General features: G+C 38.6%; 1 protein-coding gene across 3 annotated transcripts; it reads left to right on the top strand.

The window, feature by feature from the left end:
* The first annotated feature begins 30005 nt into the window (after nucleotides 1–30005).
* Nucleotides 30006–139931, top strand: LOC111147347 (3-hydroxyisobutyrate dehydrogenase). Of its 3 annotated transcripts, XM_022503348.1 has the most exons (9): nucleotides 30006–30226; nucleotides 31005–31035; nucleotides 44397–44547; nucleotides 52961–53070; nucleotides 55744–55865; nucleotides 124626–124759; nucleotides 127454–127530; nucleotides 134519–134675; nucleotides 138984–139931. In XM_022503348.1, exons 1-9 carry the CDS (start codon nucleotides 30136–30138, stop codon nucleotides 139140–139142), a joined length of 1032 nt encoding a protein of 343 aa, XP_022359056.1. In that variant the 5' UTR covers nucleotides 30006–30135; the 3' UTR covers nucleotides 139143–139931. The 3 variants fall into 3 exon arrangements, with proteins under 3 accessions (XP_022359056.1, XP_022359057.1, XP_022359059.1); XM_022503349.1 differs by lacking the exon at nucleotides 31005–31035 and having other exon boundaries at nucleotides 44387–44547; XM_022503351.1 differs by lacking the exon at nucleotides 30006–30226 and having other exon boundaries at nucleotides 31012–31035; nucleotides 44387–44547.
* The last annotated feature ends 4248 nt before the right edge of the window (nucleotides 139932–144179 follow it).

Genomic DNA, 144179 nt, shown 5'->3' with positions numbered 1-144179 from the left:
GTTGGCAGCTAATTAATGGGTAAGAGGGTCTGTTGGTGGAGAAAACCATGCTGCTAAGGATTTACAATGTCTTTATATGTTTCAGAGTTTTTCAGTTATTAGAAACAGAGAGGAAAATTCGAGTTAGTAGAAAAACCAGTTTGGCTCTAGGTCAGTAAACCCATCTGGCAATTTAATAGAATCAAACTTCCGTAATTAATTTTGCATCGTATTGTGCTAAATGATCCTTAGGGTATCTAAGCCCCAGAGATAGACGAGGGAAGGTAAAAGTAGTGCTTTCGGAATTTTCTTTTCCATCGGGTTGAAAAAGTCATGGGCTCTACCAGAGTCTGGAAAAATTGCTATTTTCTTCTTTGATATTTCATGTGTGGGAAGGACCACCACTAGGAGAATTGTAATTAGAAAGTTTTGGTCTTGTGGGGGTTCAAATATAGGCTTCGCAGGCTTAAATATCAGGAAAGTAGAGTTTGAGCACCAGTCACTTTCCACCTAGCATAAACAAACAGGATGAAAGATGGTGCGATGGAAAGCTTGAGTATGTCCTCTGGCCAAATTCTATATTTAACGGGGTGAAACCCACATTTGATTAGACTCAAGAGTAAAAAAAATTAAGTCAACATAAGAAAAATGTTAGCTTAGTTAAGTATGAATTTTTACCAAGATGTTGTATTCTTTTACATCCTTCTTTTAAATGGGACATTTTTCATAGTTAATTATAGCTGTAAGTTATATGGTTACATGTTCCTAATGAAGACTTTAAATTGCTGAGGTAGTTTCTGTTCTTTAGACCAGGGATCTTCAAAATTCTTTGCATATGTAGACCTGAAAGAATTTTGAAAAATATAGGATCCCTTTTCATATTTTACATTGATATCTAAAAATCTTGCATCGTAAGTTTCAATGATTGTAAAGAGTGTCCTTCCTGCTGTATTGTAATATGAATATACACTTCCACTTTTTATCAAGTCCTTGGAGCTGTAGGTTTAGCTCACTTGGTTTATGGACTAAGTCATATATATATATATATATATATATATATATATATGAACACTTTTAAAAATTATTTTATCTATTTTATCTATTTATTCATTAGAGAGAGAGACACAGAGATAGTGAGAGTGAGCACAAGCAGGGAGAAGTGGGAGAAGCAGACTCCTGGCTGAGCAGGGAGCCCGAGGTGGGCTTGATCCCAGGACCCTGAGATCATGACCCAAAATGAAGGCAGATGCTCAACCAACTGAGCCACCCATGCGCTCCTAGAATACACTTTTGAAGCCAATCTTCATTGTCAAACTGATCAGCTAAATCAGACTTACTATCGTTTTAAAATTTAAATGATTAGGATAATATCATTTTGGATCTTAATTCCACGTGACAGAGACAGAGGAGAGACTGAGAAGGCATGGAGACTTGCCAAGAATTTGTTACCTGGATAAAATAAGACTTTAGTGCTTTTACCTGAGGCTTTCCTTGCCCTATTTTGGGGTGGGGAAGAGGAAGATACCCCTTCAGAAGCAGTATCTTTCATTATCCACTTAAGACATTCCTCCCAGATTTTTACAGCCTGGAGATAGGACTCCAGTTAGGAGAGAAGTGTGTAAGTTCTAGGAGGTGGGAAAAGGGTGAACACGGAAAGGTCTGGGAGTCCTCGGGAGGAGGGCTGTTGAGGAAAGAGATGTGTGGAAGTTGAGAATCTGGAAGTCGATTGCATTAAAACAATGCAAACACTGTGTGTTTTTAAAAGGACAGTCTTCGTGAAACGCCAGGAGTATGAGTACCCAGTTTGCAGTCTGCTGCGCTAAACCCTTTTCGGAAGAGAAGCGTGTATGCTACAAAGATACAAGCTATGAGACAGCCTTCCAGTGATGAGACGCTCAAATAGCATCGGGTGTTTCAGAAACTCAGTCAGACGAAGGGGAACTTCTTTAATGCTTCCCATTATCAGAACAGTTCCCATTCCATGACCTATGTCTCATATTTTGATACAGAATTTCTAGAAATGAAGAAGGCTGTAAAACACAACATTATATCTGGAATGATGGGAGTAAGGGAACAGCAATGAGATTATTTAACTGCTATTATTTTTTTTGCCTTGGTTTAAGTGGCATAAGGCACCTTCTGATTTGATGTTTTCACTGAAGATGCTAGGTTATTCTGTCACATTAAGTGAAAACTCCCCCCACCAAGTGCTTTACATGCTCTATTTCATTTAATCCTCACAACAAACATATGAACTCTATGTTGTCATGCTAATCCTACTCAGGAGCTTGTTAGTGAGTTCAGAGAGCTTAAGTGATTGTTGGCCCACGGTTCCACAATTAGTACATGGTAGAGGCAGGTTTTATTATAAATGGCTCACAGTCCTTAATTCTTTTTTTTTTTTTAATTTTATTCATTCATTTGAGAGACAGAGAGAGAGAGCACAAGCAGGTGGAGCAGCAGGCAGAGAGAGAAGGAGAAGCAGGCTCCCTGCTGAGCTGGGAGCCCGATGCCGGGTTCCATCCCAGGACCTGAGCCAAAGGCAGATGCTTAACCATCTGAGCCAACCCAGGCAACCCGGGCCTTAAGTCTTTAATGTTACTCTATACCACAGTTATTGATTTCTTTCTTTAAAAAAAAAATATTTAATTTAAATCCAGTTAGGGCACCTATATGGTTCAGTCAGTTGAGAATCTGCCTTCAGCTGAGGTCATGATCCCAAGCGCCCTAGGATTGAGTCCTACATTGGGGTCCCTGCTTAACAGGAAGTCTGCCGATCCCTCTGCCTCTTCCCACTGCTCATGCATGCTCTCTCTTTTTCTCTCTCACAAAAATAAATAAAATCTTTAAAAATAATAGTAATAATTTAAATTCAATTAATTAACATAGAGGCATTAAGCGAAAAATTAATACCACTTGTCAGAGGGGTTGAAAGCATGCAAAAATTTTCCCCACTTTGAGAATACCAATTGTACAAAAATCTAACCTCCATAAAAGGAAAGCAACCATGTCAAATGAATACTTCAAAAAAGATATCCTTTGGGGTATGTGGGTGGCTCAGTGAGTTAAAGCCTCTGCCTTCAGCTCAGGTCATGATCCTCAGGTCCTGGGATCAAGCCCCACATCCAGCTCTCTGCTCACAGGGAGCCTGCTTCTCTGCCCACCTCTCTGCCTACTTCTGATCTCTCTCTCTGTCAAATAAATAAATTTTTAAAAAAAACTAAACTCTTTAAAAAACAAAACAAAACTTTATGTTAAAATGTTAAAAACTTTATGTTAAACTTTATGTTACCTTATGTTAAATATGTGTTCATTTTATAATTCTTTCCCACAAAGCATTACTTTCCATGTTATTCTCCAGGAATGGTAAAAACATCCAAAAAGAGAGAGCTAGCCCTGAGGAAGGGCAGGAAGGGTCAGCTCTCTACTGGAAGTAGATGTTTGTTGCTTTTGGTTTTTCAGCACTCTTTCATTTTCAGATACGATTGCCCCACTTCCCCTGGAATATTCTACTTGATGTAGGAAAGATTTTAGAGTTCGAAGCCAACAGCCAAGAAAAAGTTCTTGAGACCTCTTTGGTGCGAAAAGGTGGTTTTATTAAAGCACGGGGACAGGACCTGCAGGCAGAAAGAGCTGCACCAGGGTCATGAGGAGAGGCTGATTATATACTTTCAAGTTGGGAAGGGGTTAGGGATAGTGTAAGTCTCTAAGGAATTTAGAAGCAGGACCTTAAGGGGGTTGGCTATTACTGGGAAAATACCATTTATTTATTAAGTCTAATAAAATCTGAGTCATGAGACCCTTCAGATGTGTATCAGTGAGTGGGTCCTGTGTTTAGGGAGTAGAGACAAAGGAAGTTTCCAAAGGAATTTTTATATGTTAAAGTAGACTTGCAGGATCCTGGAGGGTTGGACTAAGATTGAGTTTTGCCCTTGGCAAAGTATTAACATCGAGGCAGCTGAGTCCCTAGAGGAAGGTCACTCTGCCTGTTTCAAGGACGTGACAATGTGTTGTAGGTATTAAGGAAATTTAATATTTTTTTCTTCCTTTGTTTCCTGCATCATACTTCCCTCACTCCACATGATTCTGGGCTGCCACTTATGCTCCCCCCATCATAGAAGTTGGCGTGTGGTATAGGTCTAGTCTGTTATACTGTTCCATCCTCCTGACTATACACTAGCCGATGGTAGGTATATGCCCAAGGTGGGCCAATTAGAGTCCTTCTCTGGGATGTTCATATGAAATTGGGACCTCTTCGATGAAGTTGCCCAAATACAAAAGTGCTGAGTTTTGTTGAATTTCTTATGGAAGATGATAAAGAATAGAGTTTTTCCACTGGGATCTAATATAGACAAAAATCTAGCAGGCCACATGGGTACAGTGTACAGGGAAAGATAGAAACACACAAGTAAGGACACACGAATTATTAAAAGGGCTTGAGCTTTCCCAGGCCCTGGACCGGTGTTCAAATATTTACTTTCACCACTGGTAAATCTGAGACAGGGAGGCTCCCAGTAACATATAAATCACAAGGTCTAAAAACCAGTGGCCAACAAGTGAGCTTGCTGGGACAGATGAAACAGGAAAGTCCTGTTATATCACTTTTATGCAAGCAGCATGCCAATGGGCTTGTTTGCATCGATGGAATTTCTTGTGCTGAAAGGAACTGTGTATGCAAGGAGAGAGGGGTGCTAGGTTTTTAGAAGAGATGTAGGCTGGTTCACCATCAACTTTTCCAAGGCTTGGAGCAACCTGGGGGATGGGATTGGTGTGTGAAGGGGTACTGAGGCAGCCGTGATACCTGTGTTTCAATAGTGCCACCATGTGGCTGTGACACCAGCAACAGCCTTGCCCTAGCCCAAGAGACCACCTTGATGGACCCGCTGATTTTCTAGTTTTCTCTTCTGGAGGTCACTAAGTAGGGCTAACCACCCAGATCCTGGGGTCTAGATTTCTTACGGTAGGAGATGGGGAATGGTTACAGAGCAGGTATTACAGAGAAGAAAGGTATTTTCATGATCTCAGAGAAGTATTATTTGGATAACAAAAGTAGATGGGTCCTCATTTTGATACTGAGGTCAGAGAACTGGAGGTTAAAGGTAGTGGGGTACTAGAGTTGGCTCGTACCTATCTACAAGAGCTGATTGTTAAACTTTCAGTAATTTTGCAAGTTAGTTATTCAGCAAAGCTGTCATGAAAAATTGACTACATAGGTCAGATTTAACGACAATAGATGTATTAGGAAAAGAGCAGATTGGGAGGTAACTCCATTTGTCAAATCATAGTCCAATTGCAGCCATATGTTGGCTACAGATACAAAAATTTAGTAAAAATCAGTACAAGCATTCTCTAAGAATCCATTAGCTATGTGGAAGTTACAGGTTTTCTTTATCATTTTCTCATTACTTGTAAATTGTATGGCACACATCCTTCATTTATACACATTTATAATAAACATATACTTATACATACTTTTTTCCTAAAGAGTTGGCTGTTAAATATTTACTAGCACACTATTGCTTATACATTTTATATTTATAATGGATTGCTTAAAATAACAAAATATAAATAATTTAAGTAATTTCATTCGACTCACCCACTTAGTTCAAGAATAATGTGACTTCATCTCAAGTCATACTCTATCAATGCTACAAAAAGTTCAGGCTGTTCAATGCTTAATAAGAATACCCATTTAGTTATTTCCTTAAATGTTTTGATAGTAAGTAGGCAAGTAAATTCCTATGATGTCTGTGGTAATACTTTAAAACCATCCTGAAATGCTAAGTGCCTAATAGTTCTATAGTTCTCGAAAAAGACATTTTGTTTCCACCCACATAGTTCAAGTTTACATGACTACATAAGTGGTTAGAGCTTACCATGAGCTACTTTTTCATGGAAAAAGCACACAGCTGAGGGGCGCCTGGGTGGCACAGTCTGTTAAGTATCTGACTTTTTGTTTCAGCTCAGGTCGAGGTCTCAGGGTCATGAGATCAAGCCCCACATTAGGCTCTGTGCACAGCACGGAATCTGCTTGAGACTCTCTCTCCCTCTGCCTCTCCCACTTGTATTTTCCCTCTGTCTAAAATAAATAAATAAATCTTAAAAAAAAAAAAAAGAAAGAAGAAAGAAAAAAAGTAGGCAGGTGAGTTCTTATCCATGACGACAACCAACACAATTATTTTGAGACTAAAAAAATCAAAAGAATTATGGAAAGTCTTTGCAAGTCAAACTGCACTGCTTGGTCAGGATGGAGTTAATATCATAGTAAAGGAACAAAAATCAAAAAAAGGAAATAAAATCAGAAGACTGAAGAGAATAGGATGAGAATCACCAACAAATGGAAAATTTTTTGTTTTTGTTTTTGTTTTCTTAATTTATGGAAGTCAGAAAAGAGATGAAACTATATGATGGCTTTAACAGAGGGAAGGAAGCCACAACCCAGATACAATCAGGGGCGGTAGGAATAAATCTGTTCAAGTAGAACCTCAGAGATATTCTGGAGTTGGAAACTTGGAATCAAACTGTCAAGAAAGCAATAGAATAAGATAAAGATATTCAAAGACTCAGAGCTCCCTTTCATGGGAAGTTATTTGTTGTACTTGAGAAAAAAACAAGGAGGGAAATCAGAAAGAAAATGACCTAGAATACAGAAAACATGGAACTAACCCAGTCTTCAATCAACAGAAATCCCAAATGATTGCTAATGCTGCAGTCTAGAAATAAGCCTTTCTTTTCTTTCTTTCTTGTTTTTTTTTTTTTTAAGATTTTATTATTTATTTGAAAGAGAGAGAGAGAGCACATGGGGGGGGGTCAGAGAGATAAGCAGACGCCCCGTTAAGCAAGGAGCCTGATGTGGGGCTCGATCCTGAGATCATGAGCTGAGCTGAAGGCAGACACTTAACTGACTGAGCCACTCAGGCACCCTAGAAATAAGCCTTTCCAAATTCAAGCAAGTATTCAAAGGAAACTGAAAATAAAAAAATTAATATAAATTAATTCCATGCTACATATAGAATAAATAAGTTGTTGGAAGATATTTGGATATGGTGAAGAAGGCATGTTCCATTTCTCAAAGGAAAAAAAGGAAAGAAAAGAAAGGCAATTAGAAACTCCAGGAAAACAAAACTCAAATAAAGCTGCAGTCCAAATATTACCCAATCTAAAATGCAGTATAATTTTGAGCAATTGGAATAGCATAAGGAATAACAGTCTAGAGGGAGGAGTCAAGATGGCGGAGAAGTAGCAGGCTGAGACTACTTCAGGTAGCAGGAGATCAGCTAGATAGCTTATCTAAAGGTTGCAAACACCCACAAATCCAACGGGAGATCGAAGAGAAGAAGAACAGCAATTCCAGAAACAGAAAATCAACCACTTTCTGAAAGGTAGGACTGGTGGAGAAGTGAATCCAAAGTGGCGGGAAGATAGACCGTGGGGGGAGGGGCCGGCTCCCAGTGGAGCCGGGAGCAACGTTCCGTTGCGGCGGAGCAACGGAGCACAAAATCAGGACTTTTAAAAGTCTGTTCCGCTGAGAGACATCGCTCCAGAGGCTAAACCAGGGTGAAGCCCACGTGGGGTCAGCGTGGCCTCAGGTCCCACAGGGTCAAAGAAGGATCGGGGGTGTGAGTGTCGCAGAGCTTGCAGGTATTAGAACGGGGAAGCCGGCTACAGAGACAGAGCCGAGGAGTGAGCTCTCAGCTCGGGGTTACCTTGAACCGGTCGCAGGCTCGGTGAGCTCGGAGCGCGGCCAGAGCCCAGGGAGACGGGAGTAATTGGGCACAATTCTCTGAGCGCGCACTGAGGAGTGGGGCCCCGAGCTCTCCGCTCCTCCGGGCCGGAGACTGGGAGACCTCCATCTTCATTCCCATCCTCTGGAACTCTATGGAAAGCATTCAGGGAACAAAAGGTCCTGAAAGCGAACCTGAGCGGATTACTCAGCCTGGCCCTGGTAAGGGCGCTGCAATTCCGCCTGGGGCAAAGACACTTGAGAATCACTACAACAGGCCCCTCCCCCAGAAGATCAACAAGAAATCCAGCCGGGACTAAGTTCACCTACCAAGGAGTGCAGTTTCAATACAAAGGAGAGCGGTGGAATTCCAGAGGAGGAGAAAGCAAAGCACGGAACTCATGGCTTTCTCCCCATGATTCTTTAGTCTTGCAGTTAATTTAATTTTTTTCTTTTTTTTTTTTCAATTTTTTTCTTCTTCGGCTAAATTTTTTTTAACTTTTACCCTTTTCTTTTTAACATGTTTTAACTATTTTATCTAATATATATATTTTTTCTTTTTTATATTTTTTCTTTATTCGTTTTCTTTTTTTAATTGTTTTTTTTTTCTGAACCTATTTTTATCCCCTTTCTCCCCCCCCACAATTTAGGATCTCTTCTGATTTGGTTAAAGCGTATTTTCCTCGGGTCTTTGCCACCCTTTTAGTATTTTACTTGCTCCTTCATATACTCTTATCTGGACAAAATGACAAGGCGGAAAAATTCACCACAAAAAAAAAGAACAAGAGGCAGCACCGAAGGCTGGGGACCTAATCAATACAGACATTGGTAATATGTCCGATCTTGAGTTCAGAATGACGATTCTCAAGGTTCTAGCCGGGCTCAAAAAAGGCATGGAAGATTTTAGAGAAACCCTCTCGGGAGATATAAAAGCCCTTTCTGGAGAAATAAAAGAACTAAAATCTAACCAAGTTGAAATAAAAAAAGCTATTAATGAGGTGCAGTCAAAAATGGAGGCTCTCACCGCTAGGATAAATGAGGCAGAAGAAAGAATTAGCGATATAGAAGACCAAATGACAGAGAATAAAGAAGCTGAGCAAAAGAGGGACAAACAGCTACTGGACCACGAGGGGAGAATTCGAGAGATAAGTGACACCATAAGACGAAACAACATTAGAATAATTGGGATTCCAGAAGAAGAAGAAAGAGAGAGGGGAGCAGAAGGTATATTGGAGAGAATTATTGGAGAGAATTTCCCTAATATGGCAAAGGGAACAAGCATCAAAATCCAGGAGGTGCAGAGAACACCCCTCAAAATCAACAAGAATAGGTCCACACCCCGTCACCTAATAGTAAAATTTATAAGTCTTAGGGACAAAGAGAAAATCCTGAAAGCAGCCCGGGAAAAGAAGTCTGTAACATACAATGGCAAAAATATTAGATTGGCAGCAGACTTATCCACAGAGACCTGGCAGGCCAGAAAGAGCTGGCATGATATATTCAGAGCACTAACCGAGAAAAACATGCAGCCAAGAATACTATGTCCAGCTAGGATATCACTGAAAATAGAAGGAGAGATTAAAAGCTTCCAGGACAAACAAAAACTGAAAGAATTTGCAAACACCAAACCAGCTCTACAGGAAATATTGAAAGGGGTCCTCTGAGCAAAGAGAGAGTCTAAAAGTAGTAGATCAGAAAGGAACAGAGACAATATACAGTAACAGTCACCTTACAGGCAATACAATGGCACTAAATTCATATCAATAGTTACCCTGAATGTGAATGGGCTAAATGCCCCAATCAAAAGACACAGGGTATCAGAATGGATAAAAAAACAAAACCCGTCTATATGTTGCCTACAAGAAACTCATTTTAAACCCGAAGACACCTCCAGATTTAAAGTGAGGGGGTGGAAAACAATTTACCATGCTAATGGACATCAGAAGAAAGCAGGAGTGGCAATCCTTATATCAGTTCAATTAGATTTTAAACCAAAGACTATAATAAGAGATGAGGAAGGACACTATATCATACTCAAAGGATCTGTCCAACAAGAAGATCTAACAATTTTAAATATCTATGCCCCTAACGTGGGAGCAGCCAATTATATAAAGCAATTAATAACAAAATCAAAGAAATATATCAACAATAATACAATAATAGTAGGGGACTTTAACACTCCCCTCACTGAAATGGACAGATCATCCAAGCAAAAGATCATCAAGGAAATAAAAGGCCTTAAATGACACACTGGACCAGATGGACATCACAGATATATTCAGAACATTTCATCCCAAAGCAACAGAATACACATTCTTCTCTAGTGCACATGGAACATTCTCCAGAATAGATCACATCCTTGGTCCTAAATCAGGTCTCAAGCAGTATCAAAAGATTGGGATCATTCCCTGCATATTTTCAGATCACAATGCTCTGAAGCTAGAACTCAATCACAAGAGGAAATTTGAAAAGAACCCAAATACATGGAGACTAAACAGCATCCTTCTAAAGAATGAATGGGTCAACCAGGAAATTAAAGAAGAATTGAAAAAATTCATGGAAACAAATGATAATGAAAACACAACGGTTCAAAATCTGTGGGACACAACAAAGGCAGTCCTGAGAGGAAAATATATAGTGGTACAAGCCTTTCTCAAGAAACAAGAAAGGTCTCAAGTACACAACCTAACCCTACACCTAAAGGAGCTGGAGAAAGAACAAGAAAGAAACCCTAAACCCAGCAGGAGAAGAGAAATCATAAAGATCAGAGCAGAAATCAATGAAATAGAAACCAAAAAAACAATAGAACAAATCAACGAAACTAGGAGCTGGTTCTTTGAAAGAATTAATAAGATCGATAAACCCCTGGCCAGACTTATCAAAAAGAAAAGAGAAAGGACCCAAATAAATAAAATCATGAATGAAAGAGGAGAGATCACAACTAACACCAAAGAAATACAGACAATTATAAGAACATACTATGAGCAACTCTACGCCAACAAATTTGACAATCTGGAAGAAATGGATGCATTCCTAGAGACATATAAACTACCACAACTGAACCAGGAAGAAATAGAAACCTGAACAGACCGATAACCAGTAAGGAGATTGAAACAGTCATCAAAAATCTCCAAACAAACAAAAGCCCAGGGCCAGACGGCTTCCCGGGGGAATTCTACCAAACATTTAAAGAAGAACTAATTCCTATTCTCCTGAAACTGTTCCAAAAAATAGAAACAGAAGGAAAACTTCCAAACTCATTTTATGAGGCCAGCATCACCTTGATCCCAAAACCAGACAAGGATCCCATCAAAAAAGAGAACTACAGACCAATATCCTTGATGAATACAGATGTGAAAATTCTCACCAAAATACTAGCCAATAGGGGACGCCTGGGTGGCTCAGTTGGTTAAGCAGCTGCCTTCGGCTCAGGTCATGATCCCAGCGTCCTGGGATCAAGTCCCGCATCGGGCTCCTTGCTCGGCAGGGAGCCTGCTTCTCCCTCTGCCTCTGCCTGCCATTCTGTCTGCCTGTGCTCGCTCTCTCTCCCTCTCTCTCTGACAAATAAATGAATAAAATCTAAAAAAAAAAAATGATTTATAAAAATACTAGCCAATAGGATTCAACAGTACATTAAAAGGATTATTCACCACGATCAAGTGGGATTTATTCCAGGGCTGCAAGATTGGTTCAACATCCACAAATCAATCAATGTGATACAATACATTAATAAAAGAAAGAACAAGAACCATATGATACTCTCAATAGATGCTGAAAAAGCATTTGACAAAGTACAGCATCCCTTCCTGATCAAAACTCTTCAAAGTGTAGGGATAGAGGGCACATACCTCAATATTATCAAAGCCATTTATGAAAAACCCACCGCAGATATCATTCTCAATGGAGAAAAACTGAAAGCTTTCCCGCTAAGGTCAGGAACACGGCAAGGATGTCCATTATCACCACTGCTATTCAACATAGTACTAGAAGTCCTAGCCTCAGCAATCAGACAACAAAAGGAAATTAAAGGCATCCAAATCAGCAAAGAAGAAGTCAAACTATCACTCTTCGCAGATGATATGATACTATATGTGGAAAACCCAAAAGACTCCACTCCAAAACTGCTAGAACTTGTATAGGAATTCAGTAAAGTGTCAGGATATAAAGTCAATGCACAGAAATCAGTTGCATTTCTCTACACCAACAACAAGACAGAAGAAAGAGAAATTAAGGAGTCAATCCCATTTACAATTGCACCCAAAACTATAAGATACCTAGGAATAAACCTAACCAAAGAGGCTAAGAATCTATACTCAGAAAACTATAAAGTACTCATGAAAGAAATTGAGGAAGACACAAAGAAATGGAAAAATTCTCCATACTCCTGGATTGGAAGAATAAATATTGTGAAAATGTCTATGCTACCTAAAGCAATTGACACATTTAATGTAATTCCTATCAAAATACCATCCATTTTTTTTCAAAGAAATGGAACAAATAATCCTAAAATTTATATGGAACCAGAAAAGACCTCGAATAGCCAAAGGAATATTGAAAAAGAAAGCCAAAGTTGGTGGCATCACAATTTCGGACTTCAAGCTCTATTACAAAGCTGTCATCATCAAGACAGCATGGTACTGGCACAAAAACAGACACATAGATCAATGGAACAGAATAGAGAGCCCAGAAATAGACCCTCAACTCTATGGTCAACTAATCTTCAACAAAGCAGGGAAGAATGTCCAATGGAAAAAAGACAGCCTCTTCAATAAATGGTGTTGGGAAAATTGGACAGCCACATGCAGAAAAATGAAATTGGGCCATTTCCTTACACCACACACGAAAATAGACTCAAAATGGATAAAGGACCTCGATGTGAGAAAGGAATCCATCAAAATCCTTGAGGAGAACACAGGCAGCAACCTCTTCGACCTCAGCCGCAGCAACATCTTCCTAGGAACATCGCCAAAGGCAACAGAAGCAAGGGCAAAAATGAACTATTGGGATTTCATCAAGATCAAAAGCTTTTGCACAGCAAAGGAAACAGTTAACAAAACCAAAGACAACTGACAGAATGGGTGAAGATATTTGCAAACGACATATCAGATAAAGGGCTAGTGTCCAAAATCTTATAAAGAACTTAGCAAACTCAACATCCAAAGAACAAATAATCCAATCAAGAAATGGGCAGAAGACATGAAGAGACATTTCTGCAGAGAAGACATCCAGATGGCCAACAGACACATGAAAAAGTGCTCCATATCACTCGGCATCAGGGAAATACAAATCAAAACCACAATGAGATATCACCTCACACTAGTCAGAATGGCTAAAATTAATAAGTCAGGAAATGACAGACGCTGGCGAGGATGTGGAGAAAGGGGAACCCTCCTACACTCTTGGTGGGAATGTAAGCTGATGCAACCACTCTGGAAAACAGCATGGAGGTTCCTCAAAATGTTGAAAATAGAGCTACCCTATGACCCAGCAATTGCACTACTGGGTATTTACCCTAAAGATACAAACATAGTGATCCAAAGGGGCACGTGCACCTGAATGTTTATGGCAGCAATGTCTACAATAGCCAAACTCTGGAAAGAACCTAGATGTCCATCAACAGATGAATGGATAAAGAAGATGTGGTATATATACACAATGGAATACTATGCAGCCATCAAAAGAAATGAAATCTTGCCATTTGCGATGACATGGATGGAACTAGAGGGTATCATGCTTAGCAAAATAAGTCAACCAGAGAAAGACAACTATCATATGATCTCCCTGATATGAGGGAGAGGAGATGCAACATGGGAGGTTAAGGGGGTAGGAGAAGAATAAATGAAACAAGATGGGATTGGGAGGGGGACAAAACATAAATGACTCGTAATCTCACAAAACAATCTGAGGGTTGCTGGGGGGAGGGGGATTGGGAGAGGGGGGTGGGGTTATGGACATTGGGGAGGGTATGTGCTAAGGTGAGTGCTGTGAAGTGTGTGAACCTGGCGATTCACAGACCTGTACCCCTGGGGATAAAAATATATGTTTATAAAAAATGAAAATTAAAAAAAAAAAAAGAAAAACAGTCTATTTGACTTGTGCTGTGTTGGGCATGTGACTCACTCTCCCACATAGGGAGCTGAGTCCTAGAGGCAGCTACCAACAGCCAGGCAACTAGCTGACATTGGTTACAAGACTTTCTCTACCTCCATGATGCTCCTCACTATTAATGGGGGCTACCTCTGCAATGCCTGAGCCTACTACTATTTATACCTGCACAGTTCCCAGCACCAGGCTGCAAAAGAACAGAAGACCTCAGTATCCTGTAGTACCAGGAGGGGATTTTCCTTGAGCAGAGAAGCTTGAGGCATGCTGTGGAATAATCTCACCTGCAATCATTTCCAAAACTAGAAAACTGGGGCCTTACTGGTTTTTAAATCCTGGTGAGAAAAAGTGCCCATGTTTTCTCTGGTGCTGACAGTCTGGGGAGGCTGTCAAATCAAAACAGGAATGAGAAGAGAGGTACACCTATAGTTATTAAATATTTTTCCATGTCCCAAAAAAAGTGAATGCATCTTTTTTTTTTTTTTTTTAAGATTTATTTATTTGAGAGAGAGAGAGAGAGAGCACGTGTACACGGGTGAGGGGAGGGGCAGAGGGAGAGGGAGAAAGAGAATCTCCAGCAGACTCCCTGCTGAGTGCGGAGTGGATGGGGGACTGGATCCCATCACCCTGAGATCAGACTGGAGGCAAAATCAAGACCTGGACATTCAATCAACTAAGCCACCCAGGTGCCCCTATTTTATTTTATTTCATTTCATTTTTATTTTATCTTTTATTTTAGTAACTATTTTTTTTAAAGATTTTATTTATTTATTTGACAGAGATCACAGGCAGGCAGAGAGAGAGGAAGAAGCAGGCTCCCCACCAAGCAGAGAGCCCGACTCGGGGCTCGATCCCAAGACCCTGAGATCATGACCTGAGCCGAAGGCAGAGGCCTAACCCTCTGAGCCACCCAGGTGCCCCTAGTAACTACTTTCAAAAGTCCTCATAAAGAGGTTCTATCAACTTCAGCAATAACTATTAAAATATAAAACGTATGTACTTTCTAACCCATTTATTGCATTTCTAGGAATTTATCCTCAGATTTACACTACACTCATATCTTTATCTAAATACATAAATTTAAGGATGTTAATTTCATCATTATTTATAGTGGCAAAAATTAGAATTGGTTAAATGAATTGTGGTACCTCCTTACAATAGAATATCAGGCAGCCTTTAAAGGGAATGAGATAGGGCACCTGAATGGATCAACCAGTTAAGTGTCCAACTCTTGATTTGGCTAAGGTCATGATCTCAGGGTCTTGGGATCCAGCCCTGGGTCAGGCTCCATGCTTAGTGGGGAGTCTGCTCTCTCCCTTTTCCTTTCCCTCTGCCCTTCTCCCCAGCATGCTCTCTCTTTCTCCTTCTCTCTCTCAAAATAAATAAAATCCTTAAAAAAAATGAAAAGAATGAGATAGGGTGTGGGGGTGTGGTAATTGGGTGACAGGCATTAAGGAGGGCACGTGATGTGATGAGCACTGGGTATTACATGCAATTGATGAATTACTGAACTCTACATCTGAAACTAATGATGTTCTAAATGTTGGCTAATTGAATTAAAAAAAAAAGAATGAGATAAATCTATATGTATGATTTGACGTGATCTCCAAGATACACAAAGTACAGAAAGCAAGACTTTAGAGCAGTGCCTATACTGTTTTTCTATTTGAATAGAAAGAAGGACATACAAATATATGTGTGTGAAATTACTCTGTATTGACTCTAAAGAGTAAATAATATTTGAAATGAGATGGACATTTACTTTGTCCTTTTACATTGACTGAATCTTACCATATGCTCATCAAATATTTTTGTAAAACTTTAAAATATATTTTTTAAAGATTTTATTTATTTACTTGACAGAGAGAGATCACAAGCAGGCAGAGAGGCAGGCAGAGGTGGTGTCGGGGGGCAGGCTCCCTGCTGAGCAGAGAGCCAGATGCAGGGCTTGATTCCAGGACCCTGGGATCATGACCTGAGCCGAAGACAGAGGCCTTAACCCACTGAGCCACCTGGGCACCCCGAGCACATGTCTCTTGATCTTGGAGTCATGAGTTTGAGTTCCACACTGAGTGTAGAGATTATTTAAGAAGAGAGACAGAGGGGCACCTGGGTGGCTCAGTCATTAAGCATCTGCCTTCCACTCAGGTCGTGATCCCAGGATCCCGGGACTGGGCTCCCTGCTTGGCAGGAAGCCTATTTCTCTCTCTCCCACTCCCCCTGCCTGTATTTGCTCTCTCACGGTCTCTCTCTGTCAAATAAATAAACAAAATCTTAAAAAAAGAAACAGAAGGGGTGCCTGGGTGGCTCAGTTAGTTAAGGCTCTGCCTTCAGCTCAGGTCATGATCCCAGGGTCCTGGGATCAAGCCCTGCATCGGGCTCTCTGCTCAGTGGGGAGCCTGGCTCCCCTACCCCACTTGTGATCTCTCTCTGTCAAATAAATAAATTTAAAAATCTTAAAAAAGAAACAGAAAAAAGAAAATATTTTAAAAGTGAAATAAAATTAAAACTAACTCACCTTTTCCATTAGGATACCAGACTTCCCCTTGTTTTATTGGCTCATGTATCTGGGAATTCATGGGTCCACGTAATGGAAGTCCAGAGCGAGGCTGGTTTCAGGTTCAGTCTAATCCAGCCTTCCAGGACTGTTATTCCTCTGTGGGTTGGATTCATCCTCCTACTGGCTTTTCTCATGCTACCTTCACATCTGTGATTCTCTTGTAGGAACAAGGACAACTCTTTCTCAGAAGATTCTGCATGTTTCTTCTCATTTCTTATGGGCCCATCCTGGTTTATATGTTGTTCCTGAACCAGTCCCTGAGACCAGAGGAATGCTATCTGCAGATCAGCTTAGGTCTGGGTTCCAGCACCAGTCACTGTAATGAGGGAGATGGCATTACCCTTCATTCCCAATAGCCTTTCTCTGGAGCAGGGTGTGACCATTTCCCCCAACACGCATGTGAAGAGTCATACCGGTTAACCTGAATTAGGATATGGTCAGAAAGCAGAGATGGATATGGGTATCAACCAACAAAATGACCACTATTCCCACCCTAATCTTCTTCAGTGCTGTTATGAAAGTCTTTTCACTGTTGCCTGCACAAAACCACCCCAGTTCATCAAATTATTATCAAAGAAAACCAAATAATTTCTCCTCTGCAACAACAAACAGAATAAAGCCTGACAATAATGATCATAATATGTCTGCTGAAGAGATATGACTTATAGGAAGCACTCTCATTTGATATAGACTCAGTCATTTGTTATATCATCCTGTCACTTAGGATGTAACCATTGGGGGAATAGTACTAGATACTTCAAGAGTATCAGGCTCGGAGAGACCTTAGAATGATGATCGTTATGGTTAATGTACAGTAATTTACAAACTCCAAAGCGGAATTAATCCATCAGGTTTAACTTTCTCTCACTAGTGATTTGCTACAAAGAAACAGTATAAAATGATAGAAAGACGCCCACAAAAAGCCTGACAAGTAAGCAACAGAATATTTTCTTGTTAATAACAGGATCAAATTAAAATTGCTATGGACATTCTGCCTGTTCTAAATCTAGTCCAACTTTGAGTAAATATTGGTACTCTCAAGGAAAGGGACAGCAATTCTAAACCTTTTGGCTTATCTGTTTTTCATAGTATGCCCAGCAAGAGATGATATTCCTGAAGGACTGTATAATGCAAATAAAGCTGAAAGTTTTGTGTGTGCCACCTACACACCTACAATTATTATTTTTTAAAAGATTTTGTTTATTTATTTGACAGAGAGAGAGAGAGAACACAAAAAGGGGGAATGGCCTGAATCTTCCTGCTGAACAGGGAGCCCAATGAGGGCCTCAATCCCAGGACCCTGGGATCATGACCTGAGCCGAAGGCAGAGGCTTTAACCCACTGAGCCACCCAGGCACCCCGAGGGCAACTGTCCTTTTAAGAGGATGGCCTGAATCTGAAGTATTCTAGCACATGGTTCATAGATTCTTGGCCATGAGTTTAGGAGTGAGGGGAAAAAGACTTGGACCTGGATTTAAAATACCCTACAAATATGGGCTTACAAGTATGGGGCCCTGTAAAGACTCTGTAGGAAAAGAAGCCATTTGGTGATTTGTACTATTCTATTGCATTTTGTAGGTACATGGTTGCAGGTATTATCTAGCAGGTGCATGGTTGAGTGTGAGCTCAACCAAGTGTGAGCAAGAACAGATGACACATAAATTATCTTTATCAGTAGCCCCATCAAGCCTGAGATAGACCCAGAGGAAAAGAAATATGGTTTATGATTGAATTGCATGACACTATCCCCTAGCAGGCTTAGGGGACAGGAAAAGGAATAAGAGCTCCTTGGGAATCACTGACTTATCTTTTGGCCAAGAGTATCCTTTATTTGTCTGACTAATGAAAGAAGTTATGTTGCATATAGGACTATTAGGTTCCCTAATGAGTCAAATTAGTTCTCTTGAAAGGGTCCCAGTAGCCCTCTCAGTTTGCACCCTGGCATAGCAGAAAGGCCTGGATCCCAGCTCTGTCTACTGGGACATACAACTAGCTAGAGTTGCATGGGAGGACTTCCTTTCTCCCATGTGACACTACTGTCAGGGTTTCTCCAGAGCTCTGCCAAGCATAGACAGATGTAGGAATAGTTGCCTGTATGTTGTGGGAATACTGTCCACAGAAGTCAGCCTCTTTCACGCTCTGAAAGGAGGCTTAGATATGTGTCAGATAACAGAGAGACATTTGACTCTGCCTGGTACCAAAGAAGTTGAGATAGTGGGAAAGGTGAGGTCCAGAAACTGACGTGGCACCGGCTTTCTCCCATCAAAACTCACCTCAGTGCTCAGTCTCAGGCATTCTTCCCTGATGGGTCCTTGCCATGTTGTGGGAGTAATCTGGAGAGCGTTTGCCAGGCCTAACTCTATAGTTTTAAGCCGTTGATTCAGCTGTGTACCAGGAGTCGTTCCCAATGCACACAGCAGCATTTAGGATCAATCAGTTCTGATCAGAGCCCTCAGTGGCCTTTAATTCTGTCAGATTCCTGCCTTGCTTTCCCATTTTTGGTTTTCTTTCTCATTTTCTGTCTGGCTGCAGACCTCTGGGCTTGGCAATATGTCTGGGAGCCCCAGATTCAGACTCTTGGCTCTCCCTCAAGGACTTTGACTTAGACCTGTTCTACCAGATCTCCTCTACTTGTACTTTCTCAGCTATTCAAAGAAGAGTTACAAACTTTGAAGGGCAAGGTTAGCCCTTGGCTATTGTCTGGGAACTTGGATTTGGGAAGGGTTCCCACCGCCCTAACTAGTAAGAATGGCTCACCGTACGTAAACTGCTTGGTACGAATGATACAGTTCATACCAAACACCTGCTTTCCTTCTGGACTCTGGAATTTTGTGCTAGGCAGAGGGTGCCCATGTGACCAGCCCCCAGTAAAAACTTTGGGCACTGAGGGGTGCCTGGGTGGCTCAATCCGTTAAGCGTCTACCTTCGGCTCAGGTCATGATCCCAGGCTGCTGGAACTGAATCCCACATTGGGTCCTTTGCTCAACAGGGAGTCTGCTTCTCCTTCTGCCTGCCACTGCCCCTGCTTGTGCTCTCTGACAAATAAATAAATAACGTCCTAAACACACACACACACACACACACACACACACACACACACACGAGTAGCAAGCTTTAAAATGAAATAAATAAAAAACGGGCGCATCGTTAAGCATCTGCCTTCAGCTCAGGTCAAGAACCCAGGATCCTGGGATGGAGCCCGGCATTGGGCTCCATGCTCTGCCAGGAAGCCTGCTTCTCTCTCTCCCACTCCCCCTGCTTGTGTTCCCTTCTCTCTGTGTCTCTTTCTGTCAAATAAAGAAAATCTTAAATAAATAAATAAATACATACATACATAACAGCTTTGGGTACTGAGTCTCTAATGAGACTCCTTGGTAGACAACATTTTACACATCAGAACTCACTACCGGGGAATTAAGTGTGTCCCATATGACTCCACTGAGAGAAGATTCTTTGAAGCTTACACATAGCTTCCTCTGGATTTTGACCCTGTATCTTTTGCCTCAGCTGCTTTGGCTTTGTATTTTTTTTTTTTTCCGTAATGAATCATAGCCATGAGTATGACTATATGCTGAGTCCTGAGTCCTTCTAATAGACCCCTAAAACTGGGGGTGGTCTTGGGGACCCTTGACATGTTAGGTAATATATAGAACACACTAAAGGAAGACTTGAATGTGAATGATTTTTGGTTTGGTTTTCTTTCTTAAAGAGTTAGGAGTTGGAAACCCTGGCTAGGCCTGACATTACAGAATGTGTTGGGAGACCTAAAGCATGAAAGCTGAGACTAACCGTATGTGGAAAATTGGCCGATGATGTGGACTTCTCAAAAGACACCTGTTAGGAAAGGTTACATGGAGTACACTCATGAGAGGTCAGTGTGGGGAAGGCGAAGGAAGGTTTGGAGGATTCAGTATGGGGAAAGACGAAGCAGGACCCTCCCTAAACAGAATTCAAGGCTATATCCCCCTATAAGGCAATAGAGAGACAAGGTCTTATCTCAGTCACACTGATGGAGTAGGTTAAAACCTTAAAGTTTGTTGAAAAAAATAAAAAGGAAACTAGTGTTAGTACAAGGGAAAAACTTCTTAAGAAATATCATTCTTCTTAAAGCTGCAGTCATGAATTATTTTAGGGACAAAGTGTTCACAAAGAGAAGAGTAAAAAAGGATGGAGGGAGTTATTGAGAAGGATTTTCACTTTTCCACCCTAGGAAATGCAAATTGTTTGTGTATTTCTATGGATAAGGTAGATTAGATTTAGCACTGAATATTTTTTAAGTACCAAGTATTGGAGATTACACTATACAATGCCCCACTAGGCATTGTCAGATTTCTGCCTCATGGAAAAGCGGGGTTTAATTTGTCCACGAGAATGTAACATGATTTTTTTGAGACACAAAATGAACTTGGACTTTGGAATCAGATCACCTGGTTTTGAGTTCCAGGTATTATGAGCTATGTGATCTTAGACAAATTAACAGCCTTTTTGTGCTCTGATCATCTCATCTTAAAATGCAAATAATAATTGTCATTATTATTTGTGCTCATAATAATTACAATTATAATTATTATTTGTGCTCTCTGACAAATAATTATAAATACTTCCTAGGGAAAGGACTGACTGAATTAATCCAGGTAAAGAACTGATAGAGCACTTACAGTATCTGACATATGGTGCACGCTCAAGAAGTTGCAGATGTTATTATTACTGTTATAAGACATGATTACTGTGCTCTTAGAAAGTGAATTCATGGGATGTTCTAAATACCTCAGGGTTATCATGTTATGTCCTAATAACTTGAGAAAGACATAAAACAAAACACCTAGAAGTTGGGACACCTGGGTGGCTCAGTCGGTTAAGCTGCTGGCTTCAGCTCAGGTCATGATCCTGGGGTCCTGGGGTCCAGTCCTGCATTGGGGGGTCCTTGCTCAGTGGCAAGCCTGCTTTCTGCTCCTGCTTGCCGCTCTGCCTGCTTGTGCTCTGTCTCTCTCTCTCTCTGACAAATAAATAAATAGTTAAATTCTTTTAAAAAAAGTCTAGAAGTTTAGTTATAAAATGAACCAAAAGGGGTTCACCTGAAGGATAGCTTGAAGGCTCAGAAAACTTCAGTGTAACCGATCTGAAGTGATAATCTTCTCTTAAAAATGTGTCAATCAAAAAGTGGTTGTTCATCTTCTGGAGGATAAAACAGGCCTTTAGGTTTTATGACTCTTTAAAAAAATTGGAGAGCCTGATGAAGTGCTTCCAACGTTTCAATTTACCAAAGACAGACCAAGAAATATCTGTCAAAAACCACCACCATCATGTCATAAGAGAAAAGATGTTTTACCACCAAAAAAATAATAAATAGTATATTCTCAGAACAAAGGCAGTTGTTCCCAGAAAGTCTACAATCTAGGGAGATATTTTTTTTTTCCCCCAAAACAGGTGAAAATCTTATTAAAGACAAGCAACACTCTCTTGGACCAGCCCTTGGGATAAAAAAAAAAAGAAGAGTCCCAGAGGCAAACATTGGTAATGTCTGTTGTTCAGGGAAAAGGAAGGGTTAGGATTGGGGTTGGGGTCAGGAAAAGGAAGCCGTATCTTCTGCCTTTGACCTATTTTTGCTCTCGGCTACACCACCATTTCAGATGTGAAGAAAGAGATAGGAGATTTTAGCTTTTGATTTTGGTCCTGTCCCTGTGGTTATAAAAGTAAAAAGCTCATCACTATACATTTAACTCATCTGTTTCCCCTTGCTTTGATTTTACGATCAAGAAGCAGCCTTCTAAGTTCCATGCAGGTCTCCCTATAGGGAGAGAATGACTTTACCACATGAACTTTAAAAGTCTCTGGCAAGTCACTGAAACAGCTTCTGATGAATTAGCTTTCCATGTAGCTTTATTATAGGGGATGGAGTACGCTAACTGTGCCTGTTAGGGTATTGCCGTTTTACTTTTCCTAGTAAATTAATCAATTAGCTTTCTGGTGTTAACTTTGGTCTCTTGTAATTTTTAGCCAACTTGTCCCAGTCTATGAGGGCCTGTAAAGATCCCAAGATACAGGGACTTGACTAGTCTAGGTAAAAGATTCAGGGCTGACCTTGTTATCCAGGTCCATATTAGCAGAGGCCCAGGTTCCATCAGAGACCCAAGTTCTTTCCATCACTCTCTGAGTATTGCCTGAACCTGTAAATGATCCCCATTAAGTGTGTCCTAACCTTCACAAATTTACATTCTTAAGCACACTGTGGGTGTGTGGTTAGTTTTAAAAAATTACCTCCAAGTTAAATCACATGCCTACAAGAGTGAGTGACATGTACATGTTTAGTAAAAACATTATTATTTAAAGACGAATGAAATTACCACCTGGACCTATCACAAAGCTTAAAAAACAGAATTTTGCTAATAGCTCTGCAGATTGCCATGTGCCTCTCCCCAGTCACCCCACCTCGTCTTCTTCTCAATCAGAGGTAACCTCTATCTTATAATTGGTGTTAATCATTCTCTTACTTTAATATCATTTTACTACATGTGTATGTATTCATACAAAGAAATACTTTGTTCTGCCTCTTTTGAGCTCTTTATAAAAGTACTTTTTCTTTTGTGACTCACTCAACATTGTTTTTGAGGGTCATGCATGTTAATGAGAGCCGTGATATTGCGTTCATTCTCACTGCTAACATGACATTACATTTTATGCATACACCACAATGTATTTCCTTGTTCTGTTGAATATTTGCATTTTTTCCAGTTTTTTGCCACTGGAACAACAGTATTAAGATCTTTCCTGGGGGCACCTGGGTGGCTCAGTGGGTTAAAGCCTCTGCCTTCAGCTCAGGTTATTGGCCCAGGGTCCTGGAATCGAGAGCCCCATTTTGGGCTCTCTGCTCAGCAGGGAGCCTGCTTCCCCCTCCCCCTCTGCCTGCCTTTCTGCCTACTTGTGATCTCTCTGTCAAATAAATAAATAAAATCTTAAAAAAAAAAAAAAGATCTTTCCTGCACAGGGCTCCTGATGAACATATAGATGCATTTTACAAAGCTGAATATTTAAGAGTGGAATTACTGAGTTTGTGCAACTTCACTGGGTAATGCCAAAGAATTTCCCCATGTCGTTGACCTAATTTACACTCCTTCTAGCTATGTAAGAAAGCTCCTGTTTCTCTATCTCTTCATCGTGATTTTAATATGCATCTCATGATTATTAATAAGATGTCTGTTTATATCTTTTACTTTTTTATTCTATTAGCTGTTTATATGTTTTATGTAGATTTGTAGGATTTTAAAAATGTATTGTGGTGGGGCACCTGGCTTGGCTCAGTTGATACAGTGTGCGAGTCTTGATTTAAGGTTTGTGAGTTTGAGCCCCACATTGGGTGTGGAGATTACTTAAAAATAAAAATAAATATATATAGTGGATACCGATCCTTTGATGGTTTTTTGTGTTGCAAACATCTTTTCCCAGTGGCTTGTTTTTTTCACTTTCTATTTGTTATATTTTGATGAACAGATGTTCTTAATTATAATACTATTGAATGTGTTAATACTTTTCTTTATTACTTGCGTTTTTGTGACTTGTTAAAAAAATTCTTCCTTATCCCAAAGATACTCTTCCACATTTTCTTTTAATAGATTTAAAATTTTGTCTTCTATGCATAAGTCTTTTGTTCATCTGGAATTGATTTTTATGGATGGTGAGGTAGAAAAGGCGAAGAAAAGCAGAGATAAGAAAAAACATCTTTACTCCTACATTTTGTTTTCCTATGCATGTACATATATATATATATATATATATATATATACACTATATATACACACACACTTAATAGAATACAAATTGTATGTGTATATATATATCATATATATATACTTAATACAATACAAATTGCAAAATGTTGCAAGAACAGTTTTGTATCTTGATTTTTAAAAAAATTTTATTTATTTATTTGACAGAGGGAGAGAGAGAGAGCACTAGGAGGGGGAGCAGCAGGTAGAGTGAGAAACAGGCTCCCCACTGAGCAAGGAGCCCAATGAGGGACTCTCTCCCAGGACTCTGGGATGGTGACCTGAGCCAAAGGCAGATGCTTAACTGACTGAGCCACCCAGGTGCCTGTATCTTGATTCTTTTCACTTAACATTGTATTATGAGAATTCTCCTATACTCCTAAAACTTCTTAGGAAACAATATTTTAAATATTTTCATAAATGTATGCATGTTCCCAACTTGATCTGTATTTTTTTTTTTTAAGATTTTTTATTTATTTATCTGACAGAGATCACAAGTAGGCAGAGAGGCAGGCAGAGAGAGAGGAGGAAGCAGGCTCCCCACCAAGCAGAGAGCCCGATGCGGGGCTCAATCCCAGGACCCTGGGATCATGACCTGAGCTGAAGGCAGAGGCTTTAACCCACTGAGCCACCCAGGTGCCCCTGATCTGTATTTTTTTTAGATTAATTTTATTTATTTATTTGAGAGAGAGAGAGAGAGAACACATGAGCAGGGGGAGGGGATAGGGAGGGGACCTCAAGTGGACTCTATGCTGAGTGCAGAGCGGGACATGGGGCTCCGTCACACAACCCTGAGATCAAGACCTGAGCCAAAATCAAGAGTCAGATGCTTAACTGACTGAGCCACCCAGGCACCCTGATCTGTATTTTTAAAAATTATTATACCTCACTATGTGTTTTGAAGATTGTTCTAAGCTTGTGTTGTTGTGGGAAAGAAAATCCACAGCTTTGTTAGCTGAGGCTCTCTACATGCTTTCCTTCTGACTACAGGTCTTACATAGAAACTAAATAGGGAAGCATTTTTTTTTTTTTAATTAAAGAGAAAGAAACCCTGGGATTGTTCAGTAATAACCCCAAAACTATCACCTATTAGCATCCCTTTCTTCAATTCAGTCTCTTTACTGTTTCTCCTTAGGATTTAAACATACTCCAATGTCTTTCCTCTTTAAAATGAAAACAAGTAAATAAAGGCCTCCCTTGGCATTTACATCTCTCTATAAATTCTTCCCTTCATAGACCAGGTGTTATGAAAAACAGACAGTAATTGCTGTCTGAATTTCTCCATTTTGCCGCTGGTCATTCTCTCCTTGAACTACGGTGATCTGGCCCCACCGATTCACTACATCTGCTCCCCCTTACTAAAGCCAACACTAACTCTGAGTTCCAAGAGCCAATGAAGACTTATCTTTATGCACTTATCACTTACATGGTAACAACTGGCAGGGTGACCTATTCCCTCCTTGAACTTTTCTCTTGCTGTGACTTCTTGGATATTGCTCCTTATGTCTTTCCTCCGTTGGACCCTCCCTCTCAGTCTTCATAAGCTCTAATTCTTCCACCGACTTCTTATGGTGTTCTCTGGAGTTTTATCATCACCCATGTTCCTTTATTTTTAATTTTTTAAAAACACTAAAAATTTTTTTTTTCTTAAGTAAACTCTACCCCCAACATGGGGCTTCAACTCATGACCCCAAGATCAAGCATTGCATGCTCTACTGATTGAGCCAGCCAGGCACCCCAAAAATATTCCTTTAAAACGTTCATAATGATCCCACCTACACCCATGACTTCCTTTACCATCTCTTAGCCCGTGACTTCCAAATATGAATCTCTAACGTGGATTCTCCATCTGGCCAACTGCCCTTGGACACATTCACTTCAAACTCTATGTAATCCAGTTCCCCATATTGGGAAATGGCATTTTCAACTATTCTGTCACCCAAGCCAACAAGCTGAGGCTCTGCCTGGATTACTTCTCTTTCAAGTTTCCTTCAACTTCAGAAGTAACTGGTATCACTGGATTTGCCTCCCAGATACCTTTCATACCTGTCTCTTTTTCTCTATGCCCATTGTCATTGCCAGCATGGGGAGTTCCTGAGCATCTTTTATGCTAGCTAGCTTTCCCTCCTATGGCTGTGGCCCTCTAGATTCACTGTGTAGCAGAATCATTTGAAGAAATTAAAAACAAATTCAAATGCTCTGTGACTTACTCCAGAAGCCACTTGTGCATGAGGATGGAGCTTTGGTGTTTTGAAAACGGTTTAACGTGCCTTTGGGATTGCAAACCACTGCTTAATACTCTTTACAGATAAATTCGGCCAAATGTAGAAATGATCTGACCCAGGAAATATCAGAGTGATCGCAGGCTATGGAAATTATGGCATGGGCCTCTGGTAATCATCTCTTTAAGCAAAAACAAAGCCAAAAATCTCTATTATTTTTGTTATAGTTGATTTATGGGATATTGACATCTTTTTTCTTTTCATTCAGTTTAAGATATTCCTGGTTCTTGGTATGGTGAACAACTTTCAACTGCAACCTGGATGTTTGGTTATTATTCTACTCTGGATCTTCTTTAAACCACCTATTTTAGCTGGCTTTTCCTAGCCCTGGAAAAGGAATAGAGGGGGCATTGTCTATGTTAATGGGACATTAAGTGTAGAATTCAAGTTTCTCCATTCTGCCCACGTTAACATTGATGGCATGGGGGTGTGGTTCCTCATTACTGGTGGGCTTGGGTAGGAGTTCAACTTCTCATTAGGCTTCCATTGGTACTTCCTTAGCTGAGAGGGGTAGGAGAGCCTCATTACTACTCCCCATGAGGCCTCCAATGGCACCATAATGGGGATGGTTGGCCTCCTTACACCAGAGAGTGATGAAAGTCCTTACTCTCCAGTAGGTCCCTCCTCTGACTCTCTCAGCAGGGAGAAGGGTTGTCTCATTACTGTCAAGTAGGGGTGGAAGTCCAGTCCAGGCTCCCAACATGGTCTCTGCAAGGAGAGGGATCAGGGATATGTGTAGAGGGTTATTTGTTATAACTCAGCAGTGGTATATAAGTCTTGGCCCTCTACTTGGCTTTCTCTGACATGACACCAGTGGGATTGAGGAATGGGGGATTGGGATGTTAGGATGTTGAAGTGTTTCATTATGGCCTATAGAGTGTGCAAGTCTAGGCTCCTCACTTGGCCTTTTCAGGCATGGGTGGGGTCATAGGTTTTTATTGTGTGGTGCTTGTCTATAGCAGAGTAATTATTTTGTAAAAGTGACATTTTGGTGTAAAAGTGAAATTTTGGTAGGCTGCTCCTTCCTCATCCTTTGGCTAAAAAGAATAGCCTTTCACTGGGGCAGTTTTGTCTGTGCCTCTTGGCATTTCAAGGTTTCTAGCTTTTGACTTCTCTAGCACTCAGTATGGGAGCTTAAGGTTAAACAAAAAGCCAAGTACTTCCCTCCGTCTTTGGGTCCAGAAGTCCCTAGCTAGTATGCCATTTTTTCTCCACGTTTCAGAGTTTCTTAAATTTGTTTTATATATAATGTCCAAAGTTTTTAGTTGTACTTATTGGGAGAGATAGAGAAAAATATACTTATTCCATCTACCTGGAAGCAGAAGCAAAGAGGCTGTAATGTCTTGAAACACAATTTCAAACAAAACTACATGTCAGAGATCCAGGAAAAAGCTACAATGCCCTTCAAGATATCAGGGAGGCAATCAAATAAAGCCAACATGGGTAGTAACAGCCTTTGCAAATATAATAATATCTATAAGCACCTTCAAATAGTAATTACTTAAAAAATGATAATGCTTATTATAAACTTCTGTAAAAATCTCAGAGCCTTAATATATGAATCAGTAAACGGCTTCTGAGAGGAGATATTAAACTACATGATGCAGGGATATGGAGAAATTGTGACTTATCCCCTGGTCTCAGTTGAGCAAAAGAGTCAGATTTTCAATGCACTCATTCCTTTTTCAAAGCCATGACATTAGTTTGGAGGATAAAAAAAGCACAAATTAAAAAGTTCTCATGCCCAGCTTTAGTTCTGCCTGCTCTTCTTTCTGAGCCCCTTTCTCTTTTTCCTCTTCCAGTCCAGGAAGACACTGCACATAGGAAGCAACCTTTTGCAAAGAAACACTCATTTTCAAGAAAAGGTCTCTATAAACCACCTGGAGAAGCAAAAAGCAGTAGCGCACCATAAAAATGACAAAAACGATCTGATTGGATATAAAATCTCAAGAGGACTGGGATATAAAGTTTAGGAGCTGGGAGATCAATTGATATGTTGTCCTGTGTTGTAAATAGCTCTGCTATGTAGGCTGACATAGTTGAAAAGCAGAGCACATTTCAGCAGTTAATTATAGAAATCCATAGGACTACATTTATTGGTTGCAGGAAGTCTATTCCAGCTAAAATCCAAATAAACTGGAGAGAGAAGATCAGGTAGGACATTCTCCAGAAACCAATTAAATAGGTTTGGACAGGAACCCAAATCTAGGAGACTGTCCCAATGCTGAAATAATTTTTCCCCTTTCCCTCCTTCCTTCCTCCCTTCATTTCTCCCTCCCTCCCTCCCTTCCTTCCTTCTTTTTGGTTGGTGTGGTATAGAGGACTGCAGTGGAGAGTGAGCCAAAGAAAGGAGTTGTTTTTGTACCAGTTAGAAATGTGAACCTTGCACTCTGTACTAGTTCCTGGAAACATTGCTAGCCTACCCAGAACCATGAAAGAACCTGCTTGGAAATTACCCAGTTTCTTTCCTTTTCCTTTAGGTACTTCCAACTCCATGACTGACTGGGCAGAAGTGAAAAATAAGGTCAAAGTCAAATCTGTTGATTTTACTACTCAGATTAAAAGGTTGGGTGAGCACAATCTAGGCAAATGAATAAGTAGAATGAATCTGGGGGGGGGGATGGACACCTTGGGATTTCTATTGCCCTAGACTCTCCTCACTGTTTTTCTTCCTATACTACCTTTCTGCAAAGGTTACAAGTCTTGCTTTGGAGTGTGCGGGGCTCACAACCCTTTTGTGGGGTCAGTGGAGATGGGAAGCCCTGCAGTTGTTGCCAAAGGGTTCAGAGACTCAAATATGTACACTAAGCACAGAAAGAAGAATGAATAACTCTCTCTCTCTGTCTCTGACACACATACATATAGACTATTTTTTTTGTATTTTCATTTATCCTTAGTTTTTGCTTACAAAATGCAGAATTTTCAAAACATTAAAGAAATATATATTGGTTACAGTTCCTAGTAATTCTACCTATCAAATAGAATAATGTTACCAACTTGTTTTCCTATGTTTCTCAAATTTATGGAGAAATTGTGTTAAAGTGAAATGCGTATCAAAGTTATCACATTAATGGTAGATTTCTGTTGTTTTTCAATGAACAGACGCTAAAAATACAAGTACTAACTAACATTAGGAGATCCACGTATTATTGAACTTAAAAATGGGTCCCTATACTTAGCCTAGGAATTTCTGCTTTTGCATAAAAATTACAGCAGCTGCGGCGAATCAGTTTTGCTCTTGTCTGCACGGAGGCAGCACGAGCAGTTACACCCTCCTAGGAGGCGGTTCCGGAGGGTCAGGCGCTCGTTGGTGCCAACAGTGAGTGGCAGCCACCGCCTCCCGCACACCCGCTGCGTTTTGATAAACAAGGAGACCGCCGCCGGCAGTCGCTAGACGAAGGAGGAGCTTGGGGGCGGGGCCAGGGCGCTTGATGTGGGTGGGGTTCGAAAAGGCTTCCTATTGGTTAGCGAAGTGCGGAGACCTTAGAATCCTGATTGGTCTGGTTCCCTATCCGTAAGGGGACTGACGACCCCTGTCTCGCCCGGCCGCCCCTCTCCGCGTCGCGCTCCTCCCCTTGTCGGTGGGCTCCCGCCCCGAGCTGCAGAGCGCGTGCGCGCGCGGCCTCACGCCGCAGTCGATCCCGCCCTCTTAGCGGCGCACATTTGCAGTCAGTGGGTGAGCCGGGAGCCGCGGAGGTCACCGCGAGGAGGCGGGGCGGGGGCAGCATGGCAGCCTCCTTACGGCTCCGCGGAGCCGTCTCCGGCCTCCGGTATTGGAGCCGCCGGCAGCGCCCGGCAGCGTACAGCCTTGCAGCGGGTAAGGACCTCGCGCCTTCTCCCCCCGTCCCTCCTCCGGCTGCCCGCTTCTCGCGCCCTGACGACCGAAGAGGTGTTTTCACGGGAGGCGCTGCGCTTGGGTCGGGGCTTAAAACCCCCAGTTTTGGCTGGTCCCAAGGCCTGGCCTCTTCTGCGGCAGCCTCTCGCACAGCTAGTCTTCTCCCTCACCCCCAGTAATCCCCCTAATCCCCCTCCACCCCCCGCCCCCCGGATCCAGATGAATGGCTTTCACCGCCTTTTTGGGGACTTAGGAAGGGGTGGGAAGAGCTTGGGTTAAGGGAGGAATATTTGGCTCTGGGGCGTGTTTCTTTGGAGTTAGGGCTGCGAAGACAATTGGAGGGCCCAACCCCAGGGTCGACCTAGCCCCTATCCCTGTGACTCTCAACGCCCCCAGGTATGCACCCTGGTGGGCGTGCCATCGGGCAGTGGGGTTTGATTTTTGTTTAACCACCTTAATCGCGTAGGATGGTTTTACACAAGTGGTCGTCTATACAAACCAGGTGACAAGTCATTCCAGCAAAGTTTTAAGTCACCCCCTTGACTAGCACGAGTTGCCTCCTCTGCCCCGCTTTTTTGGTAACTGTGCTACCTGAAGATGGCACTTCTGTCAGATTATTAACCAAGACACTTTCGGCGTCCTTAAAATTGTGGCCTGCACATACTCCGTTTCTCCCCGCGCACCATTATAACTTATGGAAGCCAACCATCGACTTAGGAAGAGGCACAGAGATCTAATCTTTGTCGTTTTTCCAATGAAGAACCTGAGGCCCCTTGGACGAATGAATTAAGGTATCCCATCAGGATCCAGAAAGTAGTTCTTGATTTTTTTTTTCTCATTCCTGCAGCTTCTACTACACCAGCATTCCTCTTTAATTGAAAAAAATTGGTTGATTTATGGAGACATTGCCATTGTCTTTTTGTAAAAGTTTGAGAGTGTAACAATGCACTATTGAGCAGTTTCATACTCAGGATTTTTAAGAAAGCCTTGGTACTAATATTTTTCTGATCACGTAGAAAAATACCAGGCTGGGAATTTAGTGCTTGATAGCTTCCCTTCTCAGGCTCAGTAATACCTAAGCAGAACTGTGAATTTCCTGTCTGGCTTAGGCTCTATGTGATGCAAGAGAACAGCTGCTACACAATCACAGTAAGAAGATACAAACTCACAGAATCTGCTAAACTTGAGTGTAACCAGTATTTGAGCTACATGTATGTATTGAGCTACAAAAAAAATGCCTCCCACTTGGGAGATACTTAAATCTTTTAGTCACTTTTCCAGTACTAAATGTAACACCAGTTTTCACATGAATGAGCTATTGTTTCAGTGTTGATTAGCCAGGGAAGATATATGTACTACTTAGTGGTTTTATAAGGTGTTTTAATGATATTTTAATGAACCTTGGATGTACCCGTTAGAGTTATGAAAGTTCTTTGAATTCATGCTGGAAGAGCCTGAGGCCCAAGACTGTCATAGTTGCCTCTCAACTGGAAGAGCCTACCTCACAGTGCTGGTTAGACTACTTTGGCGTATAATCTTGTTCTTTGGGTTCTTTGACCCTTTGACCCAACGATGTATGGAGGTAGACTTATGAATTTTAAATATTTCATTTTGTGATGATTGCTTAAAACATTTCAACAATTGTTTTTACTTGGAACTGTTTAAATGTTTCTGTGAATTTTAGTTCACTAAATTTACTTTTTTTTCCCCAAAGATTTTTATTTATTTATTTGATAGAGAGAGACATAGCGAGAGAGGGAACATAAGCAGGGGGAATGGGAATGGGAGAAGCAGGTTTCCTGCAGAGCAGGGAGCCCTACGTGGGGCTCTCATGACCTGAGCTGAAGGCAGGAGCTTAACTGAGCCACCCAGGCACCCCACTAAATTTACTTTTGCATTACCTTTTTTTGACATTGGAGTCTTAAAAAATAAATTAAAAATTTACACGCAAATCTAGAGTCTAGGGACAGAAAGAACCACGTTCAAATAGTAATGTTATGTAGTGTTCTGATTTCTGTGGGATATTTGTCTCTATCGTATGTTTAGTGTGTTTATATCAGATGGATGCTACTATTATAAAAATCCATACAACTTATTTACTTAAAAAAAGAGAGACCTAAAGGTTGCTAGTTAATAGCATACCTTAATTTTAAAATATTAAAAACATCAAAAAGGAAAAATAAAAGAAATATTAAACTCCACATATATTACTATTTCATCACCATTTATTTAAAAGTTTTTGTATTTTATCTTAAAAAGTAATTAGTTGTAGTTTAGACTTCTTTAAACTGACAGGAAAAAATCTATAATTATAGGCCCTTTGTATTCATTGTGACTCATCAACATGTACATGGAAAAAATTTGTATCACAGTCTTAAAATGATCCCCTGACCAAAGGTGGAATGGGAAAATTAACTGGAATCATATACAGAAGTGGGAATAACCTTTTTTTGTTGTTGTTGTTATGGCCCTTTTTGTGTATACGAAATCTACTTTCAAAGCAATGCATAGTGTAAATAAAATACACACCAATTTTTTCCTTAACATTAGCCTCTAGGGTTGTACATGAAGCTCTGAAAAGCTGCAAATGGTCCTTGGACCAAAAGTTGACCTTAGACTTGTGAGATTACATACTTGTTACATTATTTCTAAAATAACTCAAACAGTAAAGGCCTTTGTAGAGTAAGTCACCACCCTTAGTTTGGTTAACTCTTAGTATTAAAGCAAATAGAATACTTATGACATAATATTATGTGATAAAATAGGATAAAAGTTGTGTATACAGTATAATCTCAATATAATGAGAAAATGCACTTAAAAGACTGGCAGGGCTATGCAAAATGCAAATAGTGATTATTTTTGTGTAGGGAGATTAACTTTTTCCCCATGATATACTTTTTCATATTTTCCAGTTTTCTACAGTTTTTTGCATTTTGATATTTAGAGTAGGCTGGTTTTGATAGCATGTTACGAAGATGTGGATAACTTTGCCCCTGTATTAGAGAAAAAGGACATAACCGATAAATTTTACATCTATAGATTTAGAGACTAATTTTGCCAAATTTTCTAGCTAGTTTGTTTACCAGTCAACCAGTGTCATTTTTGTATTGTGTTGACTGATTTCTTGCCAGCTTGATTTTAGCTATCATCTGATTCTATTTCTACACATTAATGTGAGTGATGTACTTAAAGGAAAATGTGTTAAGTCTGAAAGTGTAAGAAATTAGGGTAAGAATTCTTTTATGCTTATTTGAATTTCTGCCTCTTTAGGAGCATATTCTTCATTGTCCAAGCACTCCTGATGCTTCACCTTAAATAAGAGCTCTATTTCCTTAGAGAGCATCCTCTAAAATATGCTGTATCCCTTTTTCTAACACTCTGGCTCTTCTTACCTGCTGGACAAAATGGGCATTTGGCATAGGACTTGTACCCCCATACTGCTTCTTGACTACTGATAGTAAAAGTAGCAAATACTTAATGACCTATCATGTGCCAGGCACTGCTCGGCGCTTTACGTGTATTATCTCAAGGAGTCCTTAAATGTCTTTAAATAACCTGAAGTAGTGACTCTTGTTGATACAACTTAATGTCTCGGGAAGTTAGGTAACTTGTTAGTTCAGGGGCATATGTCTAAGAAGTGACCTTGCCTGGATTGGAACCTAGGTCTTATATATGGCTGTCCTTCGGAGTTGTTCTTAAACATTATCACCATCAGTAAAAACTCTTCTCTTTTGACATTAAATCATCTAATTATACTACCCTTTCTCTATCTTTGCCACAAGCAAAAATGAAATGAAGAGAACAACTGAGCCCATCATTAAAAAACTTTATCTTCATTGATTTTCATATTGACCTATCCAAAGCTGAGCCTCAACTATAACAACTAACATCAGTGCTCTCCTATGCCTCTTTCAAGATCTCACTGCTAGGAATTGCTATACTACCCATATTTCAAAAGTTGAACTAGCCTTCTGGTTAATATTACACCACACCCTGCCCCCGTGTTGTTAACCAGTGTGCTGTATATCATTGTCATCTCACTTGGTCCTTTTACCCTTCCCTCCTTTCCCCCTCCAAATACATAGACACTTTTCTGCCCCTTCATTGCATTAAGTCGCTCTCTAGGTTTATCTGCATCCATCTCAGACCTCAGACTTAATTATAATCAGAAATTTCAGTGATGCCTTTGATAGCCTTCTAGTATTATCTTTTCTCCAACTCCTGCTCTTTTTCTGGATGACTTGCATTGCCTGTGGTCTGCGCTCCTCCTGGCTGTTCATTTAAGTAGTGTTACCATTGATAGTCAAGGAAACTTGCTAATTAGATACAATCCTTTTGTTAATCTCTGTAACATTCCTTGTTACATATCCGGATTACCCACAGCATTGCCAAGTCATTGACTTTGGGCTGCCAGTGTGTGGAAGCTGTCAGTTGTAGAGAGGCAGAATTACCGTGATCGGGTTAGGTTATTTGGAGCTTGCCTCTGGCTCTGGGAAGAAGGGATGTTGGAAAGTCAACCTGCAACGTTTAATGGCTGTGGATCCACTTTGCTGGATCTGTTTAATCACCGTCTTTACTCTGATTGCTTCAAAACTGACTTTATCCCATATGTCCATTTGATGAAAGTTCTCTCTAGAAAGTCATATAACATTAGTAAACACTATGTGCCAGTGCTTGTATTTTATCTTATTATAAAAGTAGTTACAAAAATTATATGCACATAGTAAAAACTCAAAAGGTTATAAAAAATAGTCTTTTCTCTAACTCTGGCCTCTCTAGATGTAACAACTGTTTCTTATGTATTCTTACAGAAATTCAATAAAAGTTAATGCATATATATTCTTTTCTCCTTATATATCATATGTGATTATATCTAATGCTCTTCAGCTTGCTTTTTTTCACTTAATAACCTGTCCTGGAGATTTTTTTCACTATACTTCTAGATAACACATTCTTTTGAACATCTGCGTAATATTTCATTGTATTGCTTTTCTGTGGATTATCAAGTGCCCTGTTAATGTGTATTTAGTTTACAATTTTTCTGCTGTTACAAACAGTACTATAATAAAATATATTTTTGTGTTGTTTAGAGTTTATGTGTAGTAGGAGTCAGAAAACTATGGCCTATAGCTGGTCCCCTGTTTTTGTAAATAAAATAGTATTGGACCACAAGCTTGGTCATTTGTTTATAGCTTGTCTGTGGCTGCTTTAAAACTACAGTGGAGGGGCGCCTGGGTGGCTCAGTGGGTTGAGCCGCTGCCTTCGGCTCAGGTCATGATCCCAGGTCCTGGGTTCGAGCCCCACATCCGGCTTTCTGCTCAGCGGGGAGCCTGCTTCCTCCTCTCTCTCTGCCTGCCTCTCTGCCTACTTGTGATCTCTGTCAAATAAATAAATAAAATCTTTAAAAAAAAAAAAAACAAAAAAACAAAAAAAAAAAACTACAGTGGATGAGGTGAATAGCTGTGATGGGGCCTCATGGCCCGAAAAGCTGAAAATGTTTTCTACCTGACCCCTTAAAAAAAGTGTGAGACCTCCCAGTGTATCATAAATTCCTAGACATGGAATTAATGGGTCAAAGAGTAGGTACATTTTAATTTTAAATTTCATAATAAAATAAAAATGTAGATAATTTTTTTCAAATTACTATCCAAAAGGCTGACCTAATATGTAATTCTGCAGTGTGTGGGAATGCATATTTTCATTAGTCCTTCCTTGCCTGTGGTTTTATCAGAGAGACAAATTTCTTCATCTGATAACTGAAAAATGATATTACATTGCTTTGTTTTATATTACTCCAATTATGACAGAATTGAATATAATTTTAAAGTTTTTTTGTCATTTAAATATTTTCTGTACATTATTTTTGTGATTTTTGTCTAATTAAAAAATGAGTCATTCATATTTTTCTTCTAGATTTTAAAGAGCTATTTGCATGTAAACCAAAAAAGTGCTGTTTCTCTTGTGTGTTGCAAGTGTTTTTCCTGGTTATTTGTATTTTGTCATGTTTGTGGTATTTTTTCCATATAGATATGTTGAGTTTTTTTCCCCTTTATTATGAAAAATTTCAAGCAAAAGTATTGAAAGAATAATACAATGATATTTGTGTAATCTTTGAGTAGTGTCAACAGTTGTTAACATTTTGACCTATTTGCTTTATTTCTTTCCAACTGTATTCATATCCCACTTGTATCATTTGAAAGTACAACGCAGACATCGTAACACTTCAGCCCTAAATAATGCAGAGTGAATCTCCCAAGAATGAGGATGGTCTCCAAAATAACCAAATTATCATTACCTAAGACAATTAGCAATTCCCTAACATCATTTAATATCTAGTTCATACTTAAAGTTCCATAGTTTTCTTAAGAATATCTTTTATAGGGGCACCTGGGTGGCTCAGTGGGTTAAAGCCTCTGCCTTCGGTTCAGGTCATGATCCTGGGGTCCTGGGATTGAGCCCTGCATCAGGCTTGCTGCTCGGCAGGGAGCCTGCTTCCCCTCTCTGTCCCAGCCTGCCTCTCTGACTACTTGTGATCTCTGTCTGTCAAATAGACAAATAAAATCTTTAAAAAAAAAAAAAAAAAAATCTTTTATAGTTCATTCTTTTTTTCTTTCTTTTTTCCAAATCAGGATCCCTCCAAACTTCATGCATTGCATTTGATTGATAAATCACTTTAATATCTTATTTGAGAGCTGTCTTCTCTTGTTCTTTTTTTCTTCTTAAAAATCTTATTTATTTGAGAGAGAGAGAGTGAGTGAGAGAGAGAGAGAGAGAGAGAGAGAGAAAGAGAACACAAGCCGGGTTGGAGGGGAGAGGCAGAGGGAAAAGTAGGCTCCGATCATGACCTGAGCCAAAGGCAGAAGCTTAACTGACTGCGCCACCCAGGGCTCCTCTTGTTTGTTCTATAAGCATGTTGACTTTTTTTTATTTTTTTTTTAAGATTTTTTATTTATTCATTTGAAAGAGAGAGCACACAATTGGGGGGTGGGGTAGAGGGACTGAGGGAGAAGCAGTCTCCACACTGAGCAGGGAGCCCCATGCGGGACCTGATCCAAGGCCCCAGGACTACAACTCGAGTTGAAGGCAGATGCCTAACTGACGAGCCACCCGGGTACCCCAACATGTTGACTTTTTAAAGACAGATTTATTGTAATATAGTTGACTTATAATAAACTGCACATATTTATTTATTTGAGAGAGAGAGCACAAGCAGGGGGAGCAGCAGAGGGAGAGAGGGGGAGGGAGCAGCAAACTCCCCGATGAGCAGGGAGCCTGCTGCAGGGCTTGATCCCAGGACCCTGAGATCATGACCTGAGCAGAAGGCAGATGCTTAACCAACTGAGCCACCCAGGCACCCCTAAAGTGTACATATTTAAAGCATACAGTTTGGGGTGCCCTAGTGGCTCATTTGGTTAAACATCTGCCTTTGGCTCAGGTCGCGATCCCAGGGTCCTGGGATTGAGCCCCACGTGGGGCTCCCTGCTCAAAAGGGAGTCTGCTTCTCCCTCTCCCTCTGCCCCTCCGCTCTGTTCCTGCACTCTCTCCTTCTCTCAAATAAATAAATCAAATCTTTTTTTTTTTTTCAGTAAAGCATACAATTTAATGAGTTTTGACACATGTATGTACCTGTGAAACCATCACCAAAATCAAGATTGTGAACATATCTGACATGCCTCCAAATTTCCTCCTATCCCTTCACATATACAAATATTTATAATTATGGGGCGCCTGGGTGGCTCAGTGGGCTACAGCCTCTGCCTTCGGCTCAGGTCATGGTCCCAGGGTCCTGGGATCGAGCCTTGCATCAGGCTCTCTGCTCAGCAGGGAGCCTGCTTCCCTCTCTGTCTGCCTCTCTGCCTACCTGTGATCTCTGTCTGTCAAATAAATAAAATCTTTAAAAAAAAAAACAAATATTTATAATTATGTCTTTTTACACTGGATATAGATTCCTTCCTTGATAGTAGTTGTTTCAGTACTTTAAAGGTGATGCTGTACTGTGTTCTCTCTTGCCTTGTTTCTGACAAGAAATCTGCCTTATCTTTGCTCCTTTGTGTATAAAGTCTTTTTCTCTGGCTGCTTTTGAGCATTTTGATTATGATGTGTCTTGGTATAGTTGTGTTTATGTTTCCCATGTTGGGGTTCCTTGGGCTTCTTGGATGTGTATGGTGGAGGGTTTATAGTTTTTGTCAAATTTGGACATTTTTGGCTGTTATTTCTTCATGTCTTTTTTCCATCTCTACTTTTATCTCATTTGATGACTCCAGTTACGTGTGTATTTGGCTAGTTGAAGCTGTCCCACAGCTCAGTGCTGTTCTTTTTATTTATTAAGTTCTCTCTCTGCATGTTGTTTTGGATAGTTTATATTGTTACGTCTTTAAGAGCACTAATCCTTTCTTCTGCAGTATCTGTTCGGCTTTTAACCCAGTGTGATTTTCATTTTACACATGGTCGTTTTCGTCTTATGAAATTCAGTTTTGGGTCTTTTTAAAAAAAAAATTAATTAATTAATTAATTTGACAGACAGATAGAAAGAGTACAAGTAGGCAGAGTGGCAGGCAGAGGGAGGAGAAGCTGGCTCTCTGCTGAGCAGGGAGCCCGAGCTGGGGCTTGATTCCAGGATGCTGGGATCATGACCCGAGCTGAAGCCAGTCGCTTAACTGACTGAGCCACCCAGGCACCCCAATTTTGGGTCTTTTTTTTTTTTTTTTTTTGTATCTTTCATATCTCTATCTTTGGAACAATCAGACTACAGTTATTATCACTTTTAATATCCTTGCCCCCTAATTTTAACATCTGTGTTGGTTTAGAGTTTGTTTCTTCTTTTTGACTTCTAAATGTTGATATTCCCTTGGGCTTTGTTCTTCAGTGTCTTTTACTCTCATTTGGCACTTTCATCAACTACCACGATTTCAGTTCTTGCCTTAAAGCAGATTGTTACCAAATATGTGTCTTTTTTTCTCATCCTATCTCTGAGATGATCTTAATTGGTTATATTTCTAAGTCTGTGGGACATCTTTCAGCTCATTGTTCAGTTACTTTAAGGTGGTGATAGCTTTCTTTCTTTTTTTCTTTTTTTTTTTTTTTAAGATTTAGTTTTTTATTTGACAGAGAGCACAAGTAGGCAGAGAGGCAGGCAGAGAGAGAGGGGAAAGCAGGCTCCCCGCTGAGCAGAGAGCCCGATGTGGGGCTCGATCCCAGGACCCTGGGATCATGACCCGAGCCGAAGGCAGAGGCTTTAACCCACTGAGCCACCCAGGCGCCCCGATAGCTTTCTTTCTTGATTTCTCCACTTAGGTTATTGCTAGCTCTGTTTTCTTGCTGCCATCTTTGATCTTTCCTTTATTCTAGCCCATAATCCAATCTATTGCTATGTACTTTTACTTCTGGCTTTAAAATGTTATGAACTGAATGTTTGCTGCCCCCCCCCATATGTTGAAATCCTAACCCCCACTGTGATGGTATTAGGAGGTGAGGCCTTTGGGAAGTAATTTTGGTTATGAGGGTGGAGCCCTCATGAATGGGATTAGTATCCTTATAAAAAGAGACAGGAGAGCTTGTCCTCTCAATCTCTGCTCTTAGCCATGTTAAGATATAAGGAGATGGCCATATACAAGCCCAGAAGTGGGTTCTTACCAGACACTGGATCTGTTGCCACCTTGATCATGGATTTCCCAGCTTCCAGAAGTGTGAGATATAAATGTTTGTTGTTTAAGCCACTCAGACTGTGGCATATTTGTTGAAGCAGCTCAAATGAACAAAGAGAGACCTGCACTAATAATACTGTTACTTTTATATTAGCCTTTATATAGTTTCAGTGGTTTATTTTTATTATTAGTCTTGCCTGAGGAGACAGTTCTAGAAAAATGTTGCTAAGGCTGATGATGTCAAAGAGATGGCTGCCTGTGGCAATACCTCTCACTTAGAAAACATGGTCAAATTGTTTAGCATGCAAATTTCCCTTCCCTTCTTTACTCTTCCCCTTCCACTTTTGTTTCCTTCCTTCCTTCCTTCCTTCTTTCCTTCCTTCCTTCCTTCCAAGATCTGTCCATCCATGTTAGAGATTAGATTCTCATCCATATTAGAGAGAGAGAGAGTGCACAGTGGGGAGGGGCAGAGGGAGAGGGAGAGAGAAAATTCCAAGCAGACTCCCTGCTGAGCGTGGAGCCCATCTCAGGCTCAATCCCACTACCCTGAGATCATGACCTGAGCTGAAATCAAGGGTTGGGTGCTTAACTGACTGAACCACCCAGGCACCCTGCATTGTTACTTTCAATCTTAATTTGTGTTGTTTGTTTCTTTGTGCATCCTCTAGGAATAGTGAAGGCAGTGTCATATAGTGGTTAAAAGGGAAGAACCTAGAGTTACATTGGTTGAATTTGAAACTTAGCATTGCAGTTTAGTATCGTCTTGGGCATTTCATTTAAATTCACTAAGTGTCAGGGCTCTCAGCTGAAAGGAGGCTTAATGATAGGATATGATGACAATGCTATTTATAAAGTGTTTAGTAAGATCTGGCATGTAGTAAAATTGCCAAGAATAATTTTTACTGTTATTTTTTTCTTGGCTTTTCTATTTCCTTGCATATAGTCCTGTCCTTTTTTATATGGAGTTCCCTTCCTTCCTACTCTCCTTTCCATTTGAAATCCTGGAATACTCAGGTCACATGCTACCTTCTTTAAGTACTTAAACCAGATGAATTCTCCTTTATGTCAGCATTGTTTTTGATACTTTATTTTTTTATTATTACTATTATTTTTATTTTAAGATTATTTATTTGCCAGAGAGAGTAGAAGCATGGAGAGCAGCAGGCAGAACAGGCAGAGCAGGTAGAGGGAAAGCAGGCTGCTGAGCAAGGAGCCCAATGTGGGACTTGATCCCAGGACCCTGGGATCATGACCAGAGCCAAAGGCAGACACCTAACCCACTGAGCCACCCAGGCATCCCTGTTTTTCATACTTTATCTTCAACTTTCCTTTGTTGGTATTTGTGTACATAGTTTATTTCCTTTTGGATTTTAAGCATGTTGACAGCAAGGACTATATGTCATTGTGTCTTCTGTGGCATCTGGCAAGATACTTAATAGTTGCTTCCTGTTCTTGAATGTGTGAATGAACATGGTTCTACCTTGCCATAGTTATTGACCTAGAGTGAATTGTCTGTTAAATTAATTGTTTTTAAATCACAGTCATCCTAGTTTCCAATATTTTTAGTTAAATGATACCTTTCCGAGTTTCATACCATACTCTGTTACAATAGTTATTAGCATCATCATTAGTTATTAGTGCTAGAGTTCTCTTACAAAGTATGCTTCTCATTCTGTTTAATATTGTAACATTTAAATTAGATGTCGTTTCTCTGTCACTGAACCCCTTGTGGGCCAGAAAGTCAGCCACAGGAATCCTATAATACCCATGGTATTAAACTTAGCACTGGTAGGGTGATGTTGCACAAGAATGACACCCATGTTTAATGGAAATGTTAGAGTCAAGTGTCAAGTTAAAAGGAATTAAATATGCTTCTAACCCAAGAAGACCTCTATTTCTTTTTTTAAGATTTTACTTTATGTAATCTGTACACCATTATGGGGCTCAAACTCCCAACCCTGAGATCAAGAGTTGCATGCTTCACCACTGAGCCAGCCAGGCACCCAGAAGTCTTCTATTTCTTTTCTTTTCTTTCTTTTTTAAAATTTAAGTTCAGTTAATTAACATATAACGTAGTATTTGTTTCAAAGGTACAGATCTGTGATTCATCAGTGTTATATAATACCCAGAGCTGATTACAACACATACCCTCCCCAATGTCCATCACCCAGTTACACCATCCCTCTCCCCTCCAGCAACCCTCAGTTTGTTTTGTTTGATTAAGAGTCTCTTAGGGTTTGTCTCTCTCAAGACCTCTATTTCTTAAGCTTTAGGGCTTCAAATAATTTGGTTTTAGGAAATCTAATTGCATTTAAATTAAATTCAGGGACGAGCAGGGATCCATCAGTTGAGAGGATCTGAAACTCAAAGGGGTGACTGACTGTAATTAGTTGGTGTACTACACAGTTGTATAACTAGAGTCCTTGAAAGACAAAGGAAAAGTAAAGCTTTCAGTGGCCGGGGGAAAGGGCAAGTAGAGCTCTTCTCTCAGTAGACTGGGAACTTTTCGAGGGCAAGGACTGTATGTATCTTGCTTATGTCTATCTCTGGCTCTGTCATAGTATTTCATGCAGTAAATACTTGTTGAGTGGAGTTCTAATCTAGAAATGAAGAAATGATGTGTAAGGTTATTTTCATGGCAATGCAAAGTCCCTTTGCTCTTTCTTGCAAAAATCATTACTTTGGATTGTGTGCCCCAGTATGATTTCAAAAGGCCTCTGTGAAAATGAAGAAAATCAAACAAAACCTGCATACAGCTTTTTTTTTTTTTTAAAGATTTTATTTATTTATTTGACAGAGAGAGATCACAAGCAGGCAGAGAGGCAGGCAGAGAGAGAGGAGGAAGCAGGCTCCCTGCTGAGCAGAGAGCCCGATGCGGGGCTCGATCCCAGGACCCTGAGATCATGACCTGAGCTGAAGGCAGCGGCTTAACCCACTGAGCCACCCAGGCGCCCCCTGCATACAGCTTTTTAAGAACAATTCCTTTTCTGTAAATGGAAATGCCTCTTCTCTGAAAGTGAATGGAGTTGTTATTAGCCCAAGGCACTGAAACTATTACCCTTGCCATTTAAAGCCCATGGAAGCATTTCCATCTTCTTCCCTAGAACCCATGTTATAAACTGGTGACTTAGTTTAACATTTTACTGAGATTCTTTTATACCATTGGAGGGGATGATTTCTATAAATATGGGGGTGGGAAGGTAAAAAACTTTTTTCTATTCTTGGACCTTGTCCAAGATACATGTTTTATTGAATATTTTGTTTGTCATACGCATTATTAAAGGTGATAATATAGATAGTGTTGGGTCCCCAATAATGGGTCCATGGTCAAAGGAGCGAGACTGTTACAAAGCAAAGGTCAAGCAAAGCTTTATTTGGCACCAAGCATCAGGAATCAAACCGACCATTTTGGATCAATCAGACTGTTGGGGCCACCCCTTACAGAGAAGATGACCCCTCCCTGCCTCAGAGACTAACTTTTATAGAGCAAAGGCCACGTGGTTGGACCTGGCCACGCACAGGTGACCAATGAGATTGTAACACACACAGAAAGCTGCACAGTCATGTTAGGTCACACATAAGTGGCCAATCAAATTACAGTTCACCCCATAGTAGCTATTTGAACTAGCCTTTCACCTTAGTCAGAATTGGCGCCCAAAAGGCGCCCAAAAGGCAGGGCCCACACTCCTTGGTAGCTAGGGAGACAGTATGCGCACTCTACTGATTGGATGTCTCCACCTGACCCGACTCTTCTTGCATTGGGGCTATTACCTCCACCTGACCTGACCCACCCTTCGTTACCTGGGACTGGTTTCCCGGACTTGCTTTTAAGTAAGTTCCCCTGGCGGGGTGGGGGGGAGGCAGGGTCAATTTAAGTTTTACTGCATAAACAACAAAATGGCTGTTCAACCGAGGTGGGGCCGGTATGGATAAATAGGCCCTTACAATAGAATCTAAAGTACATCACATAATAGTAAAACACATATTTTAGAAATGAGAACATTTTTAAATTTATTGTTAAAAATGGCAAAAGGGATGTTATAGAGGTAGAAAGCAGGAGAGATTGCTTAAAATTGTATAGTTGTTTCCTATAGAACTAAATAATTAGATGTTTGTACGTGGTTGATGTCTTTAAATGTGATTAGATCATTAGTTTAAAACTAGCATTTTAAAGGTTTTTTTAAAAATAGAAAACATTTCAGGGCTCCTGGGTAGTTCAGTTTGTTAAGCATCTGCTTTCAGGTCAGGTCATGATCCCAGGGTGTGGAGTCCTGCCTCTAGCTCCAAGCTCAGCCTCTCCCTCTGCCTGCTGCTCTCCCTGCGTGTGCTCTCTCTTGGTATCTCTGTCACTATTTGTCTCTATCAAATAAATAAAATCTAAAAAAAATTAAAATAAAGATAGAAAACATCTCAGTAACAATTGACTTAACTAATACTGAATGAATGTTTACAATAAGAAATGTCACTGCCCTTACTGAAAGTAATTTATTGAAATCAGTATGTTCTAGGTCAATGGCTTCTAAGACTCCAGTTGGATTCATTGGACTGGGCAACATGGGGAATCCAATGGCAAAAAACCTCATGAAACATGGCTATCCACTCATTATTTATGATGTGTTCCCTGATGCATGCAAAGAGTTTCAAGATGCAGGTGAACAGGTAAAGCCTTTTCTTTAGATTTGTTATAGATTTTGATGTTTAAAAATAAATACGACAAATGAGGAGTATACACAATGGAATTATAAACCTACTTCATTGTTAATTATATACATGTTATAGATTTATTTTTGTATTGTTGTTATTGTTAACTTTCATCCAGCATCCGTCTGTGCAGCAGAGATTGAGGCGGTCTGTTCTTTGGCAGGTGACTGCGAGCATTTCTCAGGTTGGGTCAAAGGGCTTGTTTTGGCTCTGTATCAGTTTTCTGAGATTGTAACTTTACTGATTGTGCTATGAAAGCAGGTAGTTTGGTAGAAATAGCTTCCCATGTTATTGAGAGGCATAATTTGTCTTAGGACAAGAATAGGTTTAGGGATAGGAAACGCAGTTTGAATCCCAGCTTAAATACTTACCTGCTTTCTTACTGGGGGCAAGTTATTTCAGCTGTCTTCCTTATCTGTAATATGGGAATGATGACAACCTGTGTCATTAGATTATGAGGCTTAAATGGGAATATATGTAAATGTATTTCGTAAATATTGTGTGGCAACACTTTGTGAATATATGTTATTGGCCATTAAACCAGGAGACAACCTAGCAACACTGTGTGCCGTATGAAGTACAGTGCTGAGTGAATGAAGGATCTCAAGTGTTCTGTTTTTAGGCTGTCATTCTTGTTTGAAGAATTTCTGGACTAGAGTATATCCTACTCATTTTTAATTATAGGCTTAGCACTTGTTTCAGAAACTCAGAATGCTTTGTTTCAAGACCTTGTCACGTAAAAATTTTATGATTCAGATACAGTATTTTCTATAGTACTTTAATTTCTTCAAATGTAAAATTCAAATAGCTATATAGGAAAGATGTTAGCATCTACTGCTCAGTTCCTGTTTGAATTTGTTAACCTTTACCAGTAACTCACATAACAGGAGATCATATATTAGTAACTGAATTTAGAGTTTCGTTTTTTTTGAGATATGAAGGAAGTTCTGTGCAGGTTGTGGAGTGGTAAGGCTGAATGTAATCCCAGAATTGGGGGAGTACTAAAAATTTTCTGAGAAATATAGAAAAAAAATGAGACAAAAATTAAAATTAAACAGCCCACTTCGGGATGATAGACTTAAAGCAAATACTAAGAAACGTAATGCCTGTGTAAAGAGCAGTTTAGATTTCTAGAAATTTCTGCCGTAGGGTAGAATTCTACTTTAGGGTAGAATTTTTGAATATCTGCTGTATGTCCAACAGTCCACCTAGTGCTGCGGAGAATAAAACAGGTTGAGTTGGATCTGACAGCGTGTTAGGTGTGTCTCGGGTGGCAAGACTCAATACTAGTACAAGGAAGTTTCTATTAAAATTGCGTTTTGATGACAATAAAGTACTGAAGCAGTTTTTGAGGAGAAAAAAATAATAATTGTTAAGAATCACTTCATTTCTGATAGGGAACTATAACTGTTAAAGAGTCATTTCATTTCTCAGAGGAACTACAAAAATATTAAGTATAATCTTTGCTCACCTCCAAACAGAAATGATGTAGTTTGAAATGAATGTGGTAGAGACAGGATCTCCCAGATTCCTAAATAAAAGTGAGAAGATTCTAGGACACTGGTTCAGTTATTGGATATTCCTTTTCCTTGAGATATATAAGCGGGTATGAGGAAAGAAAGAAGATGGATTGTGGGTAGCTGCTCCTCTCAGATTAGTGAAGAGTAAAGACTTGTTTTAGCTTCTTGTCTACAGTTCCCATCCCTGCCCCCAACACATGGTGGGAAAAGTTCTGAGGCAACAACCTGGAAGAGAGAATCCTCCTTTCCCACATCTTCTCTTCCTCACATCTCTGGTTCCCCTGTGACCTTGACTCTGTGAGAGCCTCTGAGTATTGATTATGACAGCAGTGGAGGGTAGGAGAATATGAAACTTAGATGAATGAAAGGAGAAGGATAAAGGATAAGAAAGCTTTGGGCCTGAGGGGGAATATCATGCCATAATAAAATGAAAATATTTATTAAATAATTTATGCTGGCAGCCTAAAAAACGTTTTGAATAGTGGTGATGTCATTGGAACAAGTGTGATTTCCTAAGATCAGTACTTCAAAAAGTAACAATGTGGATGAATAAGTTCTGATATATTAAAATGTCAGCACTATTATTTCATAGCTATATTTAGTTTAAAAAATTTTTGGATAAAAGAACAAATGAGTTTCGTTCTACTACGAAAAGACAAAGACCAGATGTGGAATGGGATAGAAAAATGTAGGTGAAAACCTTGAAACTTACTGCCATTGTGCACAGTAGTGCAATGAAGCGTTCAAGGTGTCAGCAATTCAAGAGTCTGTTTGTGTTGATACTTCCATTTTAAGAACAAGTGTCCCCCCCGCAACTACCCCTGCCTTCTCCCAACATTGCTCTGTGAGGTAAAGCTGATAAAATGGCAGCCAAAGAATATGAGGTCCCCCCGCTGCCAACGATTGCATAGACTGGATAGTTGATTTCTAATGTTGACTGTGCTTTCAGCGAGAAATTTGCAGGGAGAGAAGGTACCAAAATAGGTTCTAAAGAGCTTTGGACATTTCTTTGAAGAAGTGCTTTTTTTTTTTTTGTAAGCAAAAAGTGGGGATTTTTTGTTTCTTTTCACCGTTTAACTGAAGAGTTGGGGAGTGGTCTGGCCCATGGCACAGCCAAATTTTGGGCATAGACGTTATCAGGTTCCTTTCTGTCTGCCTCTTGTCTCTGCTTTGCTCCAAGGCTCCTCCCTCCTTCCAAGAGGCTACGTGATAGCTCCCTGCAGTTCCAGGTGAAGAAATGCTTTAGATAATCCAACCCTGGAGGTTTTCTTTAAGCCCAGTCTAGTAGTAGAACATATTACATGGGTTATGAAGGAAATAAAAACTTTGACATGAAACTTTAAATGAAAGAATGATTTGACATGTTAAAAATGTTTGACATGATTGGTGGTATTTAATCAATTTATTATGCCTTTAGATGTTAACCTTTTCTAGGGGTGCCTGGCTGACTCAGTCAGTAGAGCATGTGATTCTTAATGGGGTTGTGAATTCAAGCCCCATGTTGAGCATAGAGTTTACTTTAAAAAATAGTGTGAATTTGGGGCACCTGGGTGCTTCAGTTGTTTGAGCATCCAACTCTTGATCTCAGCCCCAGGTCTTGATCTCAGGGTTATGAGGTTAAGCCCTGTGTTAGGCTCTATGGAGGGCATGGAGCCTACTTAAAAACAAAACAAAACAAGGGATGCCTGCCTGGCTCAGTTGGTTGAGCGGCTGCCTTCGGCTCAGGTCATGATCCCAGCGTCCTGGGATCGAGTCCCGCATCGGGCTCCTTGCTCCGCAGGGAGCCTGCTTCTCCCTCTGCCACCCTGTCTGCCTGTGCTCACTCTCTCTTTCTCTCTCTCTGACAAATAAATAAATAAAATCTTTAAAAAACAAAACAAAAAACAACAACAACAAAAAACTTAACCTATTTTGATAGGGTATTTATACTTGGTTAAATATGATTTTGGTCCTTTCCGCAAAAAATGTGGGCATTCCTCTTTCAGTGTCCCTTTATTATATCCTTATTTCTGTTGGAAACTCAGGTTTAACCTACAAAGATGCATCATTTCAACTTTTATAATCTTTCCTAAGACTGTAACCTGCATTACAAAGGTAATTATCAAAGCTTTGTTTATTAGAAATCATGAATTGATAAATTGTGAATGCAGTGGTATAAAAAACCCTGGAACCAGACTGCCTGGGCTTAAATCTCAGCTCTACCATTTGCTGGCTGTGTAACTTTGGACAAATTATTTAACTCCTCTTACTTAAATTTCCTCATTTTATTTTATTTTTTTAAAGATTTTATTTATTATTTGACAGAGATCACAAGTAGGCAGAGAGGCAGGCAGAGAGAGAGGGGGAAGCAGGCTCCCCGCTGAGCAGAGAGCCCGACTCGGGACTCAATCCCAGGACCCTGAGATCATGACCTGAGCCGAAAGCAGAGGCTTTAACCCACTGAGCCACCCAGGTGCCCAAATTTCCTCATTTTATGAGATGGTGATTTTAATAGTACCTTTTTAGTCATGGAGAACCTGGCATGTAGAGAGTGCTATTACTGCTATTATTAGTCTTACTGCTGTTGTTACGGTGGTGGTTGTTGTATCTCTGCCATCTGTCTCCCAAATCTTCATTCCCCAACACCACTCATAGAAACATACTAGTCTTGGCTGAGTCTCTGAGTCCAGAGTGCTTTGGAAGAGAACTATAGACATATATATTTCTTTTTAGATTTTATTTGTTTATTTGAGAGAGTGAGCAGAGATAGCAAGAGAAAATAGGAACTGGGAGGAGAGGGAGCAGTAGACTCCCCACTGAGCAGGGAACCTGATGTGGGACACGATCCCATCACCCTGGAATCATGAACTGAGCCGATGCTTAACCAACTGAGCCATCTAGGTGCCCTATAGACATATTTTTAAACGAAAGAATGATGGTAAAAATTAAAACCATACTAGGAGATAAAGTGATTTGATAGCATCCCTGTTTAAGAATACATTCTGCACTGTCCCTTCCATCCCACTTTCATTTTACAGAAGATACCAGTTTTTCTTTAAGTGTTAGTGTCAAGGGCATATGACTTGTGCTTCATTTTCATTGTCTAGGAATTTCCTTGGAGATGCTGCTGATCTGTGCCATAGTCTTGGGACTTTTACACCACTCCTGTGTGAGTTTCCTGGTTGAACTAGGCTTAATTAGATTGTCTTTTCTTTTGTTTTCTCTTTGAAAACTTGGAAGCTATCTTGTTCCTGGGTTGTAAGGCTGAGCATGTTTGGTTAAGTAATTCTCTTGGGATCTAAGCTGGCATCCACTCAGGTCTTGTTAAATGAGGACTTTAAAAGCCTCTTACTGAGTGTGCTCCGTCATTGTTGACCAAATGTTTTAAGATGTAGGCACAAACTGTTTTTGTCAGTTTTTCTACTGTAGTATAATTTTGAAGTAACAGTGTGCATTTCTACTTAGAAAGATTAAAAAACACAGAATGGCAGGTTTAACCAAGGTCATGTTCATCTTATTTCTTAGCAAGTTTCTCTTACCCACTTGGCTTACTTGGAAGCAATGCTGAGCTTAATTTATGTGACTGTTTTATTTGGAAGAGACAATGAGATTTTTCTTTGTGGAAAGTAACTAGTTAACAGTTGTCTTCTTCTGATGGATATGTAAAAAGGAGGTGCAGTTCCCTCAGATTACTCTGGGCCTTGATGCTCGAAGCCTCCCTCCTTCCCCTGACCCAGCAAAGCAGATTTTGCCTTTAATTTGTCCAGTCTTCTACTCCTTATATTGCATACCTGCCATTGATGGGTACTAGCATACAGATGAATCTAAATCCGGAGAAATTGGCTACAAAAATTCTCAAAGACTGAAGAGATAATGGTACACAAAGGAACCAATTTCCTATAGTTAAAATTGAGATAATGGAAAAATAGAGTCATCTTAATTCATAATAATTTAGGATTGAAGCAGATGGAATTAGCGAGAAATCTTTCTGGATGGTCATGACAGAGCAGAGCAGAGCAGTGACCAAGTCAGTCAGGTCAGTGACTGTCTGCAGACAGAAGGTACAGAAGAATCTTATTAATACTGTACCTTTGTACTGATCATATCTCATGAGCTCTTTTTCACAGAGGCTCTACCTTCCTAGAACTTAAGTGGAAAATTTCTTTACCTAAGTTTCCTTTCTACTTTGGAGATTGAAGCCCTTAAGGATAACCCAAGTCACTGTTCTTACTTTATAGATTTAGGAACTGAAGCCAGAGAGGTTAAGTGATTTTTACAAAATCACACATGGGCTTGGTGGCTGAGCTGCAACTGAACCTGGGTCTTTGGCTTCCCAAATTAGTGTTCCTTTCACTGATCCATGCTGTCTTTGCTTATCCATTCAATTAGTAAATGTAATTGAAGGGACTCTAATTAGTTTGGCTCCTAAGGCTTTTGTGATTAGTGTCAGACTGGCAACAAGGTTTGTTTTTTTTCCCCCCAGCTTTTGAGTCGTGGCCAAATTTTGTCAGTCAGTTATTTCAGAGTCTTGAAGTCAAGATGATTTGAATAGCTGGACACACATGTCTGTGTGTCTGTCTAATAAACTTGCCTTCTGTAGTGCAAATTAGAGACTTACTATAATGTACCAAATGTATACAGTCATTAGATATGGAGCAGTTGTGGCCAATACAGTGGTGACATTCCCGCTATCGCTATCATTGTGTGTTTTTTCCGGACCTGTGAGCTTTGACACTATATAATATATAATTGAGGGATTAGCAGTACTCTGGCAATCCAGGCATCCCAAGAAGCAGATGCTAGGGATGCAGGGGGCTGATTGGGCACCCCATGCACTTGGCAGTTACATGAATTGGCACGGCCAGTTCATGGGTATGAGAAGCTTGGAGGTGTGAAGTATACTTAGATCTGTGAACTAATTGTTGGTGCCCCTAAGGGCACCTCTCAAGGAGTTATTTAGGTGGAATTGAATTTCCTTCAATGGAAGAGTCTCACTGAATTCCTAAGAGGAAGTCTGAAATTGACTCTTAGACCTCAGGGCTTACCACAGTCTCTGAAAGATCGAGAGAGAGATGGAGCTGGGATAGAAGGAAGGGCCACTGAAAGGTGTGCCATCATTTTGCATTGTCTGTATTACTTCATTGAAGGGGGGATGAAGAGATGAGGCTCTCTGTGTAACCCATATTCTTGATACAGTCCTGGAATAGAGAAATACTGTTCCTATAACTTTTCCTATTCTTATACTCATCTTACTCAGCTCTGTTTTTCTTGAGTCAACCTGAGCTGTTTGCCAGGAAACAGTTGCTTCTTTCTGAATCTCAGCATTTATTTGGGTGTCAGAAAGGTTTTTACTTAGCTGAAGTATGTCATTGTAATTCCACAGAAAAAAACGATTTTTTTTTTTTTTCAGAATTTTTAGGGCAAATCCCAGTGATGTATCAAAATGTACTGTTGATGTGCTACATTGTAGCCTCTAAAAATACCGTATTGCCTTTAGAATGAAATATTGAAAGAGAGGGTATCTCTTTTTTTTGTTTTAGGGTCTGAGATACTTTATGTTAGCATTTAATGTTAATTTACAAAGTGTTAGGATACTTGATTGCCTGACATTTTAAAGTATGACTTATGAAATTAGTTTATGTTAAAACTGTGTTTGTCTCAAATTTGATTTCTAAGCTAATAGTCTGTTAGGGAAAATTGAATTGTGATTACCTCTGGCTCATAATACTTAGATTACACACTGTTTGCCCTTCCATTCTTCCCCTTTCATCAACTGTACGTCAAAGACAAAAAGAAAACGTTAGGTATCATTCTGCCACACAAGAAGCAGAGGCATTCCCGTTTCTAGGTTGCTTATATGGTAGTTCACATTTCCTAGCAGAAAATATGTCCATTTCTGATACATGTGTACCTCATTTTACAGAGAAATCTTCAGTTATCTTCCTGACAGTTGGGGTGATGGATTCTTTTTTTTAAAGGAGCGTTTGAATCAAGAAGTGAGCTCCCAGCCTCTTCTGACGTCTTTGGTCGCCAACATGCTGGCCAGGCATATCAAGGGGCATGTGTGAGAGAGAGCAGGGTTTTGGGGAATGCCAGTGAGGGTGCGTACATCTCTGCATGCATGCATACATACACAGGATGGACAGTAACTTTTCCTTGTCAGTGTGTTTGTGGTCATCATAAGGCGGAAATGAGGGTGGAAATGAGCATACCTTGATGCCTATTTGTGTGTCTTTCTTGTATCTCCAGTTTCCACAAGAGTCCTGGTAGCTCACATGCTCAGCCTTTATGGTGGTACTTACAGCTCATTCAGGAGGTGCTCATATCCTTGTCCTTGACCTTTTCCTTTCCTTACAGGCTTAATTTTTTGCTTTTTTTCCTCTTGAAAATGGAGACTGGGGAATGGTGGTAATTGGGGCTTGAGAATTTACTAGGGGATTTTGCTCTGTATGGAATCATTGGTGAATCCTGGAGTTCAGCTTCCATCTCTGTTGCACTAGATTGTTTTTCTTAGTCAAAGCTTCTACCAAAAAGTATGCGGTTTAAGAATCCCAAGTTGGAGGAATCCATGAGAAGTACATCTGTTCCCAGGACTGTTGGATTTTGCCCTTTTCCCCTCAACTCAATTCACGCTTTTTAAAATAAACAGTAGATTCGATTCCATAGAAACTGCATCTATATGTGTATAAGGAATGGACTCTCTATTTTAGGCAGTAAATGTTTTTGTTTGTCATTTGGAAACAAGAATGAGTTTTATTCAGTCACTGTTGTCAGCATGCGTAAAAAGTGGATCCTGCTTGTGCTATAAAAACTGCTTCCATTTTAATTTAAGTAATGTGCCTTTGTAATTTTTTTTTTTTTTTTTTTTAAAGGTAGTGTCTTCCCCAGCAGATGTAGCTGAAAAAGCTGACAGAATTATTACAATGTTGCCCACCAGTATCAATGCAATAGAAGCTTATTCTGGAGCAAATGGAATTCTGAAGTATGTATTTCTGAACCGTGGAAGTTTTCTTGTTATGATAGTCCATGAATTTCATGTTTGTTAATACTTTTAGGAAATTACAGTTATGTTTGTTAAACCTTTCCGTACAGTTTTCCTACTTCTTAAATGAATGGTATAGTTTCTCTCTCATTGTAAAGGGTTTATTTTTTCACTAAAAGCAAGCATGTGACTTTTGGGAATAATTTCTTTTTTGTTTCTGTTTCTTTACTTAACTCTTGCATTAAACTTACACTTTCATGACTAACATGTTTAAGAGACTTTTAAAACTTGCATTTTAAACTGTACAAATGTTACAAGCATAATTTTCTTATGGTTTATAGAAATGCAGGAAAAGGTTTCTATGAAAAATAAAACCAAACATTGGAAAGAACACCATTATTTAGCATTTTATTATATTATAAAAAGTTATTGTATGTCCTCTGGGTTAGTACATCTGTAGTAAGAACTTTGAGAAGTTGGAATTAAAGGTTAGCAGTAGCTCTTTAAATAAAATGTAATTTAGGTCAGAGTTTTCTAGCCAGTACTTAGCTTCCCTGGCTTTGAGAACCTTTTTGGTTAATTTCTGTCTATTGCCAAAGCCTTGTGGTTGTGTTAGAATGACAGTGGTTGAATTTCCGATTTAATTTTCTGGTTTTACTCGTTCCTGTTTCTAACTTGTTGAATTTCAGCAAAGAACTAGAACAAACTGGTAGGCCCTGTGGACATATGTAGGGCTAAAAGAAAGGGTTTAATTTCATGAAGATGTAATACATGAAATATGAGGTTTTGGGGAATTGAATTGCTTTAGAAAACTAACAGACTTGGAAGCAAAAGACACTTGGATATTAGGCAGAAAACCGATAAGATAAATGTTTAGGTTTCAGGGAAGTTTGAAAGGCCCTCATTTTGGGTGGAGCCCTCAGGCCCATGGTGTGTGTGGTCCTGAGGTAACCTAGCTGTCTCATTATGGAGTCTGTCCCAATATGGCCCTGTGTTGCCTGTCAAGTCTAAGTTACTAAAAATTTGTATGGAGACAAAATCCTGTGTTTATTAATATTCTCTACTAAGGAATATGGTAGCCAACTAGCAGAGCAGTTTTGTCCAGGAGTGCTTTCAAAGAATGTGGCTTCAAGTTGAACTGTAATTTGCTTTTCATGGTGGTTCTTTATTTTCTTCTGGGTCAGAATCATTTCCCCATTTGTAGTACATATGTAATTTTTGAGCCAGTTTCCCATTTGCTTAAAGATTTAAGAGCTTAAGAATATTACTGTCACACAACACTGGGAAATGCAATACTTAATTTTCAGGTTACACAAAGTGAAACTTCCACATACTGAGGTGATCTATATAGAGCATGCTATTTCTTTTCTGTGGAATATACCCAATCATTGCATTTGGACCAGATCAATTCATATGTTTATTAAAATTATTGTTTAAAGCATTTTATATACTATTTTTTCTATAGAAAGATTTTTCTTTGTTTTTTAGCAGTGATTTTCTGTTTCCTCCTTCAATATTTATATTTATTCATTTCTAATTTTCCAGTCATAATTATGATTAAGTGTTACCTGGGTTAGTTAATCTGTAGTAAGGACTTTGGGAAGTTTGAATTAAAGGTAAGCCATAGCCCTTTAAATAAATGATAACTTAAGTCCATTTCCTAGCCAGTGAAGATAGGCATAGATTATAAGGGAACCATGTGATTATATAAAATCTGCACTTACAGTATAAATGAAAATATCTTATTATAAGAATGCCATCTACTGGGGCGCCTGGGTGGCTCAGTGGGTTAAAGCCTCTGCCTTCAGCTTAGGTCATGATCTCAGGGTCCTGGGATCAAGCCCCACATCGGGCTCTCTGCTCGGCGTGGAGCCTGCTTCCCCCTCTCTCTGCCTGGCTCTCTGCCTACTTGTGATCTCTCTCTCTGTCAAATAAATAAATAAAATATTTTAAAAAAAGGAATGCCTTCTACTATTGATGTAAAATATGATAGAAGAAAAGACCATTTCCCCACTTTGCCAAAGTATGTATATACATTTATTGTAAAGAACAGAAAAACTTTATCTGTGAGATTTGCAGGCCCATTCCTTTATTTTCCTTTCTGCTTCTTTGATGTTTTATTTTATCTTTAAAAAACTATAGTTATTAAAGAGTATGCCACCCTGAAGCAAATGGCTAAATTTCAATGGTTTATGTTTATTCTACCTAGTGGAAATGACATGGATGTGTGAAATTTGCAATATGGCTTGTTAAAGACAAATAAAGTACTTTTTAAAGAGCCTCAGCTACTTTACAAACAAAAATTTAAATCCTACAATAGACCTTTTAAAGTTATTAGGTGTTTTAAATTGTCTACCTATATTATTATGGTATTGTGTTATTCATCTGAAACCAGAATTTATACCATGGAGTTTATTAGATTATTTAGGTTTGTTTGAAAGAGTTTGGGTTTACTTTGAACTTTAATTGATCTGAAAATGGATGTGAGATTTTGAACCAGTTCTAATAATGGTTTTAATACTAAAGCAAAGACCTCCTTGATATCTGGCAGCTTTTAGCAGATTCTAATTCTGTAGGTAGTTGCATGAAATGTTTATTCAGAATGGCACATTATATTTTTAAAACTATAAAATTATAGTTTTAAAAGACTATTATTTTTATTTATTTACTTAGAAAAGTGAAGAAAGGCTCACTATTGATAGACTCCAGTACTATCGACCCTGCAGTTTCAAAAGAATTGGCCAAAGAAGTTGAGAAAATGGGAGCAGTTTTCATGGATGCTCCTGTTTCTGGTGGTAAGTGGCAGCTAAAATCTATGCATACCTATTTTTGTTTGTCTGAAATAGCAATTACAGTTTTGTGGTACCCAAGATATAACCAGTTATTTTTAGACCTGTTACAGGAGTCTCAATTTCCTCATTGAAAACAAAAATAAAACAAAACTCACTTTTGTTATTTAGTATTCTCAAAATACATTAACTTGCTCTAAGTCCAGGCAAAAGGATGTCACAACTTGGAAGAATTGTGAATTTTTGGTCCAGATTGCTGTGGGTAGAGCTAGACTATTTGTAGAAAATTTAACTTTTTCAGGACAGATTCAAGAAATAATTAATTAGCTTGAATCATCTTTTTTTTTTTTTTTTAAGATTTATTTATTTATTTGAGAGAGAGAGAGAGAGCGAGCACAAACGGGGAACAGCAGAGGAGGAGGGAGAAGCAGGCGCCCTGCTAAGCAGGGTGCCTGATGCTGGGCTCCATCCTAGGACCCTGGGATCATGACCTGAGCTGAAGGCAGATGCTCAACCGGCTGAGCCACCCAGGTGTCCCTACTTGAATCATCTTTTAACTGTTAAGGAAGTTGAGGAAGCAGTTAAAAAGAAAAAATCATTTCACAGGGGGGACTTTAGGCCCAGATGATTTTTTTTTTTTTTAAATATTTCATTTATTTATTTGACAGAGAGAGAGATCACAAGTAGGTGGGGAGGCAGGCAGAGAGAGAGGAGGAAGCAGGCTCCCCGCTGAGCAGAGAGCCCGATGCGGAACTCGATCCCAGGACCCCGGGATCATGACCCGAGCCGAAGGCAGAGGCTTAACCCACTGAGCCACCCAGGCGCCCCAGGCCCAGATGATTTTTAACAAGTGAAATGTTACCGGAGTTTCAAGAAGCAGATCATTTCAATTTTATATGAACTTTTCCAGACAATAGAAAAAAAGAGACTTCCCAACTCATTCTATGAGACCTGTGTAACTCTGATAGTTCAACCAGAAAGAGAGAGAAATGAGAAAAATTTTAGGTCTATATCAGTCATGAATACAGAAATGAAAAGTTTTAAAAAGTGCATTAGCAAACTAAATCCAACCATGTATAAAAGAGATCGAACCTATAATCAGGTTTATCTCATATGTACTCAGATGGCTTAATAATAGAAAATCTATAAATCTACTTTGCTGAATTAACATACTTAAAAATCATGATCATCTCAATCAGAGGACAAGGATTTTCACTAATAAAATTTTAAAAGCATATTATTATATCAAATCTTGATGGTAGGTATCTGGGTATTTTGGAATGGTAGTAGCATGGGTATTATGATTTTCCATAATTTGCAAGTTTTCCAAAATTATTGTGTAATCAAATATGGTACACTCATGCACACACACAAACATATACACATACATATGTAATTTGTAGCTGAAGACTAGTTTCTAGCTGGAGACTTTCTAGAAAGGCGGGACTGAAGAAACCAGTCATTTGCTCAAGACCAAGACTAGATTTGTTTCACATTCTACTGCATTAGGAAATACTATTTTCTATAAAGTTCTAATTTATTCTAAGAGGAAAATAAAGATTGCTAAATGGAAGTTTGTCCTTTAAATTAAAAAAATCATCATCTCAGTATAGTGCTAAAAATAGCCAACAGCTAGTATGGTACATTGTTACAGTAATGACCTTGAATGGCTCACATGTCCAAACCTACTGTGTGTCCATGTGCTGCATCGACTTTGAGTTGAGCCATCTGACTTGCTTTGGCCAGTAGTATGTTAGCGAATGTTACACAAGGATAGACTTGAAAAGCACTTTGTTCATTGAGTCTTGCCCTGTCTTGCCTGTGGGGACTCTTGTGCTATTGAGTAGAGAAGCCTGGATTAGCCACCTGGGACATGCTGTAACCATTAAGCATGAGAGTGAGGCCATCTTGACCAGCTAGAGTCAAGTTCCCAGATAACTGCAGCTGCATTTAGTGACCTCAGGCCTGACCAGCAAATGCACTGCCCAGCTAAGATAGTTTTACTTACCCATAGAATTGTGAGCAAATAAACTCACTAAGTTTGAGGTTGTAATGGAGCAATAGATAACTGATGGAGCCAATATAGTTGATATTGCCATAATTACACACAAGTGTTTGTTACTTAATGTATCAATTAGTGTGCTACCTGTGCTTGTTTAGTCTAAGCGTTATAAACCCTTTCTGAGGGAGAATGACAGTACTGTAGTTAGCATTAAAGGCCAACTTGAATGCCAAAGCTAAGTTGCCAAAATGAAGTTTATTATTAAGCCAGCAGAGAAAAGAGTTTTGTTTGCTGTAAACAGGTCCCAGACTTATATCTCTGTATTCCTGATTACAAAGGAGAATGTTTGCCTAAATGTTACCTAAGTAGCTGCCCTGGTGAGCTGATACGAGATACCCATGTTTAGTAAGATCTGGAAATGTAAGTTGGTAAAAATTCAGTAAGTCTCATTGTGGTGTTCTCATGGACTGCTGGGGGTTAAATATTAAGTATGTCTAGCTTTTAGGTATCTTTTGTGCTTTTAGAATTGAGTTTTATTATTAGAAGGGACTTTAACAATAATTTAATTTTACTTTGTTATTTTATAGATGGGAAATTGAGGTCTGAAGAGGTTAAGGGTTCTCCAGTTTGATAACCAATCTAGAATAGAATCTTACTCTCCCAACTCTTATTTTATAGATGGGAAATTGAGGTCTGAAGAGGTTAAGGGTTCTCCAGTTTGATAACCAATCTAGAATAGAATCTTACTCTCCCAACTCTCCCAACTCCCAGTGGGAGGATTGTCCCCCACTCCACCAGACCTTCTTCCCTTTAGTCCCACCCTGTGGTAGCCTTTCTGTTTTTGAAGGTGGCGGCCTGCTGTTAATCCCATTTCTAACAATGTTAGGTAGTGGCTGGTCCTCTGTCTTCTGTCTTAGCTAACTGGCACTGCCATGTAGTGAAACCTTTGGCGGGGAAGTGAAGGGAGAATTGCCTTCTTTTCTAACTTTTAGAGGTTAGCTTCTGACCTGGGAGGGGCCTAACATTTCTGTTCCAGAGTCATTTGAGAAGAATGGTTAAGAGGACATTATTCTTAGATCAGGAGACATCTGGAGAGATGAGATTAGTCTTATTGTGTTGACCCCATCCTGGAATGTTTATTAACTGGCTATCAGGAGTCTTGTTCTGCAGTTGTCTTGGGATAGGACGGATAGAGGATAGAGGTTTTTGGGTCTTTCCTGTTTTGGATCCACTGGCTGGTGCTATTTAATCAAATAAATGTCCAGAAAAAGAGAAAGTATAGTAGTATTTTGACATATTCCTAACATATTCAAATTTGACTAGGATAGGATGTATTTTGAGGTATAAGGACTTAGAGTTGAACAGGATTATACCTGAAGGCAGTGAAGCTTTTTTTCATGGCTCTCTTCTGTGTCCCCATAGTATAGTATCTATGCCACTGCAAGGACAACTGTGTTATGCTTATGTTTGTGCCTGTTTCTTCCACTACTAGACTCCAAAGAAGGCAGATACGATGTCTTTCTCAACTTTCTATCTCCAGTGTATATTTCCTGGTGAGCATGTAATAAAGTATGGTTGATTTAATCAAGGATCTTTCGTTTTTAAAGTGCAGGGTAATTGTTAAATATTTTGAGCTGTCCTGCAGTTTTTTCTCACTCCCAAGCTGTTTTCCAGTTTATTTATTTCCAGATTATTAACCTCTGAATTTCAAGTAACTGCCTCTACGTTCTACCATTAGTAAGATGAGTAGTTACTGTGTTCAGAATGTTATATTGTAATATTAGATGCCATTGGGAAGTGTGATTATGATCAAAAAGTGGGGGTAGGATAAAGTAGAATAATACTTGGAACAACTTAAAGTAAAAGTTCTTACATTAGTTTAGAATTTAGTAAAACATACTAACAAAATGGTTTGTAAACAAAGTGCAAAATAACATAGCACAGCAGTCTTTCCAGTACTTAGCAACCAGAAAGAGTTTAACAGTTTGATCACAATGGATGGAACTAGAGGGTATTACGTTAAGCGAAGTAAGTCAGTCAGAGAAAGACAATTACCAAATGATCTTACTCATATGTGGAATTTAAGAAGCAAAACAGGATCATAGGGAAGAGAGGAAAAAATAAAATAAGACAGAATCAGAGAGGGAGACAAACCATAAGAGACTTTTAATCATAGGAAATAAACTGAGGGTTGCTGGAGGGAAGGCTGTTGGGGGTATGGGATAACTGGGTAATGGACACTAAGGAGGGCACATGATGCATTGAGCGCTGGGTTTTATATAAGACTGACAAATCACTGACTTCTACCTCTGAGACTAATAATACATAATGTTAATTAATTGAATTTAAATTAAAAAAAAAACAGTTTGACCATAGCAACATGCTGGGCATTGTAAAAAAATGCTGTCTTTGTCATTTCTGGGGTGGCTAGTAAAGCTTACTTGGACTTTTACCTTCTACTCACCTGTATGGATATTTAGAGAGAAAGTAACACCTGATTTGACTTACTGTTGATTCTGGGGTAACAGAAGAATTTTTAGTTCGGGGAAATGGAAAATTTATTTTAAAGATTACCTAAAGGCCCTATAAATGATTCCCAGTTACGTTCAAGGGGAACCAGTGGAATTTGGTATTAGATTTGGCAGTTCTTTAGTAAATATTCTTTAAACAAGGAAGAAAGGACATTGGTTAGCTCATACAATTCTCTTACCACCTTTAGTTTCAGTTTTGTTATACTTCTGGTTAATAAACTAAAGTTCACATGATATTAGGGAGAGCCTAGAACTTTTAGGGAAAGAAGATGACTAAAAATGAAGGTCTTTATTTTTTCTTCAATGAAATGTACTTAATATTATTTTATTTATATAATTCTTACAAGATTATATATTGTTGGGGTGCCGGGGTGGCTCAGTGGGTTAAAGCCTCTGCCTTTGGCTCAGGTCACGATCCCAGGGTCCTGGGATCAAGCCCTGCATCGGGCTCTCTGCTCAGTGGAGAGCCTGTTTCTCTCTCTCTGCCTGCCTCTCTGCCTACTTGTGATCTCTGTCTGTCAAATAAATAAATAAAATCTTTAAGAAAAAAAAAAAAGATTATATACTGTTTTCTGATTATACACTCTTATCTAATCTTTTTTATTATGCCTTGATTCCAAGGGACACAATTCATTCTTCATTTCATGCAACGAACACTTATTGAGTACTTTTATGTGGTGGGTATGGTCTAGGCACTAGACATAGTGCTTTGAAGATATTCAAAGTTTTTTGCCTCATGGATTATGATTTAGTAGGAATAGAGAGAATAAACAAGCAAAAATAATTTCAATGATAAGTGCTATGAAGAAAAAAATGGCAAAGTAAACAGTAACTTCAGGGGAAGGTCCTTTTACATAAAATGGACAGGCTGCCTTCTCTGGGGAAGTGATCATTAAGCAGAATCTGAGTGCACAGCTCCGGGGAAGAGTATTTCAGTAGCTGACTGCTCTGTATGGGCTCTGAGGTATCAACAAGGTTGGTATGTTTGTGGAACGTCTATCTTTGTATCACCAGGACTTAGCAAGAAATTGCACTCAGTGTTTATTAAATTGACTCACCTATACTTTGATTTCCCATATGTCTGACCCCATGCCTTTGTTTATCTGTTTGTGATTATCAAAGTAAAGCTACTGAGCTTTATATAAATTAGCCCATGACCCTGGCCTCAAATATGATGCCCCAGTCTGTTTACCTGTCTTGTGTAAATCACATCTTTCTGAAAGTTGTAATCCTTCTTTAATGTCACACATTGTTTAGTCACACCGTTTTGGATATGTGCTTTTTTTTTTTTTTAGTGTGGGGAGGGGGTCTGCTGCCACAGGATTAGTTCCAGTGTGATCCTTTCTCTTATATAATGAATGCTGGACATAAAGCAAATTAAAAACTATAATTTGTGACTAATGACTAAATACTGTTTGGTTTGCTCCAAGGGTGTAATTAGAGCACTTCACCGTGCTTGGATAATTGAGGAAAAAATTCACCGATTGCTTCATATGGCTACAGAGTTACACAGAGATGTTGAGTTGAAGTGACTCTGAAGTGGCACTTGCAGTTAGCCCAAGGCTGTTGGCCAGCCTCATTGATCTGCTAAACCGTATTGCTCCAGTTAGGGATTAATGTCAAAATTAAATAATTGAACTGGTGTGTATGTGTTTGTGTAACAGTTCCCGATCAGGAAAACCAACTTTATGCTCTACTTGGCTGGCTTAAGGTTTAGTAATTTTTTCGAGGTATTCTTAGAATATGGAGTAGTACGCACAAAATCTATTAAGGAGTTTCTGTTAGAGTGTTAGACTCACTTGCTAAATGCCTCAATGAAAGTCTCACATAGACTCCACTATTGTTTTCAAAATCAGGTTTGTAGTCTTGGCCTTAACTGCTCACTGAACTGGATATCTGCTGTTTTTCCACTAGATCTGTATCTAATTTATGGTAAAGGAACCACAAAAACAAAAATTACTTCTATTTCAGTACATAACACCATTATAGTTAAGGGTCTGTTGGCTTTTCCGCTAAAACGTTTTCTTAGAGAAGTTTATAACTTGGCAATTTTACTTGACTTTGGGCGGAAACATTGCTATTTCTGTCCAAAAGTAAATTCTTTTACCAAATTTCATACAACTGAATTTGCCTTATTTGATAATATGTGAAGAGAGAAGGGCTATTATTACACACAATAGGTCTTTTTTCATGTTCTCATAAGCTATTTGATTACACAGTAGTATTGAGTGTGGTGTTTATTCTTACATTTTAATCTTACCTCAGTAAGATTTTGTTTTTTAATGTTTTGAAATAAATTGGTTTAACAGGGTTAAGAAAATTCATTTTCATGGGTTCTTCCCTTTAAAGAATTATATTACTATGATGATTTTTAGTTCTTTTTACGTTATTAGCTTATTAGAAAATTTAAAAGCACTTCGTGGAAGGGGCACCTGGCTTTCTCAGTCCATAGAACATGGGACTTTTGATCTTGGGGTAGTGAGTTTGAGCCCCATGGTGGGCATAAAGATTACTTGAAAAAAAAAAAAAGAGTTAAAAAAAAAAGACATTTTGTGGCACTCACTTTTGTTTGAGAGATTTGAATTATTTGGTCTTGAAAAGTATTAGCTAAAGTAAACCCTTCCTTGGTCTATTCTGGCAGTATTTAGAGCTTTAGTAATTCAGATAATTAATATTTTCTTTAACTTTGTTTCATGGACAAATCCATTTCCTTAAAAATGACATAAGATTCATCAGTACCAACACACCAGAAAGGGGCTAATTAGGTTAGCCATTTACATTTACCCATAATTTTACTTACCACCTTGTATCCAGTAAGTATCCTTTTTGCCTAGGATTTTCTCCAGTTTGCACAAGTAGTTCAGAAATGTTTGGTAAATAAATTCCAGGGATTTCTTTGAAATTAGTCCCTAAGAAGAGGTGTCCCCCCCCCCCCAAACCTCTTTTTACATTCTTTGGCATGCGTAATTCTCCCCTACAACAGTTGTCATGGACAGGAGTCTCTATATAAGGTGTTAATGAGTTCTTAACAGTTTAGGGAAGACTGCTTACTCACTGCCCAGTGTAACATAGCTGAGACAGCTTTAATAATTTGTCTCCTAAGAAAACAGAAGAATGGGTTAGGGAAGGCAAGGTGATCACTTCATTCAGTGTTATTGTTGTTCTCATTTATTGTTAGTGATAATTATTATTGCTAATGACAACCTAGTTTATTTCTAAGAATTCACTTTCTGGCAGTTTGCAGTTCCCCCATCTCTCAATCTGCAGGCCAGGTTTTAATTGCATTGCAATTTCCAGTCAAGTAACCATTACCAGGGTTGCTCTTGCCAGGCTCTGTCCTGTGGTGGAGGAATACTGTGTTCTCTTCACCTGGTTATGTTGGAAAGTGCATGGATAAGGCAGGGGTCCTGTCTGAAGTAATCCTAGGGTATTTTTAATGTCCTTTAATTGCCATTCAGGATGTAAGTCAGACCAGACACAATTGGGTCTGGTCACAGCTCAGAACTGCCTACTGGTGTTTATATAAAGGTAAAGTATATTTAGCAAATAAATCCTCTGAAGCTATTATATATAATTTATTTTTTATTAACATCTGTTGATTCCTAAGCAGTGTGAAATTAGTTCCAGTATGCTTGCGTGTTAGGTCTTTATTTTGTTTCACTTGTGATCCCTGGATAGCACTGGAGGTAAAGTGGGAGAAAGAAATGGAATTAAGAATTTCACAAGGGCCTTGTCATGGCCATCAAACCATTATCAGACTTATTTGTGGTTTTTTTAGATGTCTGATTTCCTTAAAGTTTGGTAATGTTAGCAGATGAAAAGTAGATTAAGTAGGGTTTAAATCCTCTCTCTATATTTGCTGTATGATTCTATTTTGTTTTGCATTGCTCTGTGTATTTTAGTTGTGAAAATTTTGAATTCAAAGGCGCATTTCATAATAAAGACCCTTCCATCAGGGCCAGTGAAGGTATGGCAGCAGACTTACCTCCCCTCTTCTTCCTTGCAGTGATTTTAACTTGACCTGAAGGTAGAGGATTTTTGTTGGTGGTGTTTTTTGTGCTTAGCTCAGATTACCACTATCAATATGAGAGAATGTGAACTTTTTTAGAAGGGTATTAAGAATTTTAAGATTTGTCCCTGACATCTTTTTTATTGAGTTGTTGGCTGTTAGTTATGGTCATCCGAACATTTATCTGTTGTGATCTCTTGAGACAGCATTGTTCATAGGGAAGTTTTTTGTTATTTTTTTTTTAATGAAACATAATATGAGGCCGGGCATACAAATAATTTTATCATTAATTACATTCCATTTCCCCTAATTCTTATGTGTTAGGGTAATATTTGTTCTCAAGTGGCCAACATTTTTAATGTACTGTGTACATATATTAAAAGAGTAGAAAAATAGTCTTGGCAAACTCTGAAATGGGTAATTGGCTTTTCCAGCCAAGATAGGTTTTATAAAACTTCCTGAAAATTAAGAAGTGAGAGGCAAAGAACTTTTCTTCTCATAAATGCCATATTTTATTAACTCTTTACCTACAAAGCTATTTTTAGTATGAATATTATCTTGTGGCATTTTTTTTTCATTAGACAAGCAGTGGAGGAAGAAGAATAGTTGATTTATTGAAGTTGTCAAATATCTGCAAACATTCCAATAGTTAAAAGAATTTTTTCAACATAAAATTCTAAGTAGAGATGAGATTTTTTTTCTAAAAGTAAATGAAATTTTGAGAAAGGAGTAAGAGCAACAGCATAATGATGACTTTGAGATCTATAATCTTTAATAGCAAACTTTTAAATATAGCATTAAGAAATATTTGATGGTTTCTGTTGATCTTTAATTGGGGTGTATTTTTATATTCTTATTAGTACTAATATAAGATCAACAGCTTTTCCTGATAAGACATTTACATCTTAAATCTTGCACACTGCTCTTAAGAGATAGATGGAACAACACTGAATATTTAAAAATTAAAAGGAATAGTCTATATTTGATTCAGAAAAGTTACTTTATATAATATTCAAGGGCTAGTGGACAAGGGGGAAGAGAGAGGAAGGGATAGAGAGGCAGAGCAGGAGCATGTGGGGGAATGAGAGAGAGATCCCATTGTCCTTTTCCATTTTAGCTGGTAGTTTGGAGTAAAACTGTAAAGTTAAACTTTTTGGAATTGTTACTACCCCGAGTGGGAATATAAACTATATTGAACAGAATTTATTTAGCCTGTTAAAAAGTCAACCTAAAACTATAGTTAATTAGTTTACATTATTACATCACTTCTAGTTAGAGACTCAGACTGGTACAGAGTAAGAGGAGCTCTATCAGGTGAGCTGACTGCTACCCATATGGGGCTTTAAGATAATGATGAGTTTAAATTTCCTCTTAGGGCTAAGTGAGAATAAAACTGGAGGCAATAAATACTCTTGGCCAAAGCCATTAAATGAAAAAGCTGGGAATTCTCCAGCTCTTGACTTAAATTGTTTGTTTATCAGCTGGCGCCTAGTCTGGAGTCAAGAGCTGGAGATTTCTATCTGTGACAGAACTTTGAAACTCTTGCAGGACACTTTCATTTCAACTTAAGGTAACTTGAGTTTATAGCTTTGGCTTTAAAGATTACTAATGATTTACTCATTTCCTTACCATTTAACCAGAGTGGACTTTTTCCCAGGAAGGGATCTGTGTTTATTTAGGGCCTTTGTCTGCGGAGGGATTAAAAGGCAGGCCACCAGCATTGTGAACTTGATGGTAATAAAAGGTCACCAAAACACGCCATAAAAACATTCTTACCATGGAATTAATTATACAGTGTAATTTTACAAAGCAGCTCGGTTACTCCATCCCTGCCTCCCCGCTATTCTTAAACATTTCATCTTTTAAAAATTAAGGCTGTGGTATAATTTGGTTTTTGAAAAAATACTTTGCTTCTTTTATGATATTTAAACATTGAAGAAATTGTCACATGCAGTTAATTGCTTAAAAATTTTAAAGTTCTTAAATAAAAATTATCATTTATTGTTAAACAATGGGATGAATAACTTGTTTGGGCGAGGGTAGAGTCCTCAAAGGGATGGTTGGAGCTTCAAACAGCTCAGTTTCTAAAAAAACCAAAGCGTACTTAAAAGTTTTTTTGTGCCACCAGGTGGCATTGCATCCAAACCTGCTTGTGATAAAGGAAGGTTTTTTAAATTCTTTTTTGTTCAGGAGAGGTTATAATACTTTTTTCTAGATTTTGCTTTTGAGGTTGGCTAAAATATATCTAGTATCAACGTTGATTAAATGTCTCCAAAGACCTGGAAAGATTTCTGAACTCTGCAAATGTCTGCATCTAGATAGTTAATATTGAAATGAAAGTAAAATGTTGAAAATTTGCAAAGGATTGTTTTTTTTTTTTTTTAAGTAAAATGAACTTTTAATAGTTGGTTATTTTTGTTTTGCTTTTCTAAACACTCAGAGAGGATCCTGCCTATAAAAACGCTCACAAATGTTGCAGAAACTCCCCAGTACTGCAAATCACCCCTTCCCCCAACACACTCACACCCGGCCCAGCCCTTATAAAAAAAAGTGTCAGCAGGTTTCACTGTATGGGAATTTTTAAAAAGAGAGAAAGACCTCTGAAAGGTGCTAGTTGGTCCTTTTCACAAGCCTGACTATGAGATTCATTAGGCAGTTCATGCTCATGTCTTAAAAGTTGCTTTTGGGAAAGTAAATTCTTGTAGTTTCCTCTACTGATTTTGAGGGAGTCTTTATTGTCTTTTGAGTCAGCTCATTTTAAGAGAGTGATAATGTAAAAGCAAGGAAGAAAAACCCTCATAAATTTTATGAAAGTATGATTTTTAAATTAAAATACATATTCTATTTTATGACCTACATATATTAATAAACTGTACAGAAACAAATTACTTAATACAGACTATCCAGGTGCTATGATATGTTGTCAGAATAAATAATTCAGTTCAGTTCAGTGTACACTGTATTGATTTTTATCCTTTTAAAAAGTGTATTCACCATGCAGAGATTTTTAATGCTTAGCTTTGATCATTTATCAAAAAGCTTTATGAAATTTTACTCATTTTATATTCTTGCCTCTTCTGTGAGGCTTCTTAGAAGTGTGCACAACCTGTTTAAGAAATGTATATGTTTTCAAAGTAAATGTTTTGACCTCCCACCTTGATGTTCTTGCTTTTAAACATACATGCACACACACACACTTTCACACACAGCAACACCCATCACCCCCCACTTCTCTATATTTTGAAAAACTTGATTGGAATGTGTGTTGTACTGAAGCTAAATATATGCAGACTTCAGTATTACAAAGAAAGAATTTTGTTTTAAAAATTATAAAAATTTGAAAGTAGTACTTCTGGAAATAGTCTAGATAAAGGTACTCAAGACATTTGATCCTGAATATTTTACTTTTAAACTTGATACAACAGTCTGTTTCTTAGCTTTGTTGTATGCTGATATTTCTACGTATTTAACATCAAAAAGCTGTAGTGGTTTCTCTTTATAGATTGTGCCTGTGTTCTGGAATTGCCTCCTGCTGTCCAGGAATTGCTTCTTGGCTTGTTTTGTTAGAATTTCTCACCAGGGTTTTTGTGAGCTATGTAGCCACCATTAAAAAAAAAAAAAAAAAAAAAAAAAATCGATACAGTAGACTGGATTAGCAAAAATTATACTTCCTATTCATGATGATAATTGAGTAAACCTCTTGGCTCAGCATACCAGTTTTATGTAATAAAGCCCATGCAAATCTCATGTAATAATACTCATATATAAAATTGCCTACAATGACTGTTTTTCTAGTCATTTCTGTAATATTAATTAACTATTTTTTGTAGAAATTCCAGACACCTACTTTTTCATTAAAAAATAATAGAAAAAAGTCTTTACTTGTTTTAGGGTGTGTGTAATTTGGTAATGGAGCATTTAGATTTTGGCTTCTTTCATTTCAGTTGGAAATAGTATTGGTGTAAGTGAGTGTTGCCATGGGAACTTCCACATAGATATAAAAGGCAAGACTGTCTAAGTGGAGGAGGAGGAGGGGTGATGTACTAAAATACCACTGGCCTAAATGATCTATTTTATGTGTGTGTTGGGGGTGTAGGGGAAGCTAGTTTGAGAAGGGAAGAGAAAGTAGTGCAGAGAGTAAATGTTAAAAGTTAAAACCATGTACTCAAACTTTTGGAATCTTATGGGTAGAAGTGTTTTTAAATTTGAAATGTGATTCTTAATTATTTGTGTCATTTGCCTATGCTGGGAGTCTTTGTGTACTTTATTTTTAAACTGTGTCGATGGAACATGTTTTTACTTACTTGATGTTAGATAAAATAGTTAATACAGTGAAATGTGATTGGAAGGTTAGGATTTTGGTCTCTGAGATGGCTTTAATTATGATTTTATTAAAAATAGTTATACTTAATTCTCAGATATCTGGAAAATTTTTAAAAACTGTATTTTGGGGGAGACATTTGGCTTTCAAAACAAAACTGGCTTTATAGTATTTATAATATTAGATTTCAAAAGCTAAATAATTTTAATATGTTATAAATATTACTCAAGGAAACAATGACTTACTGAATTTGCCTGTGTAATATTGTATGGTTTTCTAAAAAAAATAAAAACAGCAAAAGCAAGCATCAAATCCCTTTGTATCCTCTAGGAGTATATGTGTTGCTGTTAATAAAGATGATTAGAGAATAGCCAATTTAACTGCATATAAAATAACATTTTTGTGTTTTGTATATTTAGATTACAAACAGTGAAATTGTGTCCAACATGAGTTAGCATGGTAGAAAAGCAACATCATCATTGCACTTTTAATGGTATGGATTCTGGTTGTCAGATACCCATGTAAAAAAAGAAAAGACATCAACCTGGCAAAAACTGTTTAAACTTACCTTTTTAGTCAGTCCAGAGAAAAAGTAAAGCTGCCAAGGTAATAAAACAAACGGAAGTTTTTAAAATAAAAGGAGTAATTTAAATTAAAAAGAGGGAGGCGGGAGCCCGGGAAGAAAAAGGGTAAAAAAGACAGCACAGAGCTCCCCAGGCCAGGCAGCATCTGATGTAAATTAACCGCAATGGAAGTGTATTGTTTCCAACTCAGCTCAAACAATGCCGGGCATCTCTTCATGAGGGGTGGATGTTTGCATCGAAAAGGGGGTATTGAGAAGGTGGGCTGGGTTGCAGCGAGTTTAGCCATCAGGGGATTCTGCGGCATAGACCACAGCAGGATTGAGAGTAAAGAATGAAAAAGTATGTTTGCATATAAAATTAACCAAGTTAAACCTTTAGGAGGTGTGAAATAATTCATAACCATGAGAGAATGCTTAGTTATCAGTGATCTTCAGAGGGTTTTTGTTTTGTTTTTGTTTTTTTAAAAGAGACTGAGGCCTTGTACTGTGAAATGTTCAGCAACCAAGATATCCGCGTTGAGGTGTACTTTGGCATAGGATATCTGTTTAGTTTTAGACTTGAATTCTTAAAAAAAAAAAACAAAAAACTAAGAAAAATGTATTTCTTAGAAAAACAGATAAAAGTGATTAAAAGTCAAGCTTATCAAAAAGGATACTTTAAGAGAATGAAAGTAAGGGCAACAATATCTATGATTTTTCTTTTTCAGTTTTTGTCTACTGTACCTTGCCCCATCCCTACCCACACGCCTCCTTGGGAAAAAAATCTGACAATCTTAATAGAGTGGAAAGCATAAAATTGCACATGGCCTTATCAATAAATAGATTATAAATAGCTTTGCTTTAATCACCTTAAATAAGTTTCATAATACAGAATTTTCTAGAAGAAAGTAACTAATATTTATTATTAAATATTTTTGGTGTGTCAGGCTACCATGCTGTAGTGTAGTTTGTGTATTTTAGACCATTTAATCCTTATAGCAACCTCATGAAATGCATATTCTCCTCATTTTTTAGTGAGGAAGGTGAGGCTTATTGAGGAAGGGATCATATGACAGCATGTAATTATTATAAGAATTAACCCAATGTAGCAAAAAAGAAGGCATTTTAGGTACAAGATCTTAAAATATTGCAAAGGACTAATACCTTCAAGTCTGGTATTTATTTAGATTGTTAGAATAATGAAAAGGCTTTGATTTATTTAAAAACAAAATCAGTAGAAATACTTTTTCATGCTCTGTTGATACCACCATTTAGTGACACACTCCACCCCAAATCAAAATACGGAAAAAATTATTAGTCGACCAAAAAGGTCCACATATGTAATTTAAAGCAATTTTGTTTTTGGTTTTACATTCTTGAATCTAGTCAACTATAGGAATAAAAGAGACAAAATCTGGAACTGGAAGTAAAAAACTATAAGTTATAAACCTAAAATAACTTCCTTGGGAGGTCTTTAGAAGTTGGGTACTAAAAAGAGCCAAAATGTATCTTATTTAGGGTATGTTTTCTCTTTTAACGTGTATTTTAAATTTTTCTTTTTCCAAAATAAGTTATTTAGTCACGACTTTTTAAATGCCAAAAAAATGGCCTTTACCAAAGATTATTGAGTTTCAGTGGGCACGTATACTTTTTGATAAGTTTATAGTAGTAACATTAAGACTTAAGACTAACAGTGTATACAGCTTATTGGTCAATAATAGTAATAATAATAATAATAGTAATAAAGAGTACTCTTCAGTCTTATTTGACGTTGCAACTATAATTTGCTATTTTACTGAATTATAATGTATTGGGAATTGATTTTTATTTTGTCAGTGTTTTTAACCCCTCTCAGTATACACGGTTCTTCAGTTATATTACTAAAAAAAAAAAATCTCTCGACACCTTTTAACAAAAGACCTTTAAGAGTAGTATGGGGTGTGTGTGTATGTGTATGGGGTGTGTGTGTGTGTTTTAATAGTTTTATCCTAATGATAATTCTCTGAAAGATGCTTTCCATACCTAATTCAGATTATGTTTAAAACAAACCAAGTGAACAAACCCATACTCATTATAGTCTAACTATAAAACATAGGTTTCATTGAAGGTTGTAAGAAAATCCGATGTTTACGACATTTTGCTTTGCCAGTTTTTCTCTGAATTTTATAAAAATCAAGTATGCTGAAGTTTGAAATGCTAATGCATATTTGGAAAACGAACAGAACCCTGAGAATTTCAGGTGTTTAAATAGTCTGACATGTCTGGTTTTATCCTTTTAGATTTCTAACTCCAAATGTGATTAGCAGTAGTTTGGAAAGAAGAATGAAGAGGAAGCCCTTTCCCTTATGTTGGTGTGTTCAACAGGGGAAAACAAACCAACATTCTAGTTACACTAGCTTAGAGCACTAAAGAAGAGCCTGGTACCAGTTCCCAGGTTTTTTTGGTCATCATATATGGAGCTTCTTTCGTTTCAGTTTGTTGTCCCAGCCTGTTATATCCACATTGTTTCTAGAAATGCTTTTTGGATAGATTACTGTGAAAGGAAAGGGTAGAGCAGAGAATATTGGCAAGAAGTTTCTGGTGAGGGGCGCCTGGGTGGCTCAGTCGTTAAGCATCTGCCTTCGGCTGGGGTCATGATGCCAGGGTCCTGGGATCGAACCCCGCAACGGGCTACCTGCTCCATGGGAAGCCTCCTTCTCCCTCCGCCACTTCCCCTGCTTGTGTTCCCTCTTTCACTGTGTCTCTCTCTGTCAAATAATAAATAAAATCTTAAAAAAAAAAAATTTTTTTTAGGTGAAGAAAAGAAGATATTCTGACCCTGGCCCTTTTACTAGGGTAAAGTTCCAAGGGAATAAAGATTATTGCTGGTCAGAAAACCGTCCAACTGGATAGTGATGAAAACTCTTGTTTAGCCAAATTTATTTTTGTGTGTTTTTGCTCTTTTCCTGTTTTTGGTTGTTATTGGAAGGGACTTTTGGTGGGTTGTCTGATTATGACAGGGTGAAGGTCAAGTTTAGTTTTGCTTGACTTCAGTGATGTTATCTTTCTAACCGCAGTGGCCTATGATAATGAGATTGTTCATCAGAAAAGAAAAAGACAATTCTCGATCTTTATCTTTATATCAGATTTAAATGGTGATGTGTTTTTTTAAGATTGAGGTTGTGATTTTAAAAGGGTAGGCTGTGATATTTTAGGAAGTGTGCTAATGTGAACATACAGCAATGTTTTTATGAAGGGAAGGTGATATGGGAAAACTCTAGTTTGGAAATAAGGGTGAAGAAAAATAAGGACTTCAGAAGAAAAATACCCATTTTGGTTTTGTTATTTAAGGGAGAGATCTGGGGAATTCATAAGTATTATCAATTATATATGGATATAAATTTAAAAATAATAGGGGAAAATAGCACTTCAGAATAATGATTTTGATGTCCATGCCAAAAACCTCTTAAGTGTATTTACAATACGGTTAAACATCAGAATAACCTTGAAATAAATTCCAAAATGAGGAGTTGCTGATTTTTAATTTGTAGAATGTCATGTGGATATGAGGGTCATGACTGGGGCATGAGTTTTGGGAAAAGGTACTGCGGAAATGAGCTGTTTGTGGTTTCACGCTCTAACCATTGACCATTTCCCACTTATTTTCCATTGAGAATCATAGATGTGCATCTGTGTGAATGTGAATCTTCACCTGGCACTCCTCCCCTACCTTGCCAAGACAAAATTTTAGCATCAAGAAATAAGAGATTATTTTCTCTGTTCTTTCCTCCACATCCCATAGTACACATGATCTTAAAGGCTGAGAAGCAATCCTCCACATCCCATAGTAACTTAAACTGAATTTTTTTCTCATTAGCAACAAAAATGTGGGTTGATAGACCCTCCATTTACTTACGTCTGAATTTTTTAAAAATCTTTTTTAAAAATTTATTTATTTGTTAGAGAGAGAGCGCGAGTGAGCACAGGCAGATAGAGTGGTTGGCAGAGGCAGAGGGAGAAGCAGGCTCCCTGCTGAGCAAGGAGCCGGATGTGGGACTCCATCCTAGGACGCTGGGATCATGACCTGAGCCGAAGGCAGCCGCTTAACCAACTGAGCCACACAAGTGCCCCTACTTATGTCTGAATTTTAAATGTTCTTGAATTTTTTAATATGAAACCACAATGTTCACAATTACAAAGAAAGGACCAACAAACATCTACTTATAATTTTTCATGCAAACGTTTTTTAAAGGGAGAAAAAAACCTTTCCTAACTGCCCCCCCATCTTTGGGGTCATCGATGCTTAATTTTATTTGCATTATTTTACTTTCTCCTGCTGAATTTTAATCATAATTTTAAAAACTAAAAAGTAAATGTAAAGGATTCAAAATAAAGGTTAGGACGAAAAATTTATCTAATTGCCCCTGTTTTTTTTCCCCGCATTTCCCACTGAAATTCCTTAAAGTAAGTTCCTTCCTTTCTACCGTCTCTAAATTGAACCCAAGAAAGGCATTTAGTAAATATTTTTACTCCAGACCTTAAACCATAGTTTTGATGGATTCTTGAGCATATCTATTTTTATGTGAACCCATGTCTTTGATAATGGTTTTTGCTATATGATGGGCCCTTTAATTATTCTTTCCCAGGAACGATTTAAAACAAATGGATGGGATCATTCTCATATTCTCTTAAGGTGTTCCTCATCTAACCTTGGTTTGGCAGGGCTGAAAGTGTTACTGTATGTCTAGTTTGAGTTGTACTTACTTTGTCTTGGTTGTGCTTCTGAGTAGGCGTACTTTTCTGCTTTTCTTTTCAGTGTTCACTCAGTACGTAATTATTGAAATGAAATGGCGATAAAGCTTGTGTGGGAAAGAAGTCCTCGTTTCCTGTCTTTGTTGGCACTTGTGGGTTCCTAATCTCCTAAGAGTCTTGGGATGTAGATCTGTACATCACAACTAGGGGTGAGTAGTTTTTATGGTGAGGAAGAGGGAAAAAGATAGTATTGAAACAATTCCTGTCTCGGTCTGCAAAGTACAGATTGCATTTCTCTTTCAGTGGTGTTAGGTTTATGGCCCTTTTTTGGGAAAGTGCTATTAAGTGTTTGGAGACCTTTATCTTTCTCCGTTTTGTTGTAGCAGCTGGAGTTGTCCTCTGGTGGTTTTGCTAGGTATGATAAATGTTGTACTAAAAGTGCTTGGTGGAAGTTTGATCTGGAAAGATTACAGTTTTTTTCAGTTTCCTCAAGAAAATGGAATCATAGTATTTAAACTGATGGAGAAACAAACCCATTAGCAGATCAGCAATAAGAATGTTTACTTTTCATTGATGCTAGTGATTTTTTCCTCTTCTTTTACAAAGGTTTAGGGACAAAACTCAGAAATGATGATCAGTTTTGTCTGTAATATAAACCTTTTCCTTCAAAGCATTCAGGGAGAGATGTCTACATAATGAAGAATTGTTCCTCTTTTGCAAAATAAAAATGGAAGCAAAGATGTTATGTAGTCATTTCTCTTGTGTTCATGCGCTGTTGAAGTCTTACACAGCATAGCTATCTGTAGTTTTATTGTTAAAAGACTTCTTTGTGCATATTTCTAATATGTTAAGAGGTATATCCCTCTTTGGCCACACCTTTTTGTTTGTTTGTTTAATTCTGATTAATTTGACTAGTATAACTTTCAGATAATATGTACTTCTAATAGCTTTTTATGCAGATCTATTGTTTATCTACACTGAACTTGAAAGGTCTTAGCCGCCACTTAGATATTGTATTGAAACAAATGTTTGATCAAATCCTTTGACAAACAGGTGGGAGATTCTAACCTAACTACCTGGCATTTGAAGATACTGTTTTTTTTCTTTCTTGAGGGATTCCCATTCTAGATCAACTGGATGCAATCTGGGAATAAAGCTGTAGCCTGAACTGAATCTGTGGAGTGATTTGCAAATAATTATTATCCTCTATTTCAGTTATTTTCATTAATACTTCTTTAATATAGGGAATTAAAAGTTGACTAGTTTTTGTATCTGAAACTCCCTATTCCAGCTCCTCTTTCTTTTATGTTCTAGCTTTTATGTATTCTAGCTTTAATAGTTAGAAGCAGCGTAGGGAAGGATAGTAGGAGGTCTGCAGTCTTGAGCCCCTTCTTTTTGCCGGTGTTGGAGAAACAGCTGACCTACCATTGGAGTACTAGGTGGTGTCATTGGTGTCTGAAGCGCCCCCAGGTCTTTGACTGTGGTTACAGCACCTGAGGTAGAGGGTGCAAATGAGTCTGGTTTGGGGGGAATTCTGGCAATACCTCCCACAGTGGGGAGTAGCCTGTATACCTGCTGGAAGATTATTGGCTTGCAGCACCCAGTTTTTCTTTTTACTGTGACTGCTAGGAAATCAGAGCTAGATTTTGGCACCTACTAATAATCATGATCCTTTTCCCAGCCTTCCCTTTTTCTTTATGGTTTCCATTCTCACTTGTAGCTTTAGCTTATCACATATTTCCTTACTCCTTACTGTCTGGTAGGCGCTGGGAATACATAGTGAGCCTGAAAGACCCGCTTTGCTTTTTCTTAAGGTCCATGCATTTGTGTCATATATTATCTCAGAATCCTTTTTGGAAATAGGGATATGAATCATAACTCTGGATTTCTAGGGCCATCAGGTTTTCTTACCACTTTTCTATTTAAAAAAATCTTCCTCTGTGTACTTTCATTCCTCCTCCCTTTATTTTCATTTTCTTTGCTTATTTTTCCCTTCAGATTTTTTTTAATGACATGAGTACCCTTATCTCCCTTTTCTTCTTAAAACTTTTGTATATTCTAATTGAAGACAGTGTTAATATTTTACAAAGATTTTATTATGTGTATATGCATATGCACACTGAAACAAAAATGGGACTTTTTTGCAACTTATTTTTTTCATTTAATGATATTTAATGTGTCTTAATATATAAAAGATTTATGCTATTTAGTTATTATAAAACATTCTATTAAGGGGACAGACTTATTACAGAATGGCTACTCTTAATATTCTGGGACATAGATCTTTTCATGTACAGTGTATGTGAATTTAATCAGTAAGAGAAATTCTAAAAAATGGAATTACTGGGTCAGAGAGCTTATATATTTTGAATTTTGGTCAATGTTGCCAGTTTTTTCACCGAAGGTAAATCCTCTATTAACAGTGTAGGAAACTACTTATTAATGCTCTTGTCAGTAATATCTTTACATTTCCAGTCTGATAGTTAAAAAATGGTATAATGTAGTTTTGATTTTCTTTCTTTCAATTTTTTAAAATTCCAAACTATGAATTTGAGCATTTTAATAATGCTTCCTGGCCATTTTGTTTGTTTGTTTGTTTGTTTTCTTTCCATTGATTGTTTCTGCCTATCCTTTGGACATGTTTTTATTGGATTCATTCATTCAGCAGATATTTGTTGAGTACTTAGGAGTGTTGGGCACTGTGCTGGGCATTGATCTTTTCTAATTGATATGTATGAGTGTCAAATGCTCCTTCATTTATTAAACAAATATTTATTGACTACCATGTACTAAGTACTAGTCTAGGCCTGGGAATAGATCATAGAACTCCTCCCACCCCCACACCCACATACACATTCCTGCTATTAGGGAGTTTATATTTTAACGAGTGTTATTTGTGGGGAGATATATATGTTGTAAATATTTTTGACCAGTTTGTCCTTTCTTTTTTATTCATCTTATTTATGGGTTTTTTGAAATATAGAAATCTTGAATTTTTATGTTGTTGAACTTACCAGTCTTACTTTTTATGGTTTCTGACTGATATGTCCTGTTTATCTCTCCAAGATTATAAGATTTAAAAAAAGATTTACACATTTTTATTTTGCTTTATGATTTCATTTTTTGAATTTTTTATTCATTTGGAATTTATTCATTTGGAATGGTGGAGGGAATGAGGGTAAAGATCTAGATTACCTTTTCTTTGTATCAATTTAGTAAAAAATCTTTCACCATTGATTTTACAAACTCCATTAATTTCATATACTCAATTCCCATGTATATTTGGGTCTATTCTAAGCTCTCTCTACTCTTCTACTGATACCTTCTTGTTGATTTTTCCATAAGTAGGACATTTTTACTTTCCATTTTTTTCTATAAGTAGGACATTTTTACTTTCTGTTGCTTTATTTTCCTGTCTACCCTACCTGGGGAGAAGAGTCTTTCCCTCTCTTTCCCTTTTTTCCCTCTCAGAACTCCCCAGACTACTTTTGCTTCTTTATTGTCCTAAATAGACATGAGAGTCATTTTATCATGTTCCTCCCAAAACATTCTATTAATATCTTGATTGGGGTTGCACTAGACTATTTATGGAAAATTGATATATTTACAAAGCCAAGTTTAAGATTTACTCATTATTGATATCTTTTATGTCTCTTACTAGGATTTTCAGGTTTTCTTCTTGTATATCCTAAACATTTCTTGTACAGTTTATTCCAAAGTCTTTCTATCTTTATTATTGTTGTTGGTATATGTGGAGTCCTTTCTTTTTCTTTTTTTAACATTTCCATTTATTCTTGTTCATAAATATGAGAAGTTTCAATTTCTGTATGTTAATTTGAACTCAACTTCCTTTCTTTAAGGCTTTTTTTTTTTTTTGAGAGCGAGAGAGAGAGAAAAAAGTGAGCACGAGTAGGGGGAGAGGCAGAAGCAGACTCCCTGCTGAGCAGGGAGCCCTACCTTGAGATCTTGACCTGAGCCCAAGTTGGATGCTTAACCAACTGAGCCACCCAAGGCATACCTGAACTCAACTTCCTTTTGAATTCTCTTATGTTTCTAGTAGTTCTTCGGTTGGCCATCTTCGGTTTTCCAGTTCTAAAAATGATAATTTTAACTCAGGTTTTCTAAATTTTTTAGATGTCTTATTTCTTGCTACTAATTACATTGGTTGATACTTCTAGAACAGTTTTGAATAATAGTAGTGGTAATAGATGCACTTGTCATTTTCCTGATATTAATGAGAATGTTTTGATGGATTTGATCATAAACACAATGGTAGCTTCTGGTTGGAGGGAGATTTTTTTTTTTTTTTAATGTTAAGCAGTATCCCATGATAATGTGTGTTTTCATTATTAATTTCCTCAACAAATATAAATATGTTTCTAATATGGGTCTAACACTCCATTGGCAACAGAAAGTGAGCATTCAGAATAGGCACAGTCCTCGCCCTAATAGAATTTATAATCTAATTGAGAGGAGACAGATACTAATCTTTTTTTTTTAAAGATTTTATTTATTTATTTGACAGAGAGATCACAAGTAGGCAGAGAGGCAGACAGAGAGAGAGGGGGAAGCAGGCTCCCTGCTGAGCAGAGAGCCCGATGTGGGGCTTGATCCCAGGATCCCGAGATCATGACCTGAGCTGAAGGCAGAGGCTTTAACACACTGAGCCACCCAGGCGCCCCACAGATACTAATCTTATAACAAAAAGTTGTACAGTATTTTTGTTGCTGTAATGCAGTGGGGATATGTTGGGCTAAAGTAGTATTTGGATAGAGAGATTTTCTTGGAGGTCAGGAGGTGTTATTGGACAGAGTAACCATTGATTTGTGACCTTCCAAGAGGGAATGAATTAACTAAGCACTGGAGAAGAATGTTCCAAACAGAGGACATTTGAAGAGAAGTGTGGTGTTGGATGAGGCTGAACAGTTGGGCTGGCCTCTCAAGCTCCTTCTGGTCATGCTACTCATTTTGTTCTTTGTACTAAGAACAGTGGGACATCTTGAACATTTTAAGCAGGGAAGCTGCATAATCAGTTCTGGATTTTCTAAAAAAGGGTAAAAGTTGGGAAACTAACTAGGAATCTATTGCAATAGGCTGGACACATGAGGATGGTAGCTTGAGCTAGAGTTATAGTTTCAGGAAAAGTGGTAACATGATGTGTGTTTGGTTGTTTTCCTTAAAGTACTTTAGATTTAGGCATTACAAGGTCAGCCTATGAAATTCACAAAGACTCCTAACTTGGATGGAACCAGTTTTTGGGATAAGAAATATCCGAGTTGGTCCCAGTAGTTTGCTTTATTGTTTTTATCCTTGTCCTCCATTTCTCCTCCTCTTTTCTTCTTTTATTTCCTGATGAAAAATCTAGTCCCTGTTAAACATATTTCTATTCTTTATTCTTCTACATCCATTCACCCAGCAAACATTCATTGAGCAGCTCCTGTTTCCTGTCCTCCCTGGGTGCTGGGAGAGAGATGACTGGGCCCTCGAGGTTATCATCACCTATTAGATGAGGCAGATGCATATTCATAAAGCAATACATGATACTGAATGTAACAGACACAATGTTCAAAATGAAGTTATTGATCCATTTGGGCCGTCTCATGATTGACTTTTTGGAATAGGTGAGGTCTAATTTACATTTTAAAAGATAAATAGAGGGGTGCCTGCATGGCTCCCAGGACCCTGGGATCAAGTCCACTGATGGAACGCCATGGGGAGCCCGCTTCTCCCTCTTCTTCTGCCCTTCCCCACCCTTGTGATCTCTCTTGCACTCCCTCCATCTTCCAAATAAATAAATAAAATCTGTAAACAAACAAATAAATGACAAATAGAAATTTGCCAAGGAAGAAGAGGAGGTCTATTTTCAGGCAACAGAATAAAGCACATGCAAGGACGCAGAAACATGAAGTAGCACAGTGTCTTTGCTGAAGTGTGGCAGTTGGATATTTCTGGATTTTAATGTTTCTGGTTGTGAGGGGAGGGAGAAGTAGCAAGAAGTGAGATGAGCCAGATTGGTAAGACACAGGAAGTTTCTTCCAGAATCACTGTATTTAGAAAAGTGTTTATATAGATTGGGGAGTGCGGTGGGTAGAAAAGGATTGTGTGAGAAATTAAGGTAGCAGTACATTTAGTTTTTGGAAGCCCACAACGCCATTTAAAGAATGTCCCTTTTTCGAGGCTAACAAGAAAGGTGTTAGACTAAGTTTCAAGAAGGGAGATTTAGTTGTACTTTTTAGAAAAATACTGTCTTTGTAAATGCCTTACATACCTTACATTGTGTCCTGGGCAAATGGTTACAGATAATAAAACTAAGTGATGAAAGCGCCTGTGTTGTTCAGTGGAGGCAGCCAGACCATGGGGCGGGCTCAGTGAGGACAAGTGAGCCGTGAGGGCCCACGTCCTTGCCAAACTTAAAATTTCCTTCCAGGGTGAGACCTGAGATTTGTGGAGAAGTTTTTTGTTTTTGTTTTTGTTTTTTTTTCCCCCTTTGGGGTTTTTTTTTTTTTTTTTTCAATTTTTTTTTAAATTTTATTTTTTATAAACATATAATATATTTTTATCCCCAGGGGTACAGGTCTGTGAATCACCAGGTTTACACACTTCACAGCACTCACCATAGCACATACCCTCCCCAATGTCCATAACCCCACTGCCCCTCTCCCAACCCCCCCCCCCCCATCAACCCTCAGTTTGTTTTGTGAGATTAAGAGTCACTTATGGTTTGTCTCCCTCCCAATCCCATCTTGTTTCATTTACTCTTCTCCTACCCCCTTAACCCCCCATGTTGCATCTCCTCTCCCTCATATCAGGGAGATCATATGATAGTTGTCTTTCTCCGATTGACTTATTTCGCTAAGCATGATACCCTCTAGTTCCATGTGGAGAAGTTTTTAAATGATAATTGTGATTTGTACTCAATTAATAGAATTTATATTGTATCTCTGTTTAGAAAAGCTAAAAGCTAAGCTTAAAATTCAAAGTTGAAGGCTTAGATGAGATCATCTGACACCAAAAACGGGATGGGTTCCCTTAGAAAGAAAAACTAATGTGGTTGTCTTGCAGCGTTAGCATCTTTCCCTGAGATGTTTTTGCCTTATTAACCATTTCTCTGTTCCTTGAGGGAGACATTCAAGGATTGCAACCACCAGGCTGCCTCACTGAAAGGATGGAAATATAATTTTACTTAGTCATTCTTGGTTGTATGTCTTTAATGTGATAAGAAAGTGCTTTTCTAATTCCAGGTGCTAATATTATGACCAGACCTTGAAGACAGTGGTATTTCTAGTTTACAGAATTCAGTGAAATCCTTATCTAGGACCCTGAAGGAATTAACAGATACCTTCAGAACCCTCTACAGCTGGAGGGTTCTATAGATGGAGGCAGGGCTCTAAAGGGATCAGATGGGCGGTGGCTAAGTGATAGCAGATGTTCCTTTAAGAATCTGCCTGCCAGAGGGTCTGTGAAGGGCTGCGCTTGTTTTTGACTGACTTCATTCTGTGGGAAACTTTTATATTTGCGCTTTACGCTTCTGAAAAAATCCAATGATTTAGAAATTTGAAGACCAGTATTTTTTGCTTTGAAAAGTGGACAGATTGGCATAGGAAGGAAATTCTGATAAACAGGGCAGCAAAGTATTTAATTACAGTATGAAAGCAAGTTGGGTATAGTAAAAAGAGCACTTAAATGTTAGGAATCTGAAGACAGATTTGCGTTCCATTGTTCTCACTACCTGTTGTAACTTTAGGTAAATTATTTGATTTCTCTGAGCCTTGACTTTTCTAGGTATAACTAAAAGTGGTTAGAATATTAGTACTGAGTCTATCTGTGTTGATTATTTTGAGGCTTAAATGAAATAATATGTAAGATGAAAACTCTCACTAGTCTGTAAAAAGATGACCATTGAGTCTCCTGTGTGAGCGCAGTCCTTACTGTAATGCTGTTTTTAAGGCTTTGCTTTCTGTGAAAATCACATAATGGAATTTCTATCTTTCCTTTTTTCTTCCCCCCTCACCAAAACCCCATCTTCCGGGTTGACTTTACCAGAATGTTCTAACATAATCAGAGTGGAAAAATATACATTACTGTTCGCTTGGGGATGTTGAAACCCAGATCAGAACTCTGATTTGCAAAACAGGACTTCTAGAGCTTTGAGAAGAGGCTGTGTGGTATGATGCAGGGATCATGGGATTTGGATTCTAGACTCAAGTTTAAGTTGCTTACTAGTTGTATAGACTTGGGCAAATTCATTCATTTCCAGAAACGAACCAAAGAATCCCTACCAGAGGGAAAACCACTGTCATAACTGTCTTCATTTTAGTTTATATAATCCCCAAGACTACATTTACAATCTGGTGAATATCTTATACCATGTGGTTGATTTCTAGTTTTCTCTTAGTTTCTGTATATAATAAAGTGGAGGCAGTGGAGTTCAGAGTTAGTTTCCCTACTGCAAACTGGCCATATGACCTTGAGCAAGCTATTTAACATCTCTGTTCTTCAGTTTCTTCCTCTGTAAAATGGACATTATAAATAATACTTAACTTCATAGGGTTGCCTTTAGGGAAAAGTAGCTGATCCATAGTATGTGCTCAATAGTGTCAATTACTCCTATTTTGTTATGATCACTACTGGAATTATTAAGGTGAAAAAAAAAGTTCTTAGTTGATGAAGAATTTGAGAATCTAGCAGAGTAGTTTAAGGATGAGTCCTAGTTATTGATACTGTATATGAAGATTTGGGAGAAAGATTTTGTTCACTGAAGGGGAGGAGAAAAAGTTCTTTTCTTCTACTCTCCTGATTCTTTTGTCAGTAAATGAGACTGACAAAGGACAGAATAATAAGAGAAAAGCGTACAAGTTTATTTAATATGAATTTTACATAATGGGCAGTTTTCATAAGGAGGAAAACACCCACGTGCCCCAATGGTTAAAGTTGTTTTTGGACCAAGTTTGATGAAGACTGGAAAGTGGAAAAATATGATAGGACAAAGGGTATCAGGTGAGGCAAGTAAATTGTGGGAAGCTTCACAAGGCCTGTTCATTGGGATTCCTTTCAGAGTTACTCTGTCTCTGGAGATAAGGATGTTCCTTTCCTCTAGTTATAGGGAGGGTACCCCTTACTTGAGGGTCTTGTGACCTACTTCAGGGGAGAAAGGGAAGGTCTCAAATTTCATCATATGACAAGGCGCCATACTTTGGGAGAGTGTGTTTTGAACCCTGTCACCACCATAAAAAGTAAACAAAATAAATCTTAGGGTTCTCCTAATTAAAGTATAAGCATTTTAGTAATTTCTAAATGTAGTAATTTTAGTAATTTCTAAATGTAGTAGAAGTATACTTCACTTACCCTTTTTTGTTATTTTGAATTTATAAGTAGAAATATAACATGCTGATAAAACATTTCATTAAATAAAAACACACCTTTTCAGTGTTACCTTAACTCCTAATACTGCCATTCCCACATTTAAAAAAAGTCTTACTGTGAGATAGGCTATTTTTTCTTACAAAATATGATTGGTTCCTAATTTGTATACATAGTATATTTTTACTTTTACATATTTGAGTGAAATAATTTTTCTCTTTTAATTTTAACTTGTGTAAATTTTTTTGAAACCTTTGTTTCTCAAAAGTTAAAAGATACTTGGTTTTAAGAATCATTGAAAATGAAGCATTTGAGAAGCAATTTTTTAAAAAAAGATTTTGTTTATTTGAGAGAGAGAGAGAATGAGAGAGAAAGAGCACACATGAGCAGGGAGAGGGAGAGAGGGAAAAGCAGGCTCCCCGCCAGCAGCAGGAGCATGAGGGTGGGGCTGATCCCAGGACCCTGGATCATGGTCTTAGCCAAAGGCAGACACTTAATCAACTGCGCCACCCAGGCACCCGGAGAAGCAGTTTTTAAAAACAATTGATTTTAGGGGCGCCTGGGTGGCTCAGTGGGTTAAAGCCTCTGGCTTCGGCTCAGGTCATGATCCCAGGGTCCTAGGATCGAGCGCCACATCAGGCTCTCTGCTTAGCAGGAGGCCTGCTTCCTCCTCTCTCTCTCTCTGCCTGCCTCTCTGCCTGCTTGTGATCTCTGTCTGTCAAATAAATAAATAAAATCTTTAAAAAAAATTGATTTTAGAATTTTAAGGGCAAGCATATAGATACTACACTTGTTACTGTTTGATCAAGATCAGGGTAAAATAAAAACAAGTAGAGAATACAACAAATTACACTTTTAGAGTGTTGATTTCTTAGATATAATTAATTGAAGAACTGTTAGTGATTTCTAGAAGCAAAGTAAAGGAAATATAAATTAGTAAATTATCAGATAATAGGATGATTTTGTGATATATTCAAAGGTACTATATATTTTGTTATGTCTTTCAAATACTGGGGAGGTGCCTGCGTGGCCCAGTCAGTTAAGTGGCTGGGATCCTGGGATCCAGTCCCACGTTGGGCTCCGCCCTCAACAGAGCTTGGGCTTGAAGATTCTCTCTCTCTCTCTCTCTCTCTCTCTGCTCGCCTCCCATTTGTGTTCTCTCTCTCTAAATATAAATAAATCTTAAAAAAAAATACTATGTATGCATGCTGATATATAAATACTGTATATATTATACAGTTACATATATTTAACAAAATTTCTTGCCTTGTATTTACCTTGGATCTCCTTTTCTTATTTATTAATAGGTTTATTTAGAAAATTAGGCAAACCAGGAAAACCAGTAAACTTCCCTCCCTTGTATTACAGGCTTTAAACCTGAATGATGTTTCAGGTTTGGCTTTTGCTTGGCCAGCTGTCTTCATTCTTTCATTTTTGCAGTCAACAGTGAAGTGTTACTTTCAAAGCAAAGATTCTAAGCATTTCCTGTGCTAGAAACATTCCTTAGGGAATGGGGTCCAAATATCATTCTAATACCTGTTTTCACTAAATTTGTGTTGGTATTTGTATCATTGTATGATTCATAAGCAAGCATTTACTTAGACTCTTTTTCTCCTAAGCTGCATTTAGAAATGGTTAATTGCTTTTGAGTACCCATATCCCATATAATCTCCAAATTATTTATTGGTTAAGATGAGTTATTAAAAGAAAAAGAAACCTAATTGAAGGGGGAGGCAAAGAAGGTACATTGAGAGGAGGGAGGAAAATGTAGGGAGGAAGTGCATGTCGGGAGGGGGTGTGCATGGCTGGGGAGGGGCACAAGGGAGTGGAAAGTGCAGACCAGGCAGGCAGTGAGCCATCAGCGTGAACTTTACCTGAATTTCTTGTCACTTCTTCCTTTTTACTTAAAAGTGGGTATTAGTAAAAGTACTACTACAGCATTTTTCTCCTAATAATTCAGTTTTTTTTTTTTTTTTTTTTGTCCCGTTTAACTTGTTATACCAGATTTTCCTTTCAGCCATTAAGATTTAAATTTCTCATTTCTGGTAGTAAAATCATCTGTGTCAAGCGTAAGGAGGCTGCAACTTTAACACCACTTCATGTCTGATGAGAAGGTTTTCTTTTGTAATTAATTTTCCTCTGCGTTCTTTGTGGAGAACAGTAGCCCACTGCAGAGAGGTTAGAATACCGTGGACTTTGGCTGTTCAGCTTAATGATACAAGGGAATAGCAAAGCAAGAATAAATGAGGTACTTTTTGGTGAGCAAAAAATGTGAACTGTCAGTGTGAGATTGGTTCTAGGAGCAGTTAGCCAGCAGTAATAGGGCACACTTGAGTAATTGAATTTGCATAACAAGGCTTGCTGAAGAGATCTGACAGGCCTAGAGATTTGTCTAGCTAGAGAGCTCCAGATGGACGTGACCATGCAGCAGCTGGGTGGCACGTTGCTCAGCATGGACAGCACCGCCCAGACTGGCAGCTGGACCCTGGCGACTGCGGGGCTGTGGCAGGCCAGCTGGTGGCTTCTGACAGCCAGCGGCCCTGTTAGAGAGCCTTTTCATAATGGCCTGTCAGGGTACTGGACCTGCAGGGACCGGCAGGAGAATGTCACAAGTCACCAGCGAGGGTTGTTAGGCTAAAGAAATCTGTCCCAGGGAAGTAGAGGTGGTCACCGTTACATCCACAAAGCTCACACTTCCCAGAGTGATTCCTCTCCTTTTCAAAGACGCTAGGGCTGTTTTTACACGTTTGCTCTAGACTGTAGTCATTCTGGATTACGTTGTATTCTTAAACCCTTCAAATCAGATTGGCCACCTTTCTGAGATCCCATGTTGACCATCAGTTGAGGTAGAAAAGAATATTGTTTTTCCTGTTTCCCCTCTGTCTTTGTATATTTATAATAAGGGCGTGTTTTCTTTCTGGGAAATCGGTGATAATAATTTACCTCAGATTTATTGCTCAGAGGAAAAAAAGACTTGTTTAAAGGATAAATTGCAAAGAAAGTAAGTGAACTGGTAGGAAGTCAGTGTGTTCAGATTACCCTCCCTCCTGTGCCCAGGTGGACTGCATTTATGTGGAGGAATTGTATAACCACTCATCTTCTCAGATTAGAATAAACATGGAAGAAGGACAGTTTAGTGCTTGTTATTAAAAAGTTTACATGTGTTCTTAAATTGAGAATTTTGTCATCTTGTAACATTCCTACTCTAAAAAATCATGTAACTAGACAACGGGACTTTTTTTAAGGGCAGGAAAACTCTACTTAGAAGCATTTTCCAGTAAAGTGAGAAACTTGCTGTTATAAGGTCTAAGCTCACTTTTTGTACAACCAAATTCTAGTGAAACAAAGCAGTCCATACTGGAGCAACTTGGACTTTATGACAGCAAGAACATTCCAGAAGACTTACCATTTTTAACCTTTAAATTGGCGAAGGTACAGAAGTCTTTCTTTACTGGAGGTAGGGGAAATATGGAGCTGTGTTGGCTGCTAATAGGTATGCAAATTATTTCAGCCAATTCAGAAAACAGTTTGGCTGTATGCATCAAAAACTTTAAAATACGTATATAAATAAATAACTCCTCTAGTAATTCTACTTCTAAGACTTTATCCCCCACATTAAGAATGTATGTAAAGATTTAGCTCTACGGATGTACTTAGAGCATTGTTAACACTGGTTCTCAGTGTGCTCTCATGAACCTCACGTGTTCTCTGGTTCTCATGTGTTCTTATGGATCTCCAGGGCACCATGAGGTCAACATTCCTTTCATAATAATATTAATATTACAGGGCAAATGGAATGGTGGGTAAAACTATAAGACGTTAGTGTGAATCAAGACAGTGTCAGTGTATTCTTCACTGTGACACACATGTAGTTTTGCTTAAGAATGTCCTTGATGAACCAATAAAATGTGTTTTTTTAATATCTTGTGTGATGAAATGGAAAGTATGCACAAAACACGTCTGCTACTATAGATAGTGTGATTCATACTTTTGTGATTGATATCCCAGCTAAAGTATCTACCTTTTTGTGGAACACCATTTTTGTTTAAAAGGATAACTGACAAGACATTTTACAGAAAAAGAACAAAGTGAGTCTCTTACTTCAAAGAAAGCAACTGATAGTATTTGTTGCCAATGATAAAATTGAATCTTTCAAGCAAAAATTAGAATTTTTGAAAACTTGTGTCTGATGCTATGAACCTGATAGCTTCCTAATGGTAAAGACTTATGATGAGATTTGTTGTACTATTAAAGAATGTGAATTACTAATATCACATTTTAGGAATTTGGAAGATCTACGTAACTCACTGAACCACTGCTTTCCAAAAGACCACTGTATGATGCTACAGAATTATGCCCAACTGGGGTGCCTGGGTGGCTCAGTGTGTTAAGCCTCTGCCTTCGGCTTAGGTCGTGATCTCAGGGTCCTGGGATCGAGCCCCGCATTGGGCTCTCCGCTCAGCGGGGAGCCTGCTTCTCCCTCTCTGCCTACTTGTGATCTCTCTATCAAATAAATAAATAAAATCTTAAAAAAAAATTATGCCCGACTAAAAGATGCATTCAAAGTGCAAAACATATTTTAATGTAGCAGACTGAAAAAAGTTTGTTGATAACAATTTTAGATTACATATGTGCAATTAGTCTTTATGAAACCACCATGTGTCAAGTTTTGGTATAATATCAAAGATATCCACAATGATCTGAAACATTATTAAATTAATCCTCCATTTACCTACCACATATCCGTATGAAATCAGCTTTTCCTTTATATATTTCAGCCAAAACAACATATATCTGCTTCTGTATGCAAGCTAGTATGAAAATCTAGTTGTTTCCTATTAAGCCAGAATTAAAAAGATTTGCAAAATTTAAGACGGAGATACTCTTCTTAGTAAATATTCTCTTGCTTTGGAAAGGCTTGTTATTTTTAATGAAAGTGTGTTAACATAATGGTGGGTTTATTATTTTTAAGTGAGTTAAGAAATATTTTATAATTTTCTTAGTTTTAATTTCTAACTGACAAATACTGACAGAATCCACATAAGCAAAAGCTCTGGGGTCTTCAGTTTAAGAACCACTGATTTAGGGGTGCCTGGGTGGCTCAGTGGGTTAAAGCCTCTGCCTTTGGTCAGGTCGTGGTCCCGGGGTCCTGGGATCGAGCCCCGCATCGGGCTCCCTGCTCTGTGGAAAGCCTGCTTTCTCCTCTCTCTCTATGCCTGCCTCTCTGCCTAGTTGTGATCTCTGTCTGTCAAATAAATTAAAAAAAAAAAAAAAAAGAACCACTGATTTAAAATAATGATGAATTGGAAAAACCTGATGGCCAGGAGGAGGGAATTAATAATTAGGGATTAAATGACATAATATGAGTCAAAATGATTAATATTGGACACAAAAAAAACTTTGCAGTGTTTTGTTAGGAAAAGGAGATTGTAAAACAAGACACAATATGGCTCAATTTTTATAAAAAATTATTATTCTATGTTTATTACAAATGTATTCTCTGATGCTAGAGTGTTAAGCAGTTTTCTCGGGAAATAAGGTAGGGAAAGGTTTTTTTTTTTTTTTTTTAAGATTTTATTTATTTGAGAGAGAAAGTGAAAGAGAGAGAGAGCACGAGCATGAGTGGGGACAGGAGCAGAAGGAGAAGCATACTCCCTGCCGAGCAGGGAGCCTGATGCAATACTCAATCCGAGGACCCTGGGTTCAGACCTGAGGTGAAAGCAGACGCTTAACTGACTTAGCCACCAAGGCATCCCAGCAGGGTGAAAATGTTTTAAAAACATTGTTAAGAGTGTTAGGGCTGGGGTGCCTGGGTGGCTCAGTGGGTTAGGGCCTCTGCCGTCTGCTCGGGTCATGGTCCCAGAGTCCTGGGATTGGGCCCCGCATCAGGCTCTCTGCTCAGCAGGGAGCCTGCTTCCCTTCCTCTCTCTCTCTGCCTGCCTCTCTGCCTACTTGTGATCTCTGTCAAATAAATAAAATCTATTAAAAAAAAAAAAGAGTGTGTTAGGGCTATATCACAAGATACTGTTTCCTCCAGACTTTTGATGAAGACATCTTTTTTTTTTTTTTTAAGATTTTATTTATTTGACAGAGAGAGACACAGCGAGAGAGGGAACACAAGCAAGGGGAGTGGGAGAGGGAGAAGTAGGCTTCTCGCTGAGCAAGGAACCTGCCATGGGGCTCGATCCCAGGACCCTGGGATCATGACCTGAGCCAAAGGCAGACACTTAATGACTGAGCCACCCAGTCGCCCCAGAAGACATTTTTTTTTTTTTTACGATTTTATTTTTAAGTAATTTCTGCACCTATCGTGGGGCTTGAACTTAGAACCCTGAGATCAAGAGTCACATGCTGTACCAACTGAGCCAGCCAGGCACCCCGAAGACATCTTTTCTTTACTAGTTTTGTGACATTGTCTAAGTTACTTAAGCTGAAGTTTTTTCCCCCTTATTTTAAAAATTGGGTCAACAATAGCTACCTGTTAGGCTTGTTGAAAGAACTGAGGTGTCATATGCCTGGGATATAATAGTTGATCACTAAATATACTTCATTCTAACATTTGTCTTACCTCTAAAATTCTGTATGCCAGCAGTGTGTCTGTGACATTCAGAGGCTAGTAAAGCTCCTCTTGAAATAAAAATAAGTGTCCTTTGAAAACAAAAAGAGCATATATCATGTGACTATCATTTTATTTTGGTGAAAAAAATTTCATGAATAACATTTATAATTCAGAAAGCAAATAGCATCATACACTTGCCTTTGGTAGAGATAGGTAAGGGAGAGTATTATTTCCTGAGCTGCAATTACATAATAAGTCCCCAGCCAGGTACTGTTGTAATGAGGCTGAATGCTTTTCAGACATTATCTCATGTAATTCTCCCTTATAATCCTATGAGGTAAGTACTGCCCCACCCTCCCATTTTGCTCATGAAGAAAAGATTGAACAAAGAGGTTCAGGATCATGTCCTAGACATTTGTGGAAGTGGAACAAATTTAAAACCAAGCCTAGCTAACTCTGAGATTTCTGCATTTTACCCATGTAATATACTACTTCTGATTAAGGAGAAATGATAACCACCAGATGAGCACAAGAAATGGCTAGCTCTGCTCCTTACCAGCTGGATGGATTCCGAGGTAGGGAAAAGATTTGATTAAAGTTCATAAATTCTAAGATCTCAGATTGAAAGACTCATTCCTCAGTGTTCAATTAAATTAAAATAATGTATATAAAACATTATAATCATTCAGTAAATGGAAGTGAGTAATTATTAACTCTGACCAAGCCAGAAGTTTGGGTTCCTGTTCCTAAAATAAGAAAAGGGAAAGGAAAAAAAAAGTCACTGTAGGTCCATAATCCCTTCCCTGAAACTCTTAGAGCATTATGAGTTTGTTTTTGATTTTTTAGGAAGATAGTAACCTTATATTTACCATATATTATGTGACATCCCTAGTAGGGTCCAGGGTAGCCCTCTGTAATCAGACACATTAATTATTTCTGCAATGAAGTAATTGAATATTCAAACTAAGCAGAATAAATGGAGACTGTAAATAACCTCACCTCAGTTCAGGTGAGGTTTTGCTGTAAAATGAGTTAAGAAAAGATCTTTTGCTTTTAGCAGTTTTTATATAACAGTTGTAAGAAAGCATACAGTGATGTTTGAAGGAGAATAAGGAAGCATGGGTTACCTACCAATTGAGGAAGACATTGTCAGGTGATAGTTCTGTTCAAAAGAGACTCTGAATCCTAAATCATTGTAGTAAGTCTTCTTGACCCCTCAAATCCTAATTGTATCCAAAGAGAGGAAACAAGTACCTCTTCTTTCATCGTCTCTCAAATAAATGGGCTTCTCTTTTAGTAAAGTTGGGGACAAAATTAAGTACCGTATTTCTTCTAGAGGATTTCCCTTTATCAAAGAAACCATAAAAGACCAAATCTGTGTGAATTGGTCTGTCTCTCCAGATTTCTACTTACGATAGAATCTTTTTTCTTTTTGGTGAAAGTGGAAAAATGATATTCAGTGTCTTGGTCTTTAAATGCTGAAAGACCTGCAAATGCTAAATTGTCTTGAAATGTGAAAGAAACTATGATTATAGTCTGTGTTTGGTCATTCCTGAACAAAAGTAATCAAGCTACCTTTTGTAAAAGAAAAAGAACTGAGTATTTTAAAAGAAGGGAACTTTAGGTGTTAAAAGGATAAGAAATACAGTTGACGTCAGTGCCTGAGGGGGCTAGAACTGAAGGAGAATAATAAAACAGCCTCTTCCTCATCCCTGTCTTCCTCAGTCTCCTCTTCCTTTCCTATCCAGTTTATGTTCTGTGGTATAGGATAAATGTCTCTCTTATACCTCTTTCCCCCTATTGAATTAGATCCCATCCCAGAGCAAATCCAGCTGTTCATTTGCCCTATACCTGCCCTTGAGTAGCTGAACATGGTGGAGTAAATGGGTGACCATGTTGGCCTGGTTTCACTTGTAAATTAATGATCACTGATCTCAAGTGGACCCTTAAGACAGCCTGACAGTTCATTCACTCTTTCCATCACCTAAATGATATTTCATACCTTCTCTTCTCTCTTTCGACAACCAGTAACCTTCCCCAGTGGCAGCTGATGATCTTCCTTCTTACTTTCACAGAGAAAATAGACAGTTATGAAAGAACATCCGCATGACCCTATGATCACATCTACAAGTTGACATATACCCTGCCTTCCTGTCCCTGGATGAACCGTCAGGGGTTTATCTGAAGCTAACCTCTTTACTTCCACTCTGATTTCTACCTCTCTCACTTTCTCCCCCACTTAAATCAGAATCTCTAAGAGTTGTTTCTAATACGTAATCCGAGTTGATAACCACTCTACTAGATTATAAGCCCGTAAGAGTAGAGATTTCTTCTGTTTTGTTCACTGCCGTATTCTCAGTGCCTAGATCAGAACATAACAGATAGTAGGCACCCAGACTTGGGTTGAATGAATAGATGAGTGAGTGGAGGTATGAATCTTCCTAAAAAGGAAAGATATAAATTAGAATATAAACTCTGAAGAGCACAAAACATACCTAATAAATCATTTTTACCAAGTATTTTGGCAGATACATTTTACCAGATTGGAAGCTAAAAATCTCACCAGAAATTTGGTTCTTAAGAGTTTTTTTTTACTGAATTCCCACAAGTACGCTTACCTGAAAAATTTTCCTAGAATTTTTAGGCAAATAATTTTAGTTATCTAGATAGTTTTTTGGTTTCTGGGAGCTGAGATTTTTTTTTTCCCCCCTGATTTCTAAGTGCTCAAGCTTTCTTTTCAGATGGATTTCATTGGTGGCAGTTTCACAAATGAGTGCATCTGTACAAATCCCAAGGTTCTTTTTACTCAGCACTGCTGCTCAGAAGACCTGGGTGCAGACGCTTGCTCTGTGACTTTTTCTCATCTATTAAGGAGGCCAGGGATGGTGATTTTTATATTGAGTTATCTCTATTGTGGTCTTAGTATAATTGATTGCATTTCATTCATTAAAATCACGGGAAGAATTTATTTGCTCGACACCACTATTTCATGAAAACTCACAGGAAAAACAACCACATATATTCTAATTTGGTTTTGTGTCACTTTTCACCAAACCCTAATTTATAGAAATCTGGTTATTCAAATAGACTTCTGTGTATTTTGAAAGTATACAAGTGCAATATACATACAGTGTAGTTTCAGTTTGGAAGTAAGTGTTACGGAATTACATAAGCTGTAACTCAGTAGCTTGCAGTGTGTCATAGAAACAGTTTGTGAGGGGCGCCCTGGTGTCTCAGTCAGTTAAGCATCTGCTTTCCGCTCAGGTCATGATCTCAGGATACTGGGATTGAGCCCGCTTCTCCCTCTTCCCCTCCCTGTCCACCCCCAGTTTGTGTTCTCGCTCTCTCAAATAAATAAATAAAATCTAAACAAAAAACAAAAAGCAAAAAGCAAAAAAAAAAAAAAACCCACACAACAAAAATCAGCCTGTGAGCCTTACTTCCAGGTTTCTTTACTAATGTGAGTCAGAGAGTAGTAGGATAAAAATACCTAGCTTCTTTTTTTGGTGGTTGAGTTTTTATTTGTAAAACAACCCTCAGATGGAACTCAGCTAGGTAATTTCCGTACATAATGCTCTGGTAGATACCCTAGAACAAATACCATTAGTGTGGTTACTCATTTGCTTGGGAAGCTATTGCCAGGGAATATTCAGAGCTACTGGAGAGAGAAAGCATATATATAAACTTGATTGTTAAAATGGAGATACAGAGGAACTCAGCAATATAATAATGTAAATTAATGAAGAATTATTCAGGTTATAGAAATTTAACTCATGTTTTAAGAAAGTATCTTTGATTAATCAAAGTGTAAGTATTTATCTACATTGGTTTTGGGGTCAGAATTTTTCCTTCTTCACCTCCTGCCTTTTTAAAAGATAGTAAAAATAGAATTCATGAAACATTTCTAAATCATCAGTATATAGGGATTCCATTTATATGTGGATCAGTGCTCTGCTATCTAATTAATTGTCCTGTTTCTGATCTCAATTAATAGGCTCTTCCCCCAGCTTCCCAAACTTCTGCTTTTTGGCTGAACTGCTCACCCACACCCAGATATTTTTAATAAATCTCCTGAGAACAGGGACATCCTCATATGTAACTCCAAAACTATCACATCCAAGAAATTTGACATCGATTCAGTGTCATCTAATAAAGAGCCCATATTCATATTGTTTTCAATTATCCTCCAGATAAGTGGGTTTTCTTTGATCCAGTGTCTAGTAAAGGTTCATGCATTACATGTCGTTGTCATGTGTCTTCAGCCTTCCTTAATCTAGAGCAGTTCCCATACTCTCCATTTAAAAAAGTCTTCCGGGCGCCTGGATGGCTCAGTGGGTTAAGCCGCTGCCTTTGGCTCAGGTCATGATCTCAGGGTCCTGGGATCGAGTCCCGCATGGGGCTCTCTGCTCAGCGGGGAGCCTACTTCTCTCTCTCTCTCTCTCTCTCTCTCTCTTTGCCTGCCTCTCTACTTGTGATCTCTCTCAAAAAAATAAATAAAATCTTTAAAAAAAAAAAAGCAGTCTTCCATGATGTTGACAGTTTTGGAGTCCAGATCAATTATCTAATGGAATTTTTTTCATTCTGGGTTTGTTGGATTGTTTCCTAAATATTGGTCTCAGGTGAAACTCTTGGTTACCAATGGGATCCCAATTTAAATAAAATCTTTGCAAGCTTGGCATTCATTGGTAGAGAATCTTGACTTGTTCTGCCTGTTGTCAGATGCTCTTAGAGGCCCAGCCTCTCAGTGGTACAAAGAAGCAGGAGTTGGTTTACTTTTTGTAGATTCTAAAAACCTAGCTTATTGTAATGAGGAAAATTTGGTCCTGTTTTTAGTAAAGATCAGCTGTCTATTGGGTGAACTAATAAGTTTTCCTGAAACCTGATTGTAGCATATATTCTTTTCTCTTACTTTTTGGAATTTGAAAATGACAGCATTAAATAATCTCTAATGAAATTTCAGCTTTTCAGGTTTACCTACAGCCAGAAATGGCTCATTGTGTAAAGCAGAAACAGGCTGAATTGCAAGTGAATATACTACAATTCACTGAGAAAAAGGAATCTTTCACACCAGCCTTCTTATACCTGTGCTCGTGGAAGGAAATATGACATTCTAAATTCTGTTTTTAGATCTTTCTGATCTTACCTCTGGTTGTTTTTGAAACTTGTGTATCAGAAGTAAGTTTAACCGTGAGCTTTGTAACCAAAATGATATCTTGCTTTAACCCTAGTTAATGCTGTCTATTTAAAAAGATAAAGCAAACATTTTAAATGACACAATGAACTATAAAATCATGTATCTTCTAAAAGATGTTTCCCTTAGTTGTAACCAATGTGTATATTTATATGCAGCCTTCAGTTTTACCTTTTCAGAACCTTACCAACTCTCACTTAGCAAAATTTGCATAGCAAATTCTCTAAAAATATTTTTACCTAAAGATTTGACTTTTTATATTTTCATGCTAAAGAACAGTAGATGTTAATAATAGTGAGGAGTAAGTTTCTTTTTTTTTTTTTTGTTTGAGGTCAGCAGTGTTTATATTAATCAGGTTGACATTTCTTGCTGGTGGGTCATGAACTGTTGATAATAGCATTAAATGGTGATTCGGTTCTTACAGAAGGTATAACTCATTATCCAGCTACTATCTTAAATCATCACAGGAAACAACTGGCACCCCACACCCACATGTTCTGTAGAAATAGTACATGAGGCAGTATATATCTTTCTTTTGTTTGCATCTTAAATTTATTGGAGGCTTAGTCATACTATCTAAGGAAGCTACAGCATTGCCACTACTTTAGACAATCAGGATCAATACCATGACTGATTTGGGGGAGGGTGAAGATATATACATATAATTCTTTTAATAATATACCTAAAGTCTTCTTTTCATATTGTGAGCCTTTCTGAAACCTTGTTTGAATAATGAGTATAACTGGGTAGGAAGTAATAAAATCATATGTGCTTACAGAATTGTAAGTTGGATTTAACTTAAAGTACTACTATAGGCATTTGAATACTTTAAAAAAGATAATCATGCTAAGGGAGAGATGATGCTTGGAAAGTTTGCTTTGTGTTATAGAAGTAGACTTCTTGAGAAGTGTCATCATTATTATTAAAAAAAAACCTCTTTAAGAAAAATTTAAGAAATGAGCTGGATTTTTTTTACAGTTATTAATCAATTACCTTTTAAGAAAAACCTCAGTAGTATAGTATGCAGTGATCTGAAATTACGGGTACCTTTGAATTTTAAAATAAAACGTGTTTTCAGTATGTCCCATGTGTGTATAGGCAGTGATTAGATAGCATGACTGTCAGGTTAATTTGACATAAGTTCTAATTAGACAATATAGAATGAATGAAGTTCATTCTGTTAATATCTAATACAGTTTCCAAGTATTAATAAAATGCCCCAAACATCCACATAGGGGTTCAGTCACAAATTGTTAATGAATATATGGAAGCAAGAGAGCTTTTTTTTTTTTTAACCCCTTTGTATTTGTCACACAGAATGAATTTTAAAGAGAGAAGAACGAGTGAAGGCAGTACTTCCCTTTATAGGGAAAAGGAATATTAACATCTTCAAAATAACAGCCTTATTTAGGTAAAAAGGTTTTTGGAATGTATGCTGGCTGCCTCTTTAAAAGAAACAGTATAGCATTAGAAGATTATGGGCCACTAGAGGTCACTGTTTAGTAATCAACTTTTAATGAACCAAAACAGTCAGGAAAGCCAATAAATTACAGTGTGGATTTTTCTAATTATGAATTCACATTTAATCACTCAATGACAAGTTAACTGTGGCAGTGGTTCTATGTATTTTGCATACGTGGTTATGCTAATATACTATTCTATTTCTCAGATGCTGGTCCTCCATCATTAGAGTAGTACACTGCTGAAGGCTTTGTTATCTAGTCCTAATGACTAATTATGAGACGTAATTAACTTTGTTACCACCTCCACCCCTTTCATGGGCCAAAAGTTCTTTTAAAAATAAAGTTTCACTGTAAGGGAAAGTGACATTTACATCATTGTAGGTGTAATGGTTCTGGTCCATTCTTCCCTCTCTCCCTTGTCTGAAGACTTCATGTCTGTTGGTTTCTCTTGCTCCCATCCCTGCTCCTTGCTGTGTTTCACCTGGTGTCTTAACTCCCTCCTTTGGGTTCTTTTTCCATTTCGGTGTGAATCAGCTGCTTTGTTTTCTTAGCGACTGAATGTTTCCTCTCCAGCTTCCCAGCCATGATTCAGTGAGCAGTAGAATGTGACTCTCACTGCACATCTGAAAGGAATCCCAGGGCAGGCAGCTTGGGCGGAGGCAGCCTGCAAAGGGAAGAGCCATGCGTGCGAGCAAGTGTGCCGCCCCGGTTCCTGCCGCTGCCGCCGCTATGAGCAGATGGCTCTCCTCAGCCTGTCCAGCCTGGAATCCATTCAGGAAAAGGCAGATTTCCCTACGCATGTAATAAAAATTTGTTTTCTTTCTTAAAGGCTCGGCTGGTTGCCCCAGAAGAGGCCTCTGAAACATAGGGAAAAACTGAACACGTGCACATGTGTTTCCTTTGCCTGCGGGCATTACGACATTGTGCTCAGAGAGCAGATACCTTGGCATGGCACTGCTCAGGCTCCCTCTGCTTCCTGTTGCCTTCACTACCCCATGGCCAGTGCTGTGTGCTTACAGCTACTGTTCTAGGATTTGCTTCCCTCTGCATTAGGCTCACAGCTGGTACATTGTTCCCCCAAGCCTGCGCCATCTTCTCAGCCTGCCCTTCAGTGCCCTCCACAGTCTGGATCCAACTTAATTTTCTGTTGTTGTTTTTCACTACTTTTCTCCACATGCTGTAACTTCTAGCCAACCCAGACCACTCACTCTTTCTCAGATGTGTACCTCATTTACTCAAGTCTCTGGGATTTTTTAAATTTATTTATTTAATTTTATTTTTAAAATCTTTTTTATTTGAGATAGCGAGAGCATGATGAGCAACAGCAGGGATGGGAGGGAGGCACGGAGGGAGGGGGAGAGAGAATCTCAGTCTCCATGCTGAGCGCGGGGCCCAGTGCAGGGCTGGATCCCACGACCCTGAGATCATGACCTGAGCTGAAATCAAGAGTCGGATGCTTAACCGACTGAGCCACTCAGGTTCCCCCTGCTAGGATTTTAATCTTACTTTTTTATTTATTTATTTATTTATTTTAATTTTAAGATTTTATTTATTTATTTGACAGACAGAGATCACAAGTAGGCAGAGAGGCAGGCAGAGAGAGAGGAGGGAGCAGGCTCCCCGCTGAGCAGAGAGCCCGACGCAGGGCTCGATCCCAGGACCCTGGGATCACGACCTGAGCCGAAGGCAGAGGCTTAACCCACTGAGCCACCCTGGCACCCCTTAATCTTACTTTTTTATCTGTCAGAGTTGGCCCAAACAAATGCCTCCTTCTGTGATTTTCTCTTCAGGCAGAGGTGATCGTTCCTGTGAACCACATGTAAGGGACTTATCATCCTACCTGCATTGTAATGACACGTGTATGTGTGTTTTTCCCTCATCTACATTGTATATCCATTAAGTCCAGGGATTCTTGGCAAATAAATTAAAAATGCTAAAATTCCCAACGAAAACCCATTTGGCAGCGTGTCTTGATTTATAATTTTATTCTGGGAAAATTAAAATAATTTTTTAATGCTAAAATTTGTGAGTTGTGGGATATCCTTTGCTGGAAATTTTTTTCACAAAACACAGACTTTTGTCCATTAAAATGAGTTATATCTGAACACATGTGAACGAAGAGTTAACTTGCTTTTCTTGATTATGCACTTTGTTATATCTCTGGGGCTACAGGAGTTATTAAATCTCCTGGGAGAAAAGTGTATTTTATACTTTGAAATGATGCTCCTTACATTTGTATAGTTCTATATTGAAGAAATTGAGAGTTTAGTTAAAAATAACCTTTCACTTATAAATGCTGTAAATTTCTTGTGTTCTATAAAAATAAAAAGAAATGTGGAGGATATGTGGATTTGTAACTTCAAATTTTTTTTTTCAGCTCTTTTCCAGTTACTATTTCCAGTGGTCTAATGTAGTATATAAATTCCATACTATTAGAGAAGTATCTGTCCTGGAGGAGTAATAAGTAAAAAGGTTCACATGCCTAAACCTATGTATCCATTTTATTATAACAAACTAATTTGCAGGGGTTTTGTTTGTTTATAAATCAAACATATAGAAAGTTACCTGTTCGAATTCAGAATGCACTTTTTGTTGGCAACAGCATCTAATATATTTAAATCCCTGTTTTCGACTTCAAATATATTCAGCCCAGAATACTCTGAAATTATGATGTTGCTGCAGGTAAGGATTTCAGAGATCCAACTTGGGATGCCAGCTAGGTTACTAGCTCTTCTTGTCCTTTGAGAAAACTACCTACCTCCTCATCTTCTTCCTTCTAAGCTGAGGGATCTAAAAATTTCCTGTGGGGACTCATATATTCTTCCAGAATTTCAACTGTCTCATCCCCATAGAGTTTTCCTAATTCTGTATTCCCATCATAGAATTTTCTTCTTTGTAGCCCTGCATTTTTATCCCTTGGATCCCTTTAGTCAAACTCATTCTAAGTCAAGCTCATCTTTTCTATAAAACCATTCTTCCTCTTGATTCCCTTATTATAGTATAGCATAGTTTCAAATTTTCTGATCTTTTAGGTTCATACTCTGAGAATAGCGCTGTTCAAGAGAAATACAATGTAAGCCACATGGGTAATTTTAGGTTTTCTAGTAGCAGCATTAAAATGTAATAAGAGGGACACCTAGGTGGCTCAGTCGGTTAAGCCGCTACCTTCGGCTCAGGTCATGATCCCAGGATCCTGGGATCGAGTCCTGCATCCGGCTCCATGTCCAGCAGGGAGCCTGCTTCTCTCTCTGCCTCTGCCTGCCACTCTGTGTGCTTCTGGTGGCTCTCTCTGACAAATAAATAAATAAAATCTTTTTTAAAAAATGTAATAAGAAACACAGCTGAACATCATATTATTATTTATTTATTTCTATAATTATGTAATTAAAGATTTTATTTTTAAGTATTCTCTATACCCAGTGTGGGGCCTGAACTCACAACCACAAGATCAAGAGTCGCACACTCCGCCAACTGTGCCAGCCACGTGCCCTAATATCATTTTAATAATACATTTCATTTAACCCAGTATTCCTAAAATATTATCTATCTCATGTAATCATTATAAAATTATTGAGATATTTTACACCTTTTTTCCCTCATAATACGTCTTTGAAACCTAGTGTGTATTTTATACCTAAAGCACGTCTCATTTTGAACTAACTCTGTTTCAAGTTCTCAGTAGCCCTACGCGGCTCATAGCTACTATCCTGGGTGCTGCCCAGCCTTTGAGTCTTTCGTTACATCTATTCTCATCAGCCTGTGGCGTGTTGTGGTTCTGCACTGTCTGCCAAAGTTCTTGCAGTGCTTGCATGGAAATCTACAGGTTTGTCCTCCTTTCTTCCTTCTATCCTTCTTCTGTTCCTATTATGAGGATTATAAATATATGTATACACACACATACATGTATATGATATAAATTGGTGGGTTGGAGTAAGTCATAGTCCTTGTTTTCAGGAGCTCACACTCTAGTAAAGTGAGGTGGGCATGGAAAAAGATACTACATTATAGTACAGCTTGATAATTGCCATAAGAGGTATAAATGAGTTCCATGATAAATTGATGCTATATTTTGGGTTATTTGTATTTATTGGATCTGATTTGTAGGCCAGTTGCTTTCCTAAAAAACTGATAGGTATTTATCATGCATTGTGGAGTTGGGTGAGGATGTTCCAAGAAAAAGAGATAATTTTTGAGGTTTAGAATTGGAAAAGGGCATGACATATTTGAAGATTAAACTAGAGTCAGTGTATCTGGTGTTTTAATTGTTCCATATTCAGCTACTTACGATGTCCGTCTTCCTTCCTTCTTTCCTTCCTTCCTTCCTTCCGGGAGAGAGGGAAACAGAGAAGAGGGGGAGGTACAGACAGAGAGAGAGACTCTTAAGTCGGCTCCACCCCCAGCACTGAGCCTGACCTAGGGCTCAGTCCCACCACCCTGAGATTATGACCTGAGCCAAAATCGAGTCAGTTAACTGACTGAGCCACCTAGGTGCCCTGCTTACTATTTTCTAAACACACCCCATACTTTTCTGTTTTTATGTATTTGCTTTCACAGTTCACTTCACCTAGAATTTCTCTCTGCCCCAAGTCATTCCCTGCCAGCATATCAGGATCTTTTTCTTTTTTTTCTTTTTTCTCTTCCGGTCTCAGTCCATTCTTAGCACACACTCCCATCATCTGGTTCCTAGAACTCCGATTGCTCAGTGGTCGTGTCATCATTGACCAGGGCTCACAGTCACAGCAGCAGAGGCCTCTCTAACTTTCCCTCATCTCCAACCCAGTGTGCTGCCACTCATCTCCCAACCCCAGTCCTGAGCCACACTTCGTCTGACCTGTTTTCATAATCCTCTCAGGCTCCAGGCCAGCAGCGCCACCAGCAATGGGCCTGATCATACAAGGAAAATACTGCAAGCTCATATGGGGCTACACTGGGGACTCAGGGGCTGGGGACTCCCTGCCCTCTGACACTCGCTACACTCCCTAGGATGCCAATCGCCACCCCCCCCACCTGCCCGCCTGACCCATGCCCACCCCCCCACCCATCCCCACCATCACCAGGCACAGCATATCAGGATCTTAATCATCTTTCCTGGCCCATGTTGATCTGATCTTTTTAGTAAAGTTTTGCCTATTCATTTTTCCTAATTTCAGTCCACAAATGGCTGTAAAGTTTTCCTCCTTTGAATTTTGAACATTTTTAAGACAATTAATTTTCTTATAATTAAAGTTAATTTTATGGTGCAATAACTCTTGTTTGGATCACAGAACTTAATTTGAACAGGAATCCTGTCTTAATTATTTTTGTATACCCCAAAGAGTCAAGAATGGGTAACTTGTATATTGAAGATACTCAGTAAATACTTGATTTGTGTATAGTAAATATCTTATGAGATGTCTCAAACAAACAAATCTAAATAAGTAAAGCACAAAATTAAAGTGATCTAGAGATTCCCAGTATTTAATGTTTCCTTTTAGATTACTTTCATGGAAAGTATTCATAAACTTGATTGACTGCTGTATCTAGTTGGATGAAATTTCTTGATTTCACTTTTAAAAGTAGATGCCATAAAAGCAACATTCTGTTGTAAAATTTTAGTGTAATACAGGTACTAATGGCAAAGATGAAACCTGTTTTATTATCAGAAAAGAGTTAAAGATATCCTGGCATAAAAATAAGATGGGAATCAATCTTTCCTTTGACATTTAAGGACCCATTTTGTTTCTTTGCATAACCGTCCACTGCTTCTGGCAGTATGGTGGATTAGGTGTGTTAAAATACCCTCCTGTCATGAAACACCCAGGTGCTGGATCAGTTACAGCAAGCATACTTTTAAATGCATTTCAGATTCCTCAAAAAATAAGGGAAATCCTCAATGACTAAATAATTGAATAGTAACCTGAAATCAGAGTGAGGAACCCAGAAGCTCTGTCTGCTCTTGGGGCAATGTTGATTCTAGGAACCAGGAGCTGGGGTATTAATACTCATGGGTGAAAGATCATGGGTTTAATGGAAAACTCGGCCTTGTGCTAACACAAAGTAAGGAAGCTGATCCCTGCATTCCATTCACCCCCTCTACAAAGCCGAAATACCCAGAGACCATTCCCTCAGGGAAAAGGGTGGCTTGCAGACGTATTGCCTGCTGGTAAAGGGGACTAACTGGTAAATCTATCTGTCTATGCTGATTATAGGTTATAAGAAATAAAATATATCAATGTCCCTTGAATTTTTGTAATTTTGTAATTTGGCTCTCATGGATGAAGAGTTCAGATTTAAAGAGTGCACCCAGTTGGGAGAACACTCAATACATTTAAAGGCTTTATCATTATTATTTTTTAAAGTAGTCTCCATGCCCAGCATGGAGCCCAATGGAAGGCTTGAACCCACAACCCTGAGATCAAGACCTAAGCTGAGATTAAGAGTCAGATACTCAACCTACTGAACCACCCCAGTGCCCCAAATTTAAGCAGTTTTGAGTTGGTAAGGCTGGTAGGGCCTGTCACCTACAAAAAAAATAAAAATCCTTTCTGGAGAAAATCATCTTTAACCCAGGACTCTCAGAATTCACTAAGTAAATTCACACAGTAAATGTGAGCTAGCCACAAAAAAAAAAGAAAAGAAAAAGGAAAAACAAAACAAAACCCAGACCGAGATAAGTTATCAGAGCAAGAGTCAACAGGAACAAACAATTCAATATCTAATAACTACAGATACTGAAGCTCCTCAAATAGAGTACAAATGAGTATATATAAAACATTTAAATAAATAAAAGATGGAATTAAAAATAGGTGGAAAAGGAAGAAGAGAATATCAGAAAAGAGTAATCAAATTTTGAGGAAAAAATATTGAAATTTAAAAATCAGTAGATAAGTTAAATGACGCATGAGAGCTGAAGAGAAAATTAGTGAATTAGAAGAGAGATCCAAAAAAAATAACCCAAATGCAATACTGAAAGACTTAGAGATGGAAAATACAAAAGAAAATATGAAAAAAGAAAGAAAGGTTAAGAAAAATGAATATATAGCTAGGAACAAAAAGTCAAACATGCATCTGAGTGGAGTTCCAGATGGAATGGAGGAAAATGGTCAACATGATAATGTCTGAGAATGTTCCAGAATTGACATAAATCCACAGAAACGGGAAGCACAAGATATACCAAATAGTTAAAAAAAAAAAAAAAAAAGAAGAAGAAGAAATCTTACTAAGTACATGGTTGTAAAACTGCAAAATACCAGTAAAAGATGAAAATAGAAAGAAAAGACAGATCACCTACAAAAGAACAAGAGTTTGATACCAGACTTCCTCTGAGCATAATTGAGGTATAATTTGGTAAAATAATATTTACCCATTTTAAGTTTTAAAGATTGATGAGTTTAGACAACTGATAATCATCATCACAATTAAGCATAGAATATTTCCATCACCCCCAGAAAGTTCCTTTATGCTCCCACTTTTGAAAGATTTTTTAAAGTAATCTCTACACCTAATGTGGGACTTGAATTTACAACCTCAAGATCAAGAGTCACATGCTTTACCAACTGAACCAGCCAGGTACCCCTCCTGCAGGCCCCTTTGTAGTCACTCCTTGCCGCCAGCTCTAGTAATCACTGGTGGCTTTCTATTACTGTAGTTTTGTCTGTTTTAGAATATGTAACAACATCATATAAATATGCCTTTGGGGTTCATACAATATATAGTCTTTTGTGTGAATAGCAGACTTCTTAAGAGCAACAATGGCAGCCAGAAGACATGGAACAATCTTGTCAAAGTACTGACAGATAACTTGTCAACTTAGAATTTGCATCCAGCAAAACTATTCTTCAAGAATGATGGGGAGGGCGCCTGGGTGTCTCTCAGTGGTTAAAGCCTCTGCCTTCGGCTTAGGTCATTATCTCAGGGTCCTGGGATCGAGCTCTCTGCTCAGCGGGGAGCCTGCCTCCTCCTCCTGTCTCTCTCTGCCTGCCTCTCTGCCTACTTGTGATCTGTCTGTCAAATAAATAAAAAAATAAATAAAAAATAAAATCTTTAAAAAAAAAAAAAAGAATGATGGGGAGATTCCAGGTATGGTTAAGATAGAATGAAAAAACACTGCCCTTTTGTTGAATGTGTAACTGAAAACCTTGGACAGAATGAATGGAGCAGCTATTTGAGAACTCAGAAAAGTAAGTGGTAGGAGGTAGATTGGAGAAGGAGAAGAGAACCTGAAGTACAAAAGCTCTGCCAACAAACTCCCTAAAACCCTTCCCCTCCCCTTTGTATTTCCCAGCCTGGATTCTGAGGCAGTGTGAATCTGGAACTGTGCATGGGTATAAACAAAACAAAACAAAACAAAAGTTGCAAGAGAAAGGAGCTTTCTGGTCTAAGAATCAGGAACAGGGGCCATATGAACAGAGACGGGGAAATTCACTTCTTTTTTTACTCTTAGCACTGCCAAACTGACGAGCCTTATTCCTGAAATTGCAATTTTGTGGAAGCAATGGCAGCCGTGCAGACTCTTAAAAATATGAGTGGGGGTGGGAGGTGCCTGGGTGGCTCAGTTGGTTAAGCAACTGCCTTCGGCTCAGGTCATGATGCCAGAGTCTGGGATGAGTCCCGCATGGGGCTCTGAGCTCTGCAGGGAGTCTGCTTCTCCCTCCCTTCTCCTTTCTCACGCTCTCGCACGCTCTCTCTCTCTTTCAAATAAACAAAATCTTAAAAAAAAAAAAAAAAAATGAACAGGGGAATCCTTCTCTCTGCCCAGAGGAAGTATGGTCAAAAGAGTGGGGAGGAATCCCTGTTGCTTTTTACTTTCTTTATTCTTCTTATCCTTGGCCCCAGATACATACCTTTTTTTAGGAATCATAGTACATTATATACAGAGGACCACAAAGGGAGGATTAGAAGTGGGAGTACTAGAGTGTCCATGGGGGAGCAGTTCATAGGATGAAACTCAAGAAAGGGTCCTGTATGTTGTATAAATTGTTGGGATCCCCCTGAGTCATACAGTATGGATCTCTCCTGAACAGCATACCAAAGGATATAAGAACTTTATGGATTAGACAGCCCTCCAAGTATCAGATTGGCCCCTGGCTGATGCATGTGTAGAACAGATTCAAACAGTACTGCAGAGACTTTGAAAACTGAACTGACATTGGGACCACAGCTCACAAAAGGCATGTTGCAATTTGGTTTGACCCTAACCTGGTTGGTTGCCTGGTAAAACAAACAGACAAGACCCCCAACCCCAAATATTCTTCATAGAATTTGAACAAGACCCAGAGTCTCATATAATATTCCAGATACCTGTGATATGATTAAAAAAAAAAATTAGTTGACACAGGAAGAACCAGAAAAGTCTGATAAATTCTCAAGTGAGAAGACAATCAAGACGCCAAACCTGAGATTACAAGGCAGTGACTCTAAAACAGCTATCATAACCGTGTTCTAAGAAGAAAAGAAATAGAAGCAGTTAAAGCCAAATTGAAATTTTATAACTGAAAAATATAGTAACTAGAAATTTGAAAAAAAAAAATGGTGTGTTTAAAAGCAGAGTGGCTATGACAAATGAAAGAGTCAGTGAATTTGAAGACAGAAATGACTTGAATAGAATTTATCCATTCTGAACAACAGAGAGAAAAAAAGACTTTAAAAAAAAGAGCCTCAAGATCCTGTGAGGTAATATCAAAAAGCCTAACATTTGTGACATTGGAGTTCTAAAAGAGATGAGAGTGGTACAGAAAAAAAAGGTATTTGAAGAAAAAAATGGCTGAAAGCTCACTAAATTTAACAAAAGACAAACTTATAAATCCAACAAACTCAGTGCATCTGAAAAAGGATAAACACAAAGAAACCCATGCCCAGATATAGTATAATCAAACTGCTGAAAACCAGAGAAAAAGAAAAAAAATCTTGAAAGCAGTCAGAGAAAAATGATGCATTACGGGGCAACAATGATTGGAATGACTTCGGAGAAACTATGAATCCCAGAAGGCAGTGGAACAACACCTTATAGTGCTGAAACCCAAGTCATATATGGCAAAATATTCTTCAAGAATGAAGGGATATTCTTAGCTAAAGGAAAACTAAGAAAATTTACCTCCTGAAGAGCTCCTCTAAAAACATTAGGTACTGCATCTAATAGAATAACCTTAAAATGCAAAAATGCAAGATGGAAACAAGTATAGAACCGCAAGGAGAAATTGACAGATATGGCACACCAGCAGAGTGGTGTATACCACTATACACACACCATAGAGGTGTAAATAGAACCTTTTACCCAGAAATTGAAAGAGAAATGTATTTCCCAAGATTTGGAAAAATTAGGGACACCTGGCTGGCTCAGTTGGAGAAGCGTGTGACTTTTGATCCTGGGGTTGTGAGTTTGAGCCCCACATTGGGTATAGAGATAACTTAAAAAAAAAAGAAAAAGACTTGAAAAATTATTAAAAGTTAACCACACAATAGACCACAAAGCAAGTCTTCAGAAGCATCTATATCTTATAGATTGTATTCTTTAACTATGTGCAATTTAATTAGATATCAAAAGCAAATAAATAAATAGATAAATAAATCTTCTATACATTTGAAATTTAAAATCACATTTCTAAGGAATTCATATTCTTTAATCAAAGAAGTCATATAAGAAAATATATTTAGAACTCAAAATATATATATGTCAAGTGGGGATGCAGCTAATACAGAACTTTTAGGAAAAAGTAAATGCAAATTTTGAATGGAATTTGAAAGTATATGATAAGGAAGTAAGCTGAGTGTTACAGAAAGCTTCTAGGGGCACCTGGGTGGCTCAGTTGGTTAAGTGTCTGCCTTTGGCTCAGGTCACTATACTAGGGTCCTGGGATCAAGCCCCACATCGTGCTCCCTGCTCAGCGGGGAGCCTGCTTCTCCCCCTCCCTTGGCTGCTGAGAGAGCTTGTGCTCTCTCTCTATGTCAGATAAATAAATGAAATCTTAAAAAAGCTTCTAAAATTTAAAAATTTCCTGAATAAAAATGAAGTATATATTAAAGGATAAAATGAACTCAACAGGAACAAAAACCAAATAACACAATTTTAAAAATGGGGAAAGGACTTGAGTAGACACTTCTCCAAGGAAAGTGTACAAATAGTCAATAAAACAATGAAGAAATGGGGTACCTGAGTGGCTTAGTTGGTTAAGCATCTGACTTTGGCTTAGGTCATAATCTCAGGGTCCCGGGATCAAGCCCCATGTTGGGCTCCATGCTCAGTGGGGAATCTGTTTCTCCCTCTCCCTCGGCCCCACCCCTGCTCATGCATGCTGTCTCTCAAATAAAATCTTAAAAAAAAAATGAAAAGATGCTCAACGTCACTAGTCATTACAGAAGTGTAAATCAAAACCACAATGAGATACCACTTCACACTCATTAGAATCTAGGCTATTATGAAATAAAAACCCACCACAAAAACAAGTATTGGTGAAGATGTGGAAAAATTGGAAACCTTTGTGCACTGCTCATGGGAAGTAAAATGGTACAGGTACACCCTCTGTGGAAAATGTTATGGTAGTTCATCAAAAAATTAAACAGTATTACCATATAATCTAGCATATACCCAAAAGAATGGAAAACAGGAACTTGAAACGTTATTTGTACACCAGTGTTAATAGCAGCGATTTTCACAGTGGCCAGAAAGTAGAAACAGCTCAGGTGTCCATTGATGGGTGAATAGATAAACAAAATGTGGTGTGTACATACAATAAAATGTTAACAGGATTAAAATGGAATGATATTTCTGATATGGGCTCCAACATGGATGAACCTTGAAGATGTAATGCTAAGTGAAATAAATTAGACATAAAAGGACAGATATTGTATGATTTCTTTCCCCTACCCCTTTCCCTCTGTCAGTCATCAGTCTGTTCTCTGTATAGGTCTCATTCTGCTTTTTGTTTATCCATTTGTTTTGTTTTTAAGTTTCCCTGTTTGAGTGAAAATCATATGATATTTGTCTTTCTCTCTGATGTATTTCACTTAGCATAATACTCTTTTTTTCTTAAAAGATTTTATCCATTTATTTGAGAGAGAGTACGAGAGAGAGAGAGAGAACCAGTGGGGGGATGGAGGGGCAGAGGGAGAGGAAGAAGCTGTCTCCCTAATGACTGGGACCTTGGGATCAGGACCTGAGCCGAAGGCAGTTGCTTAACGGACTGAGCCACCCAGGCGCCCCTAGCATAATACTCTTTAGGTCATCCATGTTGTCACAAATGTCAAGATCTGAACCTTTTTATGGTGTCATGTTGCTTCTCTGTCTTGGCTATTGTGCAATAAATGTAGGGGTGTCTGTATCTTTTCGAAGGAGTGTTTTTGTTTTCTTCAGGTAAATATCCAGTAGTGGAATTATTGCATCATATGGTATTTCTTTTTTTTTTTTTTAAAGATTTTATTTATTTATTTGAGAGAGAGACAGTGAGAGAGAGCATGAGCGAGGAGAAGGTCAGAGGGAGAAGCAGACTCCCCATGGAGCTGGGAGCCCAATGCGGGACTCGATCCCAGGACCCCGGGATCATGACCTGAGCCGAAAGCAGTCGTCCAACCAACTGAGCCACCCAGGCGTCCCCATATGGTATTTCTTATTTAAATTTTTTAAGGAACCTCTGTATGTTTTCCACAGTGGCTGCACCAATTTATATTCCCACCAACAGTGCATGAGGGTGCCTTTTTCTCCACATCCTCACCAAGACTTATTTCTTATCTTTTTTATTTTAGCCATTCTGACAAGCGTAAGGTGATATCTCATTGTGGTTCTGATTTGCTTTTCCCTGGCAATTAGTGATGTTGAATATCTTTTTATGTGTCTATTGGCTGTCTGAATGTCGTCTTTGGGAAAATGTTTATTCAGGTCCTCTGCCTATTTTTAAATTGGAGTATTTGAGTTTTCTTGGTGTTGAGTTATAGAGTTTTTTTTTTTTTTAAGATTTTATGTATTTATTTGTGAGAGAGAAGAGAGAGAGCAGAAAGTGGGGAGTGGCAGGCAGTGAGGGAGAAGACGACTCCCCGATGAGCAGGGAGCCCGATGTGGGGACTCAATCCCAGAATCCTGGGATCATGACCTGAGCCGAAGGCAGATGCTTAACTGACTGAGCTTAACCCAGGTGTCCCGAATTGTATAAGTTATTTACGTATTCTCGATATAGTATTTTCTAAATCATACTGTACAGGTTTCTGTGATTTTCCTCATCTTCTGTTTTCATTAACAAATCAGGAAAAATTTTTAATAAAAATTTTTAAAACTTTAAAATTTTTAATAAAATGCTATTCATTATTTTCTACATTATAAGATCTCTTCCACTTCTCTTGTTGCTGGAAATTTCTTTTTTTGTTGTTGTTGCTGGAAATTTCTTACTCTCAGTTTAGTAGATGGTTATTATGCAAAGAGCTCTGGGTCTAGGGGAAGCAAACAGGTGAACAACTATAATAGAGAGTGATTTGATCAAATAAAATGCGTGTGGGGGATGCACAGACAGGCTTACTGGGTACTTATGGGGTGGGGGTTGGAAATGACACTTGGCTGAACTTTTGAAGAGTTAGTAATGCTAGCTAAGCAGAGCCTGAGATGGGTGCTGGAGTTGGGAGTAAGTGTGGGTATAGCATACCAGGAAGAGACAGCATAAGCATAGGAAGGCAAGAAAGAGGAAGTTCATCTTTTGTACATAGGGGAAAAAAGGAATCATCTGGTTTGGCTAGAATGCCAGGTGGTAGGTGTCAGGGGCTGAGAAGTTAATCTAGAAAGGTGAGCTGAGATCAAACTTGGAAGAACCTTGTATGCCATGCTGAGAAACTTGTAATCTTGAGGTGAGTTAGAGATGTTGAAAGATTTCAAGGAGACAGATAAGATGAATGGTTCTCATGGCATTGGTGACAGTTGGATTCAGGGGAGAGTGTGCAGGCAGGGGAAGACCTAAGGTGTTAGTATTTTAGGTGAAAGATGAATAGAGCCATGACTAGAGCCAGTAGCTGGGAATGGAAAGAAAAGAAAAGTGGAGGAAAAATAAAATATGTTCTGTTAAGTTGATAGAGTAAATTCATGTTCCGATGCACCTGTTCTGTTCAGAGTGCATGAAAATCATAGAATATAGTAATAGAATATACAAGAAAATAAGTAGGAACATAGTTGTGCTCCAGGATGAGATACATGTTTCCATGGACCAAAACTAGACTGGAAATACAGTGTATTGAGTGACGCTAGACCATCTGCTAGCTAAGCTTGGGTCCAGAACTGGGCAATAGTGGCTGGGAGTTCTGTTCCTGGGAAAAAAGTACTCCATGTGAGTGATGGGGACTGGCCCAGGCACACAGCTGGCAGACAGGAAGCTCAAATCCCCCACTGACCATTGCCTAGGGCTATAGTTTTTAGCAAGCTTTGAACCTAGGACATGGAAAGACATTACAGTGGTTAGATGAGGGACTGAACTAAGCCATCTGCCGGCTCCATGACAAGATCTGTGATTCCCTAGTATCCCTAAAGAGCAGACACTCCCAACCCCCAGTCAGTGTAAGAACTGGTCCTAAACTGGGACCCAGGAAACCAAAAGAGAAAACCGTAAAATCATAGGGAGAAGTGAGCACAGATGGCCAGGGCAAGGGCGTAGGGAGTAAACAAAAAGGTTTCCATTCACAATGAGCCTGCAAACTGAAATTCTACATACATAAGAAAGAAAATAGACAATAAAATAACTGTACCTAAGGAATTATTAAATGATATACTTTAGTACATCTAAGAAGAAAATATCAGTCTAAGGAGAAAGAGAATATAAGGAACAATCATGAGCACAGAATGATTTTTTAAAGTCGTTATTAACTTTATTGACAATTTAAAAAACCTGTTATTGTGTGTGTTTAAAAAGGTTAAACTAGGGGCCCCTGGGTGGCTCAAGTTGGTTAAGCAGCTGCCTTTGGCTCAGGTCATGATCCCAGGGTCCTGGGATCGAGCCCCAAATCGGGCTCCCTGCTCAGCGGGCGGCCTGCTTCTCCCCCTCCCTCTGCCTGCTGCTCTGCCTATTTGTGCTCTCTCTCTCTGTCAAATAAATAAATAAAATCTTTTAAAAAAGGTAAAACTAAAACTCTGGACAGTAAGATGTACTGTGTTTGGGGGAGTAGAGTGATGTCTCCGGGCTTTGCATCCTAAGGTTCACATCGTATTTAAGAGAAAATAGAAATCCTGAAAAACTTCTGATGTTATTAGAAAAATTTATAGTTAGTTATATATGTTTAAAGTTTTAAAGGATTATCATTTAGAAGAATAGAAAAGTAATCAATAGCTAGAAAAACCCACAGGAAAGTAAAAAAGAACTTAGAAGACTTTTATCAATACAACAAAAGGCAAGAGAGGAGGGAAAAATTTTTTCAAGGAAAAATGAAAGTAAATACAAAATGCGCTAGAAATATGTCTAATCACAATAAATGTAAGCAAATTAAACTTACTTTTCATGAAATTATGATTTAAAAATCTAGCTATCTACTCTTCTCGAGACATGCCCAAATGTCTTTAAAAAGGAAAAGCTATTGTCGAAAGGGAAAGAAAATAGCCCACTGAGAAAGTACTAACAGAAAGAGAAATTTCAGACCAGAATTAACAGAAATTACTAGATTAGTGGATATAGAAATGTAGGAAGATGTCAGATGACTCTAGGGTAGCATTTCCTGGAGCATAGCCCTAGAGAAAACTAATTCTGAGGATGTTCCTTAAAAAAAGGAATTTTGTGATCAAATGAATTTGAGAAATGGTGTATTTTCCTATCCCCCTCTTGGAAATATTCAGGGTGCATATTTGCATATTAAATAAGTCCTTAAATTCTTAGACATTTAACCTTTTTTTAGCAAGGTATATCTATTTTATTCCCAAATCTTTAATCAATTTGAGGAACTTTTGGGTGGGGATTTGGGAATGACTAAGAAAGCTCTCAAATGGAAAAAAGAGCTTCAGGAACCAAGAACTGACCACATGGTACTGCTGAAAACACTCTACTTTTTTCTGTCTTTATTATTTGCTTGTTTCTGCTATGCTTTGCATGTCAACCTCATTATCTTACTGCACACACTCTTCCTGTGAGCCCTCAGCAGCCATAGCTTAGCGACCCAGGGAAGACCTCTCGGTTTTGTTGTATTTGCTTGGCCCCGTGGGCTAGTTGCCCTAAGGATGGGATGCCCTCATTGTCCGTGAATACAGCCCTTTGGCCAGAGTAGCAGGATTTGTTGACAGAAGGAGGATGGGAAAGGTTATTGGCTGGAAACAAAACATGGCTGCCACATAACTGTAAATATCCATTAATATCTTGTGACAGTCATATTCTTGGGAACTGACCTTGAGAACTGCTGCCCTGGGATTTCTAGTGCTATAGTAGTGTCTTAACTGAGAGAGGACACATAGGAGGAAGAACCAGTTTGGGGTCTGCGTGAGAGAATGGCAAGACAAAAGTTGTTTGAACATGTGGAGCTCATTAGATTGGAAATATTTTGTTTGTTTCGTTTTAGATTGGAAGATTTTTGAGCCTAGAGACTATTAAAATACCATCCTGCCTTGAAGTTGCCTGGCACAGTGCTGTGTACTATAGTAGGAGTTCACTAAAGTTGAATGGATATATGAATTAGCTGCTATAAATTGACCAGTTTCACAAATTAGTAGACTTGGAGATGGGATTCTACTCCAAGCTCCAAGCTGTTGATTTGCACAAAATAATACTGTTAATGTCAGAATTGGAGCTTGAATGGAGCTCTGCTGTGCCTTCCCTACACTGCTGCTCACTCTCCACATGTAGAACTTGGGTCTTCTTACCTTCTTCTAATTGCCTGCTTAGGGTAAAGCCTTTTTCCGATTTGCTTCTGCACAGGGGCTGCCTTTTTGTAGTTGGCCCGCCTTGAATTGAAACATTCTACAATTCATACAAAGGCACCACCATTTCTCATGCCTATAGGGAAAAAGGAAATTAAATAACCGTAGCCTCTTGGCCTAAATCTGGCTTCGTAATTGGGCAGAGCAGCAGCCCTCACCTTGCTGCCAATTATTATCTTGGGATTATTGCCTTCTCTTAAATCTTAGAGTCATTTCACTTCACTTTACATCCTCTCATATTTTATATCCCCATCCTTCAGCCCAACCATGCCAAGACTCTAGGTGGCATCTCATTTTTATGAATGTTGGCATATATATATATATGGTATATATACATGGTAGTTGGGAAAAAAAGAAGTCCCACCACGTTGTATGTGCCACAGAGATTATATATATTATACATACAACGTGCCACAGAAATTATAATATATATAATCTCTGTGGCACATACAACATGGTGGGACTTCTTTTTTTCCCAACTACCATGTTTGTGGCTGAAGTTTAAATACCAGTTCCTATTGATTTATAATCATTTGCTTCTTTCTGTAGCCTAAGTTTTTGGCTTAACCAATTCTTGATTGTAGGTCATGTGCTTTGGTCAGTCTCTTGCTTTTTTCAACTGAACTCCTCGATGACCTCTTAGCAGAACTTGTACATATTGTCTTTGAGGGAGCCACCTGGCATAGTGAAATTAGGATAGTGCTGGGAATTGGAGGATCTTAGTTTTACCCATTTGCCTCAACTGTGTACATTTGTTTATTTTCTGTTTATTGTTATTTTCTATTAATTATTATAAGACTAGGCTTTCCTCAGTTTTCTTTAGACAACTACATTTAGGGTTCATAAAAATCATTATATTAAACATTATCAGCATGTTAAAAGTTAATAGCATTTCACTGAAATCCTCTGGGGTTTTAGTAAGTGAGAATCAGAATACCATCAATAAAAAAATTTTTTTGATTTTCCTTTTAAATTTATTTTATTTTTAATTGTGGTAAAATATACATAACATAAAAGTTATCATCTTAACCATTTCTGAGTAGACAGTTCAGTTCTCTAGAATTTACTACATTCACATTTTTGTGCAACCATCACCACCATCTATCTCCAGAACTCTTTTTATCTTGCAAAACTGAAATTATATGCTCATGAAACAGCAACCTTTTATTCCCCTCTCTGCCCAGCCCCTGGGGCGAGTCGCTGTTTTACTTTCTGTCTTTATGTGAATTTGATTATCTGGGCACCTCATATAAGTGTAACCATGACAATGTATTTGTCATTTTGTGACTGGCTTATGTGATTACTTAGCATGATGTCCTCAAGGTTCATCCATGTTCAACATGTGTTAGAGTTTCTTTCCTTTTTAAGGCTGAATAGTATTCCATCATGTGTATATATCACATTTCATTTATCCATTCATACATTGATGGACATTTGAGTTGTTCCTACCTTTTGGCTATTGTGAATAATGCCACTATGAAAACTGGTGTATAAATATCTCCTCAAGATCCTGCTTTCAGTTCTTTGGGGGTATATATCCAAAAATGGAATTGCTGGATCTTACAGTGATGTTATTTTTATTTTTTTGAGGAGCTGCCATACTGTTTTCCATTGTGGCTGCTTCATTTTATATTCTAATTGTGCAGTTAGAGTGCACAAGCATTCTGATTTCTCACATTCTTGCCACTGCTTGTTGTATCTATTTTGCTTTATAGTAGCCATCCTCATGGGTATGAGGCTTTGTTTGGTAATGAATTCTGATTCATATATATTGAGCCGGAGTCTAGACTTGAATGACAAGTTGATTGTTGTCTTGGTACTTGACATACTGACGAAGTTATAACTATTGGCTATGCACACAGTCAGGAGGTAGGGTGTATTAAAGGGTAAGGAGGGAAGGCTGTCTATGAGATGGTGATGTGTGTAGTTTATTGTTTATTTTCAAAAAAAGGGGCAAGAAGTACTTTTTGCTATGATTCGTTCTCATGAAACCAGATGAAGAGTTCTCCCCACTTATATTGTTGACATTCAGTAGTTGTCTTTATCACATACTTGGTCTCACAACACTTTGTAAAAGTTTTATTACACAGGTTTTCAGTACTTGAAGTCGACCACAAATATTTTTTTTTTTTTTTATTGCTTCCTATAGGAGTGTTTTTCTACTCAATTAGGAAATAGCAACTGAGATCCAAACCCTGTGTAAACAGCATGTCCTTGACCCTCGGGTAAATGTGGTTACTCTTCCTTAATGTTACGTTTTGCAGCATCAGAAATGGTTACAAAGCTTTGTCCAGTGGCAGTATCGTAGCCAATGAGGTTTATCCGAGGCACGATTATTGCTAACAGAAATGGTTACAGAACAATACATAACAGCTGAAGGCCTAGAAGGAATGAGAGTGGACCGAGTCCAGCTTCCATTTAGAAGCACCTCTTCTTCAGCTGTGCCCACTCCAAAATTCAAGAGTCCAGATTCTCAGAAGGTTTCCAGAGATAATTCCTCGTTAGCTGAGCGTAGCTTTTTTGCACAGCCTTCTCTTTAGTTTCTTGCTGTCCTCAGTTTACTTTGGTTTGCTATGAGGTTATCATCTTGCCTTTTCTTATTCTTTCTTACTCTCTACCATCTCTTCTCTGTCAGCCGTCACTTCTTTTTACCTACCCCCAAAGTTGTAAAGAATATATGTGAACAATCAGTTCTCTGTAAAATAGAGGGCAGGTGATCATCACACTTGTTTTCTTCTCAAGCAGACTGGAGTGGGGAAAGCCCCAGAGCGGCGTGGAATATGGCAGGAATTGGATTACTCAAAATCTGGTTGTTGGCCCTGTTTTTTGCTTTGTGATTTTTAATGCTGAACACAGGGAATGTATAAAAGATATCAGATTCCTATCACAGAAAATGTTGCAAATTATGCAGCTCCTAAAGAAAGTAAAATAGAAATAAGAAAAGTCTAATAAAGTTTCAAGCATTTAATGAAAGTTTTTTTTTTAACTTGGCTTTTAGAAATTAATTTTGAAGCTTTTAATTTTGAAAGACACATTGTCTACAATGTGGAGTTTTTAAAATCACAGTCTCCAGTGGCATTAAGTTAACTTTCTCCTTGGACTCCAGACATCAAGCTTTCAGAAGCCTAGACTTAATATGGCACTCCAACACTGGGCACCATCTTCATTTGGGGTGAACATCAGGGAATTGGTTTTTAAAGTGATTTTTAAAATGAAAGCAAACCATTTTGTTCTCTGATTTCCCTATTCTTTAAAAACCCCACTGTGTTTCTGTCTGATGGCTTCCATACTGCACTCACTGGTCCTTCTCAAGCCCGCTCAGCTCCATGTGGAACGTTCTGTTGCTCTTTCAGCATAAGCAGGTCTTTTGTGATATTTATCTGAATTCAAACAAGGCTAATTAAAAGAGCTGCTGACAGTTGTTGTGATCTGACTTTGACTGCAGCTTGATGGTCATTATGGGTAAATAATGAACCAGGTCTGCAAATGTAGCAGCTGCCAACTTGGGATAGAAGAACGGCTATTGCTTCCAATTTAAGGATCTATCGACCGCTTCCCTTCTCCCTGCAGATCTTCTGCAGAAAACTAATGTTTTCTGCTGCTGTGTATTGTGGTTTCAGCTGTTTCAGATATAGCCTATAATTTCCTTCTTTAATATTTAACTTAGGACATTATTAGCTTTCAGAGTTAACAACTTTTCTATTTTGAAGAAGTTCGGCTTTGTCCTTATGCATGCTATAACTAGCTAACCAGCTGTAGTTTATTTATATGTGTTTCATTTGCATTATGCAGGAAACGGCTAGTCGTAGAAGAACAAGGTATAGCTTTATGAGGATGTTTCAGAAGACTGTGTAGATGTTTTGGTTTTTAAGAGATAGATACCTGTCCCTTGGTATTGTTTTCCTAAAGGTAAGAAGACACCTGCTGCTAAACCTCAGTTTCCGGTTTTGTTCACCTCATCAGGGACTTCTGAAATATTCTGATGCAAAAGCTCTATCAGTGCAGAGGAACTTCAGTGACTTATATTAAAATGCAGTATTGAATATATTGTCACTCCATTGTGAGCCTTTCCTTGTCCTATTAGCAAGTGGGGAGGGACAGGTATATGAAAGGTAAGAGAAAAGGCACACTACATTCATAGATGAATGTCCTTCTCTGCAGATTTCCCCCGCTTATAAAATATAGCTTCTGGATTTAAAAGTCACATTCTAGACTTTAACATCAGCGAGTACTTAACAGCACATGGCTAGCATTTGTTCACCTGCCACGGAAAAGGCTATCTGCATTATGTAAAGCACAAGGCTGCAGTGCTGCTTTGTGCATAATGCAGCAGAGCTTTGAGATCTTGCTGGGAGGAAATGATCCCAAACATGCCCCTGAAAGACAGGTCTTACTTTAAAAAATAATGATGAAAAATTGCTTATTTCTCCCATGTGTCTGTGTCTGTGTTTATTTCAGGAAAAAATAACTAAACTTTGTTTATCTGACTCTAGAGTAGTGTCGAGAGTGTTTTTGCTTTTCTCTTTCCAGCACAGATAATGCCAGAAGTAGTGTTAACAAGGGGTTATGTTATGCTGGCTTATGTTAAACCAGATCACCCCCTAACATGTGCAGAGCCATTCATCTGTGTCACCAAAACCCAAGAGAACATCTGACATGGACTCTGAAACAGAAACAGTGATCACTTACAAATCAAACATGGCACGCTCTAAACTGATTGTGCACGGCAATCTTTTCTAGAAAGGACAACTAATTGAACATGATAAAGTGTAAAGTTAATTAACACCCTTAAATTTGTTGATTACTTTCACGGGATTATATTGTTCGATGAGTAGCAGCTTTCTGTCCCAGCTGTCGCCTGTTTCAGTGAATGTTGCCGGTAAACAATAGAGACACCATAACAAGTCGTAAATGGTCCCTGTGACAGCAGCCCCTTGTGAGGCTGCATCTGTAGAAAATGATTAGAACAATTGCATTTTAAAGACGGCTCACATTGCAGCCCAAGTCCCATTGGTCCTCTTCTTGATCTCTTTTGATGGCAGACTGGTTAAAACATTTAAGTTCTTTTGAGTAAATTAAGTGATTTACTGCGTTTTGCTATATATCAATGAGAGTGCTTTGGTGGCAAGATTTTTTACAGTATCAAAAACAAATACAATTTGATTGTACTTTCTAGATTTCAGTCTCTTCTCTCTCTGGATTTGAAGGCCTCTTTTTGATAGTCCTAGAATTAAAAATGATTTCCTTATTTGTGACTTGTAAATGGTTATTCTAAGTTATCAGCACTTGCATAATGGATTTTCTGTCATAACCCTTGGTTCAGCTTCTTAGTAAGGCTAAATTCCAAATTTCAGTTCTGTGCTGCTCTTAGGCCATAGACCTTGAGATACTCAGGCCGAGTAGGTTTACTTGTTGTTATATTTAATTTTTTTATAAAATTTGTGTGATAACCATGTAAAATACCTTTCCAAAGTATTCTTTCGTTTGAGCTTCAGAGTGTGTATGGCAAGTGATTTTATCACTATCTTCAGAGGGAGGAACCAAACTTATCCAAGTGGGGTGACCTTGAATTGTGACCTTACTTCAGGTGTCTTAACTCAGATTACATGTTCTTCATTTTTTGGTGTCTTCATGGTAATGTCTCCGTACATGTGCACTTTTGCTTACGTGTGTATATGCAACAATAAGTGAACATGCTATTACCTTTGGAATAATCCTACTCCAAAGTTGAGCTTTTTTGATAAGCTAGAAAGTACTGTCTTACTCAGTATTCTTGGTTATTTTAGTAACCATTGATTTCTTCTCTGCTCACCTCCTAAAAAGACAATGAACATTTATCACACACATGTTATATGCTGGGTGCTGAGATTCAAACAGCTCTTGCCCATAAAGATCCTTACAAGACACACCAGAAAAATCATTGATTAGAGTAGTGTAAGTGCTTTATTACAGATACCACTGGGAATGTCATAAAGATAGAGAAAGGGGATTATGGTCGTGAATTGCTTCTTAGAGTTGACTTGAGTTGGGCATTGGAAGATAATTGGGAGTTTGCCAGGCAAAGAGGGCAAGGGAATTACAAACAAGGGAGTTGCCCAGGAAAGGCGTGGATACATTAAAAAAAAAAATCCCTACACATACCAGCTACTGTAAATAGTTGGGTATGTCTAGCATGGTGGTTTTTGTTCCAGGGAGTAGATGAGAAAACCAGAGAAGTGGTTAGAGCCCATTGACAAAAGTAAAACTTAAAAAAATCAGAAGCCATTTTAGGAGAAAAAAAAAGAAAGTTCATTGTTTCCTATGACTCAAGACCAAAGGGAAGATACAGTGAGTTATGTAATTCTTTTTGGTGAACATAAATGTACAAGTACTTCAGAAAGAATAACTTTTACTTAATAGGAAACAGTAGTGTGGGATGCCTGGGTGGCCCACGCAGTTAAGCGTCCGACTCTTAATCTTAGCTCAGGTCATGATCTCTGGGTTGTGAGATCAAGCGCTCCATCAGGCTCCCCACTGGACATGGAGCCTGCTTGGGATTCTCTCATTCCTTCCGTCGCTGCCCCTTGCTTGAGCAAAAAAAAATGAAGAAGAAGAAGAAGAAAGAAAACAATAATGAGACGCTATGTAGAAATGCTGAGTAATAGTGAATAATGTCTTCAGCTGCTAGTTATGTTCATGTCGACACATAATTTGAAACTTAAGCCTGTTTTGGTTTTTAAAACAAAACAAAACTGCCAAAGATTGAGACACAGATAAACATAAACTATTAGACTGAGATGATTATTGTTAATGTTGATCTCTGTTGCGAGTGGGCTGAATTAGAAACATATATAAAACAAGAATTGAATTAACCTTGAAAAAATTACCTCTGCTTTTGATACAAAAATATGATGAACATTTTCTATTTGATTTACCATCTCCTTCATAAAGTAACCAATGAGAATTTTTAAACCATGTAACTCAATGTAAGGAAGAACTCCATTTTCCTTGAGGCTGCTTTATTCCGCTCCCAAAAGTGTTTGCCAGGACCTCTAAAATACTCAGACCCATATTTGAAATTCATTGTGAAATCTTATGGTTTCATTGTATTTGTTCTTAATCCTGATCCTCAGTTTTCTGTTTTTTGTCTAATAAGCAAACTTGAGTCTGTTGTGAAGAGAGATAGGGTTTTGTATGTATTTAGATAATAGGCAGATCTCAGTGTCCATATGTAAAACATACAAAATCGTTTGCTCAGTTCATGTTGTTTTAAACTGCTCTGAACATGATCTGCAAATAGATTGAGAATACCTGTATTCTTTTTATTTTATTTATTTTATTTTTTTAAAGAAAGGGGGAGGTAACCTTTTTCTTTTCTTTTAGATTTTACTTATTTATTTGAGACAGAGAGCACAAGTGGGGAGGAGGATCAGAGGGAGAGGGAGAAGCAGGCTCTCTACTGAGCAGGGAGCCTGATGCAGGCCTTAATCTCAGGACCCTGGGATCATGACCTGAGCTGAAGGCAGATGCTCAACCAACTGAGCTACCCAGGTACCCCCAGAATACCTATATTCTTGTCAAAGCTTTCAAAGCTTACCCGCAGCTGATGGCAAGACCATTACTCTTTGAGAACAGTAGTTCTTTTTTCACCCTTTTTCTTTCTGAGAACTCATTAGCCTTTCAATGATGGAGGTAAACAAATGGGAGGAAAGAGGGAATCAGGTTTTGGTGGCTGCTGACCGCATCCATGACACTTGGTACAGGATGCTACCTTTTGGCATTCACTTCTGAGTAGGTGGTATGTGTCTCTTTTCCTTAACTGTATTTTATACCTTTTGAGGGCAAAGACTGTGTTTTATATCTACTATGACCTTTTATTTTGGACCTTCTGGAATAGTTGTATTTTAAATATTCTCCCAAGCACAAGGATGGAGGAAATTGCTAAAGGCACTGAACAGATAATTGCTGATGGTGTTTTTCCTCTTTGAACCTCCAGATGACTATATGCAGACCTCTCCTGTAGTATGCATCTGTCTTTTACTCTTTACAGTTGTTTGCCTTCTCTCTTCTCCCATCTCCATTTACATGTGCACACTCACGTCCACCACCACAAACACTAGGTTTCAGACTCCTTGAGGACAAGGATATTTCTTCTTCCCAGGGTTAAGAACCACTGACAGTAGCTCTCCAGTGGTCAAATTTTTTATGTCCACCATAAATAGGAGTGGAAGGAAAGAAAGAAGGAAGGCAGTTTAGGTAATGGAGGCTTCTTGTGATTTCTTTGACAGAGAGAAAGAAAGAGGCTGACTTTGAGACTTGGATTAGATTTAAAGTGTTTCTCCCCACTGAGGTTGATTGAAATTAAAGCAGATTCCAGGAGAAGTGGTAGGTGGCTGTCCTTTTAAAAACAGGATGGTCCAGCCACCTATTTTGTATGGTTTGGGCATTCGCCTTTTCATTTGTACAAATGCGTTCAGTTTTTCTGATTCTGTGGTCATGGGAGAGAAGCACTGGAGTTGTAAATGCTGTAATAGAATTAAGTACAGGATATATTTTGATTTTGTATATATAGTTACTAAAATGTAAAGTTAAAATACTTCTCCCAATATTCTAGCAACTGCATAAGTGTGTAGTCTGTTTTCCTGTTTTGGGAAATAGACTTGAATTAAAGTGGCATGACAGTATAATAAATGTATTATTTATTACTGATAGACTTCAAAATCTGTACAGGGTCTTCTGTAATCTATAGGATGTCTTTTTTTTAAAGATTTATTTATTTATTTAATAGAGAACGATCACAAGTGGGCAGAAAGACAGAGAGAGAGGGGGAAGCAGGCTGCCCGCTGAGCAGAGAGCCCAATGTGGGGCTCGATCCCAGGACCGCAAGTTCACGACTCGAGCCAAAGGCAGAGGCTTAACCCACTGAGCCACCCAGGCGCCCCTCTATAGGATGTCTTACATAGCTTTAGAGTTCCACCTTCCTAGATAGTATTTCCTAAGCTCAAAATGGTTACATTTATTTTAGGATTACTTAGATCTTAATTTTGCCTTTGCAGTGGGACTAGGCTTCATAGAGTCAAACATTTAGAGGAATGTGTATGGAAGACAGGATTTGGTCCCGAAGAATGCCAAACCTTTAGAATTACCCAGTTTAGTCAGGCCCTGACATTGGATCGTGTGATATGAAAAAGTCCTAATAATGATGCCCACCACCTTGAGAGAAGGAGTGTAGAAGTACCACAGACCTCCGACTTAAAAAATGAGTTATTATTTCTTTTGTGGTCTCTTGCTTAAGTAACTTATTTCTTCTTTTTGAAATATGTGTTTGAACAAGTGAGAAAGTATACCTGTCAAAAGATTAACCAGCTGAGAACCATTGTCAGCATTAATTTTCCTTTAATAAATGACTCTCTGAAGCTATTTAGTAATCTGTAATCTAGATACAAAGCTATGACCTATGATGGATAGTGCTGGATTTGTTTGTAAGCTTTGACTTAAATTGTCTACTTAATTCCTAGGTCAGATCAACAGGATTAGGACTAAGGATGGTTATGTGGTTTGTATAAAAATGGGTATAGAAATTGAGCAAAAGAATTGTAAAATAATAATGATGATCTATCATCTTAGTGAAGTAAATTAGAAACTAACAAAGTGACAGCCACTTGAACTTCAACATTATAGAATGTTCAAAGAACACAAACTGGCTAATTAAAAGCATTTGTTATAATTGGGTTTTGTACATAATCATTTCCAAAGTGTGTCTGAAAATATTGTGAAATGTAATTTAACCTTATGTGTGAGCATCTCAGGCTTTCATAACACATGGACACTCCCTCTTCCCCAATTATTTGGCTAACATAATGCTGACCTCTTTTGCTTTTAATAATTAGTTAAAATAGCATGAACTGTAAAGTGGAAAAGGCTGCTTGGCTTGGCAATAGCAAAATATTCACAATTTCAGTGAAATATGGATCTCTCCACTTGGGCTTTTTATATATAAACTATGTATTTCATTGAATAAATTAAATTAAAAAGTAGGCCATTACTTGCAGTTGTCTGTTCTAATGGCCAGGTTTGATACATGGCACAGACAATTACGATTTCTTTATTCCTAGCTGTACTATAAAATAAAGTGTAAAGGCAAAAATCATACTAATACAGCTCTCCCACATGCTTTCCTGGTTTTGATCAACAAAATCTAACTTGAAAATTATGAATTAAAATTTCTCTAATATTAAAAACAATAATAATACTCCTGGTTTTTTTTTAGAGTTAATAACAATTTAGATGAATGAAGCTTCCCTCTTTTTTTTAGGATACGTCTAGGACAGGTTTTGTATGCTAACTAATCATTTCAATCAATGAATATGCATCAGACCTTTGTTAAGAGCTGTGAAGGAATAGCCAGACCAAAGCTCATTTCTTCTTCCTGCTCATAGCACTAGGAAGAATTGCCCGAAAGGTGTATAGGAGGAAGGAAGAGAAAACTCATATAATATTGATTGGAAAATGCACATAAGAATAATCAGTCTAAATAAGCAACTGTTTTCTTTACCTTAAAAAGGACTCTTGCCATTTTACCTTAAAAATGGCTCTTTCCTTGTCTTGGGGGAAAGAGCCAGGTCTTCCACTTTGTAGATATCATCTGCAGATGGTACACGGAGAGCAAGCAAATGGGCCAGAGACCCCCAAATCCAGACTTAGGCAGCAGACCCCTCTGGCTGTTCTTGTACTGGTCAGGGCACAAGCTACCTTTTTCATAAAGTTTCTATTACTAAATAGATTTCTTAGAATAATAGGTGCATGTGAATAAATGCATATTTTAGTTTCCCATATCACTCATACCATGAACTGAGAATAAGAGTTTGAATCTGTATGTCCCTTTTGGTTTAGGATTAAACTCCATGCTACTTAATTTTCAAAATATTCTAGAAGAGAGGCACCTGGCTGGCTCAGTCTGTAAGCGTGACTCTTGGTCTTGGGGTCATAAGTTCAAGCCCCATATTGGGTGTAGCGCTTCCTTAAAAATACACACACACACACACACACACACACATTCCAGGAGCGATTTAGACTATCTTTTATGTGCCTGACATAAATACAGTTTGGAGGCAAGATATTTTTATTTGTTTTGGGATTTTCTGTAATTTTATTATCTACTTAAACACTTGAAGAAATGTATCCTTTTGTTCTATCCCTTTACCCCCAAACCATTCAGGTGTGGGAGCTGCTCGGTCTGGGAACCTCACATTTATGGTGGGAGGAGTCGAAGATGAATTTGCTGCTGCCCAGGAGTTGCTGGGGTGCATGGGCTCCAATGTGGTGTATTGTGGAGCTGTTGGGACCGGGCAGGTAACATCTTTACATTAATGACACTGACTTGATGATATAGAATTGGCTAATGTTTATTTCTCTTTCCTGACCACATTCTTATTTCTTATTCCTCTCTACTCTGTTCAATCTGTGGATTCCTTGCTGAGAGTTGTTTTGTTTTGTTTTGTTTTGTTTTTGAAAGAGAGAGAGAGCGTGCGCTTGGCGGTGGGGGTGGGTAGAGCAGAGGGAGAAGAGGAGAGAGAGAATCCCAAGCCCATGCCCAGTGTGGAGTCCAACTCCAGGCCAGATCCCACGATCCCAAGACCATGGCCTGAGCCAAAATCAGGAGTCAGATACTTAACCGACTGAGCCACCCTGGTGCCCCTTTTTTTGCTCAGATTTTCTTATATTATTTTGGAATAAATTAGTTTTCCATCATTCCTGTTGGACTTAAGCAGACATCAGCCAGTTAACTATTTAAAAAGATGTTGAAAGTTCCATCATTCAGATTCTGATGTATCATCCTAGTGACCACTGAAATCATTCTTTTTTTTTTTTTTTTTTTTTTTTTTTTTAAGATATTTGACAGAGAGAGATCACAAGTAGATGGAGAGGCAGGCAGAGAGAGAGAGAGAGGGAAGCAGGCTCTCTGCTGAGCAGAGAGCCCGATGCGGGACTCGATCCCAGGGACCTGAGACCATGACCTGAGCCGAAGGCAGTGGCTTAACCCACTGAGCCACCCAGGCGCCCCACTGAAATCATTCTTAACACTGCTTCCATTTGAAGTGCTCATGGCATCTGAGTTGCTGTTATCCTCCATCTAATTACTTGCTAAGCTCTGTCTGTAATATAGTCAGGAAGAAATAATCTACACACTTTAATTTTTTTTTTAAAGGTTTTATTTATTTGACAGAGATCACAAGTAGGCAGAGAGGCAGGCAGAGAGAGGAGGAAGCAGGCTTCCCGCTGAGCAGAGAGCCCGATGCGGGGCTCGATCCCAGGACCCCGAGATCATGACCTGAGCTGAAGGCAGAGGCTTTAACCCATGAGCCACCCAGGCGCCCCTTTAATTTTTTTCTTGAAAAGCAAATAATTTTCATTTAGAAATATATCAATTCTCTAATCAGATAGAGGTGAATGACAACACTGAACTCTGAAATCAAACTAGCTGTCCCCCTCTCAACAAAATACATGCTCTCACTAGATCTCCCCTCATCTTAATCCTTGGTCCTGGTCACTGGCACCCTCTTTATCTTACTCAAGACTTTGGTATTATTTCAGATATACCTATTGTCTCCATTCTCTTGTCCAGTTGCCAAGTTCTGCTGATTTTTGCTTTAGTGTCTCTCGTTGTTGACAGTCTTCTCTATTCCTCACATTAACTGGTCCAGTTTCTCATTAGCTCTGTGTACTGCTCAGAAACCGTGGATGCTGGGTTTACCGCTCTGCCCAACACTGTAACCAAGACCAACTCCATTAAGATGTTTGTACACATAGACATCCCCATTCTGAAACTTTGAATAGATGCCTATTTTCTGTCAGGTCAAATTTTAACTCTCCACCCTAGCTTTCACGGCTCTTACCCCAGTCTTAACTATTAAATTTCTCACCATTCCTTAAAACATATGTACCTGAGTCAGTTTTTTTACTGCTCTCAGGAACATCCCATGCTCTGATATATTTAATCCCTCTTACATATTTGCCTTTTTCTTTGCTCTCCTCCTTTCTCTCTCTTGCCTATTTAAATTCCTGCCTGGCCTTCTAAGAGATGGGTTTCAGTTCCATTTCCTCTCTGCTTCTGCCCTCAGTGATCTTGGAGTTTCTACTGTCTCTGTCTTATAGCCATATAATTTTCCACACAGTTGTTTTTGTTCGTGTGTGTTTGTTGCCTTTATCTTTATTGTGTTAACTCCATTGCCCCAATTAGAATGTAAGCCCCATTCCATAAAGAGCACTTGTGCTGGGGATTTTGTGTATAACATGATGGCTAGAGCTAACACTGCCATATGATGTATACAGAAGTTGTTAAGCGGGGCGCCTGGGTGGCTCAGTGGGTTAAAGCCTCTGCCTTCGGCTCAGGTCATGATCCCAGGGTCCTGGGATCAAGCCCCACATCGGGCTCTCTGCTCAGCGGAGAGCCTGCTTCTCCTTCTCTCTCTCTCTGCCTGCCTCTCTACCTACTTGTGATCTCTCTCTCTGTCAAATAAATAAATAAAATCTTAAAAAAAAAAAAGTTGTTAAGAGTAAATCCTAAGAGTTCTCACCACAAGGAAAAAAATATGTATGTACATGTATCTTTTTGTATCTGTATGAGATGATGGATGTTAACTAAACTTACGGTAACCATTGCATGATGTGTGTCAGTCAGATCATTATGCCGGACAACCTAAAGTTACACAGTGCTATATGTCAACTCTATCTCAATGAAACTGGAAAAAAAAGAGCAGTCATGCCACTTAGATCAATCGATCGGTATGCCTTATAGACAGAGCCCACAGGAGGAGCTTGGTCACCACAGTGGGGTTCTGACCCAGTGGAAGGGTCTGCTCCCAGATGACCTGGTAAGCTCAGAAGGAAGCATGTGGCACCACGTTCCTTTGCCCATTTGAGAGGATCAACAGTTAAATGCTCTGACTTTTATAAAGAAACCTGGAGAGTTGGGTCAAGAACAACTTCCTGTGAGCTACGACTTGAAAATAAAAGGTATTTAATATGTACTCCATTTTTTTTCAGGCTGCAAAGATCTGCAACAACATGCTGTTAGCTATTAGTATGATTGGAACTGCTGAAACTATGAATCTTGGAATCAGGTTTGTTGACTCTATATTTTCATGTACTAACAATTTTTATGAGCTTCCCTATTTGATTTTCTGATGTTGAAAAAAAAGTTCATGAGAGATAAATGAGTTGATCCAGGAACATTTTGAAAGTACTTCATTATTGAACTTTAATAGACTTTGCTTATTTGACGACCAATAGGACCCTGGAGAGCTTGAATACTCTGCCATAGCCATAAAATGTATTGTGCTTTATGTTCCAAGTTACATTATCCCTTTTATACGGGCGCTCCATTTCTGCTATTGTATTGAAATACAAGAAACACTTTTACTATAAAATTTAAGCGTACTTTGGCAGTGTAGGACAAATTTGTATAAAACAGCATTTTAACGTATAGTCAATTCAAGTGTTATCCTGCCATGGCTGGTTTTATGTATCTACTTTAAATAGTCTCCAAAATCTACATTAAAAGGGCCCTCGGCTGTTTAGTCTTGGGACAAACTGGATGGCATTCGTAGAGCTGCAGCTCGTGCGCATAATTCTTTCATTTTAACTTGCTTGTGGTTTTGTTACTTTACAATAAGGACACATCTTTCCGTTAAAATAAATTCGCATTTATACTTTGCTTAAAGTGATTCAGGAATTTTGTTCTCCTGTGATGATCATCATCCTTTAGAATGCTTAAGGTTAATGTCTTAATTTTAGCCTTTAATCTTTTGGTTTAGGAATGTTACATATGATTAATCACCTAATTAATTTTTTGAATGTTTTGTATTTCATGAAAATAAATTTACGTTTCTTACTTTAGAAAATGCTTAATTAGGCAGATGCTTTATTCAGGTGTTTTCTTCACACTTCCCCAGGCTGCTTACCAGATATATCACAAATCAGAATAGTGTTTCATATCACAGGTTTTGATAAAAGCAATAAAAAGAGCCAAAGTGCTTGGGATCTTTTTTAAAACACAGTAATGGATTCACATTTCCTCTTAATTACCATATCAAGATGCCGTTGTTTATTGAATTGCCCTTGTCTCAGATGTTAAACTATCTTGACCTATTAAGTTGTCATGTTGTAATTGAGATAAAAGAGGAATTTGCTTTGCATCAGTGCTAATTGGTTTATCAATATCCTGTACCATTTACATTTTAAAATTGAATGTCTGTAAGATGGTAAGGCATATCTATACAAAGCCTTAATAAAACTGGTAGTATACAGGGAACTGTTCAGAGTGGTGTGTATTGTAGCCAGTTTTAGGCTATGGGTCACTTCCTCATAAATGAAAAACTTGTTACCAGTAACTTGTTTTCATGTCTATCCTCTAGACTAATTTCATGAAAGAGGAAGATGTAAACTTCTGGAACCAAAATTGCATACAAAATTAATTGGTGTTGACAATAGGATTAGAGCGTTAGGATGCCTATGCATTTTCAGAATTTTATCTTCATTCTTCTGGGTATAAATGAATAATAAAAAAGCAAAAGCGTAGATCACCTAGGCTATGCTCTACTGAAATTTCCCTCTTTATCTTTGCCAGTTTGTTTTATATCCTGCTTCTTACTCTGAGCATCACTGGATCAGGGTATTCCTGAGGCATAGTGATATATCCTCTGGTCTTCCTCAGATAATTTTCCTAGCAAAACTCTTATTAGATGGTCACTTGCTATTCTAAAATGAAATTTTTGTATGGTCAGTGCTTATAGAAGTCTAACTCCAAACACCAGCTAATAAAGAATAGTATGAAAGTCACTTGAATCAAATGAATTGAATAAACGTGTACAGTGAAATATATACATTGGCTACTACAGTGAATTGTGATTACAAAGAAGATGAAAAGTGATAAAATTCCAAATAGAAATGTTAAGAGCAAAAGCAACAGTAGATTTTCCTTTATAATTGACCTTAATACACTATGATAAAAACAATGTTTAGAAAGATGAACCTTTTAATGTTTAATTTTTTTGGAAACTGTACATACATTAATTATATATATATATATATTTAAATATCTATATACACACACGTATATATTTATATAAATTTGTACTAGTATATATTTATATATTTACATATACTACATATAAAGAACAGACACAAATTAGGAACTCGCTAGTTTTACTTAACTGTTATAATAATTTGTAAGTTTCTGGTGCTTCCAGTTATACTAATGGGTTGCTTATTTTCATAACAGTAGGATTTTATCAGTTTGTCTTACAAAGACTTTCAGTGGGTTGAAAGTCCTAAAAATGATGGCTTCTGCTATTGTCTTTTCTTGGTGGTTTACAGACATGGTTTAAAATGACAGGATTGTTCTCTAATAGAGTAGAGAGAGTGGCCATGATTTATTGAGCTTTGCAAGGTGAAAGAGAAAATTGGCATCAGCAAGCATAAATTCCCAAGTAGTAAATTCCCACAAAGTAGTACAGCATCAAAGTGGCTCAGCCACATTTACATTCTGTTCACTCTGAAGTGAAATTTTTTTAGAGCATTAATGTCAACATTTACAAATTGAGTCACCTAATCCTATGAAGTGATCATTTCTGATTAATTTCATCCTCAAGTCAGTATTTTTCCTAGAATGCTGTTTCCCATTTTTTTTTTTTAAAACTGGAAGAATAAAATCTTACAGTTTAAAACTCTTATTGACCCTATGATCTTTTACAGTGATTCTTTATGGATGTTAGTGAAATTTTTAAAATGCTATAAAAAAAGTAAAGTATAAAAAATATGAGTATACAGCATATTTTGAGAATCTTTTTTATTGGACCTTTCTACCTTCCAGTTGGGTTCTAGTTGGGACTTAGAACGTTAGTTTTCTGACACGAAAGGTGCCCTGCTTGCATTAGAGAAGTTTTGTTCCTGTGCATCACGAAGGAAGAATTGTGATAATGGAGGGTTTGTTACTGTGTTTTTATTTTTGCTTCACTGGAACTGACTTTTTGTTTTTCTCTTTATTCAATATTAGTGGTATAGCAGGCCGTTTGCATTACCAACCAGGGCCCAGGTACCTTTAGCAACAACCACATTGTCTTTTTCCACGTTAAAGGAAACTTAAAACAGTTGAACTTCTGGAAGGCTGTTCAAGATGAGAACTTTCCCACAAGCATAGTTTTAGTTTCTTGACTACTGCCCTTTGGATGCTGTTAGGTTTTCATTTAGGTGATGATGACCTGAAGCCTCTTAGTTGTATACCTAATACATATACAGTAGAGAACAAGTGGCAAAAGGTTTATAATAAAAATTTGACCAAGTTTCTTAATAAACTGACAAAACACCATCGTATTGGCTTATTGACTATTAATATTAAGTTCACTACCTGTATAATGCCGTGAGACTTGGGATGGTGGGATTTTGGGTGTCTGTCCATACCTGCATCTCAGCTCTGCTATAGACTTAAGCTTTCTTCTCTATAAAATGACAAAAATAATAGTACCTAGCTACAGGGTTGTTGCTAAGATTAAATGAGTTAAATCCATGTAAATCTTTGAAAGCAGTTCCTGGTGCATTATCATGCTCTACGTGATAGTTATCGATGTGATTGTTGGTGGTGCTGGTGGTTAGTATTTGAATTGAGTTGTACTTTTAAAGTAGTTTCTTCATAGCACTTTTCACCAGCTGGTGTGTCTATTTATGTGTTTGTTTATTGCCTGTCTCCCCAACTAGAATGTGTGCTCCCTGAAAGGGGTTGGTTTTATCTGCTCTTTGCTGCATCTTAAGGACATACGTAGCACATAGTACGTCCTTAGTGAAGGTTTGTCACATGGATGAAAAGGGGAGAGATAGAGAAGGGAGGCACTTCTCTTGCCTCAGGTGAAAGTGACCTGTGTGTATGTGTCTCAATGGGTCCATTCCTGGAAGGCAGACACAGCCTCTTCTTAGCTTCTTTACTCTGTCTCCTTGGCTCCAAGCACAGTGCCTGCACATGGCAGATCTGTAAACAATGATGAGTAAGTGAATGATTGATTAAAACTGACATAGTCTTAAGTATTTCATTTCCAGATCTGTTTCTGTGATACAAACATCTCAGTTTAGTGACATAATTTGTTTTGTTCTTCCATAAAACCAGACACCATAGATACTTATAGAGAATATAAGGTCAAAAAACTTTTTTGGTCCTTTTTAAAAGCCTCAGTTACAGTGAAGGCGAACATTTGGATTCTCTTTAAATTTTTTTTTTTTTACAGTGTATGCATCATTTTTACTTCTCTCAAAAGTTCATTTAGAATTCTTGTGATTTAAAGGTGAGTAGATTTGACACAGTGACGTTTGTTTGAGTTGCATTATATATGCGGTCAGAGCAATGAATTCATTCTCTGTTTATATCAGAGAACATTCTAGCAATTGTAAAGCCACATGCATGCACGGGCACACTCTCGAACCACATCCAGTGGCAAGTTATTATGGGGACTGACAGACTGTCATCCTTTTGATGGCTTGAGCTGTATATCTCCTGAACAGCAATGGGGCTCTTATGCAGAAAGTATCATATGTTCCCAGCCAATTTACAGGGAAACAGCAATAACATTTTATCATGGTTGAGAGCCCAGTAGCTGCTTCCTATTAAACTTGCCCTTTCAGGTACCTGTCTTGGATTAATTTGTTGATTTCAAATGGAAACTCAGTCTTCTCCAGTGAAGCATGACGTTCTAGGATAGACTCTCTGAATGACAATTACTGTGTATTCTAGCTGGTTTCAGACCATTACAAGCCTTAGGCACAGTGGAAGACAGAGGACTTCAGTAACTGATTTTAATATTATGTCTAATTTTAACTGTCAGTTATATATGTGCCAGTGAAAGAATCCTCAGAAAGATGAAATGCAAAACACTTCTAACTTGCTCTTTTTAATGATACATTTTGCTGTAGAGTGGTGAGTCGGGGGAGGAAAAGCGGAGAGGGAGCAGCCAGCTCCTAAAGGGGAGTCAGCACAGTGGGGAAGCATCAGATTTGAAAGTGAGCACATAGCAACTGCCACATGGCATCTTCTGTGTGCCCCTCGGGACACTTCTAAATAGTACTGTGTTCACCAAACAGGGTTCCATAAATCAGTGCCAGTATTTTTCCTTGAACACTCAAGAAAAATGAAATGTAGGGTTTTACAAAGGATAATAAGCTTTGCTCACCATTTTGGTGAGTACTAGAGACAGAGCATGAACTGCTGTAGCGGGAAAGACTGTTGTGAGCTACTGTTGAGTATAACCAGGGAGATTACGAAGAGAGGAGCATCTCTGCTGCTTTAAATGTGATGAGCCATTTTTGAAAGAAAACCTAAATTCCGAAGCGCCTAAATGACATTTCAAGTGAAAGGGAAGAACCATGTTTTGGGGTCTTAAAAATGTTCCCCACTCATGGAACACATTAGACATCGACATTCTTGAACAGTTGTGCTTAAAGAATATCTTTGCAGTTAGAGCAGATGAACTCGTTGTTAATATACATGGGATTTTATTTAATTAATAATTTCCACATTATTCCCTATGAACATCAGCTTTATCTTTTCCCAAGTTATCTGCTAGAACAGCATACTGATGGCCTTATTTTATTTAAAAGGGGAAAGAAAGCAGCAATAGCAAACTACACCAGTAACAAACTTGGATTTTTATAAAAGAATGAATGAACTGTTGGCTTTCTTTCTGGCAGTCCACCATTGAATGGAATGTATGGCAGCCAATTTAGAGTGAATCTTCTCTGTTATAATCCTTACGAAAACCTGCTGTAATAATATGGCCCAGCATATGGATTCACATATGTGGCGTGCCATATATATTCCTTGGACCATGGCTACTTCTCAAAAGCCTGATCATATAACAGTTGTATTACATGGTAAATCCATACATATCCTGGCTAGGAGCCCTAGCCCTCCACTCTAGCATTGGAAGAATGTTGTACTGGTTATGATACTCACACTGGGAAATAAAGACATGGGTTTCAAACACAGGAAGTAAACAAGAACTTGGGCATGCCAAAATGCACAATCTGTTTTACATTTTCGTGTGTCTCTTTTCAGCCTTTTTTTTTTTTTTTTTAAATTCTGGAAGAGATTGGTCCTAAGAAAAAGCAGAAAGCTTTTATGACAATTGTCTTATAATGGCTTTTGTATGAAAGAAACCAATACATTGCTAGGTAGAAAGTTTTATTTGAAACTCGATTCAGTGATACTTAGTCAAACTCTGCTTCCCAAACTGCATTAAGATACTCAGAATCAAAGTATTACAGCATTTTGATGCTCTTTTTTTCTGGGTCCACATTGAACAGCCCTTGATGCCATCAGCTCAGTGATAGAACAAATGATGTTTCCGCTTGGGCAAGCTTTGTTTTATCAGGATCAGTAACCTTATCAGCAGTTGACCCAGAACTATAATGCATGTCTCTGAATAGATAGCATATGTCACAGCTCTGTGCAGACTTGCTTCATAAGCAGGATCGTCTAATGAAGATTTAATAAATAAGGAAAAGTTTGCAGCAAGAAATGTCTTCTTTTATAAGGATAACTTAAGCTCATCTTACGGCACATGGCTCATCTCTTGCATCCATTCTCATAAAAGCTAAAAGAATAAACATGCATATAAATGCACCCACAAGGACTCCCATGATGCACAGTTTATCTGTCAGTATTTCTTTCTGAAATATATCATTTGTGAGTGAAGAATGTAGAATTTAGATGATCACATTGGTTTAAGGTTCTTGTGTGACACATAAATGCAATAATATCCAAAAGACTAGAAAACCCATGTGTGTGATAAACCAACACCACTTCGGCAATTGTGGGATGTTTCTCTGAAGTAGGATAGTTTGGAGGGTTTTCTCTCAGGGCAGAACTTCCTGGCTCTGAAATGGTAAATCAGTGGCTTTTAATGCCCTATCACTTAAGATTCGGTTCTTTGCTCTCATCAATCTGCTTTGACTTTTGAAGACAGACAATAAATGGAGAGAGAAGATGGAGCGTCCTCATACATAAGTAAGTCGCTCATGACTTGTACATTTTGACATCTCACACTTCTTTTCTTTGATCTTTGACAGGTTAGGGCTTGACCCGAAACTATTGGCTAAAATCCTAAATATGAGCTCAGGCCGGTGTTGGTCAAGTGACACTTATAATCCTGTGCCGGGGGTGATGGACGGAGTTCCGTCGGCTAATAACTACCAGGGCGGATTCGGAGCAACACTCATGGCTAAGGTATGGTAAATGCAGAGACGACCCAAGCGAGAGGGAAAAAGTGCTCAGTGGTCTAATCCCCCACCCCCTTTTAACAAAGTGTATGTGTATCCTAGAAGGCAAAATTACCAAAATAGTGATTCACTCGCTCACTGGAAATGATTAAAAATTTTGATTAGAAGCTTTGATTAAAAACCCTTATCATGTTCATTTCAGATGAGAAGAATAGGCTGGGAGTTTGATTTTGTGGGTTTTGGGGTTTGTTTGTAATATGAGATGGTAAAATTTCGTTCTTCATCAGAAATTTCCATTAATTTACCAAGTCCTTAGAATGGGAGGGCTAAGAATTTTCTGATAATACATCTTCCTACTTTAAGAGCATGTGTGTATTTATGTGAAAAATCATTTGAAAAACAAATTGTTGACCTCCTATCTGTGATCTCAACTTTAGAAAATAGTTTGTTGGGGAATAGCCTTCCAGGTTTCTGCATAGAGCTATTCCTTACCCCACCCTGCCCCCATAATTGACTCCCCGCCCCAACCCTTTACAAAAGTAATAAAGCCTATACCTGGACACCGTATTCAGCTTACATTCCTTTATTCTCCATGGCCTTCTGTCCATTCTGTTCCTTAGTGTGCCTTGAATTCATGCAGTCCCCTCCTCTGCCACTGCGAGTGCCTTGGCTGAGCTTCCTTTAGATTATACCACATCAGCCCTTTACTGGTCTCCTTGCCTTTCAGAGTCCTCTCTTGTTCATTTTCTACATCACGGGAAAGAGAGGGCCCCTGAGATATAAAACTCTTGAGTGTGCCTTTTCTCCCACCATGTCACTCTCATGGTTTCCAATCACTTGTAGATGAAAGTCCACCAGCAAGCTGATGATTTAGCCTTTGCTTGTCCTACCAGCTCGTTTCTGCCATTGCAGCCCCTCTCTTCGCTTTGGCCATACTGGACTCATTTCTCCTTGGCTCTCACTTGCAACCCCCCAGCCTGGCTGCTCCCCTCTGCCTGCACCCCATTTGTCCTTGCACCCTCCATCGCAGCCTCTGGCACAGTTCCTGGCGTATGGTCAGTATGCTTTAAATATTAATGGGATAAAGCAGTGTTTGAACTATTTCTTATTTTGCAATTTGATTTCCCCTCGTGTTTCATTTAAGAAAATACTGATTTTTATGCCAATCTGCATCCATAGCCTCCACACAGGCTTTTGTACTTGTGCAGTGTGGCTGTTGTTAGAAACAGGAAGTAGCTCCTTAAGTGTATTGTTTTCATTGAAGCTGCGGTTGATTTATTAGGGCACGTGGAAGAATGGAAGAATCGCATTTATGCTCAGTTTCCATTCTATCTCCATATGAAGTGGGTTGTGAGGCACTAGCTTATTCAGTTCCTGCAATACCACTAATGGTCAGAGCAGAGGAAGCAGCTAACAAGGAGAGTAGTAAGAAATAGGAAGCTTCTCGTCAAAAGAGTCAGATGAATTTGTCTGGCCTCCAGTCCTCTGCAGTGCTGGTTTTGTCTGGGAACTCTGCCCTTGCCGTCCTCCCCTGTGTGGTATACCTGTGCTTTTGCTGTTTGCTCTGGGGACCCTCTCCAGTAAGAAGCTGCCATGGTTAAGGTCTTTTCTTTAAAATGATGTTCTTGATCATAAACGATAGCACTTTCCACTAACAGCATGAGACAGCACGGGAGTGAAACATACGGAAATTACTGTTCTCCTTTGCTCTCATTTCCTCTATGAAATGCAGTTGCAATTTCCCTTATAAAGAGGAAGACTTATTAATTTTGCTTGGAATGCGAGTACTTAGAAAGGAACTTAAAAGGAACTTTAAAAAAAAATCTGTCATCACTTTGGATTGCTATTAACAAAAACGCACCATAGCTAATTAAACTCGTATAGAGAAACTGATGGAGATTAAAGAAATCCCCGTCGACGCCGCATTGATTAAAGCAGTCCTTCCTGCTTGAGCAGATCAAGTCTTTACTTCCTAAGAGATGTTTTGCTCAACTGCTATTAAATGTATTGTTCTAGGGAATATGATGTTAGTGTGTTGTTGAAGTAGAGGCTTGTACATTTATTTCTAGGTCTTAACATGATAAAATTCTAACATGCTATGTGTATATAATCAGAACATAGTCAATATGAAAACTAGATTAATCTTTTGCACTCTCCAGCCTAGATGTCTGTGATGGCCACTGCAGAACAACGTATGGAAAAGCATGATGACTCTTGGTCCTTCCCCAAGGAAGGACCATTTCCTGGTAACATAACAACTTGGTCCTCCATTAACTTGTTGAAAACTTATTACAGTTGTTCTATATTTCTTCCTGAACTAGCCACTTAGCTTATGGATTCATAAATACTTTATTTGATTAGTGAAGTGGAAAATCTGTTTATTTTAAATTACATATTATAAGCTTCAAAGGACACCTTCTTTTTGCCGTTTGCATTTCAAGATGGACAAGCCTCTCAGACTTTGAGACACTAACCATTTTTCTCTTTTCAGAATGTGCACCCTTTAAGGCAGCAGGCGCCAAAGCTATCACACTGTCCATGTTTGTGGTTTTGTTAGGTTTTATCTGGGGTATGCACTTGCCATTTGAAAAACTCTCAACTTGTCTTCTCAGTAGTGTTGTGTCCCCTTTGGTATGTTGTTTAACTCCAAGTTCTTCTGTTCCAGGTAACTAGGGTAAAAGTTGAATGCAGTCTATGTAGATTTTCTGTCCGTCTTTTGAAAATAACACATCTTGCAGATATGCTGCCAAACGATGGCAACAAGAGAGGTTTGGCTGGGCGTAAGCAGTAGGGCGCCCGTGTGTTTGTTCATTGTGTGGGTAATGACTAAACTCCCTTTTTAGTTTTAGGAAGCTATAGAAGAATTTAAGGTTAAGCAGTTTTTTCAAATCTCTTGTCTACCTGTGAAAATTGTACAGATAAGCACAAAGTCATGTTTGCACGTGTGCCATCATACAAATTCAAGAGACTTATTTTTCCTTTGAATAATTATTTTCCTTTGAGTGGGTGGTATTGATAACTGCTCTGTTATCAAGGATGTTCCTCAGAGTAAAAGCGTTTCTCATCTTGCTTCTTGTTTTCCCCTTTCATTTTTTGCGGACTTTTCCACTGGGGGGAGAAGTGAGGATGGTAATGGTAAGAAGAAGATCTAATTGGTTTTGCCACCAGTTTGCAGCTGTTATAAAATCATAAATAAAATGAAGTTTGGGGGATATTATTTCAATTATCCAAGCCTTCATTGTCTCCCATCAACCCCATGTATTTCAGGTTTGGACAAAATTCCATTTTTATGGTAGTGGATATTCATTAGCTACAGTTTAACTATCAAAGACGTATAATGTTCACTTTTGCCTGTTTTTAAGCAGCCGTAAGTTTTCTGAAACCCTCAGAATGAAGCATTCGCTCTCTGAGATGTTAAAGGTTGTTTGTCATGAAGGCAGATGTCCCCTTGCACGTAACGTCCCAGCTCCTTGCCACACATATTAAAGCTGCCATGTCTTACCTGTGTCCATCCTGGACTCATTTCCCTCTGCAGCCCCCGGCTCACACGCAGCCTCATTGGCCTGCTTGCTACTTCTTGAATATCCAAGCTGTGTCCCCCAACACCTTGATGTTCCACCTACCTGAAACTCTCTTCCTTTACTCTCCAAAGAGCTCGCTACTCCCTGACGTTCAGGTTGTAGGTCAGGGGTCTTCACCTCAGAGACGGCTTCCCTAAATATATCCTCTACCAGGACTCCCTTCCTTCCGTCCGGCCCTTGCTGTTCGCCACTTCCCAAGCCCTTGCCCTGCTCTATTTTTCTTTACAGTGCTTGTCATTGTCTGAAGTCCTGATATTTGTTCCGTTGTCCGCCTTCCCCAAGCTTCATGAGAGCAGTGACTGGGTCTTATCATGCCTGTATCACCAGCCCTTGCAGCAGTGCCCAGCCCACAGCAATTGCTAAAATTTGTAGAATAAGAGATTGAACGGGTATTTAGTCATAATGGGGTTTGTCTTAGGCTTCCAGGCTTCTGCAGATTTGAAAAAACATTTCCCATGTGCTCTCATCTGTATAGTAACCTCTGTCCAAAGTCAAAACAAAACAGGTCTGGACAGAGGAGTGGAAAGGACACTCAGAAATTAAGGTTTCTGTCTGGAGCAGTTTTACAGCTCTATGAAAGTACTTACAAAAATACATATAACTTACCACAAGTATCTCATTTTTTTCAGACCTCGTTTCTCCTTCTTTGAAACCAAAGCATTAGGAGCCACAGTTCCAAAGTGAGCTCTGACTGCCAGTCTCAATGTGTTCCCTCCTGCCCTTGTTTGATTTAGGATCTGGGGTTGGCGCAAGACTCTGCCACCAGCACAAAGAGCCCAATCCTTCTGGGCAGCCAAGCCCATCAGATCTACAGGATGATGTGTGCGAAGGGTTACTCAAAGAAAGACTTCTCGTCCGTCTTCCAGTTTCTACGAGAGGAGGAGAGCTTCTGAGTTTGCCTTTGGCCGTGGACACTGTTGAACACCAAATCTTGGAGCCTCCTTATAGCTCACTCCACAAGTAAATGGGTCTAATCAAAGGTCACCTGTCTGCTTTTGATTGTCTAGGTCCCAGTAAACCGTAGGATTTTTTCACCCATTTTTAACTGCTAATTCTTTTTATCTGTTTAACAAATGTGTTACTGGAATTTATTTTCCTGCAAGCCACTGATGGTCTCTGCTAACCAGCTTCTTAACCTTTTTCAAAAGTTTGATCCCTGAGCATCTTCAACTACATCATTGCATACTTCAATCAGGGTGTTATTTACTCCACTTCACAAATAAAACCAAACATGTTTTCGCCAGGATGAAACTGATCGGAAAGAAAAGAAAAGAAATTGATATGGGGAAAGGAGGGAGAAAAGGGGGACGTAGAGTGAGTGACTGCCTGTGTCCCTCGGGAAGTTTGTCCTGTTACCCAAGTGGTGGTATTCGTGCAGTATTGGGGTCACCAATTTTCCAGGGAGTTGATAAAGCTAGAGAACTCCTTGCTGCATGTTTTAGAATTTGGACTCTGTTACATTACCTTAGTGTGTCCTTGTTACAACTCCCAATACTCGGCAAACTTGTTTTTTATATTTTTGCTTCCTTGTACATTCTTACTACCTATTTTTTGACTTCAAAAGAATGACATCTTTAGAGTTGTTTCAGAGCCAATGATGATATATGCTTTAGATAATTATTACATTATTCTAAATATAACTGTATTATTTTGAACTCAAATAAATTTCTATGCAGATAATACTTTCTTGGAGTTTTTGTGTCTTTCCAGCCATTTGGTGAACAACTAAATGATCTGACAAACTGGTGTTACAGACTGATGGGGAAAGGGTGGGAAGAAAAGGAAGGGAGGGAAGTCAAAAGGAACAGAGTTTCAGTTGGGCGGTGGAGGTCAGCATCCTGCTGGGCTCTGTTTGAATCCTTAATGGGCATTCATTTGAGTATTTTCTAGATTGTGGGTGCATGGGAACTCAGCCTGCATTAAATGGAATATCCCCCAGTGTTGAGTGCAGTTGCCACTTTCCCTACCACAGCCCCTCGGCGTATTCTTGTTGATAGACCTAGACACCAAATTTGGCAGTAGTACTACTCTTTTCATCATTTTGCTGGTCATAAAAAATTCCAGGCACTATTCTAAGTGCTGGGGCTATGGTGATGAACAGAACAAAGTCTTGCCCCTGTAGACCATAAATTCCGGTGTCTCGTGTGTGGGTGTGGGTGTGGGTGTGTGTGGGTGTGAGGGGATGTGACAGACAAGAAATAAATGTTTCATGCATATGTCCGATAATAATAAGGAAAAAGGCAGGATAAGGGGGAAGGATGGGAAGTGCCCATCCATTCTGTTAGGGTACTTCAGGTGGCATTTGAACAGAGATTTAACAGGGAAGTGAGGAAACAAGCCATGCAGGTATCCGAGGAAAGAATATTCTAGGAACGAGTAACAATGTACAGAGGCACAAAGGTAGGATAATGTTAGATATGATGAATTACAAGGAGGCTCTAAGTGAAGTCACGAGATGAGGGGAGCCAGATCTTGTAGGGCCTTGTAGACTAGGTTAGGATATTGGCTTTTATTCTTTTTTTTTTTTTTTTTTTTTTGAGAGAGAGAGGGGCAGAGTGAGGTGGGGAAGGGGCAGAGGGAGAGAAAGAGGGATAGAGATACTTTAGCAGGCTCTGCGCTCTGCACAGTGCCCAGTGCAGGACTCGATCTCAAGACCCTGAGATCACTACCTGAGCTGAAACCAAGAGTCAGACACTTAACCAACTGAGCCTCCCAGGCGCTCCTTGGCTTTTATTCCGAGCAAAATTAGCATTGTATCAGTTAGCCAAAGCAAAAGCTAACTGCTACATTGCCACCAAAAACTTAGTGGTTTAAAATAACAAATGTCTATTATTTTTCAAGATTCTCTGGGTTGGCTATATTATTCTACACTGGGCCAACTCCTCTGGAGCTGGAGGGTCTAGTTTGGCCTCATTCAGCTGGGACAGCTATAATGGTTGGGGCTTTTCTCCACACGGTCCAGGAGGCTAATCTGGATTTCTTCACCTGGTGGTGGAAAGGCTCTCAACAGCAACATAGGACAAGCCCCAGTGACCAGACACTTTGCGGGGTTCTGCTTGTTTCATGGCTCTACTGTCCCATTGGTCGAGGCAAATCACATAGTCAAGCCCAAAGTCCACGGAGGAGTGGACAACATTAGAGTATGGGCACAAAGAAAGGCATTAAGGTGGCCAGTTTGCAAACATCCTATCATGCCAGCCCATTGAGCATTTCATTTAGAGGATTGGTGTGGTCTCACCTACTCTTTAAAGGGATCGTTCTGGCTGCTGTGTGGAGAGTGGAGTGTAGGGGCAATGGTGGAAGCAAGGAGATGAGGTAGGAGGGAATTGTAGTAATCCAGATGAGAAGCAATAGGGGCTGGGGCCAGAATTTAATGATGGGGGAGGCAAGAAGTGGTTAGAGTTGAATATAAAAGATCCACTAACTGAGGGATAGGATGAGAAAGGAAAGGAGAAGTCCTAGGAAGAATCCAAGGTTAGTGGTAAAGGTGAAGAAAAGGAGTCACCATTTACTGTGGGGAAGATGTGGGGGTTTTAGGAGAAAAAACCTCTGTATTTGAAGTGCCTAGTAGCCACATAAGTGGGGAAAAGCAAAGGTCCGAGACCATGGTCTGTATTATTCTCACTTTCGGTGGTTGGGAACAGGAGGCAGAACCAGCGAGTGAGACTGAGGAGGAGTGACAATGGCTGGGAAAACAATGGGAGCCGTCACCTGGCAGCCAAATGAGGACCAAGTTTTAAGGAGGAATGATTATTTGTATCAAAAGCTACTGATAAGTTGAGTATTGAATGTTAAGAGCCGAAAATTAATGATTTAGATTTGGCCTAGTCATTGGTGGCTCTGACAAATGTGCTGGTGTGTTGGAAATGGCATTGAGCATGAGGGAATGGAAGAGAAGTTGGATGCAAAGAGTAGGGGCAACTCTCAAGAAGTTTTGCTGTAAGAGGAAACACAAGTGGGGTAGAAACTGGCAGGAATAGGGGGTCAAGGGAAATTTTATTGACATTTAAAGATTGGAGATGCTATGGGGTTATCCTGATGGAAGTGGGATGGTCCAGTAAAGGAAAGAAGTGATGCATGAAAGAGAGGACACCTGTCAAGTGATTTCTTCCAGTGGAGAGGAAAGGGGACAGGCAGGGATGGATCTCTGTGTCGGACTCGTAAGCATCTAACGTGAAGGCTATTAGTGCTAGAAAGGACTTTGTCAGCCTCTCAGAGTATGGAAGTCCGCCCTCCTCTGACCATTACTTTTCTCATCTATGAAGTTGTCATAAACAATGGAGCTGAATATTCAATGCTTGCTTGGAAACTTGAAACAAGAAAATACGAGTGAAGGACAATCCCAAGTGTTGGCAAGCATGTGAACAGACGTAAAACCCTCATACGTTGCTGCCAGGAGTATAAAGTGGTGCGGCCACTTTGGAAAATACTTTGGCAGTTCTTGAAAAATTAAATATAGAGTTACCACAGGACCCAGCAATTCTACTCCTAGATATGTACTCAAGAAAAACGAAAATATACTTCTGCACAGAAACTTGCGCATGAAATGTTCATAGCAGCATTAGTCATAAGAGCCAAAAAAGGGAAGCAGTCCAAATGTCCCCCCACTGATGACTGCATAAGCAAACTGGCAAATCCATGCAATGGAAGAGTGGCCATTAAAAGGAATGAAATACTACCACGTAGTACAACATGGACGGATCTTGAAAACATGATGCCAAGTGGAAGAAGCCAGACACAAAAGGCCATGTATCTAGGATTCCGTATGGAATGTCAGAAATCAGCATATCCACAGACACACAGTAGATGAGTGGTTTCCAGGGACTAATGGAGGGGGGCATAGGGAGTGACTGCTATTCAGTGGAGTTACTTTTTAGGGTGATGAAAATGTTCTGGAATTAGATAGTGATGGTTGCATGACTTTGTGAATGTATTAAAAACCACTGAATCGTATACTTTTAAATGGTGAATTTTATGGCGTGTGAATTATATCCCTATGAAAAAGAAAAACTAAGGAAAACTATCATGAGTTACAATCTTTCTCTCTTCATCAGTGGTTCTCAACTGGGGCAGTGTTGCCCTGGGGGGACATATGACAGTGTGTGGGCATATGTGCGGTTGTCATGGGGGGGATGGGAGTGCTCCTGGCATTCAGTGGGTATATGTCAGGGATGCTGCCAAAAGATCCTACAGTGCACTGACATCCCCCACAATAAAAATTATCCTGCCCCAAGTGTCCACCATGCAGAGTGTGAGACAGCCTGCTCATGTGTACGTTCCACAGGTACCTCAGACTTGGTATGTCGAAACCTGAGCTCCCCATCCTCCTGCCCAGCAGACCTGCTTCTCTGACTGACCCGTGTCCCATCCAGGCTCCCAGGAACCATCCCCAACTCCCTTCTCCCTCCACCCACTCCGCATCGTGAGGTGCTGCTTCAGGCCTTCATGGCTGCTTGTCTGGATGCTCTGCCATCTTTGCAATTGCTCTTCTTTTTTTCTAACAGTTTCCTGAGGTACAATACATATACAATAAAACTTGCTTATTTTAAATGTACAATTCAGTGATTTTTAGTAAGTTCTCAGAGTTGTACAATCATTACCACAATCTGACTTTAGAACATTTCCATTACCGCGACCCCCACCCCCACATCTCTTGTGCCTGTTCACGGTCATTGACTGTTCTCACCGCCCACCCTCTAGCCAGAGGTAACCACTCATCTTTCTGTCTCAGATTCACAGCTGCTGCTTGGCCACCAGTTAGGTTTTTTAGTTCGTCCCTCACACCCCTGCAAGAGCTATCTTTCTAAGACTGACATCCAGTCCCATCATTCCCTTGCATGAAATCCTTTAGCCTGGGATGCAGTCCGAGCTCTGTAGCATGGCGTCCATGGCCCTTCACGCTCTGGTGCCTGTTGTTCTTCACCGACTTT

The sequence above is a fragment of the Enhydra lutris genome, unplaced genomic scaffold (genome assembly GCF_002288905.1).
Source record: "Enhydra lutris kenyoni isolate GAN:26980312 unplaced genomic scaffold, ASM228890v2 scaffoldscaffold16, whole genome shotgun sequence".
Classification (NCBI taxonomy): Eukaryota; Metazoa; Chordata; class Mammalia; order Carnivora; family Mustelidae; genus Enhydra; species Enhydra lutris.
Note: the sequence above shows the minus strand (reverse complement) of the source record. Positions and strands in the feature narration are given on the sequence as shown.

Coding starts and splice junctions, on each gene's coding strand:
- LOC111147347 (XM_022503348.1), top strand. CDS start 30,136: ATGGCAGCCTCCTTACGGCTCCGCGGAGCCGTCTCCGGCCTCCGGTAT. Junction 124,760..127,453: donor GAGCTGTTGGGACCGGGCAG/GTAACATCTTTA, acceptor ATTTTTTTTCAG/GCTGCAAAGATCTGCAACAA. Junction 127,531..134,518: donor ACTATGAATCTTGGAATCAG/GTTTGTTGACTC, acceptor GATCTTTGACAG/GTTAGGGCTTGACCCGAAAC.